The sequence below is a fragment of the Catharus ustulatus genome, chromosome 16, assembly GCF_009819885.2.
Source record: "Catharus ustulatus isolate bCatUst1 chromosome 16, bCatUst1.pri.v2, whole genome shotgun sequence".
NCBI lineage: Eukaryota > Metazoa > Chordata > Aves > Passeriformes > Turdidae > Catharus > Catharus ustulatus.
In genome coordinates, this window is record NC_046236.1 from 6,772,835 (window position 1) to 6,917,013 (window position 144,179).

At 39.8% G+C, this 144,179-nt stretch overlaps 2 protein-coding genes and 1 non-coding gene across 8 annotated transcripts; all 3 read right to left on the reverse strand.

Annotated features, from left to right (window-relative positions):
* Nucleotides 1-5,110: 5,110 nt before the first annotated feature.
* TRNAT-CGU lies at nucleotides 5,111-5,182 on the reverse strand. The gene has a single exon. It is a non-coding gene; the product is annotated as a tRNA-Thr (tRNA).
* Nucleotides 5,183-9,033: 3,851 nt separating this feature from the next.
* On the reverse strand, nucleotides 9,034-79,459 carry MRTFB (myocardin related transcription factor B). Of its 6 annotated transcripts, XM_033073693.2 has the most exons (18): nucleotides 79,401-79,459; nucleotides 76,289-76,333; nucleotides 61,733-61,906; nucleotides 37,274-37,339; nucleotides 36,256-36,311; nucleotides 35,617-35,692; nucleotides 34,979-35,140; nucleotides 34,277-34,461; nucleotides 28,254-28,394; nucleotides 26,608-26,855; nucleotides 24,922-25,075; nucleotides 22,603-22,759; nucleotides 21,737-22,518; nucleotides 20,234-20,389; nucleotides 17,726-17,884; nucleotides 17,300-17,437; nucleotides 15,823-15,883; nucleotides 9,034-14,435 (listed from the first exon to the last, which is right to left on the reverse strand). In XM_033073693.2, the coding sequence occupies exons 3-18, from the start codon at nucleotides 61,884-61,886 to the stop codon at nucleotides 13,897-13,899; spliced, it is 3,234 nt and encodes a 1,077-aa protein (XP_032929584.1). In that variant the 5' UTR covers nucleotides 61,887-61,906; nucleotides 76,289-76,333; nucleotides 79,401-79,459; the 3' UTR covers nucleotides 9,034-13,896. The 6 variants fall into 6 exon arrangements, with proteins under 6 accessions (XP_032929584.1, XP_032929581.1, XP_032929582.1 ...); XM_033073690.2 differs by having other exon boundaries at nucleotides 21,737-22,759; nucleotides 79,401-79,458; XM_033073691.2 differs by lacking the exon at nucleotides 79,401-79,459 and adding an exon at nucleotides 78,028-78,046 and having other exon boundaries at nucleotides 21,737-22,759.
* A 12,470-nt stretch (nucleotides 79,460-91,929) lies between these two features.
* Nucleotides 91,930-107,832, reverse strand: ERCC4 (ERCC excision repair 4, endonuclease catalytic subunit). Its single transcript, XM_033074403.1, has 11 exons — nucleotides 107,641-107,832; nucleotides 105,931-106,111; nucleotides 103,020-103,215; nucleotides 101,469-101,676; nucleotides 100,228-100,408; nucleotides 99,749-99,883; nucleotides 99,063-99,173; nucleotides 97,322-97,913; nucleotides 96,517-96,609; nucleotides 96,192-96,304; nucleotides 91,930-95,137 (listed from the first exon to the last, which is right to left on the reverse strand). The coding sequence occupies exons 1-11, from the start codon at nucleotides 107,812-107,814 to the stop codon at nucleotides 94,404-94,406; spliced, it is 2,718 nt and encodes a 905-aa protein (XP_032930294.1). The 5' UTR covers nucleotides 107,815-107,832; the 3' UTR covers nucleotides 91,930-94,403.
* Between the last annotated feature and the right edge of the window lie 36,347 nt (nucleotides 107,833-144,179).

Consider the following 144,179-nt stretch of genomic DNA (forward strand, 5'->3'; position numbering starts at 1 on the left):
CGCGGCCCCGGCTGCCGCGGAAAGGGGCGCGGGGCGGCGGCCGCACCTGCGGCCTCGGCGGGGACGTCGCGGGGCCGCGCTGCTCCCCGCGGAGCGGGGGCGCGGAGGGAGAGCGCAACTCACCACTTGTCAGTGCCCGCGGCGGTGCCCCCGCCAGCCGGGAGTGCGAATGGATCAGCGCCCGCAGCGAGCGGGGATCCCGAGTACCGGGAGCCGCTCGCCGGGCAGGTCCCCGTTCTTGAAAGGAGACAGCCCTCCGGTCCTCGCTCCGAGCCGGCTCCTTCCGTTGGCAAAATCCTGACTCATTACATAAAAAGATCACCCTGCCAGGCGCCCTGAAACATTTCTTCATCACGGTCACGCCACAAGCTAAACAAGAGGCCACATCAAGGGGAGGGGGAGAGGGGGAAGCGGAGGGAAAAAAAAAATCCAGAGGGTTTTTTTTTTTTTTTTTTCATTATGATCCTCTTCCTTGAAAAAAGAGAGGGGGAAAAAAAAAGAAAAAAAAAAAAAAAAGAAGAAGTGCAGGGAGGGAAAAAGAAAAAAAAAAAGAGCAGCCGCCAGGAAAAAAAACTCGAGAAGATTCACTCATTGTTGCCACAAAGACACCTCTCCCTTTCCCACTCCTTCTCCATGCTCATTCCTCCAACAGTGCTACAAAGACGTGCAGTCTGCGCCGGGAGTTGGGAGCCCGAGCCTGAGCTCCTCAACTCCGCGGGGGCCGTGCCAGGAGACCCGGGGCGCACAGTCCTCGGAGAGGAGGTGTGGTGAGTCCAAGACCGTCCGAAAATTATTTTTTTCCTAGAAACTACCACCAAATATAGTAACAGGGAAGGGGTATTCCTAGAAATTCGGGAGACGTCAGAAAGGGAAGATTTGTGAAATTCAGCTTCACTTCCTGCAGAGGGCTCCTAGCACAGGGATAAAAAAAAAAAAAAAAAGGCAATAAAGTGCTTTTTATGCTTCTCTGATCAGATAATGGTTAAAAAAAAAGAATGGTAAAACACTTAACTCACATTTCTCTGATACAATCTAGTAGTTTCATATGGGAAGAATGCTAATCAGTAACCTCCCTTCCTCATTTTCTACTAGTGTTTATTTGACCTATCTCCTGTATTTATTTTCACCACATCCTCGTATCAGACCTATGCACGCAGCAAATAAAAGGAATATGCATATGGGTGAAAAATGGGCCAAATGATAACCCTCCCACGTATCACAGAAACACTGAGTGTTTGTGTGTTATTTTAAACAGGCTTTGCTGTTTGCATCTTTCATGCTACACTGATGTGAATAATTCATGTCCCCACTAGATGTGTGCAATATTGTTACTCGCATGAATTGGAATTTGTAGGTTGGCTTTTATTTAAGGGCTTCAACACTGAGTACTGCTGAGCACTGTCAGTCCCCATGGACTTAATGGTATCTTAGGCTCTTAATTAATTCAGTTCAGCAGTTCACAGGATCAGGCCCTGACCGACAAATGCAGACTCACACGCTGTCAGGAGCCACATTATTCTTCATGTGTCTCCTAAATCTGTGTTTGCTAGTGTCTAACACCCAATCCATCCTGACTCGTATCTTCTTCAAAAACACCATTTGATACGTTTCATAGGAAGCAGAATTGAATGTTTGCAAAGCAGAGAGGAATGAAGATATTATGATATGCTGTTAATTATATAAAGATGTCAGTGCATTTGTAATAAAGCATTATTTATCCAGGAATAGCAAAGGTTGCTATAAAAAACCACAAAGCCAGCTTTTGGTGGAAGATAATAGATTTCAATGTATGCAACTCTTGCAGGTTAATTGGATTTCCTTAATGAAATTCCCCTCAGCCACATGAAATCCTTGGGTTTGTTCTTTGAATTTCATTATGACTTGCAGAGTCTTCTCTGCCCCTAAATCAGATGCAATAAAAACACTGGAGTTGGCTTCACTTCAGTGTTTTATGAACACTCACATTTAATCAAAACTTGGTTACAGACACCTTGTCTGTCTGCAGTTTTGAAGGGGAATTAGCAGAGTTCACCTGACACTCCAGAGTGTGCTTCGACTCCTGAGTGTGTTTTAACTGTTATTGCAGTGCTCAACAAACAATTGCATCAAAATACAGACCCAGGTTTCACCAGTGTGCACCCACAGTGTTTTGTTAGCAATAATGCCTGGTTAGAAGTAGATTTACTTTAAGTAATCTCCTGGAATTCAAAACAGCTCTAGTTAATTGCAAAAAGGCCTTTTTAATCTGGCTGGCTTACTTATGGCACACTGCTCCACTCTGCCTGTCACTCTCATTTCCTGAGTGAAAAAGTGAATGGCAGTTTCAAGCTCAGGATCTTTTAATCATGAAAAGAAATGGATGTGCTGTCCTCTGTTGGTCATACTGGTTGTCACAAGTGAAATTCAATTAAAAAGGCAGCAAGACGCTGTTATAGTGACAAAAAAAAGAATACAAAACTAAATTAAATTTACTTCACCTTCTGCATTCACCAATAAGTGTAAGGGATTTTTTTAAAATTATGCAGTGATAGAAACTAGGTTATATGGAGAGGACTCATTTCACGTGACTGTCGTACAGGTTCTGCCCTGGGATTCCCCAGCTTCTGGTTTGCCCTCTGTGCCCAGCATGTGGGTGTCACAGGGAGCTGCAGGTGCTGCAGGGGCTGCAGTGCTGCCAAGCACACGGTGAGAGAGCCAGTCTGGGGTTTAAATTTCACATCCCGTGGTCTGGTTTGGTGCAGGGTCTGTGCTCAGTGTGGTGACCCGTGTGGTGTGGTGCCATGGCACTGGGCAGCCTCTCGTGCCACAGTGGCAATGGCAGCCTGGCCTGTGTTGAGGTGTGTGATGCACGTTCCTGCTTGGCCTCTGCCGGCTCCCGAGAGCCCTGCTGGGTGGAAATGCCCTGCTCTGAGCACTGCTGCTAAGCCTTGCCGGCTGCTCGGTTCAACAAGAGTATGTAGCATCTGCAGAGGACTGGGGGGATTGTAGCAAGGATGGTTAGAGGTGTAGAAAACCTGGCCTGAAAGGAGAGATTTTTAAATTTGAGCATTGTGTTGTCTGAAAAGAAGAAAGCTGAAGGGAAACAGAGCAACACTTTCAAAAAAGGTTTACCATCAGGTAAATGAATCCATTGTGGCAGTAGACCCATGTGAATGTCAATTATTTCTACCTCTTAACTGCTGCTGAAATTACTATTTCTGGCCTATAAAAGTTTCTCCTAGGCTGTGAGTGCACAGATAGTTTTCTAATTACAAAATTAATTTCAAGTAAATAGACACAAGACATGTCTTAAAATGTTACTTAGCAACATTGTTATGACACTAATAGTTTAGCAGTGTTGTTTAACAAAATGTAAGTTCTGTCTGCAAACTGTGGAAGAACAGATTCTGTGTTACCTGATTTCTGTGTCATCTAACACAGACTCACAGGCCTCAAACCATCATTAAGAGGGTGAGACACAGCCATAGCTCTTGTGCATACTTGTCTTTATCCTATAAATACACGATTTCTAAAAAACAAGCAAGAATTTATGAAAGCTTTACTCATCAGTGGCAAGGTGGCTCATCTCCACCCTCCCTGAGAGGCTTATCCCTGAGGATGTAGTAAACAGAAGGCAGTATCTATCAGATATGTTTTGTCCTTGAGTTTGACTTTTGCACTTAGTTTTTACAGTCCTCCTATGAAAGTAGTTTCAGGGACATGGATGTACCTCACTGTCCTTTGTATCCATAAGTAAAAATATCTAAGAATATTTACAAAATCCAGTGTAAATAGTTAAGGACATTTATTTCTGTTCATACAACAAATGTACAGTTTATATTCCTGACAACAGTGGTGCAGAATATGAGAGGAAGATGTGGCAGGAAGAGAACAAAATCGATTGTGTGGACACAGTGGTCAGTAAAATTTCAAATGGTAAGTAAATATCAAAATGAATCAATAAAGACTTCCTTCAATTAGTAATTCTGTTGCTATTTACACTGTTAGGATGGGTTTAAGTGCTATCAACCCTTAACTGTGTGTTTGGGTTTGATGCCTGGTCCCATCAGCATCACCGAGTTGGAGCTCTGGGCTAGTGCAGTCCTGCTGGATCAGCTGAGTCCGGAGCACCCAGTGCTCGTTTTACCTGGAGAAGGGGAGCGCTGCTGGGCTCCTGTGAGTGTAACCACCACACCCTTCCCTTTCCTTACCCATTTCCAGTGTCACAGGGCCTTTTTCTATTAAAAATTAGAAAATGTAAAGTGCACACTAATCAGATTGCAAATAATCCTTTTAAGTGGTTAGTGATACAGATGAGGAAACCTCATGGTTTACTAATCCAAAGACGGAACCAAATTAATAAATTCTTAATTAGATTGTGGCGGGTTGGGGATGATCCAGTGAAAGGGACCTGAGGGATGATCTTGATACAGCCGCAGCCTCTGCAGAAGGCTCGTTTCAAGCAGGAGTTCGAAGGAGCTGGAGGATGTCTTTACAAGACCCTGCAGAAGCTCCTCGTGCTCCTCCCAGGAATGACTCCATGTTGAGGTGGACACCAGCACTTGCCTCAAGGGTGCTGTGCAGAAAAGACGTGTGACATGACTTCCGCTCGGCCTCAGCAGTCACCCTGGCCTGTCACGTTTCAAACTACTTTTTGTTTCTTCAAGGCTGAGCTGAGAGTCTCTTGAAAACAGGATTAGTCTCCAAGAAAAAACGAAGAAAAACACTGCTGTGGCTGCAGATGTGAGGAGGGCGGCGGTGCAGCCGCTGAGGCATGCGGCAGGGCAGGAATAACCGAGCTGCAGGCAGGGGTGCCACGACTTTGACCAGAACATTCGCTGGGGCCGGAGGAGGCGCTGCCAGAGGTGGGGCAGACACAGGCTTGGCCGGGTACCTGCGCTCGGCCCGAGGGGAGCCGGACACCTGCCCGGGGCGCGCGGCTCTGCCACTGCCGGGTGCGCTCCGCGGCCGGAGCTCTGCGCAGCCGCTATGCCCGGTGTGTCCCGGTGCCGGGCGGGCGGACCCGGCGCTCCGCGGAGGGACCGGAGCCGGCTGCTGCCGCCGGGCCGGGCTGGGGCTCCGCCTTCCTCTAAAAATGAAGGGGACAGCTCCCCCGAGCGCGGACCCACCAAGGCACGGACGGGGTTCGAACCCGTGATCTTCGGTTTACGAGACCGACGCCTTACCACTTGGCCACCGCGCCTGCGTTAACAACTCCTCCCGACGCCTTTCTATCGCTGGCGCACTCCCGCGCACCCGCCCACGGCCCGCCCTCGCGCGCGCCTGCGCCGCCAGCTGCCGGGGGCGCGCGGCCCTGAGGCGCTGAGGGCGCGGCAGGGGCTGAGGGCGGAGCGGGAGGGAGGGACCGGAACCGCCGCTGCTCCCGCTCGCTGCGGGTCCCGGGCTCATTCTCCTTTCATCTCCCTCTCTCTCACGCACTCTCCCGCTCTCGGAGCTGCCAGGAGCCTCCCCTCCGGCTGTGGAGGCGTTCTGAGGGCAGCGCCCTCTGCCCGCGTCGGCCCCGGCGCTGTGAGGGTGCCGTGCCCGGAGGTGGCACTCGAGGGGCTGCTTCACAAGGGCTTAGAGAGGGGGGAAAAAAGCGGGATTAAAACTTTCCTCCTCCGAGAAGAGCAGCAAAAGTGCAAAACGTTGGGATAATTCCACGGTAAATACTAAATTAAACACACTTGCTACCTGGTAGCTGTTCCCTCAAAAAACTCAGTGTTGTGAAAGGCAGAACAGATACTTTCTAGATATTTTCTGGACTGGGTCTCCTAGATTTTTACAAGTGTGACCTGAAAACAAAGCTTTTAATTTTCATTTAATGTTATTTGTGGAGCTCTGTTTCAATTCTCCATGAAACTGTTGCTTGATATCCAAGTTTTATATTCCCTTTGGTGTGGTTTTGGTTTCCTTGTGGAAGAAGAATGTAAACGTATTACAGAGGTGCCATTGTAAAGGCTGAGATCAGAGTTACTGATTTGGTAGTGCTGTAATGCAGACGCATTAAAAGGTTGATATAGAACCAAAATAGTTTGGCTTGGAAGAGACCTTCCCTGCAGTGAGCAGGGAAATACTTCTGTATCCTTTTTGGATGTTCTTTGAACTCTCATCATGGAAAGTCATGCTTGATGCCTTGACTGAATGAAAACATTTAGTTGTTTAAAAGTTTGTAATTTGTTAGTTTGTCTGTGATAACTCTACACCTGCCTGTGTTTAAACAGATGATTTGAATTAGATTACTGGTAACTGCAGTGAAAAGTGTTTAATTTAAATTACCTTACTGGTTAGTCAGCCCTTGTTAAGTGTGTTTGCTGCCCCAAAAGTGACTTAATTTTCTAGTCCCTATGGGCATAACTGATGGCACGGCCAATCCTAATGCTTGCTGGAATTTATCTGCCAGTCTTGTTCATCACATGGTCTGTGGAAAACTGGGAAGTGAGAATAGCCCTGTTGTATTCTGCTTTTGTCTTGTCAGTATAACCACTGCAGCATTTCCAAGTGTGATGGTGTGTAGGAGTGGATGCTGCCTCCCCCAGCTCTCATACCTGTGATGTTTGTGAATGGGGCAACCTCAGAGAAGCCCTGACTGAAGGAGTTACTCTTATTACTAAGCTGGCAGCAGGAAGAGTTCAGTTTTAATCAATCATGCTTGATTGCTAATATGCCATTTCTGACCTACTTGCTTATTATAAAATATGCTCTTTTATGTGCCATACTTGCCAATTGTAACTTGTCATCACAGTTCCTCCGCAGCTCACATCTCTATTTATTAACGTTTTTGGATCTTGTGAGCTGAGAGGTAATTTTGTGGCCAGTGAGAGGGCTGTTTGATTTGTTGGTGGAATTCTTGTGGGTTTTATGTCTTCAAATACACTAATTTTAATAAATGTATTCACTTGACAATGGAAATAGTATTTAATGGTAAATCAACTTCTATTGATCATGTTCTTCCTTATGGAGAAATGGCAACTTCATTTTGAATTCATAAAGATCTAACTAAATTAAGAGGAAATATGTGATTTGATTTAAAAAGTTTGTCCAGTCTCTGAGCCTAACTTCCTTAGATTATCTGGAGAAACTCTTTCTGTCTAAACAAAGTGCTGTTTAATTTAAGCTTTAGGAGAGGCTATGGTTTGTGTTTTCATGTGCAAAACCAGGCCTTTCAGCACATTCCCTGACTCTTGTGAGATACAGGGGAGCAATCCTATTTATGTAGATTTGGTGCTATAGTGTTTTATAAAGACTTGCTATGGGATGCTGAGTTTTATACACACTTGCTATGGGATGCTGAGGAGCTGGAATGCTCCTCAGTTGCAGTTACTTGAGCTTTGATTTTGTCTTAGGTGTATGAAAGCATGTTTCTCTTCACTATTTTATAGCTTCTAATCCATGGCACTTGTCTTGGAGGGATTCTAGAATGGTGCAGTAGATGGCAGTGGCCTTGCAGTCCTTTTTCTGCAGAGAAGACTGGAGACTCAACTTCAGGTAATTTTTTTACATTTATTATTTATCTTAGAGTTTCTCGTTACATTTATGGATAAACACTTGAAGTAAAAAAACCCAAGCCCTTGCTGTTGGCTCTCAGAAGATCTAATCTGTTACTTTGATTTTGCATTAGGAATGTCTTGGTTAGATTGCAGACTATACTTTGAAGGGAAATCCCTTTGCCATCAAAGAATTATCTCCTACCTGAGACAGTACAAATACTCTAAGAAATATATCTCTGTACAATAAACAAGCCAATAGGCAGGAGCAAATGGCATTGAATGTGGTAAAGACAAATGTGCAGATGGCCATCTGTAGAGCATGTTTGAATAAACTGAGTTTTTATTGAAAATCAAGGTTTAGCCTGTGGAATAAGTTCACTCAGCATAATCCTAAGTTTTATCAAGCCTTGTTTTGTATTTACATCAACTAGTATTATGAACACAGCTTGTGAAGGAAGGTTATGTGTTTATATTCTTTGTCACTGTAAAACAATCAAACTCCCAGACTGTCAGCTGGCATCAAAACAAGTGCTTTATCTCTGTTATACTCCAGCTGTAATTTCTTTAATGCACAAATACATGGTCAAAAAGTGCTGCACTTGTTTTGCAATCCTTGTGTTTGCTGTGTGATATCTAAGTCAAGTTTGTGGCACATACAGCCTACAAACTTTTACAATGGGTAAAGTTCACAGAGAAAAGGTATTTTATTAAATTTACAGTGTTAATTTGTTCAGTTTTACTCAATTACTACTTACTACTTTATGGGGTTTTTAATATTTGGCCAAGTTCTGATGTCATCAGTGTAGATCAGACTTTAATGAGAAAAGGATGGGTTAGTACAGGACTGCCTTCACAGGGGGAAGTGTAACACTAAATATTTAAATGAAACAGCTTCATCCTTAAAAGAAGCTTGTGCAAACAGCTTACAGCTCATTCTCTGAAGAAATGTATTTGGGTGTTCTAGAAGCAGAGCAGAATGCAAATTGAAAATACAAAATCTCACAACCCAACACATCTTGAAAACCTTGGAAGAATTTGGGAAAGTCATGTATTAAAGTGCATTGCAAGAGGTTTGTAGCGAGAGGACAAGGGGGATTGGATTCAAACTGGAACAGAGTAGGTTTATGTTGGGTATTAGGAGGAAGTTCTTTACTGTGAGGGTGCTGAGATACTGGAATGAGTCACCCAGAGAAACTGTGGCTGCCCCATCCCTGGCAGTGTCCAAGGCCAGGTTGGACAGTGCTTGGAGCAGCCTGGGACAGTGGAAGGAGTCTTTGGCCATGGCAGGGAACAAGATGAACTTTAAGATCCCTTCCAACCCAGGCCATTCTATGAGTAAATGACTCTATATAAAAAAATTGCTAAAAAAACTTGAAAGTCGAAACCTAAACTCTGAGGGTTCAGGAAATCTCTGTTCTTACAGATTTTGGCTCTGATTTTGAAGACAAACCATAATTCTTTTGGAGTTTGTCTAGGTGCAGGGTTCATTCTTACTCCATTTATGAGAAAGGTACTTAGAAGTCAGAATGGTGTTTCATTTTTAAGTAGTAACCATGGACAAATGAACAGTTTTCCTTTTTTATTTGAGACACTTAGCAAAAATGCTGAAATATCAAACATTTCCTCAGTAGCTACAATATTGCCACTATGTACAAAATATTTGATAAATGTAGTACACATATAAAAATACAGTATGCATTACATATATACAGTACAATGTGCAAAACATATGGCATTCAAACATATGGAATTGATTTCAGGGGTGCAAACAGCAAATACAAAGGCATCATGGTTTCTTCTAGAAAGGCAATACATAAACTGACGCCCTGATTGCCATAATTTGCATTTAGTAAAGTAGTGCTTAAATGAAGAGGGCCCCAGAGACAGGTGTTCATCTTCTTATTTTCACAAAATGAGATGCTAAGACATAATTATGACTAGGAAAATAAGAAGAGAAACACCTACTAAGGTTAGCGTTATTTCTACTGCAAGCAGTACTGTGAAGAAAATCCTAGCTGGAAAAAAAGCCTGTGCTATTACTTACTACAAACTTCTCAAACAACAAAAACAAATCTGTACTGTTAAACATCAAAAACAGCTTTGAAAATATCTACATCCGTAATTTTAAAAAAGTATGGGTAACATTTTGGGGGACTTACTTTCCTATGTTTTAAAATACAAAGTGCCTCCTTTGGCAATATAAATGGCAATGCTTTGGTTCCTATTTAAACTTTTATATTATAATTTATTTTAGGCTGTCTTTTGAATATCTGAGCTGTATATTTTTATAAAAATAGTGTGATTATATAGTTATTAACCATTCCCTGCTTTTTTTTTGAGAATTTGCTCTCATAGCTAGAATGGCTTTTTTTGGCTAGATTTCTACAAATACATTTATGCACTTTTAACTTAAAAACACTTTATATTCAGTATTGGACACTACAGAATGATGTAGGTGTCTCTTTTTTGCACTTTATTCCTAGCAAACTGGTATAAAAGGAATATTTGAGATTATTTCAGGTTTTAATGGATGCTCTTTATTGGCCATGTACATACTGCATGTAACTCAATTCCATGGATCTCACGTGAAATATTCTGGGGTATGGTCTAGAAGTCACTGAAAGTTGATTTCATAGACCATAATACGAAGAGTTTCAACAGAACGTTTACTAGAGATAAGTGGAAGATTTTATTTTTCCAGTTTTAATAGTTTGCTTTAAGTTTATAATACTCTTAAGATGCCATCCAAATAATAATTGTTTACATCGGTGAGCTTTCCTGTGTTTTGATTACATAATGCCCTTCCAGTTCAATGTATCCTGTAATTGCAGTTTCTCTGCCTTGGAAATAGTTCAGCAGCTTGTACCTGGGCTCTGATTACAGTGCCTACACTTCTGAGGCACCTGAATGTTTGAGATTATGTAACAGAAAAGTTTAATATTGACACTTCTGTTTGGATCACCATCTTCTCTGAACACGACTCCTGTTGGTGAATTTAGAAATACCTGGGAAATAAATGTCAGTATTAAGTAGTGATTATTTCTAAAAGCTGTGACCTCAGCTTTTTAAAGCAGACCTGATTCTGGAGGTCTGCAAGCCCACATTTCTGGATTACACTTTAAATTTCTGTAGAGAACAACTACCATAAATTAATTTTGTCAGAGAGAGTATGACAATTTTTTTAACTATTTCTAAAGTTAAACAAAATTTTGCCTGTAAACTTCCTTGCTGTAACTGATGCTGAGTGGCACTAAAAGTGCCTAACAAATTCCATTTCTCTACTGAACACAGGATGTGACTCCTCTTGAGGAACTTGAGCCTTGTTCTCTCTGTCTAGATGTGTAAACAAGCAACTTTTGATTTTCACACTGATTAAAAGGTATTCTTAATTACTTTGAAGGACCCACTAACACCACATTTGATAGGATGCATTCTCTTAGTATACTGCAGCCATTTAAAAGGCAAATTTAGTGCCAGTGCATTCCTTTGCAACTGTTCTCTTAAATGAGAAAGATTCAGTTCCGTGCAGTCAAACTGCAGTCATGATTCAATTTCTAAGATGTATTGTATTTGTGCTACAAAAATTTTCATGTAAAACATGCACACACAAAAGTCTAAGCAAAACCTATTTCTGCCATAAACAGGCATTTACAACTATGGCAAACATCACATTTCAGAACAAAGTCTAAAGCAAACCATTTTATATAAGGTTTAATACACAATTCTGAAATGTACAGAAAAGTAATCACACATTCCCTACACTAGAATATTTGTACTTCAGAAACTAAAATGATCCCTTAATTTATTTTTTTTTTCAAACAGACGTTCAGAGCAGAAAGCTATACCGTACTGATAATAAGACATCTCAACTGTTTGGGTTTATTTCTGCACAAAGATTCCTATGGATCAATTAACATTCTACACTGCCAATAAGGGTAATTTTGTAGCAAGATGACTTTGCCAGTTTCAAGCTCTATTTACATGCACATCAAAAAATGACAGTACAGTTGCTCTAGGTTAATTTGTCCTCTAAAAATTAATTTACTTGCCTCTCCTTTAATCAGGAGGCAGGGTCAAAAAGTGATAACTCTAACCACACACATATTGTATGATGTCTGGTGTATCACACATAATCAACTGACAGTACTGCAGAACACTAAATTTCATTCAGAGTTGTTCCTATCAGACCAAGAGTCCTTAATTCTTATTCTCCTAACAGCCGAGGGCACTTCATATCTGCTTATTAGCTCCCAGAACAGGATGATGAACAGGAATGCAGAAAGTTGAATGTTAAGTGTTCACTGTTATTGAAAAGTCCTATACCATCAAAGCTTAAGGCAGACAGTCCACATGTAATATTGTACTCAAGTATTGTAGGCACAGCAAGAAGGAATTAAGGAATTATGTCTTTCAACTGTGTGTACTGAAAATCTCCAAAGATTGTTTTCTTGTACTTAATTTCATATTACAGTAATTCTTGGCCAGTAAAACCAGTGAAGATACATAATGATTTAAAGTGCTGTCATTGATATGATGCAAACATATGGTGTCAGTTCAAACCCTGAACCAATGATGTAATCCATTATTTTATCTGAAGCGGATGGAATTCTGTTGTATCAGTAAACGAGACTGCATTATATCTGGAGATGGAAAATTTTTAGTTAATTCCATAACATTGTCTGACAAAAATATTAGTTTGATGTTAACATGATTGTGTTGTGTTTTTCTTTTTGAAAAGTGTGATGAAGGTTGCCAAGTGGATAACAGCTACTTACTGTTTTCAGTATTTCTTTGATACATATCATTATTCTAAGAAGAAGGCAAAAGCTTCGGGGCATCTTTTCATTCAATCCTACAAAACTTTATTTTTGAAACTTGTTGGTGAGGAAAGAACCATGAAATGAGATCTGTTTTCAGATTAGAAAACATACAATATTTCACTTATTTCAGGAAACAGGGAGTGTTTCCTTTTATCTTAATTTAGGAATTCCCTAATAGGAAATTCCAGTTTTGTGTTTAATTATCAGCCTCTGTCATCTATTTAACAGCTATTACCTGAGAGACAACCATAGAATGTCAAAGTATATTAATTCTACTTGATTTTTTTGCTTGTTTTTCTAACTGCTTTCATAATAGACTCTGAAAACATCAACTAAGGGCTTTAAAACAAAAAATAATATTCATGTGCTGTGCTGTGAGGTAAGAGCTTAATTTTTGCTATTCTCTGTTTCAGATATGCAATATGCCTTCTTATCACAAACAGTACATTCTGATCTGGTGTTTAGGGTCGCACTGAGCAGCTTCTCTGTTGGCTTCCCTGATGTTATGTAGTGGCAGACAAAGCTGTTCAACAGACAAAGTATTCCTTAAGAAATGATGCTTGTCCTGTCAGCACTGTCCTCTGCAACTTGATCTTGTCCTACAAACATCTTTTATTGAGGGCACTGGGACTATTCTTGCATAGATGCTTGCAGGATTGTAGTGTACAACACTATTGATTAAACTTTTCTACCTCCTCAAACTTTTCTAATATGCTGAGATACTGGATTCAATGATCTAACAAATATCCTCAAACACAAAGCAAAATAGGATATTTACTTCCATTATAGTAATCTCTTGTTTGAAGACCACTGTGTTCCCCTCTGTTCACAAAAATAAGCTATATAAAGTTAAAAGAGTATACAAATAACTGTCTCATATACACATTAAAACCTAGCTATTAAATCCAGAGCATTGCTATAGAAAATTCAGTGTTCTCAATATTACCTGGCATAGCTACAGTGGATTTCTTGCAGTTACACTTAATATCCCTTTGGATGCAGTTAAATTCCTCCCTCATGATTAAATAATGGGGGAAGTGTTTTAAAATTCACAAAAGCAAAATATAAAAACAACTTGAACAAATTAAGAAACTAGATATATGAAATTTCACTGAACCAGCCAGTGCTTCTACTTGCCTTTGCCCTCACAATTAGTTCTGAACCTGGCTCAGGCTTTCCACAGGAACAATGAAGTGCAGTGATACCTCCCCTCCCCCAGACATTTGCTCACTGGGTCAATACAGAACTGACATCTCACTCTAAGTTTAGTCATGTTGTGTTGCTCATTTAAGCATTACAAAGTCAGAGATGTAACTTCTTTCTTAAATATCTGTGATACATTTACCTTTGGGGTACTTTTAATCATGAAGTACAATCATCCTTTCTTGACTTGTGAAATACAGCTTTCAGAGGGCCCTGATCTGCATTACTGATAGGTGCATAAAGTGATTCACTGTTGTAAACTTGAAAATCAATAAGGAATTAGTTTCAAGCATTTGTTCTTCCAAACATTACTGTCTTAATTTATGTTAACTGCAATCATAATGGTATAATAATGGACCTCTGCTGTAAAGAGACTTGCAGGTCGTGTTCTCATTGGCTATAGTTTAATCCCAGTGCAACTGTAGATCCTGTGGATCTAGAAAGTCAGTGGAAAACACGCTCGGGGCAGCAGAACTGAGAGGGGTGAGTCCAGATGAGGAGCTGGGCATTGTGATGTCCAGCCATTCCATATTGTCCAAATTTGTATCGGGAAGGTCAAGAGACAGACAAGAATTATTAGCAGTAAACTGTGGGTCAGATGTTTCCATGGGTGAATGAGAGTGATCCAAAATGCTGGAGTGATTAAGCAGATCATTCTGGAGGTCTTCAATTAAAGAAAATGACTCTCTGTCCTCATTACTGCTTGTCAGTTGAGGAATTTCATTACCTGATGGTAAAGTTCCATCCAAGAGGGCTTCAAGCTGGTTTTCCAAACTTATAGACAAGCTGGTTGTTGGTTCTAAGGACACAGGAGGAGGGGCCATTTGGATCTGTGGGGGTGGACGGGATATCACTGTGTTCACTGGCATTGTAGTGATGTTGGCTGTTACTGGTCTCATTTTAGATATGGGAGATGGTTCTTCTTTTATTGGAAGGGAAATCTCTGTAATAAAAAAAACCCCACTATTGAATTAAAAAAGATAACAACATAATATCCTCATGCTTAGAACTTCCAACCCTTTGCCCACTTCAGGATGCATCCACAGTAAATTAAGTGTAGTAACAGTTATTTTGCTGCTTCACTCACACTTAACATACATCAGACTCTGGTAAGGCCTCCATGAATAGCAGTGTATTTTTAAAAAGTCCCAGAGTTCTGCTTTCAGTGATAGCTCAGCCAATTAGTATGAGTACTGATAAAAAAGGAATGTATTTCTGGATGTTACCTTAACCTCCTTCATGTTTATAGTTCTTCTCATTAACTGGAATAATTATGGAACCAACACATTTCCTTGTCTAGAGAAGAATACCCAAACCAATTTCCAGTTTCATCTCTTTAGTACTGTCCACTTTGGTCAATGAGATGAGCTGATGTGATTAAGAAGCATTTATTCCCAATTCTAGAATCTAAAACTACAATTCTGTCACAAAGTTCCATGTAAGATAGTGGCAGTAACAATAAAGGGAAATAAAGCATAAGTTCCAATTTATTCTTAGACATGAATGAAGCCCAAAAATAAGACAAACAAATATGCAAATAAATCCTCTAGCACAAATGATGTTCCTAGCAGCAAAAATATACCTGAAAATATAATTTGTGCTGGTTTTCCAAGCAAAAACCCACATCCTTCTCACCCTCCTAAAGTACATTACTAAACTAAACATTTTTCACTGCAGAGCTTACTTACATTAAGTGCAACAGCTCTGAATGCTTTACTTTGTTTTTTTCATAAAGATAAAAGCCTTTCTTTTATTGCTCAGCCACTCTGTTTATTACTTTTGTTATTTCAGTGCCTTTCTGATAGCTCCCTTATTTTACTTATTTTAACTGACATAAAGTTGTTATTCATTAATGTCTCTATGTAGTTCATGCACACATTTCCCAGTCATGCATCTTGATGTTTATAGTTGATAACACAGCTTATATTTAATGAAATTTTACTATCAACATGCTTTAACTCTTACTTTATTCTATTCTTTGTATCATTTCAATAAACATGTTATGGACTTGCTCAACTTTTCCAATTTTGATAAAGTATGTCTGTGCTAACCTAAGGTGTTATTTTAACCATTTCAATGCTGTAGAGATTATTGTAAAGGTCTGCCTGACCTAATTTGCAAACATTGCAGTTCCACAGCAGACTGACTCTATATTATTTTGGTAAATGTTTTCTTTAATAAGGAACTGAACCAGCTTTCAGAAATTTAGCTTCATTCAGGCTGGATAGCTTCTAACTTCTGTTCCTGAAAAAATTCTCATTTGACTATAGCAACATGTTTTGATTACCAGGTTTTAAATTTCTACATCACACAGCTGTCAATGAGCTTACCTCCACTCTTGATGAGAATATCAAAAAGATCATCCATCTGCTGACTGTGTGCACTGGAAATCTGTAGTGCAGGAGAACAGGGTTATTCTCTTTCATGTGGTATTTTTTCCTACGCTAATTGTTCTTAGTTTCTCTCAACAGTATGTAAGTTCTAACCTGTGATAAAGACTTAAATGAAATTGTGTATCTAGAAAACAGATACTTTGGAAAAACATTTGCAATCTGTGGTTGGTGTCAGTACAAAGGAATAGGGAAAAAGCATGACAAAGATAATGAAGGCAACCTAGGAGAGAGGTGCAGGAAACTAGGGATCAGGAGAGTAACTGTCCCCATTTTGTACCAGGGTAATAATAACTGCAGCACTCTGGGTTGCAAACCTTGCTCTACTGTCTCCAGAGACAGCCTGTGAATGGCCATCATGTAAGATGCATTTTATTAGGTATCTTTGGGGTTTCTTCCCAGTTTGTAGATTTATGTTCTTTTATTTTTTAAAGATGGGGTAAGCTTTCAGGAACTGCTTATCTCTGTTTTAAACAGCAATTCCCTAAATAACTGAACCTTAAGCAAAAGGTAACAAAACCCCCCAGAAACCCACTCATTCAAAAACCAGTCTAGAAAAAGTGGAGACTTTCATGAAGGTCTGAAGAAGTGTTTTAAACCATTGCTGGTACTCCAGGGATGGGAAGTGATTTGTCCTCAGGAGATCTAGTGGGGAACCCTTGGCTGACTGGTAGTGATTGAGTGACCTAAGACAATCTGTGTGCCCTCACTGTGGGGATGTCCTGCACATGCCAAGGACACAGGAAAGGGCATCAGACACCAATAGCTGTGCCTCAGATCTGCCACCACAAAAACCCAACCAACACTAAGGGCTACAAGGTTTTATCTTTTGGAATAGTTCTGAAATGTACAAAATTAGGGATACTAATTTCTAACTAATTTGTTTTGTTTACAAATTTCCTCTGATACAAAGGAACTTTCACCCTTATCAAGGTAAACTGGCAAAGCACTACACAGGATTATTCACCAAGATCACACAATACAGACTCTTTTCAAGCAAGCATCTATGCTTATGTCTGCCTGTGTGTATAAACACATTCACACACATTCTCCTCAAGCGTACTCACTTTGGAAAATACAAACACATTTCCTCTCTTAAGTGTGTGGCCTGGGTATCACACATTCTCAAAACATTTGAAGGCTAGTTACTGTTAATAGCAATAGCAGCTTTATCCCAATTAGATGTATCACCAACTGGGAACTGTAAGACTTATTTAGATATATGCTGCTTTAATAAAAGAATAATCAAACAGGAGTCCTGTAGTTAAACACAGTTACGAAACCAGTAACAGAGTATGTTAGAAAATCCTGACACCAAAAAAAAACCAAAACAAAAAACCTAAACTGAGCAATCGTTCTGGTAACAGTAGAGAAAAGCTGTTTCCAACAGCCTAAAGAAAACAAGTACAACAAGTACCTCACGCTGGGATGGCTGGATATTGCGGGTCTGTTTTATGGCCTCTTCATAGCGAGGAGGATCTTTTGTCTTGGACACTGTGTTGTTGAAGAGGGGCTGCTGCACAATGAAAGGCTGGGCTTGAGATGGGGACCCAGGCTGAGTGAAATAACAAAATAATGACTAAACAGTGTGATTTAGTCAATTCAGGATGTAGCAAGCTCTACAGATTATTCTATTTTTGTCACATCAATCTATGTATTAACATAATCAGAGGGATAAAATAATTTTATTTCTCTCTTTCTCACACATATGTACATATAAGCATTATTAAAATCTACAAAACATTCTTCCTTGAGTGTACTGCCATATATAAACAGTCATATGTTATATAAGAATAGTAATACAAACCTGAACTTTATGGAAGATTTGTTGGGATATCCTTACCTTGTTGGGAGCAGCAGGTCCATTCTGCACAGAGGGGACCTGATTACCACCAGGGTGAATGTTAGAATTTGATGTTTTATTAATAAAAGATTGTGAAGGTGTTGAAACTGGTGCAGTCTGATAGGAAAATACTGCATTTGATGTGGCAGGTGGAAAAACCTGAAAAGGATTAACAGATCAGTCTTAGATTGTGGGGGTTTTATTTAAAAAAAAATGGTAACACTGGATAAATTATATTAATGAAATATAAGACCTTTTTTCCTAAAATACTTCCTTGCTTAAATTCCCTATTAAGTGAATGTTATTTATACAGATTGTTCCTTTCAGTGGAATAACTTCTAAACACAGAACAGTAAGTTTCTGAAAGAAACTTTGTGCTCTGACATACTTTCATTCATCACTAATTACTAAAAACATTTTCCTGCATTTTTCCAGGAAGCATGAGGAAAGTGTATGGAGCAGTTCAATAGCATATCCATGACTTCCCCACCTAGTGGACAGTCAATAACATGAGCTTATGTCTGACCTGATACAAACTGTACATGTATCCACACTTGCCCTCTCCTGCTGGTTTTAAGACAGAATGGTTTGTCTATGCCATATAATTCTAATGTTTTTGGGAAAGTAACTACAGGTATCTATGAGGACTGAGGGAGAGGCAAAAGATAAAACTGATGAACGCAGGTATCAACTATAAATTTGGTTACTGGTGTATTAAACTTTTTATTTCTTCAACTGATAGTCCATATAATCATTGCAAATGATTCCCAGCAGTATCCTGCTTCTCATACTTTTGATTTAAAGGGAGATGAAGAGAAGCTATGAATGCATCAGCACATAAGGCTGGTTTAAATTCAGTATCACTTCCAATACCTTTATGACAAAGGTGACAAATCTTAGATCATGGATGGAGAGAGGTAGATCTAAATGCTGAATGCGTGAGGGGTGTCCTCTTGTATCGCATCATTATTTTTGTTCTGATGTAGAAACTGGTGCAATAGCAGGCACCAAACTCTGCTGGGAAGTGACAACTGATCTAAATAGTGGGAAGGACTCGAAGGTGCAGATCTTGGTTATGTCCTGCAGACATTTCAAGGAACCTTGGAGGCAGCAATGGCAGCAAGGCTGCCAGTCTCTGGCACAAGTACATGCCTCAGAATGACTGGAAAATTTCTCTATAGGACTTGTTATATAATCAGCCCGTCACCAAATCCCAAAGAACCTGCATGAAATCTGCTTTTTGAACGTATGTCAGTTTTGACTTCTGGAGGATAACCTCAATGTCCAGGAAATTAAACAGATTAACAAGCAGTCTGAAGAGTACTGATGCTCCTTTAGCTGTACTGATGCTCCTTTAGCTGTGTCCCCCTTTATTAGCCAGCTCTCTAGAGAATGGCAAAGCACAGCCATACATCTTCTAAGGTAAGTTCTTATCAGGAACAAGAGCCCAAACAGAGGTAGATAAGGTGACACTGCTCAGGTACAATTCTCAAATCACAGCAGACCATGGGGTTCATGATGCACACTTTTGTAAACTGAAGTAAGAACTTTGAAGGCTGAGATACAACAGTTACATAATATACTGTAAAAATTACCCTCTTAATCTTAGAATTTATTTCTGAATTATCTGTCCCTAGGGCAGGCTGAAAAACCTTGCTGTCCTAAATAATAGAAGCCCTACAGTCAATAGCAATACTGATAAGGATACAATAAAGGTCCAAAACTAATCTCCACATTCTTAATAATAGAGATCAGTCTGGAAGAGGCTCAGAGAAAACCTTTTCTTTTGTGATGACTGGTGCTGATGGGTTGATACCAGTTCCTATATGAATATGACTGGAGTGGCAGTTACAACCGTACATCCAGTGCTGAGGAACATCTGTTGGAATGGGACATTACAGAGCTGATTGGTTTTGGTAGAGGGGAAGAGAGGGATCCCTCTGAATCATACCCTGCATTCCTTAGGAAGAGGTATGGTAGGATTTTGACTCACTGGAATTACCATCCTCAGGATCTGGATCCATAGCTTTCTTTATAAGGAGGGATGAAGTCAACAAGGAAAGTAAGAAAACCAAAATTAACTTCTATAAAAGAATAAATCTCTGAAGTAATAGGTAAAATCTTTCTCTTAAAGAACTGCCTATGAGAATCTCCCATTTAGAGCCAGTGGCAAGTAAGAGAAATTGACTGGAATACACCTGGTACACACCACTTGTGCCAAGTGTGAGGAAGGATGTAGTAAGAGTCATGCCCTAAGTGTACCAGTAAGATAAAAAGTCTTTAGATAATGTATTTATTTGCAACTGGAAAATAAAGTCCTGCCCGGAGTAAAATTTTGGAAAGAGAAGGAGTTACAAGTCCATTGTATCCCACATAAAAAAATGGTACAGATGTTAGGTGACTTGATCATTTGTATATAACACAGATGACACATAAAAAATTCTAAAAGCACTGTCTAGAACTAGACTATAAAACTATTTTTCTTAATTTTTATTGCTATCCACAAACCTTTCTGATTTGTTGGGTCTGACCAAGTGCATGCTGCGTGATGGTGTTTTGTTTTGATTGTGGAGTATGCATCTGAGGTGCTGTCTGCACCAGGCCAGAGGAAGAAATAGGAGCAGGTATTTGTGATGGGGTCTGTACTCCAGCTTGTGATTGAGCCTAAAGGATGAAGATAAAATAACTGAATTATTTGTATCTCACAGTAAGTTACATTATGTAGAAGTCTATTGCACACCTTATGCAGAATAGCAGTAACGTATTCTGGGAGGGACGAGTGTGAACTGTACAGGAAACCAACTGTTGCTGTGTTTGGTGCTGGGGAGTTCCCAGCTAAAAGGTGAAGTTTATTTTGCCAGCAGAGTTTAAGACAAACTGGAGAGAGCCCAGCAGACAGCAATGAAAATAACAGGGGACAGAGAGCATAAATCAGTAAGAAAGGACTGTAAGAATTCGCATGAGTAACCAGAAGACAAAACTGATGATGCGAGAAAAAGGTTGCTTTTAAGACCATGGTAATTTTTAATGGCCAATGAAAGGCCAGAAGTGTGTCCAACCTAATGAAAAACAGTTCTAAGTGGTAGTAGAAAACTTTCTGGAGTATCAGTAAACTATACCAGGACAAGTTGCTTATGTTGTTACAGCAACATAGCAGGGTTTTAGAACAATTCAGGTGGAGATCTGGGTGTACAGCTCCTAGGAATAGTTCTTGCACTGTAGACTGGGATCCATCCTCACCAAAATTTTCCACTCCTCATAAAGACTGCTGGATGTGCTGCTGCACAGGCTTGAAGCAAGCCTAGGCCCACATCATGCACAACAGCCAGGGACACACTGCAGCTGGAAGAATACTTTGTTGCCATGATGGGTGGCAGGGGATATTCCAACAATGCCACTGGGAAGTGCATTACTGCTTAATTCTACCTCAGACCAACAGGTTACACTGATTCAGCTTGGTCAGATTACTGTTATACCTCTGAATTTATAGCCTGTCTTGGTTTATGATATATTTATTCACTACCTGTAATCAGCCTAGAAATAATATTTGTGTAACCATGGTTTCTTTTTCTAAGTCCACAGGAGAGTTCTACAACCTGGCATTCACATTTTTAAATATATTGAAGTGCCACCACACACACATATGTTTTGCTAAACAGGGCTATCTCAAAATAAAGTATTGAGACTGTAGCTCTCTATTACAACTTGCAGCTAACAAAATTATGGTATATGCTACTACAAATCAAATTGTGCATGGAGGCAGTACATGGCAAGACAACTGCTTCTCAGAAAAGAGTATCTGGGAACAAAAGTTGCAAAGAAACATTACTTTAGAAGTATTAGAAGCAGGTATTACAAGATTGTCTCAAGCTTTTCTACTGTTCCCTTAAGCAGAAACAGGCTAAGCCTGATTTTTAAATTAATCTTACAAGCAGCTCATTTACCTATTTACACTAAGTTATGAAATACTGCCATGCAGGTTACATGATAAATAAATAGAAACACCCTTACCTGCAACTTGATATTTCCAACTGGTAACTGCACTGCAGTAGCAGCATTCGGTGCCTGGATAGACAATGGGAGCAGTAGCTGGGCAGTTCCTTGGGTAGTTAATAAAGCTTGAGGCTGGGCAACAACTGCAGTTTGTGGCTGCCTCTGTGGACTAACATAAAACTGAGAAATGGCATTCTGAGGTTCTGCTTTGGCCACAGGTATCTCCTGCTTGATAACAACCGCCTTTTTGGCAACTGGATTCTGGCCAGCAGTGTACACTGACTGCCCTAAGGAATGGCTGGCTACAGGTACAGATTGACTTGTACTTGAGCAGTCAGCAGGAGCAGTTTCCTCTTTGACAGCAGCACTGAACTGCTTCTGTTCCAAAGCAGCTGAGTTACCAAAAGTCTGAGACTGTTGCTGTTGTCCCCGTTTTTCAACCTCAAGTTGCATTTTCAATACTTCCACAAGTTTTTGCTCTTGTTCCAGTTTTCTTTTGAGCTCTTCAATCTGTTTTTCTTTTTCTTGAAGCTTGCGGTCTTTTTCTGCTACATCAAACTCCATGGTTGAGATGCTTCCACTGCCGCGATTCTGATTATCCTCGTTTGTACTTGCTCTCAGAGGTGAAGTACTTAGGAACTGGGAGGGTGACATCATGGTCATTTCTGGGAAAGTGTCTGCCATACTCGTATCATCTGTGCTTAGGCTCGACTGTTCGGAAGGAGAGGGGGATATAGGCAAGGGAGAGCTGATGTTTTCACTATTTACTGCTTTGCTGCCAGCTGCAGTAGATGTTTTTTCTGGAGGGAAGGTGGACACTGTATTAGTGCCTGGTTTATTTAGTGTTGCAACAGGAAATGCCACAGTCACTTCCCCAGTGTTACCTGTGGCCCCACTAGAAGTGGTCACTGTCACAGAGGTACTTGTAGCAACCCCATTGTTGTTAAGATCTTGATAGGTTTTCAGACGCTCAATAAGATCTGTTTTTGTTCCAGACACTGGTAATCCCCTCAGTTTCAATTCCATTTTAAGCTCTGCTACCTGAAATAAAATAAAACAAAACACAACACTATAATAAAAAAGGAAAATATTAAAACTTACTGATATGCATTCTTATTACATCTTAATAATGAAAATTATTTTCATTAGTGTATTTGCATTATTTTTGTATTAATTTGTATTATTACACTTCTGGGTTCTGACAGCATGCATTACCTATGAACACATTTCCATGACCTCCTACTTACTTCAGTTTTTAAGTGGCCAAAATCTTAGCAGTGTTCAGTTGTACAGTGAATAGCAGCAAACTGATTATGTTTATTCATAAATAATCAACATGGAAAAATGCACCTACAGCTCCAGTTCTGAGCTAAAAACCTCTGAAGCAAACCAGCAGACAATGGCAGCAATGCAGATAAAAGCAGTGAACAGCAGCACGCTGAGCCCCTTTGTTACACCATCAGGACAGACAGATCTGTTTCTGAGAAACTTTATCAGGTCAGTTGATGATTCGATAGACCCATCAAACACAAAAGGCTCTCTTGCTAATTAGCAACCAAACAGTTACCCTATGTGCCATCTGGGTTTCTTTTACATAGACAGTATAAGCAGTCAAAATTACTTTCTGACAGAAAAATGTTCTCAGTTTTTTTCCAATAAGCTTACAGACAAAGTGAAGTGCAAATGTGTTGACTGTAAATTAATTCTGTGCTTCAAAATATCAGTTAAAGAAAAGTAGTCACAAAGAATGGCTTCTGTTTATCATAAACATGCACCACAGCTAACTGCAGAGTTGGGGCTCTCTGCATGTTAGAGCTACCTCTAATAGAAGAAAAGGTAGTATTTCAGTATTCAGCCAGCCTGGAATTTACTTTGGTATTTTATTTGGTATTTTTGATTTAGAAATGATGAAAAGTCACAGCAATACATTCTGCATCTCTAAAACTCACAGCAATTTCACATTACTCCCTAGCCAATGACTATGAGCTGCTTCCCCCAGCCTGGTACTCTTTTTCAACAATTTATTTCTGAACTCTTAATCAGAACTTATTTAGCTGATGCAGTGGTAAAGCCACCACCAGCAAGTCCACAAGGAAGGCTTATGTCAGTGTACCACATCAGCAGGAATACCAATAAATTGTGCAGAAATTGTAAGTGAACAGCTTTAATCACTGTAAAGCACCATTTCAGGTATAAACTTAAATATCTTTACAAGCTTTTAGTTACAAATTTAAAGACTGGAAAACTTACTTCAAACACTGTTGTCTGGATTGCATTTTATAGACTTATTTCATATTAAAAGATTGGCTTTAACTTAGGACAATATATTACTGTCTTGAGAATCCGATCTTCCGAAATTTCTTCTTTTTATCCCTTCAAATCTAAAAAAATCCTCCATCCCATCCCCCTCACAAACCTTGGTAAAGGCAGAGAGAAAGGAATTAATTGCCCACTAGATGTCTCTACCCTGCCGCTGAGCTTTGGCACATTCCTGCAGCTGCTGAATCCTAACCCCCCCACAAGCTGCTGCAGATTTGGCCCTCACAGTCTTTATTCCTGCTGATGTGTTTCAGAAGGAAGAAGATGCTATGCAATGCCCTCATAGTGCAATCTGAACATTCTACACAGTTAGTTATAACTTCAAGAAACTTCAGAATTTAGTGTTCATTTTCAGATGATGTGTCTGGCAAGATCTTTTTTTTCTCTTTTCACAGTCTTATTTCTGTTTCAATTTACACCAGTGACCTCTCAGAATATGTTTTTATTAGGGCATCTTTTAAATTATATTGCTTAACTAAACCTCTTCTGATACACTGCAACTGAGAAAATTACTGCTCCAGTGTTTAAATCTTCCTGAGCTGAAACTTCACGTGAAGTGAACCTCACAGTTTACCCAAGGTGTAATAGTGAGGGACCTATACAATGTGTCTGAAATTCCTCCTCTTCTAATTCTTTGGGAAAGAAATGTCATTTCTGGAATATATGCATATGAGGAATCAAGTATTTCATTCCAGGAGGGCTGAGTATGAAAACTTTGACAATCTTATTCTGTCCAATTACGAGGAAAGTAGAGTTGTCATTGGTACAATGACATATTCTCAACATATGACATATGACAATGACATATATTCTCAACAGTAACAGTTAACAAGTTATAAATTACAGTAATGCACAAGAATAGACAAATTCCTCTTATTTTTTACCTTCAAGTCATCCAAGCTTGAAGGTAGAGGACCTGGCTTCCTGCTAGGAACATTACTGTTCTGTCTTGGTGAGCTGGCAGCTGATGTTGGTGTGCTGTTGTTCAAAGTATTCAGTGGTGAATTCCCATTGTTGCTCTGTTTGTCATTCAGTGGCCTTCAAATAATAGAAAAAAGAGGGACAAGAATGTCAGTGCTAAATATGTTTTCCAGTCAAAAGGCTATGATTCTGAATATCATGTCTGTGAAGCTAATGAACAAACTACATTTTTTTACAAGTCCATGCTTAACATGACTGTTAAGAATTTTCAGTAAAACAAAACAGACAAGAAAACAGCAGTATGTTGCTATTTTGGTTTGGTTTTGCAGTTAAGCATACCAATATATGCTTTATAGTTTTGATTATTGTCATGGGATCCCTGAAGAACACTATGGACTGCAAACTCAGTTTGCACAAATTAAGCACCAGCCAGGACAATTAGTTAGTTTTTTGTCTGGCATCAATAACCACCCCCAATACTGAACTCTGTGTATCAACCCTTCCATAGATGTACAGTGCTCACACTCACTTTGAAAATGACACATTTTTATCAGCTGTACTCGAGAATCTCATGTAAGGATTCTGAAGTAAACGTAAAAAATTCAAAATGCCACCATTTACACTAAGTACCATAAGTCAGCTCTTTTATTTCGTTCAGCTGATTTATGAAGAAATGTTTCTGAAATGTCAGTAAGTGGAACATAAGAAGCGTAGGCAAGCAGGCAGAAACATCACCAGTCCAAATGTTAGGATACATGGTAATTATAAATACAACCACAGATGGTGGCTTTAACTTTTCTAGCCTCACTTGCTGAAGAAAAAGAACTCAGTGAAAACTCATTTTAAAAAAACAGATGAAAGTCAATTTGAATTTCGGGTTGTGTGGCTGTGGCATGTTACACTTTAGCACTTCTAGGAAAAGACTGGTCTTGGATGATGAGAATGAAACTCTGCAGATAGTCAACTTCTTGTTTTGTTATGAGGTGCTGGAAATTCTTTAAACATTTATTTTTTTGACTGCTTCTACCTATAAATCAGTGAGTATACTTCTCACTGTTAAAACTGCTAAAGTGTCAATACTAATGAGGAACTCATATAAGCATTAGAGATGAAGCTATAAACAACAGACAGATCTTACCAAATTTTAAATGACTGCTGTGTCTTATTTGTAAACTGCAAAAATGTAGTTTGTGAACTTGATGTAAAAAAAAATAAACCCACAAGAATAGTGTATGTCTTTGTTAAAGACATGGTCTGCAAGCTTCTCTACTGCTCTGCCTACCTATGCCACTTTTGAGTGAAAATGGTGACAAAACTTTCTTGATTTTGCATAAATGCTTTCGAGTTTCAAATATGCATTTGGTCAGAAAAAATACATCTGACAGGTAAGATGTTCTGTTTCCATGTCAATAAAAATACCTAGGACTTCAAGGCTTATCAGACTTCAGGATTATTTTAACCAGAGAACAACTTCATCACCTTGTTAAATAAGGCAAATCATACCCACAGTGATGCACAATGCCATTTAAAGCTTTCCTGGGTTCCAGCTGTCTCTTTACATTTGCAAACCACGTTTACTTCCAAAGCCCTATGCCTATCACTGGTGTATATGCTTTGTCTTTAAAGGACACAAACAATGCTTCACATACTTCAGCGGTGCAGGTAGAATTGTCTGGTAGTTGTAGTGTTGTTGCTGTTGGCTCAGGATCTGCAGCTGCAAAAACAGTTGCTGCTGTTGTAGCAGACGAGCATAGTTGGAGTCCATCTGTGGCTCATTTTTCTCACCTTTCTGATCAGGTGGAATATATTGATGGTACTTCAATTTTTTCACCCTTGGTTTAGGCTCTTTACATTTCTTGCTCCGATGTTTATCATTTGGGTTCTTTGGGTGGCTTTGCTGTTTGTGGATGGAAAAGACAGAAACAAAACCACAACAGATGTCACTTAAAGCAGTTATGCATGGCTCAGAGATACCAGAGCACTTCTACTGTAGAGCACTGCTGAAAGCAACTGTACTTGAAAATGTCCCCCAGTGAACTGTCCTTGGAAGGTTAACATACTCCAGAGCTGGCTTATCCCCTGCACAAATAGGGGTCATCAAATCACAGCTTGTGAATGTTTTTTAAAGGTGGCACAGCTAAAGGATTCTACCAGTCATGACCTGTTATTGCAAAGAGGCATTCTTCTTAAGCAGGGAAGTTCAAAGCCACTTAGCAGTTTGTGGAAGTAAAAGCCAGTATTCTAAATTTCACCTGTAAACATCTCAGGTACTTAGAGGTCTAGACTAAAAGCATGGACAGACACTCCTATAAATTACAGGCAGCGATATATTCATTAGCAATGCCCCCTAAGTGGTAAAACTCTTCCTTTACAAGATCTTTGAAATTATTTTGAGGGAAAAATTGAAGGCAGTTACCTAATCATACAGAAAGTATAAAAGCAGAAATGCTGTGTTTATCCATGCATGTTTGCTACACAGATAGCCTCTTTTGGGGCACATCTGAATTGGTCATTAAGGTCCTGCATTAAGTAAGCTGATACAAATCCAGTGATTTCAAAGGATATAGCCAAATTGATATTAGAAATTGACTGCCAGAGGTCATCCTTATACATTTAACTGAGTTAATTTCATGTAGGTAAGTAGAAGTCTACATACATATATTCATTTACACAGCTGAAATTACTGAAATGAAACATTATGCACATCTAAAAGAAATCCCTCTAAAACTGTATTTGAAAGGGTTTTCTAATGCTGCTGGCTAAGTCAGTACAGAAAAGAGAATTGAGTATGTTCTGATATTCAAGAAGGATGCAGTAACATCTCCCTCACAGTGCATCTGCTTATACATTAAACCAACTAAGAAAATTTTTGTGGAAAAGGAGCAGTGCTGTTCACCACTTTGGTTACAGGTAGACTGTGAATGCAGTGACTCTCTTTCTCCATACAAAACTATACTAGAAGGCAGGTAGAAAGTAGAAACTCTGTATTGCAAAAACCTATTGTCCTTATTTCTTAAAAACTTCCATAGCAACGTAAGGCACAATTCTGCCTGAAAACTTTTGGCAACTGTACTGTAAGGACCTCTTGGAATAATGAGCTGGTCCCTACAAGAGTTACTGGCTGACCAAAAGCTTTGAGTCACCAGCCCAGAATGCTCTCCTCAACACCAGCAGACGTTGTTCTTAGCTACAGGCACTTGTAAGGTTACTTGTGTAGTTTCCATGAAATACTGCACTGTGTTTATGACACAGATGATGAATGCTGTCCTCAGGGACCACAGTTCCAGGTACCCACCTTGACTAACGTTGGCCCAGGCTTTGCTGCTGATACAGTGGTTGTGGTCAAGGTGGTTGCAGCAGTGGAACGAGTCACGTGCTGTTCGATTGTAGAGGGAGTTTTGAGGAATTCAGGAACTGGAGAGGTTAAAGGTGGATACTAGTATTAAAAAAATATAAGGAAAAAGAGAAACATTAAAAACATCGACCACCTGAGTAACTGGAAAAAATGTGAAAAAGTTAAGACAATTTACTATCATGTCAAATTCACAAAGTATTTTTTGGAGGAATGGTGAAAACGAACTCCTGTACAGTGTACAAATATTCTGAAAGAGCACATTTTGGCACACTTCAAATATAGCATAATTAGCTAAGAAAACACTGTTTTATTACTATAAAATTGAGGCCTTCAATATTTTTTGTCTGTGAAGTCAGATTTTTGTGTATACAAGGAGAATCTTACCACCCAAACAAGCACTGTCAGAAAAGCATTGCTTTCAAAAAGGTCAAATTTCAAAACAGGCAAAAAACCTTCTTGTTTCAGAATGACCACACAGCAGGACATCAGGTATATTTTCACCCTTTCCTATAAAATTCTTATGGTATTTTCACAGAACCCCACCTCTAACTGTGCCAGGAGGTGCATTTCTTCTGTATCTTATGCCAGCAGAAGTATAAACCCAAGCTTTGCTCATCTTAAATTTGTCATACCAATTTTTATTGTGCTGAAATTGGTTGTGACTTTAAGTCTTAATGAAATCTTATGATTTATGATTCACCTTCTGTGGTGAATATCCCTCTGATGGAATATAGACTCTACCTAAACAGATCTTTTTTCACAAACAGATTTATCATTCTCTGATTATCTTTACCTGTTACAGATAATTGTGTTAACAGTTTTCATTAGTCTTTCTTGGATATAAGTAACTGAAAATGTACAGGACATTCCATGTAGGGTCTCACTGCATCCTTACAGTGGCATTAGCACTTCTACTGGAATCTTCTCTCCTGACAGACTTGCAGTTTTACAGAGGACATCTACAGTAGCTCCGTGACTTCACTGCTGAACAACACACCCCAGCTCTCTTCCTCCTCAGTTTTATCTTGAGTCAGTAGTCCCCAGGTTTCCACATTTCTTTGTCATGCATTATTCTTTACAGGAACTATTCATTCCAGTAGAATTACATTTCTCTCTTAAAAGCCAAATCAACCAGTTCTTTTTGCATAATAACAATGCAACTGTGTGCTGACTATGCCTTCCTACTTTTGTTAGGTGACCCATTCTTACATCAAAGTTGTTAATGGCAACATGAAACCAGAATGTCCCTAATCAACTCCAAGGGAGCACTGGTATCAACTTCCTTTCAGCCCAGGACTTCCCTCTTTCTGTCTCAATTCTGGTAATCTCCATCCTGATTTTCCTAGTGCTTACAGTAATTTCACGAATACAAGCCGCACCAATTTGACCAAAATTTTGGTGGAAACCCGGAAGTGCGGCTAATATTCCGGGGCGGCTAATCTATTAACAAAATTCTAAAAGCTGCCAACACGGAAGTGAGAGCCCGCGGCAGCCCCAAGCCAAGCTGGAGCCCGGCCGGCCCCGGCAGAGGTGGGAAAGCCTGGCAGAGGCGGGGCCAGCAGTGTCGGGGGCGGGCGGCAGAGCCTGAGCCAGCAGGGCGGGGGAGCCCGGGAGAACTGGGGCTAGCAGTGCAGGGGAGCATGGCAGAAGCAGGAAGGCCGGCGGGTGGGGCTGCCTGGCAGCGGGGGAAGCCCAGCATAATCGGGGCCAGCAGCGTGGGGGAGCCCGGCGGTGCGGGGGCCTGCAGTGCCGGCCAGGGCGAGGAAACGCGGCGGCGGTGCAGACGGGAGGGGGCGGCCGGCGAGCGTGGTGGCGGCGGCGGCGGCCCTGCCGGCGGGGCGAGCGAAAGCGGCGCTCGCGAAAGCGCCGCCCGGCGAGCGAAAGCGCCGCCGCGAGCCGCGAACCGCGAAAGCGCCGCCGCGAGCCGCGAACCGCGAGCCGCGAAAGCGCCGCCGCGAGCCGCGAGCCGCGAAAGCGCCGCCGCGAGCCGCGAACCGCGAGCCGCGAAAGCGCCGCCGCGAGCCGCGAGCCGCGAAAGCGCCGCCGCGAGCCGCGAGCCGCGAAAGCGCCGCCGCGAGCCGCGAACCGCGAACCGCGAGCCGCGAGCCGCGAACCGCGAGCCGCGAACCGCGAGCCGCGAACCGCGAGCCGCGAGCCGCGAACCGCGAGCCGCGAAAGCGCCGCCGCGAACCGCGAGCCGCGAACCGCGAGCCGCGAACCGCGAGCCGCGAGCCGCGAAAGCGCCGCCGCGAACCGCGAGCCGCGAGCCGCGAGCCGCGAGCCGCGAGCCGCGAGCCGCGAGCCGCGAAAGCGCCGCGGGGCGGGCGCGGCGCGGGGCGGGCGCGGCGCTCGCGAGGCGCGGCGCGGGGCGAGCGAAAGCGGCAGCGGGGCGGACGGCGAGCCCGGCGGCGGCAGCCCTGCCGGCCGGGCGAGCGAACGCGGCAGCGGGGCGGTGCTGACGGGAGAGGGGGGCCAGCGAGCCCGGCGGCGGCGGCAGCACCACCCGGCCAGCCCCGCCGAGCCGTGGCGCTGAGCTGGGCCACCCGGCCCCGTCGGCAACCATGAGCGGGCCGAGCCTGCCTGGCCCCGCCCCGAGCCAGTAAAGCCCGCTATGCCGCGATCCTCTTACTAATTGGCCAATTTGTGAAAGCTGCGCACGGATTCTCGCGACGAACGAAAGTGCGGCTAATATTCGGGGTGCGGCTTATCTATTGACAAAGACAGCAACATTGTCGAGGCACCGGGGGTGCGGCTTATAATCCGTGCGGCTTGTATTCGTGAAACTACTGTAATATAATTCAGTAATAAATCCAGTCAGATGACATCAGTTGCACTTCCATTGTTTAAGAAAGCAATTAGATCACCTAGTACAATGTTCCCTTTATAAAAGCCACTTCTTTATATTCCTATCAGTAAACATCCCATTTCTTCCAAATTAATTCCCAGACTTGCATTCTAATTAAGTCCGACAGGTACTTTCTGTTTCATTTCTTCCCATACCTTTCCTGTATTTTTCTATGAGATTGTACCACAGAGGACTTGACTTGGAACACATTTTGCAACTCTGTGTCCTGGTTCTTCTGTATTTCTGGGATAGCAGTTCCCAAGCTGCCAGTCTACATGAACAAAGCTCTCTGACTCTTGCTTACAATTAATTTGCAACAAATTTCCATTTTATCTTTGTGTTTTATTTAGACATCCCGCTGTGTTCCCAACCATCAGCTGCCAAGAGGCAACTGTAGCTGCCTTCCCATAACCCAGCAGAACTGAGTAGTGGGTTGGTTCCCTCTGTCTTGCAGATGAACAGGAAGAGCTCCTGATGATGGCTTTACTAGACAGCACATTTACCATGAAACACTGTGCACATGCCTGTCCTGAGCTCCTGTCAGTTTATGGCAGCAGCCTAAAGATACAAATGCCTCTGTTTCTACATCCAAATTTCAGTGTTTGCTCTGAAAAGCATCTGATATCTACACAGTGTCTGTTATTTGCTGGACTTGCACAAGAATTGAAGGGAGGTTAGGGGGACTTAACCTTTAAAAAAGGGTTCTGGATGCTGTATTCCAACATATTGCATCCCTGTTGCTATGCAGTTTAAAAGGCTTATTTGAGTTACAACAGTAAAACTTTAAAAAGCACTTAGTTTGTCTTAGAATCAAAGTGTCAAGTACTATATTACCATGAGGCACATAGGAATTAAAATGACCTCATGACTTTCACTATTTCCTAACTAAACACCATTTTAAATGTTTGGTACTTCACTTACTCATTGAACCATCTTGTACTAGTCTGATCCTTCTTGAACCCAAACAACTTGCCTTCAAACATACTATTTAGTAACCCATTATAGGCTAGGAAAACAAATCCATGATGACAGCACAGCAAAACTTTTCAGAAGGGGAAAGTCATTAAATTTTTTTAAAAGCCCAAACAAAACCAAAACAACGACAAAAAAACCAGCACCAAAATCCCAAATTGCCTCTTTTCACATTGTGTGAAAATTTTGGTGTTAAACATTTTCCTTTTGCCAGAGAGTATAAATTATTTTTCCTTACACTAGTCATTATCCTAACCTACACACAAAGCTTTTTACAGACTTCCCAATTTTACTGCAAGTGTTAGATGAGGCAATGAACCATGCACATAATTTACTTTATATATTTTTAAATTAAAAAGAATAGATTTAACAATTCTTGACTTCTTAACTTGATTAGTTCATAAACTAGCAATTATTTAATTTGAACAGATCCCTATTTCCAAATAATATGAGTTCTGCACCTTTTCTGCTAGATGCCAACAAGAATCTAGCAGGTCAACAAGATACAGAGAATAGTAAGAAATATCTTTCTGTGCCATCAAGCAAAATTCTTCAGCTGTTTTGAAGATATTGTTTTATATATTCTAAACTGTGAATGCCCCAATTTGATCTGTTTAAAGTATGATTAAAATCCCTAATCCTTACCAGATGCAAGTACACTGGGTTAAAGCAAGTTTTAGGTCATCAGTCAACGAGAGCTGAAGGTTCTCAAAATTATGTTACATCCTCTGAAGTCTGGAAATGTGCGGAGGAGGAAGCTTTGAAAAGAACTCTGGCTGCACTCTGCTTTATTCAAAACATTCTTTGTATTTTTTTGTTGTAATAAGATTTAAAATTTTACAGAGGAAATTAAAAGAATAAAGGAGCCATTCCCAGACACATCTCCTGTAGAGACCTGCTGTGATGTTATTCTTTAATTCAAAAGGAAGAACAAGGTGAGCATCTTTTATTCTGCAGAAGAGCAACTTCTCATTTTAGATGTGTGCACAAAAGTGGCTGTAATATAAAATCCATAAGCAAAGACTTGAAGTTCTATCTGCAGCGCTTTTTCAATCAAGTTCAAGTGCCTTCTTGTTTCTGCAATCACAGATCTCTCTTCTGCTTCCTACTTGGAGAGCTTTTGGCATGTACTGCTTTGAGCATTTTTATTCAACTCTACATTAGGGACCTAATTCCTTACTCAGGAATCTAATTTCACGTGGTTTGTTTTCAATTTATTCAACACAAATTATGTCCTCTCAATGTGAAACCCAACTCACATCAATCTGTATGTAAGGAAACAATGAAATAAACTGCATGTGCTGTACTTTGTGTCCAGCATTGTTTTTGATTATGAACTTTGCAATACTATTTCTATCTACTGTGGTAATAAAACCAAGGAGAGTAATACCAGATCCTGAACCACTCATCTGTCAAGTGTCCATGGTCATAAAGACAATATAGTCTTTAGAGCATTAACAAGAGCTATCTCTTTTTTACTTATTTAACAGTTGACTTTTTCATTACTTTCTGCAGTAAGGAGCAAATCTACAGCTCTCTAAATCCTCACACATTTAAATGTGCTGCTATAAAGATAACATTTTATCTGCTGTGACACAGTTACTTTCCTTTCTTTTTAAGTACCTCGAGAAAAAACTAAAAACCTCATAGAAAAATCAACATAACTGTTATTTTGATTTCTTAAATAATAAATTCCTTAGGCAGTATTTTAAAACTATAGGAAAGAATATTTAAATTATGTGGGAAACCTTTTTCTTTATGGACTTTTCTGAAGATAATGGAACTGACATCAACTGTTGTTTCATGAGTTCAAGACCTTGCTCAGAAGGAAGACAGACATTAAGTAATCAATAACAGCTGAAGTAAACCATGGCCATGACCTTTTAAACAACTTCTGGGAAAGCTGCAGATCTTCTGTGGGTCATAATGAATTTCAGGGAATTTATGGCTTCACTGCAGCCTATGGGAATTTCATCACTGCCACCAGCTGAGCCAGGGTTCTACTCTATGCACTCCCAACCAGAAAAGAGTCTCAGATACCCCTTTGTAGCAGCAGATGTATTCCTTCCATGTGAAACCATGCCCTATTTCTACAGTGCCAGACCAAAAACCATACTGTGAAGATTTTAACATTTAAAAACTGTACCTGTGTTGATGTAGCAGCATTTGGGGTTATAGGTGAGGGTGAGTCACTTGGTTTTGGCTCACCAGGGGAAGCTGCTGAACCCTGTGATTCTTGGCTGGCTGGTTGATCTGGTGATAAAGCATCACTGCTGTCTTCATCAAAGGAGAAATCATCCAAAGCTTGAGGGTAATTCTCTTGTCCAACTGCTAAAATGTTTACATAGGAAGAAACAATGTGGGTTTTTTATTGCACAAATTGAAATTAGATATCTATGGCAGAATTAGCTTATTGCTGGAAAATGATCAGTATTCAGCAGTCTAAACATATGGTACCTAAGTATTTACTGTGCTTTCAATATGTGAGCCATATGAATTCATATTCAAGGAATCAATTAAGCCAAGTGTGGAGCAGAAGTGATTTTAGTAACAGATTAAAAAGTACATTCAACAGATGTGGAGTGCACACAGACACCTATGACAGGCTGAGGAATGGCCACAGATGTCTGATTACTTTGTAAAGATTTTTATTAAAAAACAAGTATTTTCATATAAAAATATGATTATTTAAATGATAACAAAGTTTAGGTCTCAGAAGCTGAAAGAGTAAGCAATAATAAACTTAGCATATGTTATCTTCTAGTGAACTTTACCCTCAAGAGTTCAATTATTTATTTTTCACAATGCCATGTAGATTACAAACAGAAGCTGTGTGACTTCTACTTGCCTATAATGGCTTCTTTAACACTGGAGTCTACAGGAAGAATATTTTTTTCTACCAGTTCCATAGGGCCAGGTCTCTGAGCAATCTTCTCATTCAGATCATCTGCCAACCGAGCTCTCTTCAGTTTCATCTGAGTGGCCTGCAGAGAAGGCTCTGCAAAGGTCTCTAAAAGGATATATTGATTTCAATATTCTTTTCCAGTTATTCCCCAATTTCATGACAAACAACATTGTCTTTGCAATAACCATTCCACTTATATCGAAAGTAATCAAGTATAAAAGGTAACAGGGTAACAGTCACATTTATTGAAGGTTCCTTAGGGCAGGGGAGAGCACAAGGCTTTGTCAGGTCATTTTAGGGCATGAGTAGAAACTGAAGCAATAGAAACACTACAATTACCATTATAGATTAAGAACAATATGTAACAGCAAACAAATACACTGCTGAGAATACCTTCAGTGCCATAGATGTATCTATTACCATACAGACTTAGAATAGACTACCACACACACTGTAGAACTAGAGAAGTACAGCAGATAAACCTTTAGAAAAATTCCCATCAAGTGTAATGCAGTGAGACAACTGAGAGCACAACCAAGTGGCTGCTGTGAGCAGCTCACACAGCCCAGAGCTGCACGTACCTTCCAGGATGTGCATTCTGACCAGCTCCGAGCGGTCCGGCCTGCTCCGGATCTTGTGCTTCAAGAAATTCTCAGTCTTAAAACAAAGGAGAAAACACCATTAGCTACTGTTCACTTAAAAACTCAAAGCAGTTTGACAAACCACCTGTATCCAGTCAATGAACAGTTGCAGTTTCATTGAGATGAGTGGGCAGCACTGTCAGAACACAGGCAGTAGAGGGGTTCCTGTTGCTTTGTTCTGTTTTCCTAGCAGTTAAGCAGGGCTGATGGATTTTCACCTTCCCCAAAGATGGGAATATTTCTAGATTTGATCCCACACGACCACATAATCACAATAGTATAGATTTGCTATAGATAAACTGTACAAGGATAATTTCCCCAAGTATCCAACCCTTAACTGGAGATAGCTGTGTGTTAACCCCCCGTAAGTTTAAAACCCCACACTGATCTGTGAAGGCCCAGAGAGGTTCCTCTCAGATTTGACACACATATTTTGTTCTAATGAATTCTCCCAAAATAAAAGCACACATTATTACTGTAATGGTAAGAATTTTTCCATGTACTCAGAGAATTTAGTATCACAAAAAACTGACTCTCCATTTCCAGATGTTAATCACAAGTTTACACAAAGTGATTTACCCTGGCTCGCTCCAGGCTCTTTATCTGCTCATGGAATGCAGCTGGGCTTTTCAAAGCTGTGAAGGGAGAGTAAGAGTTAAACTGACAGGAAGTGATTTTCAAAAAAAATATGCTAACCAGAATGTGTGTATGGGTGTCTAACACCACCTCAGAGTTGTATTTGATCTGACCAGGCTTACATTGGATTCATGCTAGTTGTATCCACCTATATTTAGCAGAGATAAGCAATACTCCTATACAGAATACCTGGAATATTTTATTTTAACAGACTATTACCACATAATGGTTAACTTTTTCGCTATGTACAAAGGTATTTAGTTGTCAAAACTGTCCCACAGTGGAAATTTTATGAGGTAAGATTTAGAATGCCAAAATGCCAATTTAATTTAATTTATTCCACTGAATTTTCTGGCTGTCCATACCTCATACTTGCTCTTATTAGAGAGAACTGGACCTTCCCTTACGAACTATGTGTCGATTTAAAAACAAAACAGAAAAATGTGGAGGCCTTGAATGTTCATCTTATAAAACAGAATGATGGTTAGCTACTAAATAACCAAAAAGAGTAAAAATATCACTGTTCATCTCGAAATGACATAAAATGTAGAGTGTTGCATCTCAGTGCTGTCCACTTAAGAGATTCTCCATGTTTTCAATGCACCCCTCATTTGTTTGGCAACCTTTGTCATTCTACTCCTTAAAAACTGCTTTTTTGTTATTACTGCCCACTCACTTAAGCAATTCAGTTTATTCAGTAAATTAGTCATAATTATTTAAATAGAGAAAATAAAAGCAGAGTCAGACTACATCTACAAATCCTTGCATTTTCATCACAACGGCCATTTTAATTGAAACATGATGTAAGCACGATGAATTTACTATGCTCATGTTATCAAAAGGATCCCACAAGTCTTTTCAAATGCTAAAGTTATTTTTAATGATCTCACATAAATGCTTATCTTCATTATTTTATATAATTACCACTATAGAAATACAAATTACTAGAAGCAAGTCTTACGTGGCATGATGCCCTGGTCCACCAGCTGTTCTCGTGTCCGTCTCTGTTGCAGCCTCAGCTGAAGTACTGACAAAACAAAACATTCATTCCTGTGTAAGCACAGTCTCCTCATAAAGTGCAAACCCCCCATTCCAATGAGACCAAGTATTGCAGCCTTAGAAATCCTTTTTGCTGTGCATTCAGACCAACAGTAACCCCCCCAGAGCCATCCTAGGCACAGCTGCTGTTAACTCGGTTCCCAGGGACTACTTCCATCCCCACTTTCATTGGTCTTTGCTGCTTCTCAATCTAATCTGATGCCAGCCAGTATTTCCCACATGCAGCTACTTCTCCTGTCAGCCTCATGAGGAATGTTGAGTTACATCAAGAAAACAGTGAGGTAAAAAGAGTTTAAACCATAAACTGGAGCTCATAATGATTACAGACCCTTATTGCATGGCCTAAGCCAATCTGACATGACTTCACTGTGCTGAAATAGAAATGATGTTTGCAGAGCATTTGAGAAGAAAAGCTCTGTGTGTCTTGTTGATTGTTTCTTCTGAGTTTTTTTTTTTTTTAATATAAAGCCTGATTGTACATTTAAATAAACTTTGCTGAATGAAACTCAAGAAACTGAAGAGAAGCAGAATTTTATCTGCCTTACTTAAAAACAACAAAAGCATGTTACAATTAGGAACACACCTTATTCTCTCTCTGAACATCAGAAAATGTTGGTTTTGTGATTGAGATATGTGTTATCGTAATTATTTAAAGGACAAAATAAATCCAGTACTGTCAAATGTGCAAAAACTGTTTATAGAGCTTTGAGGTAACTTCTTACATTTCATTACATGACATAAAAAGTTTCTCATCATTCCTGTGTAAGTAACCCAGGTGACACATATTAAATACTACACCAGAAACCACAAAATCTCGGTGAAGATGTAGACATAAAAGTTTTATACTTTCAATTATTATGGCTTTTTGTTGCCGGGGGAAAAAAAGAGAGAAAAAGTTGTTTCTTGTACTCCTCCCTTCCCCTTGTTTCTGTATCAATTTATCATAGTGCTTCATTATCTCTTTGACATACATAGTTACTACCCCAAAGTGAAATTTCATCTTCTGAACAAGGTACAGTCAAGAGACAAAATATATTAAAGATGTAATATTTACAGTCTGAAATTAAGACCTGAGAGCTTATTATGGGTGTATGATTATGGTATGCTGTTCCTATTGTATTTCACAAGGAAGCAAAACAAGCTAATGCATTGTCCAAAACATCAAAATGAATGTAATTTCTAAAAAATTATGCTAAGGACAAAGTTCATTGTTTCCAGAATTTAAAAGGAACCAGCTTATTTCCTGTTCTGCAGTACAGGAAGGATATTCCTCTGGCTAAAGCATTAAGACCGGGAATAGCAAGTCCTGAAAACAAGGACATTATTTTCTTGTGTCACACAAACACTGAGAGTTCAAATACAAACATTTCAGGGCTGTGGCACAGCAGATCTTTCAGACTTCACAATATTGTGACACAAGAATCACAAAGGACTGAGACACGAGAATGTAAAAGAACAACACTAAAATGTAAACTAATGAAAAGTCATTCAAAAGGTATTGAGTTCCTCTGGCAACTTGAAAATACCTGCTTTAAATAGGGCATTGTATTTTCCAAGTAATATTAACTGTGAGAAGTTAACAGAGAGTAACTTTATAACAGTTTGGTTTTGTGTCCCTTAATTTCCTGTGGCTCCAGGTAAGCCATAACTACTTCTTAAGGTATCTCTCACCAGTAGGTGCAAACTTGTACTGCCTGGAGTCCTGCACCAGTTTTACCAGACAAGTGTTCATTTAAAAAACTCATTTCAATGGAAATGCATTTCAAGCACACAGTATAATGTTGTCATGTTAAGCTTCTAGCCCTGGGGTACATCAGGAGCCCAAAGCACAAAGAAACTCACTGACTGCAATGGAGCTTACAGGAAAGCAAAAGAACTGACATATTCTTGGTTTGGGGTTCCTTGCTTACAATTATTAAGTGAAGAAAGCCTTAAAACTCTATGTACAATCCTTTTAAAAAATCTTAAATAAGTTTTACCCATTCAAATGATGTGAAAGACAATTGATAAGCAGGATGGCAAGACTACCGTATTCCAATGTTTTTAGTCCTGAGTAGATTAAAACTTGTCTTTCTTCTGTTCTTTGCTTAAACTATGCCTTCTTTTACATCACTGGGATACTGTCACAAGGCTAGAAAATCATATCCTGCTATATCTCATCCATGCTAACAGCTCTATTTGGTCCAAATTGACACCACATTTAAATCTGGCTTTCTTGGAACACTAAGCAAATGACAGATGTGCCTACCAAATCTTTATCTAGTTACAGGTCAGTTTTAAACACATGCCTCTTTATTTCAGGCCCAAGGTCTTCAAGCAAAATTATGTGCTCCAAGATGTCCAGAGTAGAGCTGATACACATCAAAAAAACAAAGTAAATAAACCAGAGTTAGCATTTCTTTTTCAGTTCCATTACCTGAAACACAATGGGTCAACAAGTGAATGCTGGCATTATCACAGCAGGTGCAGGAATGTTAGTACTGCTGTGACTCATATACCAACATATCATAGGCAGGTAATTTATTAAGAAATAATGAATTTATGGTGATATTACAGATTTCTAATATGTTTTTTATTCAGATTTTCTTTTTCACTGAGCTTACTCATAAAGCCCATTTTGTAGGTGTAGCTGGTTCAGCTATAACTGCTATAACCTAAGCATTGCTAGGGTTGTGCTTTCAACATTAGTAATCGCAAGTGGGAAAGAACATTATTACTGAACATATTATACTGAATATTATTTCTAAATATAAATGATGGGAAGCCCTGCTGTGTAGTTTAGGAATGTATTTATGATTTGTGGCTCCAATTACGGTCAGATATTTGGCTTAAGCTTTGCAGAAAGATTTAAAACTGAGCCGTATCCTGAACAATGTACAGTGTAACAAGAGAATAAGCAGTGGACCAGAGCAAAAGGGAGAGAAGAACAGTAAGAATGTACCTGCACATAAACCTTATGTGCTCACGTGTGAAGCTTTAGCATTTTTTAAGAAAAACATGTAACAAATTATTCTTGTCTCTCATAACATTACTTGTCTGCCCATCATCTACCTGTTCATCTACACTGGGCATTACAAAGCAATAAGGGAGGATTTTGAAGTTGTCCCATCTGTATCTGGACAAGTCATAAAAAGAGTGAGAAAATTGGAAAAATGAAAAATATAGAAGACAGAGAAAAGTGTAGTTATTCACTTACTAAATAAATATCATGAAGTTATATATTACATAATAAGGAAAGGACAGCCTGTAGCATGACTAATACGGAAGCACTGCAGGGGGAATGCTAAAGGAGAGATGACTCACAGTTAGATGGTATAAGATAATAACTGAAGATTTTGACTTGACCAGAGCAAGGAGGTTAAACAGAAACCAATCTGGATGAAAACCAGATGTTTGCTTTTGCAATCAACTCCAAAACTAAAGTTGAAAAAGTTTTTCATATCTACAGTTTTTAAAAAGAAAAATACTGAACAGTTGAATGCATTCTTAAAGAAAAGGAAATTTTTCAAATAGAAAGACATTGTGAATAAAAACCCCAAATATATTATTTTTTAAAGTTAGAAAGCTAAAAAGGTTTTGCTATTCCAAAGCAAATCCATCAGGAAAAAAGCCAATATTGCTATCTCTATAAAAGAGATACAAGGATCTAGAGAATCTAAAATACTTTCAGCCCCTACAGTGACACAAAGTAAAAAGCAGAGCTGTTCCTAAGGAAGAAGCAGTAACACCTGTCTGTGAGTTGCACAATTTCACATAGAGCACACCTGGGTTAGGAGTCAGGCTGTCAGGTGGCCACACTACAGTCAGGAGTGACCCTTCCATTGGCTCTGCAGTTACAGACAGATGTGCCTCCTTACAGGAGGGGAACCTGAAGTGGGTATGAAGGAAGGGAAGAGTGAGGTCTGTGAAAAGCTCAGGGAAATGGGGACTCACAAGAAGCTGCTCAAAGAACAGCCAGCCCAAGAGGAGAATGGGAGTCATGGAAACTAAAACACACGTTTTCAATAAGGAAATATGATGAAATTATCTTCAGAGACAAGGATGAGCCATCTGAGAATTGCACTTATGGCAAAGAATTGCTCATTTATTTCTGTGAGAAACCATCTAGAATAGAATGCAGGTTGGTTTAAATCTAATGTAATTAAAGTTAATACAGACTTTGCTTATCATATATATGGAAATCCATAGAGCAAGAGATTTCTAGAACAGTCAGTAACACACAAAGTGGTAAATCTAGTAAAGCTGGATAAGAGTACAAAGCCTAAAAAAACCAAAAAAAAAACCCTAAAAAAATTTCTAAGCATTCTTCTAACTGAAGCATTACCCAAATTGCTACTTGTTCTAGTGTGGGTCAGGGTTTAGATGTTTTTTCCTTCTTTTGTTTTTCCCCCTCCCCTTTCGTTTAAAGAATAATTTACAGACAAGCCATCATAGAACGTGGGGAAGGGAGAATTCAAAAGGCAGGAGGTGGAGGTACTACGAAACAAAGTTCCCCTTGGAATATACTCAAACGTTGTGTTTTACAGATGGTTCTTATCAAGGTAAATCCATTCAGCTTGTTGCCAGATAGTTTGCCTTTCCCTTTTACACTTTTAAAATCAGGCATTTACCTATATAACATCTAAAATCATAAGTGATCTCCAAAATGAAGGCAAAAAATTAACAAATATCTACATATGTTGATAGTAATGTTGTTAATACTGTTCCTTCTATTTAAAGTACATGTTCAAAAGAAGGGCAGTGTTAACACCACTGAGCAAATGTAGTTGCTAAAAGACAGTACAAATATTTTGCACTTCACATTATCTGGCAGGAATCCTCCTTCACACCACTGCAACTCTACAAATTGTCTGTGAACTGCTTCTGAATAAAAGCCATGCACAGAGAGGTCATTCAAATTCCTGCTTTGTCTGAGGGAGAAAGAAGGATATTCTTTTTTGTTTTCTACTAAGCATACGATTTTAACACTTGAACACCAGGTGGAGAGATTCCAAAATTTCCATGTGTTTTCTTAAGTCAATAAAATGATCATTGAAGCTTGGATAGCTTATTTAATACTTACTGACAAAACAAAAAGCATAATCCCTCCTCACAGTAAGAACATCTGGTTATCTGACTCTCAGAGTCAGCAGAAGTCTTGTGACTGCACTGGAGGTAGAGTTTTTTGCCAGCACAAAAGCTGAGTGCCAGAGACTGGTGCTCCCACTCTTCCAGCTCCTTCCAGTGTTAGCACACCAGGGAATCAACACTTCTCTGAGCCAGGAAATGGAGATGACGGTGCAGAAAGGGGAGCTCATCCTTTAAACAATGCACTTGGTTATGTGGAAGTGTATTTGTGTAAAGCAGTAACTTTTATAAAGCCAATGCCCTGTTGTCACACCGGGAGCCCTGCTCAGGTTCACACACACTGTGCCCCAAGGGGGCAGAGATTGAGGATAACCAGAACCAGCAGCTCCTCCATCTCCTGCTGAAGCGCTCCAGGGGTGAGAGCAGAAGTGCCACAAACAGGCACTTGAGGAGACACAGCACGTTCTGTATCAGCCCTTGGAAAGGCAGCAGAGCGGTCTGGGCACATCTTACTTGCTGTGAGTGGCAGAAGGAGTGAAATAAAGTGTATTATTAAATCACCTACAACAAACAGCTTTTATCAGAGCTGAGCAAGTGATTCCTGTTACGAATCTGTAACGTGTATCCTATAGAAGAGCAGTCTCAAAGTAGTACTACATAATCACAAGCACTGGAATGTAAAGAGGCCAAAAATAAATTGATAGTTGTCCTGCAGGAACAATGCTATCTACACTGATTGACAAGCTTTCACCACTGCTTCTTGCTTTGAAAAATAAGCCAGAACACACACTGTGCACAGTTCCAGCACTAATAATTTCACATCTAACATGGTTCATTACATAGCCTATCAATTTAAGACCGAAATTTAATCTTTTTATAGAAGGTACTACGAAACAGCAAATAGTTCTTGCCATTTCCCAATTGCACAGCTGAAACAAACATTTCACCCTGGACAAGGGGTCCAGCAGACACCTCACAGTCCTTTCAAATGGCAGCAAGAAGAAAAACAACACATTGAGATTTTTTTAAATGTTCTGTATGTAATCACTGCATTATTCTCTCAAAGTTACCTATTTAAATCCTTAAAACTGCAAGTTAAAATGAGAAAATGTGATGTCCAACATTCCTGCATACCCCCTTGGAAATTTCCAAGAGCGGCAGAAACTTCAGTGCAGGCTGCTAGGCTGGCTGCCATGGAAACAGACAGTGCTGGAAACACGGCCGTTTCCTTTAAATGAAAAGCTGTTCCACTGCAGGGCTCCTTTGCTTTCTGCCAGCTGCCAGCAGCTTTTGTGCAGCCGCTGCCCCCTGGGCGCTGAGGCCGGAGCGCAGAGGGCAGAGAGGGCCGGCGGGCGCTGCAGTGGCACCGGGCACTGCGGATGGCACAGAGCTGTCCCCTTCCTGCGAGTGTGTCACAGCACGTGGCACTGAACACAGCACAGAATTCCAGCAGGTCAACCCCAGGAGTGACCCGAGAAGCTGCTTTGTCCTGGAATTGTGGCCAGCGCTGCAGGTGCAGAAGTGCAGAACTGAGCACCGAGTGCTCCCTGTGCTCCTGCATTGCTACCCTGCACCCCAAACCCCATCTGCTCACAGCCAAAAGTTTCTATTTTCTAAACACCGCAACTTTATGCTAGTGTTAGAACTGCAGCCGCGTGCTCCTGGCAGCTTGCCAAGCACCCTTTGCTTTATGTTTGGCTCCTATTGTCTTTTTATTAAACCTTTCAAATTTTGCCAGGACAGTAAAACGTGCTTTTCACACTAGGTTCGTCTTACAAAGATAGGTTTTGCTGTCTCCTGAGTTGAAATTGTTTCTCCCTGAACTCTATGATGAGATATTGTACTCTATTTATTAAAAAAATGGGTAATTTTTCCCCGCTAATATTTGTTCTGTGAATAAAAAACAGTAGAAAGTATATTTTGTATGGTAAGTAAAAGAAAGAAAAGGTGATATGCAAGGTGCATAATTCACAAAGGTTATGGAATATGGTTGTTTTCACATTCCACCAGTCCAAAGTCAGAAACTTGTTAATAAAATGGTCACTTCATTTATATAGCATGTCAAAGGAGGAGAGAGGAGGGAAAACCATGAAAATAGCTAACTTTAATTTGCTGGAAATGATTCTAAGTAAGTTGTACAGAATTTTAAAGATAAATTGCATTTCAAATTGTGATACTCACTCCCCCATCAGCCTGAAGATACAGCATGTTAAACACTCTCAGTTTAAAAAAAAAAATTCATCACCAGTTCATCTTGTAAAAATATCAGGCATCATCCAATCATGGGTGAATGCTTTCAAAACTTCCATGTATGCCAGGATATAATTTTAAAAAGGAACTATTTACAGTAATTTCACGATTATAAGCCGCACTATTTTGACTAAAATTTTGGTCCGAACCCAAAGTGCGGCTTATAATCAGGTGCGGCTTATGTATGGACAAAGAACGAAAAGTTGCTGTTTTAGTTTGGAGGACAGGTGTCTGCTGAGAAAGGCAGGAGTTTCTCTTTGAAATGGAGAATGCAAACCCCCTCCCTCCAAATTATTATAATTTTGAAATCAAGGGGCTTTCAGGCAAAAATATGGGAATTAGGAATAGCAGTTCTTTTCTAGGGAAATTAAAATAGAAATACAGTACTACAAAGAAACAAACTCCAAACCCTGACACAGTCAGAGTACAACCTGACACCGTCAGGCAGGGTGTTGGTAGCAGTCCCATTAAATGGTGATTGCAGTCCCCTTGCAGTGACAGATGTGGCTCAGTTGGAGCAGTGCTCCTGCAGAAGGTGCAGTTTCCCTCTGGAGGTCCAGTGGTGATGTGGAGAAATCCAGTTTTCCTCTGGAGTCCAGTGGAGAAAGGGGCTCCCTTAGTGTCCCAAAACCTCTGTTTTATCTTGGTAAGAAATGTTGGGCTCTTCCCCCTGGCTGGAGCAACTTCCAATGGGATGCAGTAATTTTATCAGTCCCACAGTGGGACTCAATGGGCCATTAGCAGACAATGACTGGCTGGAGGAAGGATGGGGTGTGAAAAGATAAAGAACAATGCCCTGCCTGGTTTCAATGGATGGCCCATTAGCAAATTATCTGCCATTGAGATAAGGATCACTGTCCCCACCCTCAACAGATGGTGATACAACAGATACCTTTTATCACACTCTGTATTGTAACATGCGGCTTATAATCAGGTGCGGCTTATGTATGGACAAAAACCAAAAAGTTGCTGAAACCCAGAAGTGCGGCTTATAATCAGTGCGGCTTATAATCGTGAAATTACTGTAATTTAAACTTGCTTTTGTTAAAAAACACCCCCAAACCTTACTTATTTGTTATATAAGTTTAATGTTCTCTTTTCCATTATTGTAGAAGTGATTTTTCTGCTAAGACTATATCCAAAATAATTAAGAAAAGTTGAAGTAGCTCTTTTTCATATTCATTTTAAGCAATTATTCAGCCATTTCAGCTTAGAAACATACTGTATAAGTGTAAAGTATGTCAGAGGAGACTACTGAGGGCCATTTCAGATAATCTCTCCAGAATTCCGGAGGGAAGCCCTGCAGGACCTCCAAATCTCTTAAACGATACCACTGTGATTTACAGCTTTTGTGTATAGCCAGCGCTGATGCTCAGGTAAGTGCTTCCAGCAGTAACAGCATCCACTAAAAGCAGAAAATGAAAACCTAGATGGCAAAGAGAGCTGCATGTAAACTCAACATTCAAACAAACATATGAACTATAACAATATCATTAGCTGAGAGGCTTAAATGACTAGGATATAGAACAATCTGTATTGTATCCTATTGCTATGGAACATGTTGCTTAGAAACAAGCCAGAACATACACAAACCTCCAAACAAATTACTGGGATGTCTGCTGGGGTGAATATATATATATATATATATATATATATATATATATATATATATATATGTATAAAATAAATATATATGCATGGATATGTAAAAAGCAAATTTTATACTTTTCATAATTTTGTTTACTTATTTAAAATGAGAAAAATTATTACCATCTTGGGTAAGAAGTCTCAATAAACTAAAGCTTGTATTTCCATTTTCTATAAAATTGCATAACTTAAGTATATTAACAATAACATTTTCTAAATCCGCAAGTATTACTCTGCTTAGTGCAGACCTCTGATTTTTTTAAAAATAATCTGCATTTCCTCAAATACTACTATTAGCCAAAAAGTGTACTGTCAAGGGACTCATGAAGCTTCAGTTTAAATTCTACATCTATCACAACTTCCTTGGTGATAGTTTGGAGTGTATTACAGTGAATGATGACAGATGATTTCCAGCCAAGCCCCCTCCATTGTCCATGCTATTCCTAGGCACAGCAAACAAAATGCACACCCAAGCAGATTCTCCATCAGGAGACTACACATTAATTGCAAACAGAGGAAGGTGCATTGCCACTGAGCTGCCTGATTGCAAACGGGGATGTGAGCAGTGGTACTGAGTCAACTCTGCTGCAGACAGCTCCAGACTCTGCAGATGCTCAGTGGGTGAGTGCAGCTGATCACAGGGATGGGACTTGCTGCATGAGGGAGGACCCTGCACTAGAGGCTGGAGCTCACGTTGTGTTGGGTGTGACAGGAAAGAAACCCCAGCAGAGCAGCAAAGCAGACCATGGTTTCAGAGTGTGGTTTCATAACTCAATATGATCTAACCCAGGATTACCAATGAAAAGCCAATGGTCTGTGCCTCCCTCCAACCCCAGCTGCTTCTGCTGCTTCCACAGTGGCAGAGGTGCCTCCTGCCTGGCCTCCTGTGCTCTGGCCTGGCAGCACCATGAAGTAAGTGCTCTTCAGCAGTACCTGCTCACTGATCCCACTCTGGACTGTGTAACTCCTAATGCCAACATGAGAAAGAGGCTGGAAGTTGGCAGGGTGGGGCTGGATGGGAATACCTGCTTGCCAGCAGCAGTCTTAATCATAACCTTTTACAAAAATTTCAAGAAATCTCATAGTTGACATAGCAAGTTTTTTTAAAGCTCTTGGTTAGCCACCATCATCTTCTAATTATATACAGATTACATACAAAATTAAATTAGCACGTCGTAGTCTTGGTTTATTGAAGTAGTTAAGCATGTGTTTATTATAATGGTATTACAATATATTTATTATTCATTTAAGTGCTACACTGAAGAAGAAAATTCTGTGGAGTAAGTGCTGATTTACTTTTACGACATACAATTATCCCACTGACATTAAAGAGACTGTTTATGGCAGAGTTTAGCATAGCCCCACAGGATCAGTATACAGAATTTACAGTGCTTCCTTTATTAACAAAGGAATAACACTTTTTTCAACAGCATTTTTCTCATTATCTGTGTCTCAAGAAACATACCTGATGGACTACCACTGATGAGAGGTCATTAAAACACCTCTAAACACCTGATAATACAACTTAGAACTTTTTATTTATAAAAAACCCTAACCCAGCCAACCAACCCCAAAAAACCAAGAGCAGAATGTTTATCATGCCAGGGCAGGAGAGCAGAAGAGTTCAAGGGTATCATCAATACTCAACATGCCAGCAATAGCAGGAAGTCTGTTCAATAAACAATTCTCTTGCAACATGGATTTGATTGCAAGGGATGAGGGGAAGAAATCCTTCCTGACTGCACCTGGTAATCTGTTACTCAGGCAGCACGAAGACAATTCCAGTGCACACCTGAGAAATCCCCTCATTCCACTCTGTATCCTGTTTCCAGTACTTGCCAGTCTCCAGTTCCTCACAAACCAGTAAATTTAAAATGCTAAACAAATCCCGGAAAGAAATTATGTTTCAAGGTGGAAATAAAATTTCCTTCCTGGCTAGGTTTTTTTTTATTATTGTTTAGAGTAGGCTGCAGTCAATTGGTAACTTTGAAACTCAGATTATCATATGAAAAATATGCTGCAAAAAACTGGGATCCATCCTCCTTTTAAACCCTACCTAAGCACCAGACTGACCTGTTTCACCAATTTAATACATTGTCTTCAAGAGTTCTGCATGGTCAGACAGCTCATCCATCTTTATATTGAAATAATTTAGGGTATAAAACAAGACTTCCTCAACTCTCTCCAGTGCTGTTAGGAACCTTTCAATCTGCAGTCCACGTATATTCCCAGCTCCTAATACATGCAGTGTTTGATGACACTGAATATTCCTTAGTACTGTATGCACATTTAAGGCTTTTCACTTGAATTTTCCAAATGTTTTGGTTGGTTACTTGAAAGTGCTACAAGATGCTGCAGGAGATACAGTCAATAGCACAGGAATTTCTGAAAAAGCTGTTTAGTTAGCACTGTTTGGTTGACCTCAGAGACAGAAGAATCTTTCTTCCTTGCTCATACAAAAGGTAATTTTGATCAGACAGATAAAAGTAAGAACTGTTTTCACAAAAAAGGCAATATGCAACAATAGTATCTGAGCTGTTTACAAGATAATTAAGAGGATTTCCCCCCATGTTACAGATGCTATAATATGCATCAATATCCTAAGCAAAGAAAAAAATTCAGCTTTGCAATCTAAACTGTTAATGTCCTTAATAAATACTAATTTGCTGAAGATACTGTTGGGGGTTTTGTTTCCATAAAAAATCTCTTTCTTTATAAAGAAATACTAAGTAAAAAAAGAATTGCACCTCACAGTTCTCTTAAGGTACTCACTGCTGAAACAAGCACTGTACTATCTCAGCATTTTTAGATTTATCAAACCTGTGCAAAGTAGTTTATGAAACAAAGGCACCTTTTGAATTACTGGATCTCTACATACTTCACCTGTGTTTGCCAATACAACTACATTTTTCATTTTTGCAGGCTTTACAATTCATATATCATATTTTTAAGTATTTTTGTGTCCTAAGGAAGAAACGTTTGAGAATTCAAATAGCAAAACCATCCACATCATTTTAAGAAAAAAGAAAGGAGGAGAAAAGAGGAGGGCAAAAACAGAGACAGAATAGCACGAGTTAATTTAGAAGATACTGTTCTGTAAAATAAGTTGCCTTACAATTTATGTTTTTAACAAAGTAAAATGTTACATGTAGTATTATTTAAATAGGATTAAACTAACAACTGCAACTGAACTTTTAAAAATCTATAAAACATTTGAACTACTTATTTCATAACATTATAAACTGGCAATGTGAAGCTCTGTTTTAGTCTCTCTAGATGTAAATCAAGCAGATTTGGAGTGTTTTCAATAATTCATTCTATATACACCACAAGAAAGAAAATTATTGTTTTCCTAAGCTTTAGAAGGAGGAAAGGCTGGAAGAGGAGATCCTGTAGTCAATCAAACTCTCAAGAAAAGGTTCATTATTTTAATCATTACATTGCCAAACTTGGGAGAGATAAAAGGATAAGCAGTATTCACTGGGGAAAGTGAAAATGGAGAACAGGTACTAAAACACAGAAAAGGAAGCAAAGATAGTGATTATGGAAAACAATTATATCTTCTTTTATGCACTGAATAATTTAAGCTCTAAAATATTCACGAATTTAGACTGGCAGAGGGTCCCATAATTGCAGGTTTTTTACTACTCTGACAGACCATCATTACTGTAATGTACATTCTTTCATCCATTTTCTCCATAACTGACATGCTTGAAGAAGCCTGAGGATAATCATTACCATGGTTACTCATTAGCCCACCTACACTACCCACCGTGCTGGGTTTTGCCATGTTTTCATGCCCTTTATTTCTTGGTAGCTTACTCAGATAGGTTTTGTTTCCTACAGCACTGCCCACTGCTCTGACCCTGTGACCCTCCTCGCTTCCTTCTCTCTGCTGCTGTCCCCAGAGCCTCAGCAGGGCTTTAACTGGGTCTGTTCTCTGCTGAGAGGCAAAAGCAGCCCGGCAAGAGGCCACTGCTGCCCCTTTCTTCCAGTCACGGTCTCCAGTCAGTCCTTTCCTGCCACAAAGGAAGCAGAACTGTTCTGCTCTCCTGTGCCACATGCAGCAATACTCAACCTCTTACTACCTTTCTAATCAACAACAGACCTTTGGTATCAGTACACTGCACAAAAATCAGTGTTTGCTCGAGCTCTAACTTCAAGCTAAGTAATGGGGTTTTTAAACTAACCTGTCAGGTACTGAATTTAATACTGAATATGGGCTTTTTGCCATTTCAAACATTATTAACGTCCAAATTTAAAAAATAGATTAACAAAACCCCCAAACGAACCCAGCATTTAAATTCTGAGAAAGGCAGGATCTCATGTAGAACTCTTGCCACCCCACCAAGGGATAAATCTCTGAATCACCAGACAAACAAGAGCTATCTGGAGGAAAAGCCAAGGCAGAGTGCTGTAACAGGAAAGGAGGAATTCTGTCTGCTACAAATACAGTTTGTGTCCTATTGATTAAGAAGCTGGAGTTGAGCCCAGAGCTGCAGGAGCCTGGTGTTAACTCCCACCAGTGTCAGAGCTCTGGGCAGGGCTGGCAGCAGATCTCCAGAGGTCTCTTCCTTCTCCTCCTCCAGCCAGAACAGCTGAAGAATCCTGCCTGCCAGGAGTAAAACAATTTGCCCGTCTCAGCAGCATCGCTGCCTCAGCCTAACAAGGATTTCTTTAAATTAATCTCGTGGAGTTCTATTTGCCAGCTTTAAATGATGTTCCAAATATTCTCAGACTATTGCTGTTTTAGAAACTAATGTCTGTGTATCTTAGCAATTTAATGCCCAGTCGAAATCAAATCATTTAAAAAGATATAATGTGGTTTGAAAAGCACACGTCTCAAAACCAGATTTAAATCTAATTTAAAGTACGAGGGGAGAAGAGAATTCCAAAGAAAGAAAAGATCTGAGAAAAGCACTGTTGAAAGTGAGGCAGAAATACGTCTAATACTAAAGGTTTGTGGGGTTTTATTTTGACATGCCATATTAATGATGTTTATTTCATTATATTTATTTCAATAGTGGCAATTTGAAGCACTTTGTGCAATATTTACAGGACAATTTCAGAGCCCTTCATTAATTCAGCACTAAATGATCCTCTGAAAAGACTACTTGATAGCTCATTTTTCTTCATACAATTCCTATCAAGCATGCAACAATATCATCGTTATTTTACTAGTCTCAGGTGAAATTTAAATTCAGCTTTTAGAGGTTTGGTTTTTTTCTCAGAGGGAAAACAACATCGCATTTAATGTGCAAAAACTCTTCCTGACCTACAGCATTACATCAGACATGCTGGTGAACGGAACGTGCCCAGGACTTCTGCATTCTCCGTCCCCCAAGCAGCAAGTGACTGACCTTCCTTGAGACTTTTCTGGCTGTTCACCTCAAGGCATTCCTTCTCCTTCAGCGGCTTTAGATCTCCTGCAGGTAAGATCTCGGAAAAGCCCTGCTGCTGTTTCTTGGAGCTATCGATCATGGTGGGAATCCTTTACAATGGCAACATCCAGCACCGAAAAAACGCAGGCCGCGGTGGGCAGCGGTGAGCGCGCTCCGCACGGGGCCCGGCGGGCTCCTACGGCAGCAGCCCCGGCGCCGCCGCGCCGCCCATGGCGCTGCCCCTGCGGCTCGGCTCGGCTCGGTTCAGCCCGGTTCGGCTCGGCTCAGCCCGGTTCGGCTCGGCTCAGCCCGTTCCGGCTCGGTTCAGCCCGGCCCGTCCCCGCTCGCCGTGCCCGCTCGGAGCCCGCAGCCCGCTCTCGCGGCGGGCAGCGAGCATGGGAAGCACAAGTCCCAAAGCCCGCCTCTGTTCCCAGACAGACACTCCCCCTCTGCCTTTAGTTACGCTCGCTTCCTCTGCACATTGGTGTTTCAATATGCAGCTCGGTGGTCAATCATCTGACAAAGAATGAGTCAAGCGGTTAAAAATAAATCCAGCAGTTGCTGGAGCAGCATTCGCTGATACCTAAGACAAACTACTGCTGAGGGCCTTCCTCGTCCCTGCCCCCACTCCTCGGAACACCGCTGCAGGCAGCAGAAATCCTTCATCTTTGCCTGACCGGCACATTCATTACTCATTAAGTTTCACCACTACACAAAGCTGCACAGTGGCATTTGAAAAAGTTATGTTAAGGAACCTTCCCACCCACCCAAGCCCAGGTCTGGCTGCAGAGACATTTATCTAGCAGAGGTAACTGGGAAAACCAGTGATTATTTCCATGCCTTTCTCTGCAGTATGGGACTCTGTTCCTTGTTGTAAATATCTAATCCCTGAGTATTTTATTATTTTCCTTTTTGCATTAGTTACACATCTCATTATTCCCAGCAGTTTCACGAGTATTTCCTCCCACAGTTTCTGATCTGCCATTCTCTGCAGTATATCCCATTTATCTTACATGAGTCATCAACTTCAGTGTCAACCTGGAACATTTCAGGGAAATGGATCCCCTCTAATTACCTGGCATTGGCCATGAGGGAACAGCAGACAAGTCTGCATTTAATTTCCTGTACTTAGAGAAAATAAACTATATATAATGCTAAAGAGTCTCAACATGTCAACTAGGAAGTCTGGCAGGTGTATTTTCCCTTCCCTTTGGCCTAAAAATGCTATCATTGCACACATTTTCGACACCTCTACTTTGTATTTTAAATCTTTCAACCTGAAATTACAAAGGACATCTCCATTTAGATAAAATGTTTCATTCTATAGAATCATATTTGAAAATATCTGTATACATTCAGATACAGAATTTTTAAAAGTGGAAACTAGAAAAAAAGCAACCCATCTTTTCCTCTTTGGATATTTCTTCAAGTCAATCACTGAGCACTGACTCTTCACCTTGACAGTGCACTCCTGGGGCGAGTGACAGCACAGGGTGTGAAGCTGCCTGAGCCAGCCAGCAGCATTTGGAACCTCTCCCTGTTTGCCAGCTGCTGGGAGAAGGGAGACCTAGATCTGCTCAGAACCACAGACGCCAAGGAGGCGTGAGCTCACCAGGCTTTAGCGACCTCTTGACATGTAAGGAGCTGACAATACAGGCAAAAAACTCTTTGCAGCATCACTGATTTGAGGGCACTCTACCAGCCTAAAATTCAGTTGTCTGCACATGATTTGTATCAAAATTATCAGCTTAAATTATGTTCTGCTTAAACACAAGTTACAGACTATTCCAATATATTTGCTTTTGCAGTGAACTTCCTCACTGCCCGCAGCTGAACATTGACAGTGCATAAGAAACAAAATTACTGTTAAGAAACTCCACATCTTCAGAAAATAAGAACTCAGACAAGCAGAATACAAACACATTCTGCTTAAACACATTAAACTCTGACACAGTTAATAAGCAGAATCTTACACACTTACTGATGTAACAGATTATAACTCCACATTTTTCTTGTACCAAGAGTACCAATTGTTTGGATGGATGAATTATATTCTAATGGTGTAACAGCAGAAATTGTTTTATGGAAAGGGTACAGTGCACTTCACACACTCTGAAATGATTTCCCAATGATTCAGAAAACAGAGTACTTTGAAATTTTAAAAGTTCCATGCTCTAATGAGGAAGTGTGTAATTAAAGAACCCAGAGGAAGACATTTTCCTTCAAACATCATACTTCTAAAGGAAGTTCTATCCATTCCTATCTGTTTAAAGTGCTTTTTATAAATTAAGAGTGCCCAGTGCTCAGATGAAAGTAACAGCAGCTGGGTGGGAGCAGTTCAGATAAATTCCACATTTATCTTAAAAGAAATGGTAACTTTACAGGTGGGAACTTAATACTTTCCCATTCAAATAATTTTGGTCTACCACAAAAATCCTCTAGAGTAAGTATTAATGAAAGAATAACAACTTGTTTGTTTTTTGACTACTCTTTATTTCAGCAGTAATACAGTTAGTAGAACCCATGAATTACACAATATAAATTAGGGACAGGAAAAGCTTGGGGTCTTTCAACTCCCCTTTCTTGTGTTCAGTGTCTAAAAGTAGCTGGAATTTGGACTGTCACTTGAAATTGATGGCATTGTTAAAAACAGGCAAAAAAAATCTTAAATTGCAAATTTTTCATCTTCTCTTTCTGCCACTATTTAAATGGAGAATGTTTTGTAATAGAGACTCATTTCCAACTCATTTCTCCTCATTTCCAAACTAAACATTGGACATAAAACCTCTGCAATTTGAGCATGTACCTGTTTCAGAAGAGCTGTTTTTAACATTACAAATAGCAAAATGACACTGAGGATCACAGAGAAACCTATAATGACCTAGAAACAAAACTGTGGCTGAGAGACTGGTTTCTATCAAACAACAAAACCAAAGTATCTCTTTCAGCTGAAAGAAAATCTTGAGTCCTGCATGTTGTACTTTTCAATTACAGATTTAAACCCCATTACAAACTGCATCAGTGTATCCAAACCAGAGGCTGAAGTAAAAGACACACAAGTTCTTGGTTTTGGTGAAAATTGAATCTGTTAGAGTTTGCATTATTTTCAAAGGGCAGAAGTACCTCTCATTTGAATTTCAATTTAAGTTGAATATATTGCATAAGAGTGGGTGAAATGAAGAAAAAAGGCCTCAGAATGGAACATCTCTTGTCAGTTCCATAAAGCAGAATCCAGTAACATCTCATTTAATAGCAGTGTATTGCACAAGTTTTCATAAACGTTAGCTTTATATCTAAGGTCATCAGCGCTTGTTCCTTCCGTTCTGCAACACAGACTTCCAAGTGTTCTGCCAACCTTCAGCCTACAGCAGAAGTGTTATTTAAAAAGTGGAAGTGTCTAGTAGATATTAACCAAAATTCCAAAGTACAGGAGGAAGCAATGCAGTCCCATGGTACCTCCCCAGTGCCTGCCTGTCTGCCCCTCTCAACAGAGCCCTTATCTGGATGAAGCATCAGAGATCTACTGAGTGACATCACTGACTGGGAGCTGCTTCACAGCCTTATTAAACATTAAGTAGCTAAGCAACAATTGCTTTAACAGTACATTCCAACTCTTCACATCATATGGAACTCATTCCTTTGCAATCCCATCAAAAAGAAAAACAAAACCAAACCAAATGCCCTCAGGTATTTAAACTCTCTCACTACCACAAAAACATTTTCAAATGGGAAAAAAGCCTAATTACTCAAATACCTATTTCACCTTGGCTTTACATGCACCTTGATGGATATCTTTGTGCTTTATATTGTGTTAGGAAAATCTTGTTCTTGATCGTGGTGCAGTAATTTCTTCACATAGGAAAATAGTGCTCTGACTACACAAAGCAAAGCACCATTACATAACCCCTATTATAATTTATTCTATTACTTCTATAAACATTAAGAACATTACTTCAAATTATTAATTAAGGGGATTTGTTTTGGGGGAGTTTTGTTCTGCCTATATTTTCCACCATCATGGCAACAAAGACCCAAACAACACAAATAATGGCCACCATCTATCTCAGTCACCCTTCCCAGAAAAAACCCAAACACTTACAGTGATGTCAAATTTATAAGTCTGCATGTTCTACTTCTCTTCTCCCACTAAAACCCACACAAATTCCTTTTAAGGGAGGACATATGTTGGCAGTGTTCACTGCTTAAATGAAAACTACCTTCCATTTGGTCTCGCCCATATACACATCTAAATTAATAAATATTTTAAAATGTGTATATAAAGTACATACAAATATGCATTTTTATATGTTTAACTATACAGATCTACTGTTTAACTGCACAGATATATCCTGTAGAGGACAATATTTAGTCATCCACTGTGCTACCTGTGATTTGCAAAGGGTGCCTGTAGTAAGTGCTGCACACCAATGAGCAGTTCTGGTTGCTCTGTGTTACCTCCATGGAGTGGCTCTGTCACAAGCTGACACTCCAACGACAACATTTGCAGTTAGGACTTAGTTCTAACAACTTAAAACAATTATACAATGGAATTTAAAATTAACTCAACATTCTTTTCTAGCTATGCATTTAGTTATGCACAAGGAATTTCAAGAAAAAAGGTCAGAGAAAGACAGTTTGATCAAGTGATCTCTTTAAAGAAAAACATGCTTTCTGTATCTCCTGTAATCACTCAAAAGCCAGGTCCTCAAACAGGATTTCATATATACCAGATGCCTTGAATTGAGTCAGTCACAGGTCATGTCTCCTGTGTTAATCTCTTCACAATAAGCAGATAATTAAAAAAATAATATCTATAAATCAAACTAAAATGATGGAATGTTTGTTTAGAAGTTTACCAAATGGAATGACCCTGCTGGAATTCTTTCATGTAGCCTGTGAAAATGTCAGAATATATTCCATTTAAGAGGTCACAGTCCCTAGAGATCTCTGAGTTTTGGCTTGTATGTCTTTTCACATGCTTTAATATTTGAAAATTGTTCCTTGTAGACACTGACTGATGGCCTGGGAATGCTAGGATTGTGGGAACTGGCAGTACCAATGACAAAGACAGACTTACTGGGAAATCAGTACCTACTCAGTTTGCGCTCTCCTCTCGGAAGAGATAAGATGACATTCAAATATTTACAGGGAGACCAAGGGACGTTTGTTTATTCTACGGACATGTTAAAAAACCAAACAAAACCCCCAAAACAAACTCCTCCAAAAAACAGAGCACTCCACAAAAAAACCAAAGCATAGAGACAAATGTATATTAATTACAACATGCTACATGTTGTTAGCAAATATTATTTAGTAGAATATTTGCACTGGATGTTCCATGGGCTATTAAAATCTAAATGGAAAGACAAAACCCAGAATCACTGAGGCTGACAGCAGCCTTTTGAGATCCTGTGGCCCAAGCCCTGCTGGAGCAGGGTCAGCTGGAACAGGCTTGCCCAGGACAGTGCCCAGACTGACGTTTAGTATTTTCATGGGTGGAGATTCCACAGCCTCTCTGGGTCACCAGTGTACACACACACATTATTTATGCACTGCACTATAAATATATAAAATATAATTATATATTTATGCACACACACATTTCTACTGTAAACTTACAGAAATTATGCACTTCCTTTGAGGTCTGGTTTGTGAGGGATTTTTATGTTTGGTTTGCTGATGTTATAGTTGGTGGTGCTGTTCATCAGAATATCTGCATGCTCTTATCCAGATCTCACTGCTTTCAACTTAGTGATTATGAAACTGCTGAATTTAAGATGACATTTTCAATTATATTCCCTGCCAAGCTTTAATCAGAACTAAGTTTTCCATTTGTTGTTTTCTAGCCTTTCTACTAGCCATCTTTTCTACACTGTGTCTCTCCCAACTCCCCCAAGAAAATAAATTCTAAGCACCTATATATCATTACAAGAGCAAAAAACACACCTAATCACTGATCTTAGAGGAGTGGAGAAAAACCTGTAATACACAGATGCAAGGAGAATGTCCCAAATCTCACCTGATTCCCTAATATCAAATGTGCAGTTCCAATCTATTAATTGCACAGAGGATTGAGAATTTGTTCAGAAGCCATAAAACTATGCCAAGAATGCACGTTACCACTGCTACATACTGAGGGATTGGAAGATAAGAGATAACAGGCAAACTAATATACCACAAGTCTTTTAGATGCCAGAAAAAAATCCCTTGGATCATCAAATTTATTTAAGTAATACCATTAGGTTAAGTGGGATGTGGATTTCATTCAGTTATTTTAAGAACTGTGTCTCCCAGCTGACTCGACTGGTCCCTTAGGAGGACTCAATATACACCATTTGGAGTATTTGTTTTTGTTTGGGTTTGTGTTGGGTTGTGTGTGTGTTCCATCTTCCCCTGAATTCCCCACAGTTCCCCACAAGTTCTCCAGCCCCACAGGAAGCTGCAATTCTCACCTGACTTTTGGTGCCTCAGGCTCTCTGCTCCTGAGTGTCCCTGTTCTCACACAGGCAGGGCACTGCTTTCTTTGGGCTGCTTTCTCCTAATTGAGATTTTACCAGTCATGCTTTTACTTTATATTCACTGTTCCAAGGCTTTTTTCATACAAAAGTCCAAGACTCTTGATTATTCTCTCAATTAGCCCAATTCTGATGGAGAACAGTTGCTGCCAGCCATGGGAGGCACAGCATCACTTTCTCTACCCTCTTCCAGTTCATGATGCACAACCTCAAAGAGGAGCAGAAGCAATCCCATTCCTACAAGCAGGAGCAATCCCATTCCTATGCTGGCTGTGAGTTTGGAGGAGCAGACACCTCACAGCCCTCACTGCCTGGAACAGAACTGCTTCTCCACACCACACAAAGAGTAGAGAATGGACACACTCCCCTTCTGACAGGATTTATGGCCAAAATGCAGAGCTGAAGGGCAGTCAATGGCCTGGACAGGTGCAAGCCTCTTATCCACACATTTTACAAGAATATAACCAGGCTCCCACCTGTGGATAACAACTGCACAAGAGCAACTCACATGTCTCTTTTTCAGAAAGCAGTAGAAACTAAACTCTTCACAAGAAGAGTTTGGCACAATGAGATTAAGTCAAGGAAGCCACTGCACAGCCAAGAGAGGTTGCTGTAAAACAAGCTAGGAGCTTTCTACTTTACATGTACCTTGAAATAATGATTGCATGGCTCCTCACACCCAGCCCTTCACAGCTCCCTCTTCCAGCCAAAGTGGCATGCTCACCAGTTCTGGAAAAGTACTAATTCAGCATGCAAAAAGCTCTGGTCATGCATGGTTTCCTTTTTTTGATGGTATCTACATGTGCAATCCCTTCCCATCATTTGGCTCTGAAACAGCAGGTTGGAAAGCTGCAGGCAGCATCATTCCCATCCACCCTCCTGCTGTCAGCAGCAGACAGCCTATCCTTCCCTCCCTTCCTAGCTCTCAGACAGAAGCTCGTGAAACTGTGGCACAGTGTGTGGGCAGCACATTGTTCTGACTGGTACTTGGGCTGTGCCATGCTGCTGCTACTGCTGTCAGCCTTCCTCCACCGCAGCCCAACTCAACACCCAGGCGTCAGTCTTGTCCCTCCTGCTTCCAAAGAGCCTCATCCACGTCACCTCCCCCCAGGCTGTCCCTGCTAAGGACACAGCATCTTGCCTACAAAGCACATACACTGGACCCAACCTGGGAGTTGGTTGTAGGAATGTCAGGTAGGGATGCAAACTCAGAGCCTGTGTCCCAAACTCCACGTTATGTGAGCAGCCCCACTGCTCATGAGAGGGACTGTACACCTGTGGCTGTCATGAGACTGCCAGAAACACAGACATCTCCATAATCACTCAGGAGGTGACAAGCGTGAAGAGCAGAACCAACGAAATAGAAACTTGTGCTGCTTTATAGCAAGTGGAGCAAGAGTTGGCCTCCAGAGAACAGGCACAATAAACCACTGCAATACACAGGGCACAGGTTTACATGATCAATGCACTGTATGTACTGCCTAATTATCCAGAAAGATGCAGATTAATGAGAACCCAAAACTGGTTTCAGTAGCAATACATTATTACCCACAGCTATGAACTTGAAAACAGCTCAAATGAAAAAGGAGAACCTTAAAATTGTGACAGTCCAGGAGACCGACATACCACATCCACCTCCCAAAATGACCCATTTGTCTTTGTTCAAGGAGTAAATACCTGCATGTAGTAAGTGACTAGAAAATCTTAAGCTCCTAATGCACTCCAACTGTTTTGTTATTGATCCTCTGCTGGAAGTTAAAACCTCTTTGACAGAGTTGGCACAGCATATAAATGTTCCTTTATAAACTCAAGGGACAATAATTCCACTGGAGCTTAAGCTAACCATGGGAATTAGCAACAAACCCACCAAGCTGTGCCCACTCGAACTCTTATGCCTGCTTTGCTCTGTGACTGGGATCTCTGGGACAGAGGGCAGGGGAGAGGATGAAAATGTGAAAAAGGAGAAGGGAGTAACAGCTCCAGTGACTGTTGGCTCACCAGGCATGCTGTGATTACCTCCATGGTAAAAAAAAACAAACCAGAGCAGAAGCCTCCTACCCTTGCAGTGACATTGGAAAAGCTGGAAACACAGTTTCTGTACTAACTTGTGCAAGTCAGCTTAACAACAGGGCAGAAAAACACTAGAACAGTTCAGTCTCCTACTGGATTACTGCCAAAGGACTCATTGAAGTAAACAAAAGGTTTAAAGGATCACTACCAAAGCTCACAGTAAGCATAATGCTTCCTGCATAAAAATATCCTACCAAAAAATACCCTAAAATATTTCCAAATTTTGTTAAGTGCCACTGTATTTCTGTGAACTGCAAGCTCTTACGCTTATGGACTTTCTATAAAGTAGTGACATACCAAAATACCCTCGCAAATATCCAATTTTTGGTAAAAAGTAAAAATATGAAACTATTAAAACTACTTTTAATTTGAATTCATCAAGTTCAAAGTTCACTTTTACAAATTTTCTTCTAACTTTCATAATTTCCACAAAAAATTGTTTCTAACCAAATTAACCAAAATTACTAAATCTGAACTTTTAGATGAACAGCAGTTTGGCTGCTGTGGAGGTCTCGCAGAACACAGATACCCACCTCATCCATTTTGCTTTTACAGGAAATTAAGAAAAAACAAATTATTGAAAATTATCCCTCTTTGTCTGATAATAATACAACTCTCAAAAATATTTCATCACTATTTGTAGTATACACCAGCTGGAATTTTAACATTACTTCAAAAGCTCCTCAACTGTATTGTAGATCCCAGAGTGGCCACTGCTGCTCCAAGAGCTGCCCTGGCAGGTGAAGCTCCGGGCACGGCCCTGCCAAGATCCCGGCAAAGCCTTGTCATTGTCATGATCCCGGCACAGCTCTGCCACCATCCTGTGCCACCATCCCGACACAGCCCTGCCACCATCCTGTGCCATCATCCCGGCACAGCCCTGCCACCATCCCGGCACAGCCCTGCCAACATCCTGTGCCATCATCCCAGCACAGCTCTGCCACCATCCTGGTACAGCCCTGCCATCATCCCGTGCCACCATCCCGGCACAGCTCTGCCACCATCCCGTGCCACCATCCCGTGCCACCATCCCAGCACAGCCCTGCCAACATTCTGTGCCATCATCCCAGCACAGCTCTGCCACCATCCTGGCACAGCCCTGCCATCATCCCGTGCCACCATCCTGGCACAGCCCTGCCATGATCCAGGCACAGCCCTGTCATCATCCCGTGCCACCATCCTGGCACAGCCCTGCCATGATCCAGGCACAGCCCTGCCAACATCCTGTGCCATCATCCCAGCACAGCTCTGCCACCATCCCAGCACAGCCTTGTCATGATCCCGACACAGCCCTGCCACCATCCTGTGCCACCATCCCGGCACAGCTCTGCCACCATCCCGCACACCCGGACGTGGCGCGGGCGGGCGCGGTCAGTCCCTGGCGGTCCCTGGCCGCCCCCCCGCAGTACCGCTCCCCCGGCCCTCACTCACCATTCTTGCGCTCGGTGAGGGGCGGCAGGCAGGGGCTGGGCTGCAGCGACAGCCCCCGCAGTTCGTGCGCCACGGCCTCGCTGTGCGGGCTGGGCGCCAGCCGCGCCGGGGGCCCGAGCTCGTCCTCGCCGTCCGCCGGCCCCGCGGGCTCCATCCTGGGCACGCCTCGGCGCTCTGCGGAAACAACGCGGCTCTGGTCACTCTCTGCTCCAACACCGACACACGTTCGCACTGCTCGGCCTTCTCATCTGGCCTTCGGGCAGCTCCTTCGCGCGCAAAACTCACCTTTGGAACCACGGACATTACCTACTGACTTCCCACAAATGTTACGGGCTGGCAAAAATACACTCAGGGAATGGATTCAGAGGCAATGGAACAGGCAGCAGGACAGATTCTCCTCTCATGACAGAAACATCCCCCAGTGTTAGCCCTCACCATGGATGTGCAGAAACTCCCCTGCCCCACCCCGTGTCCCCACCCGCGTATCAGCACAACATCCCATTTTCCCAATAGCTTCTACTAGAGAATGCTGAATTAATACATTGTGTTAACACACAAATGGCTTTTAATATTTTGAAGATAACTCTCTTTCAGATCCCAAATCAACGTTAGTATTGATACAGGACTTAGCACCACCAAAGGAGTGTAACAGAACTAGTTAATCCTCGGGTGTCTCTAGCAAGGAAGACTTTTGGCCATTAATATTTTAAAATTAATTTTACTGCACACTAGCTGTTTATTGACTAGTTGAATAAAAGCCCCAATTTACTATTTCCTTCCTTTCTATCATTAGTGTAGTACTTAATCTACAGTAAGGAGAGAGAGAAGTATGAATTACTGGTATAGGCTTTTTATACCTCGCAGAACTATCAAGTCATTAAAATCTCAATAAATCAATATGGGCTTCTGTAAAGTCCTGTCCCTGGATTCTTGGAAACTTGAATGATATGAAATATTAACGACTCAAAGATCCACAAAAATGAAGAAATGCCTTATTATTGTGAGATTTTTTGGTAAATTTTAAATTATTTTTCTGAAGAAACACAACTGCTTGCCACACTCAGCCTTAAACTTCAGACTTGAAATATTCTGAATATAACACCACATGTGTTGGGGTGTGTATTCAGAATTTTTAAAATGCAATATATGTTTCAATGATCAATGCCAAAATATTTCAAGTGCTAACATGATACTCAAAAAACCAAGATGGCAAAAAAATTATCATGACCACCAAAGAATGACCTACACTACAAAGTGTGAATTGAAAAATAAGAAGTATAAGCAAGTACTGCTTGACATACACCTAAATAGAACAATTATCATGGTGAAGTGCATATTTTTCATTATTTTCCCTAGTTACCAACTGGTGCTTTCACATTAAATGAAGACACATTAACTTACTGTTATGCAAGATTTTTTTTCTTTGTTCTTAGCTTTTAGAAGCATAATTTACTCAGCTCTCACTCGATTTCCTGACATTACACTCTCCTCAAACTCCCACTCACTCATACAAATTAAGTACATTATTAACCAAGCAGGTCTCTTCAGAGCAGAATTTAAGTGAAAATGTCGCTGCTTATCTGTTCATTTTCACAGCATTTTATCCACAATTTACTAGTTCTGAGTTGCCTTGGAGTCACTTTTCAAAGAGATTTAAGCCACGTGAGCTGTATTCATGCTTTCAAACCAAATGAAATTAATAGAAACACCTTCTTGTACTAAAGGTTTAGCATTTATGCTGCAGGTTAGCTTCGACTTATTTTTTCCCCATGATAAGTAAACATCTTGCTTTGAATGAAAACAGCTTGACTTTCACCACTTCTACAATGTACTGTGGAATTGGTAACATCTCTTAATTTTTGTTTCAGGAATGTACAGAAATGTGGGTTTATTATCCAGATCCAACTGAGAACACAGCGTGCAATTAAATGATGTTGATTGCAGCACAGCAGCACAACTCAAAACAAGTTTGACTTCCCACATAAAATGTGCTTGATCTGTGGTTTGAACATTAATAAATAGATCAGGTTGGAAGGGACCTTCTGAAGGTCATCTAGTCCATCCCCCTGTCCTGTGGGATTAGCAGCTCTCAGGAACCTGCCTTGTCAGCTGCTGAAAATCTCCAAAGAGGTGATTTCACCACCTCTGGGTAACCTCACTATGAATGCTTTGCCTGCCCTCTTCACACAGAATTTCTTTTCCTGCTGATCTTGACTCTCAGGTCCCCATTTTCACTGTGGTTTCATTCAATATATGATCATCATCATTAGGAAACCTCTAAATCAGAAGTTCTCTAGTGCAGAACTCTAACCCTAATTTTAAACTTTCCAGTTCACAGTAAAATCCCAGATATTGCACTCCCCTTTTCCTAAATCTTTTAGATAGGCTGCTAAAAACCCAGGTATGTTCTCAAATGATCCTTTAACACTAGAACAACCCTACTGCTATGTTGCTACATAATCTTTGAACAAAAGACACTCTAGAATTCCCAGAAAGTCTAAATTCCTCGAATTTTTTATTCATACCACATTTTGCTCTCATTTCTTTTCATTATAACTTATGAACTGCTGCTGTATCAGACTACAGAAATACTTCTGAGCTAAGAACAACAAATTCCCTTAACCTTTCCCAAAAAGGAAAATATATATCCCCACCCATTTACAGAGGTTTTTTTTGTAGGGGGAAAAATAGTCAGTGACCTACATAATGAACATCTGGTTTAGATACACTAGGATCCCTACAGCTCCTTATTGAATCAACGAACAGAACTTCTAAAAAATATTATAAAGATGACAAATTGAAGATTTGCAGTAATAAAATATAAACAATTAATTTGATTTTTATCTCTTGTTCTATAATAATCTAATAATCTTTCAGCTGTTCAACTTTCTGAAGAGAACTCCTGAACTTGGCATCCATGAAGTTACTACTTTGTCTTTGGCATAAGGTTTTCCTTATCGATTGACAAACTAATTTAGAAACTTAAAAATAACTTTTACAAACATCTTTCCAAACAAACAAACAAACAAAAAGGAAATAAATTAGTAAAAATGCCATCTGTAAACATCTCTGTAAACATTTTTTTACACTGCTGCATGTATGATAACAAACAATTACCATTTTCTAGCACACTCATTTTAACCACTCCAGATGAATACAACTGCTTTAGCATCAGGTGCAGCCAAAGGCAGGAGCATTTACTTCACATAAAGCTCCACTAAAGATATGCAGAATGTCTCCCACCTATTTTCAGTCTTCAAAAGCCATTTCATTCTGATGCTTCTAATATAACCAATTGTTTGTACATCAACAATTCAAACATGAAAATGAGTAGTAGAAAACATTTCTTTACCTTGTTGAAAATCAAACCCTGTACAACAAACACTTTATCTAGCAACCATGTGCAAAACTGAGAAACCTCTGATTTAGAATGTAAGGCCGTGATACTCTCCTATTTTATATTAAAGACAACAATTTGCCTTCCCTTGAAGCCTCCTCAATCCTGAAGAATTAATTTCAGATTTACCATCTGCATTTACAGATGGTAACCATTATCTGTGAAACCCCTGAACTGAAGCAGACCTATACACAAATTTTTTAAAACACGGTTTTAAAAAATATATTCTATTAAAGTTTCAATATTGTACTTAGAATACTGAGAAAGAATATCCAAGAAAGCACCTTTTATACCAGGCTGATCTGACAAAAATCAGTTGTCACTCCAGGAGTTTCTGCTCCCTTCCATGAAACTAAGACACCTGAAGTTAAAGTTGTGTGAGCCATCACTCTGCTAGGTATGAAAACCATTTCTGTTTATGAACTGTTGGAAAGCATAATACTAATTTATTTCCAGAAACTAAAAATAAAATTATTCAATTGATCCAATAGTCCTAAATTATTCCAGTTGGCTGGTTTTGTTTTTGGTGGTTTTTTTTTGTTTTTGTTTTTTTGTTTGTTTGTTTGGTTTGTTTTAACAGAGAATTCAGCAAAATGTTTAGAAGTAGTAAAGTGAAAAGTACAAAAAAATTATTTTCCTACTTAGCCTTTAGAATACATTATCAAAATAGAATCTGCACCAGCACTGCTAGGAGGCTTCAGTTCACATTTCCCTGACAAGTACATAGGAACAGTGTTCCAGCACTGGCAAACCAGAACTCCTGTACAATGTATGAGTCTTATGTAAGTGTTCTCACAGATTGTAGGTGGTTGCTATCTTCTTAACTGCTGAAGACAAACGTTCTTTTTATTTTTAAACATTTTATCTTCAAAAGACAAAATGTATTTCCTTGGAAAAATCTTACAATCTTATAGAATCTTATACTTCCCTGCTACTTGAGACACCAAAACTGCTATTTTATTTGGCACAAGCTCTGAAATCTGGATGACATTCAGTAGTAAATCAGCTTTTATTTTAGCAATCTGCTGGAAATTAACAGTTCAAGAATCACAATGCATTCAAGCTTTGGCCAAGTCAACTGGCTGACATGAACACTGCTCACTCACACCTGTGAGGAACCTGGGTCACTGTACCCAGCACAGCACTGAATTGAATTAACAGGCATCAGATATTAGCAGTATTTCCAGGATTTACAGAATCATAGTGAACATGAGCACTCCGTTTCTCCATTTATAAAACTCAGTAAAATTTAAAACTAGCAGTTTGTAATGCACCAGAATCTTTAGTGGAGAGAATACTCAAAAGGTAAAATGTTTGGTTTGTTTTCGTTTTTTGTTGTTTCTTACATTTTTCTTCAATGTATCAGTAAACACTAAAAGAGATCCTAAAAAGTGTGAGATCCAGCAGGTTAACTAACAGTTGCCAAGGCAGGCTGTTGCATTAAGCTTTTTAGTCTCCCTCTCATGCCTGGAAAGACTTGGAGATCTGTGCACTGGCAACAGTGATTTCTGACACTGGGGCCAATAAGCACTTAGGGGGCTGTTACAGTTTTAAATACTCCTTCTGTTTGAGCAGTGGGCATTAATGATTTGTACCTGAGAGAATGTGAGAAGTCACAATCTAAGACTGATTTGGCAATTCCCCTTCCCCTCTCATGAAGAGCAAGGACTGGGCTTTCAGAATGCAGCAGACCCTCCTGGTGCCTACACAAACCTACAGCAAACTTCCTTCCTAGGCCACTCATTTGTCCAGTGCAGTGGTCAGACACTTGGAATGCTCAGTCTGTTCTTTCTTCCAAGGATCAACACACGTCAGGCTTGAACATAAACAAAGCAGTTGGGAACATTCAGCTCACTGAACACAGTCTGGGAACTGGGAGCTATGGAGTCACTTCCCGGAGACAAGCACTGGAACACCCACTCCAAGGAGAGGAAGAGACAGGGCTTTAAAGGATGGCTCCTCTCAGCATGCTGCCTATCAGCAAGGAGTAAAGAGAAATACAGAAACAAATCACGGGCTTGGCTGCAGTCTCCATCAGCTCCTGGAGCAACACCAAAGAGAGGCTGTGCTCCAGAGGGAGTGATGCTCCTCAGCCCAGCCCCAGTGGGACAGGCACAGCCTCACCTCTGCTATGCTGACACCCTCCATACAGACACCATCCTACTGCAGCAGGTGAACTCTGACATGAAAACTGGCATTTAATTTCCATATTGAAACTGCAATCTTACAGCTCAAACACAATGTCGACAAACCTAATTAGTTAAGTTTTTGGTCAAATACAGGGCAACAAGGATTTAAATCATACAGCTATTTTTATGAAGGTAATTATACAAAAGCAGAAAAGGATGAGAAATATCAGCAGCTGACTAACCATGAGTAATCACCTTAGATTATGCATTATGAAAAACTCACTATTACTATTCATTTTTTTAAAAAACAGTGTGCAGAAGTATCTGAATAAATCTCAGGTCCCGTCACGCTTCTCACTATCCCAGTACCTGGAATAATGTGTTTGTTCCAGGAGCACAGAATCCTCCTGGTCTGGGCTGGTCAATGCTGCAGAAAAATACCCACTTTTATAAATAACCGAGATTAAATTTTTGTAACTGTCTGCTCTAGCTAAATTAATACCACTGAACAGACACCAAAAGATCTCCAAAAACTCATTTAACACTTCTATATATTTTGATAATAAAGCTACATTGAGGTTCTCTTTACTAAGTCTTCACAGGAAATCCTTGAATCTTAAGTCTTTGGATTGGTCAAAAAATTAAAAATTAATAAGCTGCATGGCAAATGTACACTGTCAACAAGGTAATGTATAGAGAATTACTTGTATTTGGACAGAGGCAGGAGATGAGTCAGGAGAATCCTTGATGATACATTCCCTCCACTGCTACCTCCAGGCAGGGAAAAAGCCAAATCAGAGTAATTGGTAACAGGAGCTGTGCCCTGCTAAGTGCAAATTAATTACCCAGCAGTGTGGGGCTGTGAGGAATAAAGGCAGCCTCCCACAGCTCCATTAATGTGTGGGGAAACTAAAGCCTACCCTGTCGCTGTGTAGGGTCATAGAGATGATTTATCTATTCTTTTCTCACATTACTGCCTTCTCAAACTAACCTGTTCAAACAAGAGATGGTGAAATCTGGGCTACACATAAACCTTCATTGGAAAGAATCTACCTCATCACAGTGTTGTGAAGCTTAGTGTTTAAATACCTTAAGGTCTCATAGGAATGTTTTAAGTAGTTGTAAATATTAAAACTATCTTCTGTATTCACATTTCAAGGGCTTTAAAATTATAATAACAGAATTTATTCAAAATGCTAAACTTCTTACAAATACTTTAAGTAAAGCAAGCAAAGGCTCAATATGCATAATACTCATCACTGAAATAAAACCCATACCTTCAGATGAAGGTGATGTTTAAATTGTTTACTGATTATATAAAACTGGTCAAATATATCATCTTCCTTTAAGAAACAGTTGTGAAACTCTGCAGTGTGCACCAAAATGAATAAATCAGTCTGAGGGACCAAACAAAAAAGTAAAGTCTAAAATTAGCTGCCTCTTAAAGGTAACAGACAGTCAACAACCTCCATCTTTAAGAAGTCTGAATTGCTCTGCTATTCTACCCTGAGAGAGAGATGCTCACCTCTAGAGAGCTGTTTAAGAGCAGCCATGGAAACAAACATTTATTAACCCATCCTGCTAAGCCAGGGCAGCTCTCCATTTACCTTTCAATTACCTTCTAATGATGCAATGCTTCATGAGCAGAAGCTATGCTGTGTTAACTTGTAGGGATTGCAGCAGAGTTCATAAAGATTTGTGCTGAAAACTGAATCACAAGAGGATGATGATTTACTTCATCTACAAGTAAATCCATCTTCCCTAACAGCTGTGGCCTGAGCACTCAGCAGCAACCAGAATTCTCACCACAATACCTGAAGTGTAGAAAACGTCCCATAACTTGTTATAAATGAAGGACTTCAGGCACAGTTCTCAACAACTTTTTACTTTTAATCACCATATAAGCAGACATAATTTGATTTAATCTCATCTTTTCTGTGGATATTCTTAATAAACAATGCTCCTCTTAAGGCAATGTTAAGTGGTTCAACTGGTTCCACTTGATTAAATAAATACAAAGTTGTCATAGCACATACCCTCACTAGTTCTATTAAAATAAAGAACTTCATAAAAATACTTAAACACTAATAGGCAAAACATGAAGTGGTATCTTGTTTAGATGTTACTGTATATGGAAATATGTTGTGTGCAAATGGTCAGAAAAATCTAAACATGATATTCTTATTTTTTTAGTCTGTGAAAATGATGTTGATTGTCAATATTCTACATTTGCTTTAATACTCAGATTTTAAAAGCTGACATTAACATTGGAAACAAACACTTTTAGGCTGAGTTTACAAAGCAGCACAAGGACAGTTTTACACCTAAATTTAGCAAGGCAAAGACAGCAACCAACCAACAAAAAAGCTATCTGCATTAGTGTGGTGTGCAAACAACTGATGCTTCTAGTTTCTCACCCTCATAAATGTCTACATATTTAAATAATTTTTTTTAAAATGAAACAGTGACATATGACTTTAGAAGCAACTTACTTGAATTCCAATTAACAAAAAAGTTCTTAATTTCAGTTTTAATATGAAGTGCTTTGCAGTAGCGTTTGAACAATTGTGAGATCAACTCATGAACCTGCCCAAAAGCAAGTTCAGTTCTTCTGGTCTATGGCAGAACTTTGTGGAAGGAATTTGTAAGACCCCATGTGCTCCCTGATTTTCTGTGGCCAGCAAAGATAAGGTGTAGCCAAAAGAATCTATTTATGTAATTGAAGTTGCCAACATAGGAAAAAACCGAAACCCAAGTGTTCAGACAGTTAGAAACTCTTATCAATGAATTGATCATAATCTTTCCCAATTCCTTTATGTGTTCAGAGACCTTTGATAGCCAAAATAGTGGTCCAACTTAAAAATGAATGTTGGTAAAGCTATGAAGGCATTTCAGGAAAGGTTGGATGACTCCATGATTTCATTTGTTTGCTTAGATACTGTGAGATGTTCCCATTTATGACTAAGCTGCAGGTGCTATTCTGTTTATTTTACTGCCTGTAAACTAAGCCCTTCAATTGAACAAAGCAAGGAAAGCACAAGGATTCAAATCAAAGAGGAAGGAACTGCAGGACTGCTTCCCGTGGAACGTGCTGCTTTCTACCTCCTATCAGAAGTGGGACTGAACATTGCACAATCATTTCTAGTAGGTGAGATTTCTTGAAAAATCTATACTTTGCTTCTTTTTGTATCTACACACTTTACAGAGATTAGCAGTTTTATTATTAAAATATTTGGTATTCTCTTAAAAAATGCAATAAACTTCTACTGGACAGAATTCAACATAGTCTTTACATTCAGCAAGAAACCAAGTCAAAATAATGTAAACATAATTAGAGGTTATGAGCAACTGCAATTTAGGCAATCTTAAAAAATCAGAAGGATTATGTCTGAGCTGAAATTCTGTGAAATGAGCAGAAGGTCCTCAGTTAAGCAGTCCTTACTCACAACCTTAGGACTACTAAGAAAATCTGTCTCACAAACCTTTTGCTGCATATTGACTTGGACCAACACAGCTACTTTGAGGTATTAACAATGCAAACAGTAACTTGCATTAGCTCCCATGGAAACCAGTCAGCTTGTTGCTCCTAACTTCTGAAAATGAAACTTTTAGTATTTAATCTGCTAATGGACAAAAGGAAAACTCAGAAGGTGACAGATTAATGTTTAATTAAAAAAATATAAAAATCAACTTGCAGTATATCTTAAGCAGCTGCTATTTACTGTGCATTCTTGACCTGATTTACACCAAGTGCATAGAGCTGATTTACAATATTCTTTTGTGTTTCTTACCTCTAATTTCACATTGTGTTATGTGGCCTCATTTTTTATACAGCAGTGACAAAAGGTCACAAGCTGAATGCAATTATCTCACTTGTACTAGATTTACACCTTACAGCATCTTCCCAAGAATTAAAGCGGCTCTTTTTTTTTTTTTTTAAACAGAAACAAGGATGCAGACTGAAAGAATGCTGAATTCCATGTTCAGTAGACTTCCAGGAAGAAAAATCCCACAACAAAATCCCAGCCCTGAGACTCCTAAACCCTGGAAATTAAGTATGAAGATATACCACACACATAGCATTATGACTAACAGCATAATACATAATTTGTTAAAGATAAAATGGTACTCTTCACTAAACAAAACCCAAATTTTCACTTTTCAAATCAAACACATTTCTTCTAACAAGGAACAGGGTAAGGCCAAAGGAAGGAATATCACTTATTGCTTCTTTATAAATGCAGACCCAAGATAATAACTAATGTAGCTTAGTCTCCAGATCAACACCCATATTCTAAAATAATCAGAAAAAGTATGTTATCAGTATGGTGCCTGAAAACTCTGATGTTCTAACACTTTAATGCTATAATCCACAGTTCATGCCCTCAGTGCTTTAGGAACCAATTTCTCACGATCTCCAAAGCTAAAATGAACTTGAATTCCATTTTCCCTACTGAAATTAGCTTAAGACTAATAGGGCAGAAACTCTGGGTCAGGAGAGTTTATGTTGCCTAAGGCCAGTTTCAAAGAAGTTTTATCTGTTAAACTATTGTGTTCCAATATTTCATTTCATACAAAGCTGCTTGTTTAAAAATAAATAAGAAATAGATGGTAACATAAAATTACAGTAGGTTACAAGTTTCTGCACTTAGAAGCTGTCACACATCTACTTTCTACAGTTCTTGTAGTTTGAGCAGCACTCAAAATACTGAAGATACTGCAAAGCTTTTAGAAACTGTTGGAAAATACTGATTATCTGATGAAAACAAGATATTCATTAATATAATCTGGTCAGATATAAATACTGTAGCCAAGGAGTTTTTTCTCTTGGTTTATTTTCATTGTTCTTTTTCTAGTGTCAGACAATTTTTTTTCCCCAGATCACTTCAATATCCACTTTCCTGATTCCTATTTCTGAATTCTCTATTTTTTCTATCCTCCATGTATCACTAAATCACCTCAACTCATCAAAAATGCTCAGTATACCATCCTTCCTCAAGAACCTTCTCTTGACCATGTTCCTCAGCCAGCCAGCACAAGGCTTGGCCTAGACTTTCCAAGGTCTACTACTGATGCCAAGAACCCAGGCAGATGGGAGCGCTGTGGAATTCTCTTCTGCGCCACCTCCAGGCCCCAAGTGCCCCAGGTATTTGAGGAACAGTAGGTGTAGAACTGTGTCCAGGGGTCTCTGGGAGTGTAGTTTATTCTGCAGCAAAGGGAAGCAGTCTCAGTGTTTTATTTACCCATCCCCCATGTTCAATGGCTGGGCTTGCTCCACATTCCCTGTGCTCCTGCCTGCAGCAGTCCCAGGACAGCAAAGATGAACTATGGGCCAGAGCACGTTCTCACCACCTGCATTTCACACTTTCCAAGAGACTCCACTTTTCTTTTCTACCAATTCTGCATGACAAGTTTTTAAAATTAGGCTTCTGATGCAGGACCTGGTAAAAGAGTCATCAAATGGTTTAACTGGCAGAACAGAGGAAGGGTGGAACAGCTGGCAGAAGAGGGAGGATCTGATTCCAGAAGAAATCACAAATTACACTCTGTTATTCATAGAAGCCAAGAAAGTTGGTTAACACTGTCTACAGATATAGAGAGAATTATTTTGGGTTTGATTCACATTGGAAGACTTATAATTGCCATAACCATAAAGATGGTTTATATTTTGCAAAAACTGACAGTATTTGCTCAGTATTTCGTATTAGAGTGTTGCTGTATTATTCAACATTAGCATAAAGAAGCATTACTGTCATTAACCCATATAAATTCAGAAATAATAAAGACTGCAAAATAAAGCAGTAACTTCTCTTGAATTAAGTATTTACTAGAAACATCATAAGTGAGCTCTACCCTCATAAACGGGCTATTAAAAACCTTCTGCAGTCCAGACACTTCAAATGAAATTGAAAACATTAAGTAGAAAATAGTGAGGTTTCCAGATGTTTCTACATATTCCTAATTCACACAGGTTACAAGTCTTTAACAAAAACCTTATAAACATACTAAGCATATTTATAAAGAACAGATGTACAGAGTACAAATTACATACTGAAAAACATTAGCAAAACATTAGGGCTTTTCTTTTTGGGTACCTGTCTTAGTTGCACTTTCCATGGAAAAACATGATTTTATTTTTAAAGATGAAATCCTAAAAAATAGTGTACCAAGTGACATATAATGAAAAAAACCACACTCAAAAATAGCTCAAAGATTTATTAGTCTATTCAGAAACTCCTAAAATAATACACAAATGGTACAATTCAGGCCAACCATAATGAACTACTGGGAGATCCCCACTAGTTTCTGTACAGCCATCTCAGTATATTCAGCAAGCTTCATTCTCAGAACACACCAATCCTGAGATCCTCACCAGCCAGAGCACCAAGGGAAGATTATAAAAGTACAAACACTCCTTTGTTTTCACACTTCCAGTAACTCATGTACAAGGGAATGTGGCCAATACACAATGTACAAAAAGGCTGGTAACACTTTGGGGAGCATTTTAAAACTCAACATGAGATTAAGGGTGACATTAGGTGTTCTCTCAGATAACACCTAAGTACAAACCCCTAATTCCCAATTTACACTGAACCCCTGCCAACATAGAACAGCACCTGCACACAGAACTGCACCTGTAGCACTGTAAGGAGGAGACAGCCACCACAGACACTCACACACTGCTCTGCCTGTGTCACAACATTACTTCCCTAAAGCTTTACTAACATGTGGTTATAAGTCATGAAGAGCTTTAAGCATGTGTTCAACTTTGTGCAACCCATTTAGTGTCAGAAACACATGCTTAAAGCTTTGCTGGATTGCAACTTTACCAAGTTACACATCTTCAATTTTAAATATATGGGGAATAAAATTAAGCATTGCAGCAATGTAGCTAAACAGAATTTCAGTAGCTGGAATCCCATGTCTCTTCTATCTTTTCTGCATAGGAAATACTGAGAAATTTGCCTCTACATGAGATGTAAGAATTATTTTTGGGTATTAACTGGACTTTACTGCTGCTGAATTTTTATGAGCTACCTCTTTTACATTTAAAGAATGACTAAGAAACTAATTTTAATGTCTCTAGAATTTGTAAACAAGTTTTCAGCAAATGTTTCCTGGCCTTCCAGCAGGCTTCTAGCATTAGACACAAAATGTGCAAATAAGAACACAACTGCATATTCTTCTCAGGTATGTAACTAGGACTACCTGTGCCATAAAGTCACTTAGAAGGGTAGAAAACCAGTAGGTTTCCTTTTTGTCTTTATTTTTTGTTTTATCAATTTGTGTTTCTCTAGTTGGTACGAAGATCAAAACTGAGTGTAACTAGGATTTCTCTCTCACTTTGTTGCTTTTGGCACCATGCCTAGGTAAAAGCCCCTTTTTAAACATTTAATTAATGGCTTAAGCCAAGTACCAAATATGAAATCTTAAAATACTCTCTACTGAGTCAACAATCACAGAGATACAGTTTATTGCACAAGTGCAAAACTGTTATATTAACATCTGGATTTAATAACAGTAATCTGAACACTTGAATTCTGTAATGTGCATTTGCTTTGGAGTTTCAGGACATGGAAGATTTTTGTGGTATACATCAATCTTTGCCACAGAAGGAGTTTAACAAAAGTTGTATTCTGTAACTAACATTGAGCAATTCTGGCTCTTGAACTTCAGGTGCTACAAAGGTTTAAAAACAATGCCAGGAATACTGGTTCCCTGTCCTCAGCATAGCACAGAAAAATTTCATTTGAAGAAGCAAATATGAAACATTCATGTCTGTCAAGTGCGAACAGCCTTAATTTCAGTTGTTTACCTCTTTTTTTTGGACATGTAGCTAAACAGCAGCAGATTTATTCACAGTAAGAATCAATGGCTGCAGATTTACTAAAGGAGGACACAAAGTGAACAGGTTTGCCAAGTCAAATCAAACCTGCTCTTCACAGAAGCCTGAACACACCTTGCCTTCAGGTCAGGGGAAGTTCCCCTACCTTTAAGTGTTCCTAGCTGGGATTTTTTGCCTAACACAGTTCTGGGGTTTGCTGGAATACATCAATGCTACAGATACATACCCCCTTCTGTGTATATCCAGTTCTGTACATCTTGTTCTTCCAGTCTCTGGAGCAGCTCTTAGCCATGTGAGTCCTGTGCAGTGTCTGCTTTTTCTGTAGAGGTGGAACCAATGCTCTGGTTCATCTAGGAGGCCTCAGTGGAAACTATCAAGAGGCTTTAAGTCTGATGCTCTGTCTTGGTCATCCTGAAAATCAGGCAAGCTGTCCCACCCTCTTTTACCCACACAGAAGACAAGGACTGAAGGGCAAGATCAGAATTTTCACCATTTAGGGACCAGCTAAACACCAGAAGCACACAGTTTCAGAACTGAGAATGTGTTAGTCAATATAACCCAACTTCCTTGTTTTACTACGCTGCTCGACTTCCCCTCCTAAAACCTCCAGAAGCAGCCATTAAGCACCCTTGGTTACTCCCTTTGAGAGAGAATTTTCCTCATCTATAATTGAATTGATTTAACCAAACCACATGGGGTCTAGAGTCCCTCTGGGGGTGCTGTGCTGGTACAAGCCTGCGTCACTGCAGAAAAACTGTTAAAAATAAACAAAATGCTCTACAGACCAAAGTTTTAATATTAAAACTATTCACATTTGGAAAACATCTAACATCTGTGAAGGCTTGCAAGCATGGTAGTCCTTTAAAAAGAGAAAATATTGTTTAATCAACACATGAGTATTTAAGTCATAATCCTAAGAGGTGATTAAAACCCACTCATATCAAAAGTCAAACCATAAAATCACAGTAACTTGCTCTTAAGTTTATGTAATACAAGTACTACACATATAACCAAACTTCTGTTTGTATAGGAACAGATCTCCTGGAAAATCTTCCATTTTAATAGGATTACAAAACCAGCACAACTTAAAGGGATACACTGCTCACTAAAAAAATAGCACAGCAGCTTTATTTAAAAAAAAAACTTATTTAAGAAGTTTAAATTTTTTAAGATGCAGCACTTACCTTGTATCTCTAGCACCCTCCTAGAGTGTCTGTTTCAGCACATTCCTGATTGGTTGGAAAGTAAAAAGAAAAACAAAAATCACAAAGCTATCTCAAGCATTATTTTAAAAGTTACATATTTTATTCTACCTGAGAAATTAAAACCTTAAGAATACTAGTTCAGCTTTCCCAGTTTCTGTAGCTTTCAGATGTTAAAGTGTGTCATTAGGTTAAAATCCTGAGAGTAGTGATTTCAATATACTCTATGTGCATCTTTTAGCACCTTTCATATTCCTACTCAAATTCTAAGATGATATTTGTCTTTCCCATTACCTCTGGCAAGAACAGCAGTACCAGAGGTGCATCTCAACTGCAGTACACAAACCCAGCCCTAGTTCCTTCAAGTCTTCATACTTGAAAGTGCCAATTATACAACAGAAATAGATTTTAGTTTTTTCTATAGATTCCAATACAATGGAACATTTAGCAAAAAAAAAAAAATAAACTCTTCACATCCACATTTTGTCTTTTTGCTATGTCACCAACTCAAATGGACTTGTTCCAACCTCAACATTTCATTTATTAGAATATTTTAGAAAATGTGTGTACATATATACATATACAGACACATGATTAAATCAATGGAAACCTACTGCACACTGTATTTAGAAAAGTTTAAAATATCAGTCATCTTAAAATCTGGCATTTATCAAATGCTGTTTCACACAGCACCACTTATGGGGCTTTCCGGTTTTGGCTTTGAACCCACAGATATCAGACTTAAAACTTCCCTGATATTGCTCAGCCACAAAATTTTACTTTTGTCGCCAGAGACTAATCCTAACAGACTATTTTAAATTATTTTAAAGGCTGAAGCTGATGTTATGGTTTCTGTACATATCAGCAACAGAGGTTAAAAGCTGGACATGTAAAAAAACAGAGCAAAACACACAAGAGGAAGAGGTTACAAGACGGAAATACCAAAAAGGCCCACAAAAATAAATGGCCTATGATAAAATATATTCCCTCTTCCTTCCAATAATCATTTCATCAGTAATCTAAACACTGTTTAAAAAACCCCAAACCTCAACTAAGCATATTCCCTATCCAATATTACATTAATCCATTGTGTCATCAATTACCTAATTCCATTGCTAGGCTAACAAGTAAAAGTTCCAATTTTTAAAGTATTTATGCATATAAACCACTAAATTTGTCTGAATATCTATGTATTAACCCTTACTATTAAAGCGTTTTTATAATACCCTATTCAACAGAATCTAATAGAAAAGGTAAATGTTAAGGTGATTTCCATGTTATTGAATGACTGCTTCTAAAAACTCATTTGCATCATTAAGTTCAGTTTTTTACACTTCTCCAAATACTGCCAAATCCTGAAAGATGTTCTGCACTCCCAATAATGTACTAAGGATCTTCAGCTTCCAGATGTTTTTATTTGCTTAATAACTGGTGTCATTACCAGACAGCAATCTTGTCAAGTTTTAAATGCAAGTTATACCACAGTCACATCTGCCCTAAGTAATTACACTGGAAAGAAAACTTTAGGAAGGAACAAGATAAAATGTCACACATTAAGAGAATAATTTTATGAAATGCCAGCTGTGCCTTTGCTGAGAGCTTTAAAACCTCAATTAATTCAAAACCTGGGCATTTTTTTCTCATAAAGGAAAAGATGGAGCGTGAGGAAGAAGTGTGAATCCCTTCCCATAAACAAGAACTTCAGAACATGCTGTACTCACAGAACAGTGTAAGCGTTGTTTCTTTTCTTAAAAGGTGAGTGATGCTTAAATTTTAAGTACTTTAGACATATTGAAAAACCAGATTTCATGGAGGTGTTTTCGAAACATTCATAAAAAGATAATTTTCCTGATATTTACTTCATAACTAAACCAGTTTTTCACTTTAAATCGTGTATTCTTTATTTCAGCTAATTGCGTGAGGCAGGCAGAAGTCCTGGTATCTCTCGACTGCACTGAGACTAAGAGGAGTTTTCTGCACTGCACACTTGCACACCAATACATAAATGGAACAAAGTCAAACGTATTTGCTGGCAGAAAGGCAGGGCACGGCAGCACAGCTCTCCACCTGGCTCCCCGCGTCCCAAAGATTGTCACTGCCCAAGTGCCAGCCCAGTGACCTGCACCCGCGATGTGCATCTGTGCATACAGGTGCTGCGGACAGACTTGTTAACAAAGCTGATTCCGGAACCATGGAATCATCAGCCTTGGAAGAGACCTTTGATATCGTCGAGCCCAACCATCAAACAAGCACTGCCACTGAAAGCTCTAAACCACATCACCCAGCGCCACATCCAGTCTTTTAAACGCCTTGCGGATGGTGACTCCACCTTCTTAGGCAACCTATTCCAACGCCTGACCACGCTAAAATGGATTAACCAAGTGCCGTCTAAATCCACGCATGTCGCAGAAAATGAGCCGAAGTCGTTAAGAGCCCCTGGTCTAAGGGTCCCAGCTCTTCCCACAGCCCAGCGACCTCCGCACGACCGGGGGCAGGAGTCTCCCCTGCGCGGCTCCCGGGCGAGGCGCTCTCATCTCAATGCCCGTAGGGTTCGGGCCGGGCCCGCAGCGCCGCCCTGCAGCCCACGGCCCCGCACCTCTCCCGGGAGCGAGTGTTCCTCGCTAGCAAATAATAACACGGGACACATCCACCTGCGGCCGGGCCCGTGCGAGCCGCGCTCCAGGGCGCGGTGCGGGCACCCGGCACCTCCACCTGCTCGGGGCCCAGAGCGGCCCGGCGGAGCTGGGGGACCGCCCTTCCCGTGTCCCCGGCTGCGGCCTCGCGGGGACCCTGCCCGCCCCGGGCACAGAGGGGGCGGCCGCCGGTCTCGGCACTCCCGCCCACCCCAAGCTCCTTCAGAAGGTTCCGCGGGCGGGGCGGCGCGCAGCCCACCCCGGGGCCGGGCAGCGATGGCTGCCGGCGGTGCCGCTCCCGCTCAGCGCCGGAGCTCGGCTCGGCTCGGCCCGGCCCGGCCCGGCCCGGCCCGTTCCAGCGCGCGGCAGCGCGGCCTCTCCGTGAGGCGCGGACCCGTGAGGCGCTCCCGGCCGCGCGCGCCCCGCGCGCCCCGCGCCCCCCGCCCGCGCTGCCCGCTCACCCCGGCCCGCCGCGGCCATGTTCCTCTCGCGAGCTCTGCGCCGGGCCCGCCCTCCCCGGGCGCGCGCCCCGGCGGTTGGCCCGCGGGCGGGGGCGGGGGAGCCGCGCGCGCTGGCGCCGCGCACGTGCGGGAGGCGGGGCGGCACATCCGGGCACTCTCGCCCTCAGGGAGCGGGGTGAAGGGGAGCCGGTCCCGCCTGCCTCCGGTACGGGGTCGCTGAACCACTGAGGTGGGAAAAGAGCTCTGAGATAACCGAGTCCAACCTAGGACCGAACACCACTTTGTCAACCAGGCCATGGCACTAAGGGCCATCACGTCCAGCCTGTCCTTAAACACCTCCAGGGACGGTGACTCCACCACTTCCCTGGGCAGCCTATTCCAATGTCTAACCACTCTTTCTGCAAAGAAATTCCTCCTGCGTCCAACCTGAGTCTCCGCTGGCGCGGTGTAAGACTGTGCACCCGCGTCCTGTCGCTGGCTGCATGGGAGAGGAGCTCGACCCCTACCCCACAACCTTCCAGGTACTTGTAGAGCAATAAGGTCCCCCCGAGCCCACCTCTCTCTAGGCTGAGCCCCCTCATCTGCTCCTCGTAGGAGTTGTCCTTCACACCCTTCCCAAGCTTCGTTGCCTGTCTCTGGACATGCTCCAGCACCCCAATGTCCTTCCTGAGCTCAGGGCTCCAGAACTGGACACAGCACGGGAGGAGTGCCCTCACGGTGCCAAGCACAGAACAATCATTTCCCAGTCCTGCTGGCCACGCTATTCCTGCTGCAGGTATTTTTGAAAGTTCTCTGGGATCACGCCCCAGGCCCAGGCAAACCGCCCAGTCCCTCCCGGACGCTGCTGGGGGCACCGGGCAGTGGCGGCAGGGCCGGACCGAGCCGTGCCCCGGGCTCTGACCCGGGCCGGGCGGGGCCTGAGGCGGGCGGGCAGCGCTCGGTCCCTCCGAGCTCTCCTGGGGTGCTGCAGTCACGCCAGTGTGAAATTGGAAGCCAATGGATTGGATATGACTTCAAATGTTGGCTGTTCAAACATTCACAGACAAGATGGGACTCATAGCTCGTGTGTTTCACCTTCAGGCTTAGTGTATGAGGTGACTGAACTTGATTCAACATCAAACCAATCAGGGAAAAAATTCTTCAAAGAAGTTTTGGAAACCTGATGATTTATGCCTGAGAATGTGCAATAGAGAACACAGGCGTTTGTTCTGTGATCAGAATATGATCATGCACGCACACAGAAATTTATTGCACATATTGTGCAACACTGTGCTCACAGCAAATATCTGACAAATTGACTTTTACTAATACCGAGCCAGTCCTGTTCTGTAAGTACATACTGCATCAGGCCCAGTATTATGCAACTCTGCATTTGGGTTGTGATTTTTTTTTTTTAGCTCACAGATTAAGGACCAAGCTGCCACTTGGTGCAATGGTCTAATGCAGCTTTTTTATTATTTGCAATTCGGTGATGTCCAGGAGCTTGCTAAGAGTCTGCATTGAGCTCACATTACATGCAGACCAAGCAAAACAAGCAGGTTTCCTGCTCCAAAAGGATTTTTCAGTGCACTTGTTCCGCAGTGATTTCACAGGCACGAAAAAAGGTCAGCTTTTAATTCCTTAGGATTTTAAGACATTCCAATACACTTCACTACAAATGAATGCTTTGACATTTAAAGAATTACTTGTTCAAACTGTTTTAGATGGATTGGGAGGTTATTTTTTTTGTTAAGCTTGTAAAACAGGGTAAATTTCTCTTATATTTCATTAGATTACAGTTAACTAATTAGTTTTTATCCAGTTTATCCAATTCGTTTTTATTCCAGAAGCAAACTAAAAGCAACAATGTACGAGAGCATTGTGCAAGAGGTTTAAATCTCTTTAATGTTACAATGCAGCCTAGATCATTCTAGTTGTTCCAATGGCTGCATTAATGGGCATTGCCCATTCATTACTTAGAAGGGTATAAATGTGGTTCATGTTGCAGAACACATGGAGTATTCCTTGCTAAAGAATACCATGGAACTTAAAAAACTTGGGAAAAGAGATGTCTGAGACAAAGGTGTGTTAAAGGGTTTGACATTAAACACACATGGTGCTCATCTCTTGAGGGCATTTGTGCTTTATGAAACCACGTGGTGATAGGTGTCAATGAAACAAGACACATTTAAAATGGCAAATAACTACTTAGAAACAGTTTCTTCCACGAAATCCCTCTATGGAAATTGTCCAGCTCCACACAATTGTTCTTGACTTTTGAGCACCACCTTTCCTGTCTTGGGCATGGACATGTTCAACACTTCCTTCTTCTTACAGAGTAGCTCAACAAGAGCCCTTGGCACATGCCTCCAAGAATAACAATGGATTCTATATTCCTTCCTTATAACAGGATAAGGATAAAAAGCAGCAGTACAGTGGTTGAAGCTGCCAGAGCAATGCAGCTCTGCAGTGAAAGGATGGACCCCACTCTGTCTCACTTTCAAACCAGTGTTCTGCTGTTAGAAACTGCTGAACATGAAAAGCACATAAACGACACATGCATTTTAATATTCCAATTAATACATAAATAAGATTATTTGTTGTGATTTATAGTAACCATGTGTTTAATCATGCAATTGTAAGCTGTATATTTTAGGGAAGGATTGTTTGTTTAATGCAAACATCTTTTAGGAATTGTTCAGAAATTACCTATGCTTTTCAGTTCTAGTACAAGGCTTTATATAAATAATTTGATTATTCTAGAGATTATTATTTAGATTTGTTAATACAGACAATTCATTCTTTAAAACATACAATAATATATTCTGTAGCAGTGCCAACCACATATTCGATGGGGGAATTAAATTTCTGGATAAAATTAATTGAGTAAAGACCACAATTTTGCCACCTAGCTTGCAGGATTACAGAATAGTAGTGCAGGGGGTTTACAGCTGAGCAAGCTACTTTGAAACTAGGGCAAGAACTGCTACAGCTTCTCCTAGAGTAATATCATTTGTAATCATTATGTGTCAATATATTCCTTGAAGGCCTGAGATCAAAAGATAGACAAAACATGTTATGCCAAGAAAAAGTAACTACTTTCTCCACAGAGCTTTCTCCAAAGAGCTGTAAGTGAGGGGGAAATGGATGAGTTGTCGATACAGTGTTATTTGCATTTGTACAAGCTTTAACAAAATGACAGCACGGTTAACAAGGGGTGGTTCTCTCACCGGGAACAACTCCTTGAGTTCAATAGAAACCAAAGGGCGGGAATGTCTTTGTGATGTATCCTGTTGTGGCTGCTCTTCAAAGGAATGTGCTGGACTAGATGGGCTTTTAGTGTAAACCACAGAATCAGTTCTTATTGGACAAGGAAATTGAAAGAGGAAAAGACAACATTTATCAGCATTACAGCTACGAAGAAAAGCAAAATAATATGAAAGCCTCTCACCAGCTTAAATTAGGTTAAAACAGGTTAAATTAGTAGGTTAAATAAGCAATATAAATCATTATGATATTGAAACAGCCATGTTACAGAAACATTAGACTGACCTTCTCTCTGCTATAGTGTTTTTGTATTCTCCAGAGAAACCTGCGAAGATCTGAATGCAGGCATTCTACAGAAGGGACTCGATGTCTAGGGGCAGCAATCCTCCAGTTTTGGTCTCCATCACCAGCTGTAGTCATGCTGACCTTACTGAGTGGACTTCACTGCAGGTCATCACTGCCTTCTCATAAAAGAGAACAGTATTGCACTTCAGGTTACATCTGAGAAAATAATATAGCTGATCCTCATTGGCTGTTATTACATTAGGTTTTAACACTGCCAAACAGTGATTATTTGTACTAATTGTAAAATCAGTCTTGCACTGATGCTTTAATAGTCTGTCACGAGAAATAGATATTGATTAATGGAATTTACATTCTATTTTTTCATTTTTGTTTGGTCTTTCTGTTAGTTTCTTTCCTCTTATCCTCTTAATAATGCTTTTGTTGTTGTTTTTGTTATTTTCCCCTATGGGGTACCTGTATCTCCTCTATCAGTCCATTTTGCCTGCATTAGACGTTTCTGGCTGTTTTTCCTCTCATGTTGGTGCAGCCTCACCTTTGAATACATGTCTATTCATCTCTACAGCCTCCTCATGCCTCTTTTTCCCTCATTTGCCTGTTCCTTTAAGCAACAGGACACATGCCAGAGACTGCTGTTTTTTCATGGCTCAGCTGCAGTCCTGCAGTTTTGCAGAAATTGGACACTTGAAGGAGGAGATTGAGTTGGCAGCAGGAGTCTGCTTACCTACCCCTAGGCTGCAGGTTTTGTTACCTGCTCTCTTGTCCTTGTACTTAACAGCTGGTGAATACAAAGAGATGTGAACATAGGAAAAAACCAAAACCATCTCTGTCTTTCCTCCAGATATACCAAAAAGGGTGAGGAAAGCACTGTCAACTGGAGTTAGTGCAAGAAACTTGGCTTTGGACATATCCTTGTGTAGATGTAATGTATGGATCCCCAGCTAGTCCTGGGCAGTAGGGGAATATAAATGCTCAGGTTATTAAAGCTATTCTGTTAATATTTTAATTTATGTGAAACAAAAATCTTCTTCAATAAGCAATACTCATTGCCAAAACAATGATGACCTAATCAGTGGAAGAGCAGTGCAGCTGCTTCAGGTTTGGGATGTATAACTAGGGGTGGGGCCAGGTAGAATTGTTGCTTTGGTGGGTGCTGAGGCATCTGGAAAGATATGAAAAGTCATAGACTAATGTGTGTGGATTTGGGCCAGTGGCTGTGTGAGAAGCATTTGTTGGCTGTGGGGCTCTAAAGGCTGCTGCAGTTAGCCAAGGAGGCTTGGGAAGCTTTTGGCCTATCCTTAGGGAAATGTTTTTCTGGAGAGCTGAGGGTACATGCTTTGGTTTGGCAGAGTACTCCAGAATCTCCACTCAGCCTTGTGCTAATGGCTAAAAAACTTTAACAAACAAGAAACGCGAATGATGGTAACTGTAGCCTTATTTACTGCTGTCCTGTAGAGAGACCAGCAAGAAAATGTACAATTTATCACCTTGGGGCTGGTTTAGCAAGAACCTTTTGTGGTTTCTGTAGAAATGTAGGGAAAGACCTGCTGTGATATTGAGTATTTCTTCTCCCATTGGAAGGCATCTTCTGCTTCAGGCCACATACTCCACAGGATCACCTGTGTTATTCAGCTTTATGATTTGTTCATTTCATGAATGTTGAAAATGGAGCTGATGGTAATTTTGCACTTCAAAATGATTGCTCATTTTGTTTAACTGAGCTACCAGTGTGGAATGGTTAAACGGCAGACATTTGGGATCTTAGTGTGAGGAATTCATTCCCCACAGTTGCTGAAAGATCCTGAACTCTTTGTCATTTGCTTGTCTTGGCCTTCAAGAATGAGGATTTCTGAAATTTCTGGTGTGAATCAAAGCATTTGTGGAGAAGGTGTTTGCAGTGGGCATGTTTGGTATTACTTTTGGAACACTGGCAGCCAGCCCTTTACTTCTAATTAAATGAGAGAGAGAATTTCTAAGAGAGAAAGCTCCTTGATTTAATTTTAATTTTTGTCAGAATGCCCAGAGCATTGGATAGATATCTGATAATTGGAACAACATCCTTAGCACAGATCAAATGAATTAATACAATTAATTTACTACCTCTGCAGGAAAAATTCTAAGATTTTGTTTATACAGATTGAGACTGATAATGAGTATACAACCCCAAATGTATGATACTCTTGCCTTTTCCATGATGCAAGTTCAATTTCTCATGTAAAGCTCAGGTCTGAGAGGCAGAAAGCAATTCCTTTGGTACATGTGAGATGAAGGCTTTTCTAATTCCTTTTTGTGGACTGGAGGGTCCATGGGCTACTTGTCCCAGGTGGTAACTGAAACCTTTTCCCAAAGATTGCAGCTATCTTAGGGCTCCTCTTTGTTTTAAAGCATTTTGAAATATAGTTATAATGCAAGCTTGGCAAAAGAACAGTGTAAAATGGAAAAATAGCAAAATGTGAGGAGACTGCTGTTCCTTTGTAAGGCAAAGCTTGTGACTTAAGAATGCTGCTTAGCAACCGATGGGGAAAATCTGAAGGTGATCACATCATCTTGCAGTCCCTGGAAATTAATTGTGCAGGTTTATTGTGCCTTTTAATTCCCATCCTTTTCATGCCCCTGCTCTGCTTGTTCCTTGGGATGAGGACTGTGAGGTGGCTCAGCCATGGAACTGGGTTTGTCATCCTCCATTGTCACGCTGATGCAGTGGTGATTCAGCTGCAGAGCTCTGGCTCAGGCTTCTCCAGCTCTCTGCACCGCTGTGCTGGTGCTGTGCTCAGTAGGGAAGAGCACCCAGATGTGTCTGGGAGGGAAGGAAGGATGGGCACCAGGGACTGAGCAGTTTCTGTGAATGGCTGTGTCACTAAGCACACACATCTATCAGCACCATTCACCACCAACCCTTGGTGCAACTCCTCCTCTGCAGCTTCTTCTCACACCTTGTTCTCCAACAGTTTTACTTCATATGTCTTTTTCATACTTTAAAAATTTGTTTTATGGTCTTGCTAATGAAATTGGCAGATTGTGGCATCTGGGAAGCTGTAAAGTCCTCATTTGATTCATGTGCCACTACCATCATTCAGCATGCACAGGGTAGAAATATAAATACAATATTATAAATTGGCAAGTAGTGTTTGATTTATTTATCTGCAGATGCCTTCCCTGTGAACCAAGGCTTATGTTGACCAAGTCATTAATCAGCTTGGTAGGCTTAAAGTATAAACATCTCATACCCAACTGTAAGATTCATTTGCATAAATAGTTAAGGAAGCAGTGATTTGCATTCGTATTTTACTGGTATATGCCACCAGGGATCTTTTTACTTTTCCCTGGAGGAACTTCAACTTTTCAAATGCAGTTCTGACAAAATGTACCATGGGAATTACCTAGAATAGTTACTTTTTGTTGTTGTTTTGTTTTATTTTGTTTTGTTTTGTTTTTTAATTAGCTGAAAAGCAAGGCAGTTTGAAGGAAGGGTACTGGTTTTCTCTACACAGTGTGCTGAGAAAAATATTGATTAGGGATAAGACAGCAGACTATAAGAAGTTTTGTTTTGTAAAAACTTTCACCATATATTGATTAAGCTTGTTACTTAATAAAACCACAATAAAGACTTGATCATATGCCTAGATCCTCTAGTTGGCATCTACATACAACTGGGGGAAAAACTACCATCATATGGCTGCTAATTTGAGCTCCCAAATTGAAGGTTTCAATGTTCAGTTGAGATGCAATTAGTTGAAAATGAGGTATTAGGTACCAAAATCCCCGTGTCAGCTTTGAAACTTAAGCTTATGATGAAGTAAGACATTCCAAAATTGAAGTTATGGCTGCATTCTCTCTTCCTCTCTATGCCAAACATGTGTTCATAATCCTTTCTACTTACTCATTATTACTTAACACAAAATAGCAAATTAGGTCCGTATGAGACTTTTAGATAAATAAAACCAGATCATAACTGATTTGGCCCTCAGCCTGTTCTGATATCTTCCAGTTTAAGGACTGTGACCCTAAAAATGAGGGTCAAGCTAATTACAGTTGCTCAGAAATCCAGATTTTTCCAGGTCTGAACTGGATCCTGCCTGCCAGCTGCAATTTCTCGGTGTTCCTGAATTTAAAACCCTCTTAGAAAAAGGATTTGAACTGAAAAAGTCTAGCAGCAAACAGTAATTTCTTGGTTGTTGACTCCAAGCTACCACTTAATCCCCAGCTTTCCTGTCTTACAAGGGCAGTTGGACACAACCCAGAAGGTAAGATTCAACTGGCTTCTAGACAGACTTTTTAGTGAGCTCGTGCCATGGGATAGGTGTCCTATTTGGTCCCAAAGCTATACTGGAGGTGGCAGAATGTTTTTGCCTGTGACAGGATGAACTGGTGCATCAGTGCTAGGAATCAAGAGAAACTTCAGTGTAAGCTGCTCAGAGTATCACTACACTCCTACAGAAATAAAGATTCCATCTGAAACTCATAATAAGCAACAGCATATGAGAGCTGAAAATGCATATGGAAATAGATGAAAGATATGGTTTTAAGGTTTAAAGTGACCTATGAGTCAGTGGTGAGTTTCAGTTTCACACTTCATCACAGACTTGCTTTATCAGCTTGGGCATAACCCTTTGCCTTCAGTTTTTCTGGCTCCCTATTTGTGAGATAAAATGAACACAACACTGAGTACATGGCAGAATTAAGTTCTTTATTTTATAACCTAGCAAAGAGACCCAGTACTCTCTCACAGGGTCTGGTTGGTATTTGACTGAAGCTTGTATTCTTTCAACCACAGTAGATCAAGTTAAATGAGATCCACTTATGTTCATAGTCATTACAAAGGACAATTGCTGTATTAATATTATGAATCATCAAGTGCATAAGCAAACCTATTCTGTTACTGGACAGTCATTTCACTGCATTCTGAACTTTGTATGCTCCTTTGTAACTCATCTCTCTGCCTGTGCACTCACTGAGACACAGAAACCTGTGGACAAAATACAAAGCCAAATACAAGAGAAGGGTTTTCTAAAAATTATTATCAAACCTTTATAATCCATTACAGCTAAAAAGTTAATGAAAAACTTGAAAAAGGAATTACTGTATAATTATTATCAAGGAATGTAAAGAAGGTCTGTACAGTACATTGGAAAAACTCTGGTGGTAGTATTCCTTAAATGACTTTTGTTTTGGTTTTTGTTGTTGTTGTTTGGGTTTTTTTTGCATGGAAGAAACTTCATATTCAATCTGGTTAGAATCCTTGATCCAGTTTTAGAATTTGAACTTTCAACTATTTTTTATTCAGTAAACAAACACTGCAAAACCTCACTTATGCAGAGTGCTTCATGCTTGAAATATTGTACTGTGCCTACAACTGGCATTTAGATAAAGCTCTTCACCTCCAGATAATGAAACCATTAAAACCACCAAAATCCAGAAAACCCAAACAAAGGAGAGGAGAGAGTTCTGACTTGCAGAAAAAAAAATCTGAGCTGGCTGTTCTGGGAATGATCTTCAGAATTAGCTCATTATTTATTCTTGGTGCACTCCACCAATTAAACAAACAGTTTTAAAAATAGAACCAGGGATGGGCCTAGCTGGCTTTTCAGGGTCACTGCGGAGACAGGGCCGCTGCAGATGTGCAGGCTCGTGTTACCCCCTGCAGCTACTCTGAGTGTGTGCAGTGCAGCTGCTGCTGGGGACAGCACAGGCTGAGGCTGCTAATGGCCCAAGGAAAGTCAGACATTCCTGGTGGACACCAGTGGAAATTCCTCTGTTTGGGTAATAACACCAGAGTTATTTAAGCCGCTAGAAATATGTCAGAGATCCCTAAGGAGCTGGTGGGGCTGACCAAAAAACCCCAAATCTCTACATTTTTATACCAATAGCACCTTGTGGGAAAGAACTCAGATAACTTATATGTGATTCAGCCCTTCTGTCAAGTAAATATTAAAGTGAAAAAGAAAAACTTGATTATGACTTCTGTCAGCTAGTGATGTGCAGTATAATGCAAATATTTCAGAAAACAACAACTTACTGTAATAGTTATATGAACTGTAGTACAACAGATTTATTGCTGCAGTTCAAGGCTTAGATGAGACACCTTCATTATCTGAAAGACTGTCTGTATAGACAGTACCTCATGCACCAAGATTTGCACAGGACATGTCTTGAAGATTGTAGATATTTTTTCATATTTATTATGGGCAGGACCTTTCTTGAAGGATCTCTAGATTTTGCTGTTGTCTCTAGCTGCAGGTATCTTAACATTTACATCCTGGCCAGCTTTTGTTATGGGTGTGTGCTCCCCTTGCTGTCACACTGGAAGTGTTGGAAAGACATTGTGTAAGCTGGAGAGAAAGTGGATTGATAGATTTCCAAATGCTTCTGTAACTAATGAAAGGAGAGCATTACAGGGACTTCAGAAGTTAGAATCATGTGATAGTTTAACACAAATATATGTTGATTTTAAAGACTGTAGTTCTTCCCAACACTTAACATCCAGAGATTTAAGATGCAGAAAGCAAGCATATTTTCACAATGGAAAGAGTTAGAGGGGGGATTTCAAGAAAGAAAAAGTAGATAAAGTAGCAGTTTATATTTTTGCTGTTGCAGATCTCCCACATCCTAATGTAAATGCTTAAGCATGGAATAAGAGTTTTTGCAGGATCTGACCAGTTGCAGTACTGCAATATGTAAAAATGGTTGTGGGATATAAATGCCACAAGAAAATTTGCAGCTTCTGCTATCTATGCTTAAGATTCCAAGAATTTTGTGACACATAAAAAATACTTTGAAATTTTGCCAGGGTGGGAAAACTTTTTAAAAACAACTGATTATGATTTTATTGTGTCTGTTATTCAGACTGCTTTTAATCTGTTTCAAAAGAAATCTAAGACAAAACCGAGAATTAAATCTTGCAAGAACTGCCAACCTGCTGCTCTCTTTTCCCTGAGTGTCAGCTTTCCAAATGTGACACGCCTCAAGTCTGGAGCCAAAATGAAAGCAAAGTACAATACTTTTTTTATGTAAGCTCCTGGATAATAAGTACTGGACAAGGCTCCAGTGCAGCCAGTCTTGCAAAGAATTGAGTGTTATTTTTGCTCAACAGACATCACAAATTGCCACAATATTTAAGCAGCATTGTTGAAGGGAAACAAAAGGACAAAAATACAGACAGTTATGATTAGGATAAGGGATGTGAAAAATAAATAAATTAGAAAATTACAGAGGAAAAATAGAAGAAATATTAAAGAATAGAGAACCTGAGAATAACATAAATTCACAAGAATTTACATTTTCACAAGGAAAAAAGTGATGAAGAAACTGTAAAATGTTAGTTCAGTGCTAAATAATGCTGTGAGTACAGGACACACAGATCTCCCCTGCAGCTGCACAGCTGGGACATTGCTGGGACATTCCATTCACCCAAGAGGATGTTCAGAGGAGGGATAATGCACATGTCCCACTGTGTATCCTCATGGAACTGCAGGGTTCTCTGCAAAGAGCTCAAATTAGAACTGTGCTGCCTATTTTTAGTGGGGCTGAAATGCAGCCTTGTCGAGTTTAGGCTTCATGTGCCAATTTCTCAGGGAAAACTCCTGGGCTTTGAATCACTTGGGAGATGGTTTTGTATATGCTCAGAATCTGAAGGCTAGCATGTTTCTGTGGACAACAGGTAACAGTTACTAAGGAGACAGAAACCAAGGCTATTGCACTGAATTTACAGGTGGAAATTTCTTTTCTTGCTAATTCAATGATGTAAAATTCCAAGATTTCTGAGTTCAGGTAGATGAAATTTGAATTCATGGAATTATTTATCAAAGTGAAGGTAAAGATATGAATGGTGATGTTAAAATAAATCCCTTATACATTTATTGTACAATTGTGATAGATTTAGTAGTGATTCTGAAAATTATACCCTCAAAATTATAAATTTACTCTCTGGCTCCTGGCTGAAATCCTTTAATCAGTAGTCCCATCTTAATAGTTTCTGAAACTCTGAGCCTAGCTCATGCTAAACCTTAGCATCTCATAACCCGGAAGACTTATGTGTGGTTTTGACTATTGATTGTGATCTGAACTTGCATGAGAAAAGTTACATTAAATAAGGCAAGTCAGTTCCAAAAACTTTTGCCACGTAGGCCCTGTGTTTTCCTAAACAAAAAAGAATAAAAATAAGAATGGTCTAAGTGCCATTCTGAGGGCTGAGGAAGAAGCTGAGAGTACAAGAACCAGATTTGCATTGCTGACTAACAATGTCAGCTTGGAAACAGTGTCAGGTGTTTAATAACTCCAGGCTCCAGCTCTTTGATAGGAGATGATCAAGGTGAAAGAAAAAAGAAGTAACAATGAGGAACTGAGAACCCTAGAAATGAAAACTATGCTTTTATTTATAGAGGGAAGCTCTCACAGACAGAACTAGGGTAAAATGCAAGCTGAGAAAACTGTATCTGATTTAGCCCTGATTAAATATTCCTAGGAAGACTGCTTCATAGCAGTTGTGGATTAAGGAAATTTTGTCATGCTTTAAAACAAAATGACACTAAAATTAGTACATACACAGGCCCATTTTGATAAGTTGCAGCAACATCTGTTTAGAGAACAAATCACCATAGCAGTGTAGCAGCCCTGGTTACCCTCACTAACTTCAGTAAGAATTCATCTCTCAGCTAAGTCATGGCCAGCCAAGCTACTAAACAGTTCCTCCCTTTTGCAAGACTCTGACTGAGGATATTTCTTCCCTTAGCTTATTGAGAAGCTGCTTCCAAAATACAGATCAAAACTCAAGTTAAAAAAAGGCCAGCCTATTTATATTGAAAAGTTTGGGAGATGAGCTCCTACCATTTTGTACTGAAAAAATGGCACAAACTTTAAAACACTTATTTCCTTGTACAACCTTATCAGAACATGCAAATTAAGGAAGTGCATATACTATTGGTTAGTGTATTTTCAATGCAATAAGGTACCTAACAGTTAGCAAGATATTAAAGACTTCATATGAAGCACATAAAAGGGTTTATTCTTAGTTTGATTCTGCAAATATCCAAAATTCTTGGTATTACAGGAAAAATGAACATTTGAAATAAGTTATAATGACAATTTATTACAAAATGCTGGAGCAATGGTTTCTGAACTTTCTGGTTTCTGACCCTATTTGCATTTCTTGAAATCACATATTTTACAAAACAGATCAACTGAATATTAAGATGTACAAATTCCATGACTGTTGATCAAAGGGAGGATTTTCATTGTTCACCCAACCCTGGGTTGTGACTGCATTCAGGCAGAGCCTTTGGCTCTGTTATTTCAGGACACAGGACCTTTCCCACCTGGGAGCACAGCCCACACCTCCTGTCCCAGGAGGACACAGCTCTAACTGGCAGTCAAACCTAATACACTGAAATGCCAAGGCACAGGAGCAATAATAGCATGCAACAAGGCTACATGTGTCTGCTCTAGAGAAAAGGCAAATCCTGCACAGAGAAAGAAAAAGGAAAAAGCTTCACAAAAAATCCACACATATAATCAAAAGGCAATTTCATTAAAATATTTAGCAAATAATTATTTAATTGCATGATGTAACTTTAATCTAGCATACAACACAAAGCTACAACTTTATCACCTGTTATTACACCCTTCATTCTCACCCCATACACATCAGTGCAAAAACTCCAAACTCACTGACAGAGCTGAGGCAGCATCTGTGAAAAACCCCAAACCCACAGTTCATGGAGCACCCTAACACCCATTGCACAAGCAATGTTTTTTCTCAAAGGCTGGGCAGCTGCCCTTCTCTGAATCAGGCTCTACAGACCATGCACTCAGGACAGCTGGATCCTACTCTGATATTCAGTTCTCTTAGCACCATTTTACAGGCATTCTCAACCCTCTGCACATCTGACAACATTAGTTTGAATAAGCAAAAGTCTCATGGAAAGACTCCTCATATTAAATAAATTAGAATCCAGGGCAATAGAAACCCTAAGATCTGGATTGTAAACCACACACTAAAAATAAAAATGTTCTGATATCAGTACAGCCAAATGAAAAACAAGATAATGAACAAATTTAATCTTATTATGGGTGTATTTAATAATAAAATTTGCATCTACAGAAAAATGTTCCCTTAGAAATTTGTCCTAGCTTAGCCATAGATTAAAGTTAACAATTCATAATTCACACTTAAAATGCACAATAAACATTTTAGTGCACAGTACAGTTTTTACTGAACCTGAACACAAAAAATATTTTCTCTTTCCATTAAGGAGAAAATACTGGCCTGTTGTTGCCATTAGAATTGTATAACTCATAGATAAAGTTTTTTTAAATAGCAAATGTAAATACATTAGCATGGAATAACACTGGACCAACCCTTTTGGCAATGGCATTTTGGTACACAGTTGTGTCAAAGTTCAATGTAGAATAATAATTTAACAATGCACACATTCACAGACTTTTCCCTCTTTTATGCTACACAAAATGTTAAAAGTATTATCTTCTACATGACAATGGCTTTACTGAGTTTACTGACACAGTTGATTTGAGACATAGGAATACAAGAGCAATAGGAGACAAAATAAGCCAATATTGGATGACCTTTCAACACTTTTGGAAAACCTTGCTTAGAAAACGATTACATTTTACAAGAGGAAATATTCTTTGGTATAAAGTGAAAGAGGTGAAAAAGCTATCAAAACGGAGTGAAAAATAAAGCCTCTTAAAAGTATAAGTAAGGCACTCTCAAAATTAAGTTGCACTGTGGCACCACAGAATCTCTACCCAGTGACCAAAGGAAAGCAGTTTGCAAAATCTAGCAAGACAAAGTTGTACTGGCTTTGGAATGGTAAAAAGTGTAACTGGTAGTAAGATAAGCAAGCAAAACGTAGAGCACAGCATACAAATGGATTTTACTGTGACAAAGGCTTATGGTCATGTTCTGAAATTCAGGATTCAGTCTCAGTATAGTCTAAACAAACTCCTGAGTAAAGACCACAATGTGTATCAAATAGCTCCATCACTGTCAGTCGAAAACTGGCAGATGCCAGAGAGTGAGACATTAAAAATGGCAAAAGCAGTGTTGTATCATGCAGCAGGTCACACAGACTAATCAAAGCACAGCACATTTTTAGCTTGAACAACACACCATAACTTTCACAAGAAAACACTTTTATCAGTTAGTCTTAGCACTTAATTCTTCTGGTCTTGGTGAAAAACTTCATTTTGTTAATTCAGTGGTATTGTAGAACTGGTTAAAGTGCTTTAAAAAGAATAAAAATAATTCACTGAAAATATTTTTTCCTCTTGAAACTTGCCTTCAGTAATAATTAACTCACATGTTAAAACTGATGGAACAGCATTAGCAAGAAACAGCTGGTTATCTTAGAGGGGGCATTTATTAAAATATTTCATGTATTTGCCAAAGTACTCTGCCAGAAAAGCTTATCTGTGCTGTGTGTTGGACAATCTCATGAGTCATCTTTTGCTTTTTCCTGTGGCTAGTGCCTCTGCATAGGTCAGGTGAATAAAGTCAAAGAGTTGTGTGGCATTGGCAGCATTACCCAAAATCTTGGCTAGCTCATCCTTGGACAGCGTCACAAGCTCTGCAATGCTTTTAACATGGGTCATTAAGGCACGGCAGTTCTTTGCATTAACCCCTGGCATTTTTAGCAGGAAGTCCTGAGGCCCAGGGTTATACTTGTCTGACTCGGGGAGAATTTCGGAATCTGCGGTGATGGCCATCGCGGTTTCTGCGTTGGGTTGGGGATGGTTTTGTTTCAACTCTTCAAACAGTTCAGCAGTAGCATGGGGAGAGGGACACCACAGGATTCGTAACTTTGGGAAGTGCAGTGTGAGAAGGGTTATTTTAGAAGTAATATCATTGCTGGAAATTTCTGGCTGTAAAGAGCCTCGTGGGATCAAGGAGAAGGATTTGTTGGGATCAAATTCAATGAGGAGAACCGGCCGCTTGTAGTAGCGGCACATGGACACGCACTGTGCGTACAGCCTGCCATTGTTCAAGGAACCAATCAGATCACTGATGCTCTTCCTCTCCACACAGATGTCAGGGGTTAGAATATAATCCCCAACTTCCAAAGTCACAGGCTCGATGTCGATCCCCCGGCGATGGATCAGTGATGGAAGCTCACTACGGAATTCCCGCATATCCACGATTACGGTTTGCTGGACATCCTTCTGTTCCTGTCCACCTAAAGAGCAAAACAAACACTGTTATCCCCATACTTGGCACTTCCTGCTCTGGTTGTTTTCCTGTGTGCTGCCAAGGCTTCTGCAATGGATGGACTTCTCATCTTAAGTTATACTTCAAATTCAGCAGTACAATAAATCCAGACTTCATTTGATTTTTAACTGTTAGAGAAAAAAAATTGTGTTCCTAAATATATACTGTAGTGCAGGGAGCATGCTCTGCAGCTTGACAGAACTACCATGCTACTTGCTGGAAGCTTTGTACAGGTGACAATGAAATACATTAAACTGTAGATGAAAATTATTGAAAAGAATCAGGGAAATCTTTAAAAGGCTGCCTGCAAAACAAGATAATGAAGCAGATCCTTTTTATTTCCAGCTGTTTCCCACAGAAATACAGCACTTTATTGTAGGAATTATGCACTGGCCCCTACAGATCTACAGGACACCTAAACAGACTGCAGCACCAAGGCCACAAAAGACGTAATAGCAAAGATTAGAGAGCCTATGACAAAGGAGAGCAGGATTAAAGAAAAGACAGCAAGGAAAAATAGGTAGAGGCAGAGCATACATGCCAGAGGAAAAGAAGAAAAATATGGTTAGAATTGCAACAAAAGAAAAAGGACACTTTATTGTAAAGGAAGTAATCAAACCCATAATGTGCAGTTGTTTACCCAGGCAGCATGTCTTGCTAAGAAGAAAGAAGTCCCCAACATTTACTAGCTCAAGGACAACACTGCCTTTGACCATCTGAAGACTACAGTTTCTATGTTTTCTCTTTCTACAAGCAGCACTAGACAGCCTCATAACCAACAATCTGACTAGAAACAACCCAAATGGCATCTGTCTTAATGGTCAAAGACTTCATTTAACCTGTATTTTCAAAGGAAACCACAGTTCATTGTCACTGGGAAATAATATTTCTTTAACATGAAGACTGCAGAGCCAATGTACAAGGTGTCTCTGCCCCAGATGCTTTGAGGGGGATTTAAAGTGCAATAGCTATGGGACTTTTGGAAAGCTCTAGGCTGCAAGCCTGACCTAGGAGCTGCTCACCTGCTTTGCGTGTGTCGGCAGAGACAGAGGCAGGTCTAGCATCTCTGAGGAGGTCTAAGTTTGTTTCATCTCTTCCTTCTCTTTCCTCAGGAACAACCATGCTGGCCTTCTCTCTAAAGAACCAAAAACAAACCACTTACTAAAAACTGTAAATGCAGGAGTAAAGAACATTGAAATACTTCAATACCCTTCACCCAGATGTAAAATTATGTATAGTGTAATACTAAATGCAAATCTGATCAGAAATTCAATTTTTCCTTTTACAAAGGAACTATGACTAGCAATAGCACTGTAACCCTCTGAGAAAACAAACTAATTGTGCTACCGAATGAGTTTTTCGAAGGCCTCCTTCTCTTTCCTCAGAGCTGTGAGGTAGCGCTGCTCTTCTGTCGAGCCCCCATATATGAGGAAATAAACTCTGGAGTATAAAAGAGAAAAAAAAAGAGGTCACAAAACTTTGTATGGAGTTTTAAAATTCTACAACCAATAAATTTAAGATTAGTAGCAATAAGTGGCTGACAAGTTAGTTAACAATATATTAAATTTTAAGTTTTCTATATTTTGTAATTAGTATGTGACATTTATTCATAAAACTGAGTTGTGCAATTCCCAAGCGTATTAAATACATGTACCTAATGTGGTGATCTTTCTGTCAGCAAATGCTATAACTGCAAATACTAATTTTCTTGATAGTGTTTCCTTTACTTGCTTCTTTTTTTTTTTTTTCTGAATTACCGGTATTCAGCATGATGAACATCAGGAAATGTGAAAATTAATAAAACCCAAAATAAATCCTTTTGTTTAAGAATCGTATCTTCAGAGATGGTTTAAAATGAGACTACACCACCTCAAAATGATCTGCTGCCACTAAAATCATTGAAGCAGAGGTCTTGGAATTTTTTTTTTTTAACAGATATGCTTCTGCTGTTAAGGGACTAAACACCTTCTGGAAAGTAAAAATTATCTTTTGGTTACACCAGACATGATGCTTTTGTTTAAACTTAAGGGCTCGACAAGAACTGAAAGGTAGCTAATGAAAATGAACAGCAGCACGCTCTCCATTGACTGATGACAGTACACTTCTAATTTTTTCTTTTCAGACTAGAATTACCCTGGCCAAGTCAACTTGCCTCAAAGGCTTCCCAGGCCTGCTGGCCTTGTAGATTTCCAGCTGCCGAACAAAAGTGAGTTCTGCATCATACAGCACAACATATCTGGGTTCCACCTCTTGCAGCACCCGAGTGAGCGCGTAGGGATCCCCACAGCCCTGCAGCGGGTGGATAATCGTCAGTGGGTCCTTGAAAATCCCATAGTAACAATCTGAGGGCAAATTCATATCAAAATCTTCAGGAATGGTCTCTTCAGTGTTGTCTTCTTGGCTACCACTTAATTCTTTGTTGTTTTCCACCTCGATCTCCTCTCTTTTTTCCTCCTCAGTTTTCCCTATCATTTCGATTATAGTCCGGTCTTGCTGCTTCTTGTGTTTATTTTGTTTTGAAGAAGCTGTGAGTTTGGCTTTTTTGGCTTGAGGGCCTGTGTCTGGTTTGGCATTTCCTTTGGACTTGACGGTTTTTCTGTCCTGAATCCACACCTCTCCAGCTTTCTCATCCTTTCCGAAGGTTTTGTTATATAGTCTTGTTAAAAAAGCTTCTGCTCCAGCAATAATATACTCCCTGAGCTGTGCACAGGCTCGGTCATCACTGGCACAAATGAGCACTTGCCCTGCAGTCAAGAAACAATACCATGTTTACAGCCTGTAACACTGTGCTTCTTATCCAGCCACAAGCACCTGCTGAGCCAATGGCTTGCACTGATCCAAGCACTGCGCCTGCCAAATGCCTTGACATTCGGCGAACACAGGCACTCTGGACTTTGAGAGAATCTAACCTTCATGGCTTTTTGTACCAAAGAAAATCAGAGAAGATTCATGGAAGTTCAACATTTCTTATTCTTACAATATCTAAATTTGTAACGTTTTCCTTCTGACCATTGGAAATGAGGCAGATACAGGGTGTGCTGAAACATACTCAAACTACTCCTCATTTTCAAGATGTGGAATAAGATAGAATTTAATTTAGACCATTTTAATTTTTCAGCTGTGTTAGAGAGTCTACAAAACATGTTTCACACAGTATTATTGACATTTGTGAATAACCATTCTCTGCAAGCTGACTCAGATAAACTCCTACAACACTAGGTGAGAGAGCCAGTTCTTACCCAAAGTCAGAACACTGTGGGTGGGAGAAAAGAGCACTTTTTTACCCTTACTATTTCCTAAAATAAAACTTGTTAAATTTTAAGGGAATGAAAAGCCCTAAAATAGGAAAGGCAGGAAAGCAGTTAGACTCTTTCCCCTGCCTCCTAATCTCTACCTCATTTATATGCAACTCATGAGAAGCAAATTTTGAGGTGCATGAAAAGAATGAGCAAGTTAGAAAGGCTGTAAGACAGAACCTCTATTTTTGTTTTGAACCCAAACTTCAGAAATGAATGAATGGTACCTTGATAGTTATAAATTTCCACATCAGTTTTATTTGGCTTGGAACTAAGGTATCAGTACACTACTGAAATGTAACTTAAAATGTTTTTTCAGAATAATGTAGGTTCTTTCCTAAAAAGTATTGCATTGTAGAAATGAGCAGCATTTCTCTTCTAGAGCAAGCTAATAAGAGTTTATGTAAAACTACCTAATTTTACATAGTTTATGTACATAATGCACATAAATTCCTCATCTTAAGGCCACAAATTACTAAATTTAAACCAGCTCTTTGATAAAACTATATAAAATAATTAGTTCCTCTCTCCAAGGTCAAGTAGAAGTACAAACCAGTAGAAGCCCTGGAAGACTTACATTATTTAGTATTCTCTCACCTGGACCACCGAGGTTGTCACTGTTCTTATTCTCATTTTCAATCTCATTCAGTACTTCTCTCAAAGCTTCCCATTTTGGGTTACTTTCTAGAACCAATTCCCTTTTCAGTTCTGAAACAAAGTAAGATTGAACATAGCAGCTCTTGCAGCTAAAATATCCTTCAGACTTTAAATCAGTGCTTAGATGTCAATAGTGTGATGGTTGTTGGCACATATGATATTCAACAGCCTACATATGCAACTTGTTATGCTAATGAGGTGGAGAACACTCTTAAATTTAAAAATGGAGATAAGTGCTTTTGTGAAGCAGAACCCTGAAATATTCACTCATTCTTCAATTCTGAAACTCCTGAATATATTTTTTAATAAAAGCAACCACAGCTTCCTACTCTTTCACGTAAGATAATAAAGATGAAACTAAACATCAATGTAATGCAAGAATAATTCCACAAAAGCTCTCCCAGTGATCAGCTGAGCAAGCTTAGGAGAATCCCCTACTTCGTGACTCTTTTATGTTGTTTATTATATGCTTTTGGAACTAAGATTATGTCTCAATTTATCCCAGCTAACAGACTGAGATCCTGAGCTGTGGAAGTTCATGCAGGGAACCAGAGCACAAGCAATAATATGCAAAGCACTTGGAATCGTGTGACACTCTCAAACTTAAAATTAGGAATCATCAGTACCAGTTTCCTTCTTTACATCACGTTTTTCAGAGCCTGAGCCTTTGCCCTTCTGGTTCAGTTTCTCATCTGCAATGCGATAAACTCGAGCTCGAGCATTCACAAACATTGAAGTACTGGAGTCAAGGAACAGCCAGCCTGGAGAGGAAATGAGAAGGAAGCAGCACTAGTTTGACATCTGCAATGTGTATGTGTTCCAACCCTCTGCAGTAAAAGCCCCAGATATACCTGAATACCTGCCCTACCTGCTTGCTGTGCAATCATCAGCTTAATAAAAGACAGAAATGTGATGCAAATCTCACACCGTTAAGTAACAGCAGTTAAGTGGGAAGATGAAAGAATTACCTGTCAATAAAAACCTACGTCCTTATGGCTGGTTGTGTAAAGCCTAATTAGATACCTTCATATGTTTGGGAATGATAATTAAAAACATCAACATTGCATCATTCATGCATTAACTTGTATAGTTATTCCATGTTTACCTGAATTCTCACCAAAAGCTTTTTCACTTGCTTTCAGTGACTCCAGGAGATTAAGGAAAGTGACACAATCATACTGGGTTAGATACAGCAGCAAAGTGCGCAGGACCTTCAAATCCTGGACCAAAGACTTTGTCTTAGCTCCAAGCTGATGCCAGAGAGGATCTAAATAGTGACGTATTGTCTAGAAATAAAAATTGGAAAGTTCGGAGTGTCAAACATACAGTATTGCATTATAGCTTCCAATCAAGCTGAGAATGCACTTTAACTTTAGAGGGGACATTCCAGTTTCCCAGAGTCATTACAGATACCAAAACAAAGATGTACTGATATTTGTTTTGATATAAGTTACCATATTTTAGCAAAGTTAACATAATATGTCTGTATGAAAAACATTCCAACAATTAGCAGACATACATAATTTAATGCTTTCAGTATTTTTTTCCTTTCCATCAAATAATAAAATACTGGTAAAATTATAAAAAAACACCCTCATTTTACTGGTCCTGGCCTGTTGTATTTATTATCTAGTGTCCTTCACTTAGGTACAGCAAAAACCATTATGTCATTTAGTTTCCAAAATCAGATAGGTACCATGAAGGTGTGCAACTTATAGAGCCCAAGAAAAACCCTTCAAATATTTAAAGAACAGAAAGCCTTCCATCCAGATTAAATCACAGTTAACCAATAACTGTGTTGCACTATGATAGTTGATTTCACCCTAACGAAAGCATACATGTGCCAAATATTGCAGATCTGTCAAAAATAACAATGAACACAAAAATAATGATTAAAGATACAGCAGATGTATGCATGTGCAAATTGTCTATTACATACTGTGCTTTTCCTACTAGAGGAATTAAAAAACTCAACCACGAAATTCAAAAAGAAAAGGGGAGTATATGTGTGGTTATTACTGATACTTATCTCCAAAGTATTCTGAGCTGAAGTTGCAGTTATGTTTTTAATAACAGCAGCAACAATGATTATTATAACCATGAATTGGGACGTTCTTACTGTTGGGACTTTGGAAATGAAGGAAGAACAATAATACCAATACATAAAAAACCCTACTGGCAACATCACATCACCATTACATTCCCTTGTACCAGTAACAGACATGTCCTGGGAGAACACTCAGGTGCTGCTGGTTATTTATTTTGCAAATAACATTTCTGTTCGCATGGCAGGCACTTTGGAGATCTACATCCTGTTAGACACTGCAGAACAATCAAAATGGTTACCTTGTCAAAAGGTTTAGCAATAGCATTCTCTAAAGACAGATCTTCTACTTCAAGAGCTGGGTTGTAACGTTTGAGTTCCTTCAGACACGCATTCAGAATGTCCAGGATTGCAGTCTGGATAGCAAGCATAGCAGGGGTCATTGCCACGTGTATTTCCACCACTTCAGGTTTATGCTTCTCTAAAAAGGAGTGCACTGCTATATGAAATCTAAGAGAAAAACAGTTTCTTAAGATTTACATGGATAGTTTTGTTTGACTTAGAATTACTCAAAAGTTTGTATAAACTACAATTACAATTGTTTTACATGCAAACAAGTAAGTTAATTCCAAAATCAGTTTCTACTGATGTGAAGACTGCAATCTCATGAACAGCCTGGGAAAACCATCTGTTCCACAATTATGACTGTAGTCATTCCAGTCATGTGAGCCTACAGTGCTGGTGAATGATCCATGGAAAATTACTGCACTGGATTCTGTATTATCATCACACATAGCAAATATTAAAATAAGCCCAAAAAATCACATAAGAGAGAAACTGGAAGGGGTTCATAAATCCTTTGAAATCACACGTCTGCACCAGCAGATTTTGTGATGTTCCCAGATTACAATGACAACCTGCAGGTCCTTGTTGGAACCCTGTCCTTGGAGCCACCACGGCTGCACAGATCCAGAGATGTCACCTGACTGTTCCTGACAGGATGAGGCTCAGAGAACCTGATGGCTGCTGACCTCTGCAACTCCATGGACATTTCCCTTACTGCAGCCCCAGGTCTTTTCAAGGAAGTGAAGGAAGGAAATCTAGAGAGCTTCTACTCAACCTTTCCTACCCTAGGTACGTTCACTTCTACTTTCCTGGGATATTGAAAGACAGACAGTTATGGAATTTGCAATGCACAGGAACAGTTCATTAAGGAGTGAAACTCATTCCAGCCTGGACTAACAGAACAAATGGGCAGAGCTCCTTCCCAGGGCAAGAGCAATGACTGGGTCATCAGAGAGTGTCCTGTTCCATTTGTGGATCTGTTCCTGGAAGACTCAGTGCATGCCACATCTTGGCAATTTGTTTTTTAACAGTCACCAAGAAATGTCCTTCATACACAACATATGTGTAAGAAGATTAAAAAAATGTGACATGCAGAAAGAGATGCATGGAATTTCATCACAGCTGAAAACAAACATCTCCATGAATAGCAGAACTGAGAGACTGTTTTCCTGTCATTTCATGGCTTAAATACTCTTGTTTAGTAAGAGAAGTTTTTCTTAAACTGTTAAGAATGTCACTTTTTGCTGTGATTTCTGTTGACTAAAGGGACTACCATAAGGTTCATCCCCTTAACAGAGTCAATTTGAGTCTATTTTCAAAAATACTCTCAGAAATTCAGCATATTTAAGACTACTCTGTCAAAAACTGAAAAATATTTGTTGGGGAATACAGGAGGGAACACAGATTGGCAGTGTGACTGCATACACCTTGTTTTTTAGGAGCCCACTGTAACATCCTTCATCTTTCCTCAAAGTTGAACTCTCCAGTGAAGTAAAGAAGTGCCTCACCTTGGCCACAGATAAAGCTTCCCAACAAAAAGACTTTTCATTACTCTTTCCACATGACAAAAGCCAGTGTTAAATGCAACTGCATTATCTGTAAAAGCTTTAATGAAGCCTTGCTTGTTCTTCTGGCGATAGAGTCGCAAGATGAACGCTTCCTGACAGGACTCAATGATTCTGTGTGCTTTGTACACCAAAATGCCTGGCAAAAGAAAAAAAATTCAAGTTAAAAAAATACAGAAAGGTCCAGTTTTGTACACATTTTTCCTCACAACTGTCCTGTTCTTCTACTGTTCTTTTAATTACAGGAATTTAAGTATTCTAAAATGAATGTTGAGCAAACTTTCTGGGGCTGAAACAAGTGATTCCTCAGTTTCCGTACCATGGAATTGTCAAACAGCAGAACTGGTTAATAATTCATCTTTAACAGAAAAAAAAACAACTTGTGCATAAGTGGTAGGAGTTACTAGCTTGGAAAATTCTTTACTCCTGAGGCATAACTTGAACTTCAGCCTTTTAAAAGCAGAAAAAGCACATGCATGACCTAACACTGTTACAACAAAGCAAATTGGATGTGTTTGAGGTAGTGATAGTTGAATTCTTTAGTTAAGAGAAATTTTGGAATTATAGATTCATTTGTAACAGTTCAAGTGTTTACATAATCAAAGAACTTCTGAAAACATTTATTTTGCTTTTCTCTCCCATCTGAGTCATATTCACACTCAAGGACAGCGAGTATTATCGAACATATGAGTACACCACCAGTTTTCTTCATGGCTATGGGTGTAGTTGGACTAAAAGGCCTAGCAAGAACATTTCAATGAAGAGAAATGAAGCAAGAGTTTAATTTAACTATGTTTGAGGTGAACACTTGTGGAGTTCACAGTTCAGTCAGCCAACACCTGCTAAACCAAGGCTTGTTTTTCCCTCATGCTAATTATAATAAACAGCACAGTGTATTATCTTCCCTCTTCCCCTACTGAAGTAAGATCTATGGGTACCTGTTCACAGCTTCCAGTGGAATCACAAATGCCCTTCTAAAATGGAAGCAAAGGACATCAAACATCACAGGCTTTACTTTGTGCCTACATAAGCTAATAAACTTACAGAGCATTTAATTTCTGTGACAAGTCTCCTCAACACAGCATGCAGCCATTGACTTTAACATGCCTTTGCTGGCTAAATGGAAAACATCCAGAAAAAAGACTTACATTTAACTGCTTGCCATTCATGATTAAGTCCTAAAATAATCCACTACAAGGTATTTCTCTATCTAGATATTGTGAGACCTGTTGTATGAAGCAAATTTTTCAGTACATAATAATATCATAGTCATCTCTGAACAACTTCCAGTTAATCAAGATGTGACCCCAGATGAACATGACAGAAAGAATGACATGACAGAATTTCTAACAGGTCAGTAAGACTGTTTATTACAATACTTTCCTGCTTTTAGTCAACATATATCTGCTTATGAATGGAGTGCACACCCACTCAGTCAGCCTTAGTAGAAACAATTTGCCACATCTTATTACACCAGCTTGCATCAGTTTCACTGTGCTGTCAAGTACATAATTTCTACTCAGCCAAAACCACCAGGAATAATTCTGCTTTACTGCAGTGATAATTTCTTATCTTCATTTAGCCAGATTTATGAGTTCATCAGATGTTAATTCACACTGATTTTATAGATGACATTTGTAATACCTAGAAAGGCTTTTGTTATCTCCCCATGAAACACTACTACAAGATTTTTATAGAATCTTACAGAGACAAGGCACCACCATGTCTCTCACAGAGACATGGACCCAGGTGTTAGGAAGCTGGGAATGAAGCCACCAGTGGATTGCAGCTGCTCTCACACCGACCTCTGGTGGCAATGCAAAACTTGTCAGCTCTGTGGCACTACAGGACAGCACCAGTTTTAAAACTGTACTGTATTTCTTCTTTTCATCTTTCTTTTTTTTAAATTTTTCTTTTCTTCTTTGATAGGGTAGAAAGGTAGAGAGGAAGCAGTCAAGAGAAAAAGAGAAATTACCACAGAAAACCTATTCACTTCTTTTGAACTAAGAAATATCAGAATTGACAATCTGGTGTTCTTTGACCCTTGCATAAGTGTTCAAAATGTTTTAGAGTGGAACTTGATGTAGCTTGACATACAGGAAGGAAGTACAGCTTCTGAAGCAGAAACTCACATTCTCCTAAGCATACAATATTCAGCTATGTTTAATCATTAAGATGTTAACACTTAGAAAACAGTAAAATATTCTTAAATCCCTGGCTCTTAGATATCTCTTTTTCCTGCTCTCCAGGCAGTAACAGGGTTTGCAGCTCAGCCAGGAACATAAAAACAAGAGTGGCTGGGGGAGAAGGGGAACAGAACTTGATAAGGACAACTGTCACATCTTCCATGTACAGCTTCTACATAACAACAAAAAAGAGGTTGCAAGCTATTCCCCAAATCTTTACAATCACAGTAACAGCATTACTTCATAATACTGCTACTTGCATAGTGTTCAAGTGTGTCAATACAAAGATTAGTGAGGTATTTTTTGATGAGAAGTCATCAGGAATAATTTGTTAATGCAAAAATATAGGTGGCGTGCAAGAGTCATAATGCATAACATCTAAAATCAGTTTTAGTAATAGGCCAATAGAGCACAGGACACTATTTCACCAAATCCAATAAATTATTCCTTTTTGAAAGCCTTTTTAAACTGTATAATTAAATAAATGAGCTGAGAGGAAAAAAAAAAAAAAAGAACTACATATTTGCTTCTTTTACCTCAGTCTTGGTGAGGGAAAAAAAAAAATTATTCTTCAACCTCAGTAGCTGTTAATAGAACTCCTCTTATAGAATTAAGCTTTGTGTATTTTCAAACAGAACATTTTTATCTTTATTTCATTATGCTCTTACCAGTAATGAGATTGGCAGGAATTCTGTCAGTGAGGAAATCTACCACAAGGATCCGACTTGTTGCAAAGATGACTCCTCCTTGTGTATAAAATTCATACCGAGTATTATTTGCAATTTCATTGGTAACGCGTCGAGGGAGATGAACAACTCCATCTGACCTCAGCTGATCAATAAAATACTCCTAAACCAAATACAATAAAAACACAAGCCATTATTGTGGTATCCAGGGGAAGGGATCCAAAAAGCACCTTTATTACACATAATCTGGTAATTTTGAGGAGCTATCAAAAACAAATTAAGACAGGATATTATAACACACTAAAAGAAGTTAGAATTATTATGATCTTTGACATATTTTCTTCAGTTTCAAAATCATCTGGGTGATTTAAAAGATCTACATAGTCAGTAGTAACTAGACAACACTTACAAAAATTGAGCAACTAACACTTCGAGGAGCTTATATTTTCTTATATTTCAATATCTCATTTTCAGAGAAAATGCAATTTTAATACTCCCTCTAGAACAGAGAATTGGGAGGAGATTGTCTTTTGGTGCCCTCACCTGTTGTTAGATGACTACAGCAGGTAGATCATATACACCAAGCTTAATCTCATAAACTGCAGCTGTGATCTTTATTCACCCATGGCTGCTACAAAAAGTCCCCCAAGACCTCCCCTTCTTGATGATGGGAAATTAGCCTGATTCCAGAGAAGAGCAGCTTTTTTTTTGTACAATTAGGGACGAAACTGTCAAGCCCAACAAGCATGTTTCACCCCTTTCTCCTCTCTGATTACTTACACGTTACGTACTTGTTTTAGTTCATTAGTGTTACTAGGACTTCATTGTGCTGCAGGAGTAGAAATCCAACTGCCATGATCCCGAATGTGGTTTGACAGCTTCCCCAGGACTTGGGGGTGGACAACAAGCTGTCCCTGAGCAAAAAGCAAAGGGGATCCTGGGGTGCATCAGGGAGAGCATTGCCAGCAGGTCAGGGACGTGACCCTGCCCCTCTGCTCAGCCCTGCTGGGGCACATCTGGAGTGCTGGGTCCAGTTCTGGGCTCCTCAGGACAAAAGGGACACGGAGCTCCTGGAGCAGAGGTGACAAAGAGGGTGAGGGGACTGGAGCATCTCTTGTGAGGAAAGGCTGCAGGAGCTGGGGATGCGCAGCCTCGAGAAGAGCTGGGGCTGAGAGGGGACCTCAGCAATGCCTGCCAGTGTGAGCAGGGAGGGCTCAGAGCAGGGACCGGACTGTGCCCCTGGGGCCCAGCAATGCACAGGAGGAACGGGCAGGAACTGATGCCAGGAAATTCCACCTGAACACGAGGAAGAACTTCTTCCCTTGAGTGCCCGAGCACTGGGACAGAATGTCCAGAGAGGCTGTGGAGCCTCCCTGGCTGGAGATATTCCAGACCCGTCTGGACACAATCCTGTGCTGCGCGCTCTGGGATGACCCTGCCTGAGCCGGGACCAGATGAGCCCCTGTGGTCCCTACTGACCTGACCCATTCTGTGCTTCTGTGCCGGGGCCAGTGCACAGCGCCCGGCCCGAGCCCCGCGCTGCGCTCACTGGAACCTGCACACCCTCCCGCCAGCCCGGGGAGCCGCTCCGCGGGGCAGCGACAGAGCCGCCGGCCGGGACAGCGACAGAGCCGCCGGCCGCGCCCGCCGCAGCCGGGAGGGGAAGGGGCGGGCGCTGGCAGCTGCCCTCACCTCCTCGGCGGGGCTGGTGTTGAGCACGAGCACGAGGCTGGCGGGCTCGCAGTAGAGGCGCAGGAAGCGCAGCAGCAGGCGGTCGATGCCGAGCCCGCGGGCGCACACGACGAGCCCGTCGCGGTGGAACAGCTCCAGGAAGATCTGGCTCTCGTGCTCCAGCAGCGCCGCCATCGCGGCACCGCTCCCGCGCACGCGTGCGCGCCCCACAGCGCCCCCTACCGGGCCCGCGCGCGGTCCTCCCGGCCGGGCGCGTTCCCGCCGCGCGGGTCCCTCAGGGCAATGCCCGCCCCCTCACGGATACCCGCGGCGGGACTGCTCCTGCTGCGGCACATGAGCCTCCGCTTCTCACCGTGCGGAGTGTGCCGAGTGCTAATGCGAGGTAGACGGCCTTCTCCAATAATTTTGTGTTTTTTATGACCCGAGGGAGCGGCCTGATGTTCTCTCAGGGGAGGTTTGGTTAGATACTAGGAAAAGGTTTTTCATCCATAGAGTGGGCACTGAACGGGGCAGTGGTCATGGCCCCAGGGCTGACAGCTCCAGCAGCATTTGGACACCACTCAGGCACAGGGTGAGATTGTTGGAGTGTCTTGTGCAGGGCCAGGAGTTGGACCGATGATTCTCGTGGGTCCTTTCTGCTCACAGAATATTCTGTGATTCCGTTATTTTTATTTAGTTGCATTTTTAAACACCAAACCCAAACTCTCCCGAGCACTCCTCTCAGCTCCTCGCTGTTCCCGTGAAAGGCTGTTTGTGCCCACAGCGGTCAAGGCTCTCCTGCTTTCACTCCTCACAGTTCCCCTGCAACTCAGCTGAGCCTCATGGAGTCACAGAAGGGTTTGGGATGGAAAGGACCGTCACATCTCCCAGTTCCACGCCCCTGGGGTGGCCCCGGCTCGGCTGGGTCACAATTCCCCTCAGGGAAGGGGAGGAGAGGTGCCGGCTCTGTTGGCAGGGCAGAGGGACAGCGCCCGCCCGCTCCCACCATCCCGGGAACCTGCGCCAAAGGTTCCCATCGCTTCTGTTCGCCTGGGTGCTGGTTCCAGTTCTCTCTGTCAATGTTGTCTTGTTTGGGTAAATGCAGTTATCAGGGCGTGCAGTCAACGGTCAAATGTATTCAAATAAACTCTCAGTTCTTTGTTTCACGCTGTCACCTGTGGGCAGCTGCACTGGGGGTTCCTTTGGGTTTCGGTGCTTTTCTAATGAAAATAAAGTGTACACTGTCAACGTGTTCCTTTACTGCACACACGTTCCATGCACAGTTAATGAATAGCATTGTTTGTAAGTTTTCCACATAGTCGGAATTATGCTATGGAACATCTTAAATTAATGTAGGAAAAATGCATATTGTTTAAAATACATGTCTTTGTATTTTCAAATGCAGTACAGGTCCTCAGGGCACAGTAGAAAACAAGTCTTTAAAACCAGGCAAAAATTAATAAAATATGGGGACTAGACTTGATTTTTCTCGTGCACATTTCGTTTTTATGAAATTTTATGCTGACACCTAAACAGTTTTTTCTTTGCAAGTTGGATCACATTACTAACTGTTGTGCCAAATGCCATGCTTTGGTTCTCATTTTTATCTGGCTGCCAATAAGCTCTCTGATGTTTGTATTTAAAACTTACTTTAGATCATAAAAATGTCAGAAAATCAGTGGTTTTTTGAGAGATGTCCTTCTTGTCTGTACATATTTATTAGCCAGCAGAGGGCTGTCATTTCTTACCTTAGGAGACCAGAATTTAGGCCTAAATCTTGCAATTTATTTTTGTGCAATTTTTCTTTGCAAAACACTGGATTAATAGTGAAAAAAAATCATAAACACACAAGAAATAACTTGAATAGGAACAGGATAAATGAATTTTTTCTAAGAATCAGCTAAGGATTGGCTATGTAGTTTTAAAGTTGGGAATAATAGGCTGGGAGAATGTTATATAGGGGAGTGCACGAACACATTTTTATATCCAACAATCAAGGTTTGTTTTTAATTTTAAACATATTAAAACTTATGTTTTATATATGTGTCTAATAAACTTTTGGAGTAACTTAGAGAGTTACATTTTGGGAGTTTTATTCCATATAAAATAGTAAACACACACAAATTATAAGTTACTTTCAAACTGATAGATGCTACGAGATGATTTAGTACAGCCCATTATCAACCTTCCAAGAAAAACATTTACTTGTGTATTTTAAAATGCATGAACAGATCTATTTATTTCATTATATTATATTTAATGAAAGTCAGGTTAATTGCCTTGTAACATATCCCTGGAGAGGGGATTAGTATTTGGCTCACTCCTTGTTATTTGGATCAGCAATGTTAATATTAGTATATATGATATGCTTTTGAAAACAAATTTGTTTTTAAATTTTAATTTTTACGAGCTATTGTTCATTACTGTGAAAGAGGAAAATGCAAAAATCATGACTAAGTCATTAATCTGCACATTTGGGTAATGAGAGCAGTCTTGTCTGAAGACAGTAATAGTTCTTTTGTGTCGTATTCATAAACTTTTATTATTGGTCATGTAAAGAGCTGAAGGGAACAAACTGTGAGAAGAAAAACAATATTTAAATAACTTATGTAAAATTTTTGTATTTAAGTAAAATTCCGTATTTTCAGCTGTAAAAACATGGTGAGATTGCCAACTCTGGATTTTTTTATTGTCTTTGATTTGGCTTGTTGTTTGCATTTAGAAATATTGGTATTTGTTTTTATGTTTAAATATATATTGGAAATTGAAAAAATTGTGTTCTACAATCTGGACATTTATTATAACCTGTGTTTTAGCCACATTTACTAATATTCTTGAAATATGTAGTTTTGTGGGGAGCACTTTCTGTAATTTGTAATTGGCTGAAAGAGATTTTTCTTCAGCAGTCTACATACAGAACATTCTTTATAAGTTAAAAAATATTACCTCTCTAAAAGAAAACCTAATTATTCTTTTTCAATGAGGCTAATGTAAAAATTAAATATGACATGTTTTTGCTGGGTAAAAAATGAACTGCAATAAAAGAGCTGATTTGGGCTGTGTCTGATGGACAGGGAACATTAGGAAGGAAAAGGTGAGTTCTCACCCTGCACTGGCTCTGCCAGACCAGGAGTCCCTGGAGTTACCAGCTCCACCTTTTGTTTCCCCTTCGGTGTAATTGCCATACAAGTCACAGCAAGTGGCCTCAGTATCATTTGTCTTAAGTAAACTCTGAATTAGACTTAAGCAGCTGTTAATGATTTCCACAGGGTGTTTTTTTTCTCCACAATTATAAAGCTAGGTTTAAAACTTTAAAGATACATACATATAGTTTGTACTTTAGTATCCTGAACAACCTTAATTTTCACTTTTTCACCCTCTATTTCTGCATCTTATGTAAGTAATATATGTGGTGACTGTGTATAATATCCAACTTAATAATTTCTAGATGAAGAAGTAATGAAACATGAGGTTTCTTTATTGTAGCAATATATAGAAATGTCAGATAGATGAAATGTTTAATACATTACTTATGTTCAAATCTCTCACACATTTCTGAGGGCCCTGGGCATATTAACTCAATAATGTTTAGCTGCTCATTTAATAGAAGCAATTTTACAAATCACCTGTTTTTTTATCAACAAAAGCAGAAGCAGTTGATGGTGCATGGGGAACATTTCCCCCATTGTGACCAGTGTAGAGTTGTTGTGTGGTAGTGCCAATACAAATCTTCTTTTCCCATTTTAGTTGAAGATTTTGTGTTTTCTGACCCTAAATGATAAACAAATATTGATGACAACACAATGTCCTGAGTGCTATTAGAAGTGTAATCTTTCCTGCCATTTTTTAATAGTTTGGTAGCTCTGATTTGGTAACCCCAGTGGTAGATTTTAGAGAAGACGAATGTCCTTGCTATATTGGTGTTACATTGCTTTATGTCTTATAAACAAAAGAGGTTTTTATTTAACTAATTTTTAGAACCAGACATTATTTTGGCTTGTGAACAAGTGTGTAAGTGTTTGTGTGTAGCTGTTTGTGTAACTTGCTGTATATTTTGGTCACTCTTTATTCTGAAAGGCCAGGGTGTGCTTTGGTGGTTGGATAAATCCACCTTTATGACTGACAATTGCTGTCATGAAAAGGCTGTGACCACATGAAAGAATTGTCTGTAAGGTTCACATCCTGTCTGTTCTCATCTATGTAAAAAAATGATGGTGGTTTAGTGCTAAAACAAATGGTATTAGGTGAGAATAATTTTTGTTTGCCTTCATTATCAGAATAATGCTAGCATAAATTTGCTTCTCTTGACAAAATGAGGTTGTTGGTTCCCATCTAATTGATTGTAGCATAGAAAATGGGTGTTTCCTAATTTTTTTTCTGTGGGAAGTTAGTTGGTTTCTATGGCTTAGAAGACCCTAATTAAAAAAAAAAAAAAAGGTGGGAAAGACATGGCTCAAATGATTGTAAATCCAAACCCTAATTACCTAATTACACAAATACCATTTTTAGACAGCTGTGTGGAATTTTCAAACAAAGTAACTTAAAAAAGTAGAAGTTGCTGCTTATAAACAACTACAGTAATGACTTATTACTTTAAGCCTTTGGTAAGTGAAACTGTTTATGGAATTTCACTTTCTGAGGTTGTAATGGGATGGGATGTACCTGAAGAAAGGGAGTGTTTAGTGTTTGAAGTGCAGTGCTCTTCTGCAGTAACATTTGAGCTGGTGTTCTGGGAATGAGGTATCTAGAGAGAATCAAGGCTGGCACGTCAGCAGTGATGACTTTTGGACATAATTTGGAGTAGTAGATGTATGCACATTGCATTGCATTGTCTAATTTTATTCAGCAAACAAATTTGAGAATTGGTGAATGATGAAACTCAGAAAGAGGTGTTGGGGTTGATTAGGAAGAGCAGGGAGATAACCTCTGGTGTATCAACAGTTAGGCTGCTGCAAGGAAAGGAGATGAAATGTTGAAAATATTCTGAACTATCCATTAAAACATTCAGGTAGTACAAATGCAATCAAATAAATTGAGAATATTTCATATATAGAAATGAAAGCAAGGCATACAATATTCTAAAATAATAGCATTTTTTTAGTCTAAGATTAGTAGCTTCTTATTTTACCCACCTTAATTTTAATGGGTATACCATTAAAGCTAATCATTGCTCTCTTTGATGATCTCTGAATCCATGACCCCATTACCCTCTTTGACCCTACTATCAATCTCTTTGGAGCTTGGCAAAAAAGCCATTGTTTGAATGGAGATACAGGTTTTCAGGTTTCCCAAAATTTCTAGTGATAAAATTAGGATTACTTCTAGGCTAAAGAAACCGTATCCTTGTATTTTGTAACAGGTGCAGTGATGCTGCCAGCCCTAAGGGCTACTTAAACTGCAGTTTGGGAGATCAATCCCAAAGTGCTCATCCACAGAGATGTGTGGCAAAAGGAAGATGGGAGGACATGAAAGCTTTTCCTACACAGTGGTTTAATTTTCTCTTGAATCTTGAACTGTGAAGTCTTAGGCAGTATTACACTTTGTTTTGCTGTCAGTTTATTATGATTTGCCTCTGATGCTCTGAAGCAAAAGACTATTGCTAGATATGGTTTCCATAGCAATTACAACTATCTGAATATGCTCAGAACTGCTTTCTCATTGTTTCCATTTTTCCACGGATTTTTATTTACCAGATGAATTGTGCAAAGTAACTTTATTAGAGAGCTGCAAGGGGGATTTGTTGAGTGCTTTTGGGAAAGGGACCAGCTATCTTAGCCATGGTATTTGTCAAGAACACAGTGAATAATTTGTCAATTAAAAAACTACCTTTGTTGTCTCCCCACATTTGTAGCCTAATGGAATATGTAAGAGTGCCACAGCCATTTTCACTACACAGGGCATTGGCTTCATGCAGCTAAGTCAGGGTTTGGGCTGTGAATGGTTGAGTTGTGTGCACATGCTTAATTTTCCTGGCTCTTCTTCAGAGAGGAGTCAGATGGAGCAAGTGGTGTAAAATCCTTTTTGTTTGTGCACTACCAAAAAAGGATCAGATGCTCTTTGTGGTTCCTGAAGTCTTCTGTGATAAAAAAGAGAAAGTACTGACAAGTAGAACTGGTCCAGTTCTGTGCTGGCTTTTGCCCTTTCTGATCATGATCCCTTGACAGGATTTCCAAGTTATGACAGAAGTCTCCATTTTGTCTACTATCTATGTATCATTTTCTGAATTATACTCTAGTGATACAGCAACAATTAATTGTTCCACACAGTGACTTTTACAAATCAAAGAAGCGCAGTTCTTTCAGAAGTTTAATTCAGCACTGGGAATTGCCCAGTAGCTCACTGGGAAGTTCTGGAAACAAAACCAGAAGAGCATGTGTCATATATGGGAACTATTAGAGTTCTTCAGCAGAAATAAATGTCTGTCTTGACTCTTCTTATACTTTGTCAAATTTGATCAGAGGATGGGTTGTTCTATTACTTGCTGTTTCCTGGCAGATCTTTTCCTGTATATCTCTTAGTCCCCTTAATTCTGAGATTTAGTCTCTCTTCCCTTGCCCCCCCCTCTATTGACACGTGATTTGTGGTTTCTCCTAACCAAGGCAGGGCTCTAACTTTCTTCTAGAGTTACACCTTGTGTGTGATTATTTGCAGTTTGTTTTGTGTCAAGTTCTTTTGTACTCATACAGCCCAAACGCAGCGAGCTACGCAGATTTGTTATGAGATAAAGTGTCTGACTCTCTAGGGTGGCACAGATGGAATGGTGCTACCCTCACCGTCGATGTGCTACTAACATTTAAAAGGAACAGCATGAAAAACTTCTTATCTGTAAGAGAAATTTCTCATTGAAATGTCTGTCTTTGGAATCCAAAAATGGGCACTGAATATATGAGGTGTTTGTTAAGGAATTAACTCAAGCTGTTCAGCTCTTTTTCAAACTTTACTGTGACGGATAAACTACATTTTCTTTGGATTTTTTTTAGAAATATTTTTTCTGTGTAGAATTTCTGCTGAAGTTTGTCAGTGCTTTTCAAAGTAACCACTTACTTTGTACAAGCACTTTAGACAAGAATTTAGACTTGAATTCTAGACTCAGTCACGAGATGTGGAAATGCTACTGCTGTGGATCCTAAGGAATCAAAGTTAATTGCAGTAATTTACTGCTGAGCTGTGTGGTGCATAAAATCAAAATATATAGACTGACAAAATCTACAGTCAGGATATTCATTTTAACAAATGAATGGTACAATTTCAGTACCATTAATAACTCATTATGGGTATTATTTCTTCTGCTATGCCTCCTTTGATACATTCTTGGTGTACCAAATCTGCCTTCTGTTCTTCCCTTGTGCTGTTATCAACCACTGTCTCTTCTCTGGAGGTTTCTCACAGACCTCCATCCTTTCCACCCTGTACAGAACCCATTTTCCTTCTGAAAACAATGCCTGGCAGGGCTCCTCTCAGGGTGATGCCCATGGGATAGGGGACAGAGGTCAGTCCTTCTCCAGGGGCTGCAGGGCTGACAAAGGTAAGAGGTGGTGGCACTGACACCCCTTACAGGTATATACAATTCAAAAATATCTTCAGGGAAATTTAATTTGAACTCATTTTTTTCTGGATTTCACTGTACCCCCTTTTAAAGGCTTTTTTTGGCTGCAATATTTTACAATGTGCTCTTCCTGTGCTGTCAGAACATGTGCTTCATGCTGCTTCTTGCCTTCCTAGAGAGCCTCCAGTAGTGTCACTTATGGACCAAGAGCTGAAGATGGAAAAAATCTCTGTGCTGAGTCCCTTTACATCCTTTTTTTTCCAAGCAGTTTTGGTGCTCAAACCCCATTCTGTCTTTGCAGATCTATCCTATTTATTTAGTTTTGATTACTTTTGTTCCTCTAATGAGCAGAAAATTCCTCAGAAGAGATAATTACAAAACTGCCATAGAGGTGCTCACCCATAATCTAAATTTATTTATTAACCCTTGCACACGGTTGCTAAGTAAATTAAGTTAAATTAATCAACTCAGTCTTTAGTATATCGAGTTTTAATTTTGTACCTTTTTTATTTGAATGAAACTGTTACTAATTTTGGATAAAATGGTGCAGACATTATCATTGTCACAGGAAAGCAGTGAGGAAGGAGAACAGTAATATATATATATAATATGTATATATGAAAAATAGATGTTGCTAAAATTCAAAGAGAAGGTTGATACTTTGAATGTGGAAATATTTATTGGACAGCTCTTCTGATTTTGAAATGTTTTGAAGAGTTTTAGAAAATATATCTTGATATAACTTTTTAGCCTTTGAAGCTTTACTACATGACCCACTTGCAAATATTCATAATCCTGTAAAAGAGATACATAATGAGGTTCTTAAAAACCCTTGAACATTGATTAAAGTACTTTAGAATCCAAAGAATCATACTTCTATTCATGCATAATAAAACAAGGGCTTTTACATTAAAACTGGTTACCTGCAAAGTCTTATAGGCTTTTTAATTTTTATTTCCCTCTGCTCTAGGGCTGGTGCTGGATTTTTCCTGCAGCCAAATCTCCCATTTAGATTACCAGGGAAATTGGGATTACATTTTCAATGCCTTATTCAAAATGCACACAGATTAGAAAAGGGGCAAATAAATAGATGAGTGGGAAACTAGCTGATTCAGGTGTTAGTCCTGTTCTTTGTCCTTTTTTTAACTGGAATGACCTGCCTCATATATAGCATTTAATCATTAATTTTTTCAATATGAAATAGAAATAGTAAATTATTTCGAATGCCATATTTTGATAACGTTAGAATTTTAATGGTATGCATCAAAGTAATGAAAATGCATAGGTTAAGGCTGATTAAATGGGTGTAATTATGTGGTTTCTAAGCAACATAGGCAACACACTATAAAGTATTAATCGTAGCAGTTGTAATAGTCAGCAACCCTTTTGTTGTTTGGCTTGTCTTGCAATAATGCTTTAATACTTTCTCAATATTTATCCTAATTGACATAATTTTTAATCCTCTGCTTTTGGGGAATGAAATAATTTTTGCCTTATTGGACAAATTACTTGGTCTTTCTAGTAATTGTCTCTTGGTACCTTCTTGAAAAGCCTAAGAGAACTTTGGATGTAAACTGCACAGTGTAGTCTTTTTATGAGGGAGGAATATGGTTCCAACATCTACATAGCTAATCTTGGTAGTAACTGAAGCTTGCAAAGTCATACAGAGAGTCTTTAGATAGAGATGCAAAGCAGTTTGATAGTAAAAGCCCAATATCTCTTGAATAGGTGTCCATATCACAGAAAAACCTGCCATGACTGGCACTAATTGCCAACCTCCTTGGCAGGTTGTGAAATATGGCCCAAAGAGTGATCCAACAACGATCAGCTCTTGCATCCACCCACGTTCAGAGGCAGCAGGTTTTGTCAGGACTGACAGCTGCTACTGGGGTGAGGTATGAACCTTGAGAGGTCTTTTCCCTTGCCCTTTTTTCTTCATTCTTTCTGTGGATTTTGGTTTTTAGTGTTTCATAGTAATATGAATACTTCTGAAAGAAACAAAGATCACTTCAAGACTTAACAAAATGAAATCAAGTTGATACTGTTCCTGAAATTTCATACAGGAAAAAAGGTTAGCAGAAGAGCTAAGGTATTTTTGTTGTCAGTCATATCTGGAAAGTTGCTATTTTGACTTCTGTCAGGAGGGAGAAATGCCATAATGTTTCTCAGTATGGAGGATGAATTCAGGGGAGGGAAGTGGTGGTGAATCATCTCGATAGGGCAATGGAGTATCCTTTATAGGGAAACAATCAAGATGCTATTTTATATTTTTCCCCCTTAGGCCCTAGAATGCTGGTTAAAAATATATATATTTGATGATTTTTAGGAGATTTTTCTCTACTTAATTTTTTCTTTTGCCTATATGCATTAATTCAGACAGCCTCAGACTGTTGTAGTCCAAACCAGTATTTTAATAAGCATCATGCAGATTTGAATAGAAGTTTGTATGAGCAATTCCTTACTTTTCTCTTAGGACTTCTAGCTCTCATACTGAAAATTAATTTAAAACTAATTAAAAAGATGAAAATAGTTAGGATCATTTATACTTTTAATTAAATTAAAAGAGACTTGAGGGAAGGTTTGTGGTCATTTTTGACCACTCATGCATTTCAGTTGAAAATTAATGGGAAAGAAGTTCCCAGAGTCATCTGTGAGTAGTCCCATGAGTCACATTATTGCTGCTCTTCCTGAAAACTTCAGTGAGCGTGGGCTGGGATAATCTGATAAAGCAGTTTTACATTTGACTGCAGCTTATGAGAAATACCTTCTTCAAAAACCAAGGATTGTTGGAAACATCCAAATATGTTGTGAAGTTTTACAATGAGTTCCATAGTAAAGCCCAAGGAACTTTTATCTTGGTGGATTTCAGTTTGTAGACCTGTGTTGTACATGTGGTTTTAATATGCTATCCCAAAGTGTAATGTATAGTCAAAAATAGAAACATTCAATTTTTTTGGTGGCATGGCACAGAGGTTTATGTGGAGTGCATGTTTTTGGTGCTGGTTTTTGATGTCCAAACCATTCCAAAGCTCTCAAAAGGACAAAGATTCTGTAACAAGGAAATAAGGACCAATGCCACAGTCGTCTCCAGAATTCAGAAAGACTTTTTTTTGTAGTGCTGTGAACAGATACCAGGTTCATCTGACCTAAAAGTAGTTCTGACTTGGTTTATTTTAATTGCATTAGATTATGAAAACATTACAGATCCGAGTTCTTTGTTACATGAATGAGACAAACTCTGCTGCTCTGCATTTTTATGTCATCCAAACTGTACTGAAAATACTTTCTGTTAAGAAGTACCACTAGGCTGAAAATCAAATATATTTAGTACTTATGTATGGTGTGTTTACGGAGGATATTTCTGCAAGGTGTTCAAGCTCTTACAAGGCAAATAAAAAGGATAGAAAGCAAATTAAATAGCTGATTCTGCACCACTTGGTACAAATGTGAACTGCTGAAGTATGGAGAGAGTTTGGGAGAATGCTATGGTAAATAAAATAAACCAGGAGAATATAAATAAAAACACTGGGCAGATTGTTCCTGCTCTTGGTAAAGTTGTGTAAAGCACATATGAAAGGAAATATCTGTGATAAGTAAAACTTATATGTTAAAGCATCTAAGGCTAAATCATTACCTAAGGCAGAAGTTGAACTGAGCTGACATTTCACAAGGAATCTCATCTTCCACAAGATGGAGCTGTGTGATTTCTGCTTTTGGAAGTAATTCAGTCTATTAGTAAATGATTCTTTGATTCTGTACAAGGACAGGAGAATCACAGTGATCTTTCATTGCTTTCTTTCTCAGATTCTAAGGAACTGCTGCAATTAAATTCTAGATGGTCGTGTGGGTGCTAAAAATATTTAATTTAACACGAAGGTCCCAGAATCTTGAAGAAAAGCTGTATTAAAAAGAAAAGAAGAAATAGAAAACCATTACCTTTGTCTGTGAAGATCCCAGCAATTTGCCTACTGTGTGAGGGCCTGTCAGCTTTTCTTTATTTACTCACTTTGATGATGACTGCAATGCAGATTTCTTTGGAATGGTTTCTTATCATGTATGCTCTGCAACATCTGAATGAGGGAGGGGTATGACTGCCTAAATGATAATTCAAACAAGTATTTTGAGTAACACTGATGGACCTCCAGTTCTGGAGTGTTTATTAGGTCTGAGCAGATGCAAGTGAAGTACTTCATCAGCAGAATGCAATCCTGTCTTTGGAAGCAATGACTGGAAAAGATCAAGGATTCATAGTACTAGAAAAATAACAGATCATGAGGTCCTAGTGTGATGCCTTTGCATACAAAGGTAATGCAATCCTCTTCCTGAATAAGCAGGGAAACTAAACAGGAGTAAGGACTGAGGAGAGCTTGTTTTTCCTTGTTATGTGGCATTGGTGAGACTGGCTGAGGAGACAGGAAAGAAAAGCATAACCTTTGGAGCCAGGGGCTGCCATCATCACAGCTGGGCAGAGATGAGGAACCAGCATCACTGGGAATCTCTCAGTTTGATGTGAGCCAAGGGACATCCAGACAAAGGCCTGAAAAGGAGCAACAGTTCTTTCACAATGTATCCAGCATTCTGAAACATTCAGGTTACTCAGGTGTTATCATGGGATCTGTCACCAAGAGCCCCAGTGCCAACTGGACAAATCCCAGCAGGACTCCTGTGGCCCCAGCCAAAACAGCCTGTGATTGCCTGTGGCCCCCTGGAGCAAGTGCTGGCACCCTGAGGTGCTCCTTGAACTTGCCTTGGAGATTGCAAACAGCAACTTGGGTGCAGTGTTGTTAACTTGCAGTCAGTGTCACAGTGATGGCTTCCAACCTCTTCTTGGGTTTTACTCTTTTGGATTATAGAGGGTCATGGTTCTAAATACTTGGGAAACTTTAACAAATTTGTCTGATTACAGTGTATATGCTGAAGCCTGGTTTCAAATAAAGTTATGTCCAATCAAATTACAGCTCCCTTCTTCATTCACTTTTCGTTGCTGAAACCTACAAAATATCCTGCCAGCCACTCCTCTGTTCCCAGCCGGTGGCTGGCAGAGAAATGGGAGATCTGGAATTGCTTCCACATTCCACACAAGAGGATTGTGTGGTTGATACATACACAGTCATCGACTGGTAGGTATGTCAAGCACAATAGATAATTGCTGAGCTTACACAGCAATATTTTACTCACTGGGAAGATTCGTGTCAGTCTTTATCTCCTACTCAACTGTCAGTTCTCATGGAAATTTGCTGGAACTTCAAATCTTTTAGACTGGGACCTCTTGTCAAATTTGATCAAAATTAGCCAATTCATTCAAAAGTTATGAGGGAGGGGATGAGAACCAACAGGCTGGCAGTGCATCTGTGTAATTTATTTCCTTGCAAAACTAGCATGGAAAGCAAAATCTTGTAATTTTCAAAATAAGCGGTTGGAATTCAGTAACCTGCATTTAACTGGACTTACAGAAATCCACATGAATCTGTCGATGTGCACAACTTAGTGTTTGAGTCACAATGTTGAGAGTCCTCATCATTTTGGGTTTGCATATGGATATATATAAACTGATACATAAACCACATTCCCTCCTGGAGTACCTGAGGATAAAAACTAGATTATCTAGCAGTTTTTCAGTTTGTTTTCTTAACTCAAGCCAATTTTGAAAAAGAAACCAAGCCCAAATCCACCCCTTGTTCCAGCAGGGTTGATTTTCTACTTTTTTTTTTGACCTGTGGCAAACCTTTTACCAAAAGAGAAAAGCTGGAGGAAATAGCTGATAGCAGGTGACAACGTTTTCACATTATCTGAAGATCTGATGTGCTCTCTGCTACAGTGAACAGACCCATCGAATTTTGAAAATAGGACTAAATGAAAATATTGTTTGTCTGAACATTACATGAAGGGGAATCATATAGTTACTGAGCTTGCAGTCTGTGGATAAAAACTCTTTTACAGACTTAGGTATTAAACAACTAAGTAGAATTGTCTCTTCTTTAATTATACATTTCTGACTGCAGGTAAAGTGAGTGATTTATTTTTTAAAGAATATGAAATTGTTTAAGTAGTAATAAAACATATGTACCAAACCCATGCATTTTAATTTTATATTGAATAAAATCAGCCTTAGAGGTAATTTGGTTTACCTAATATACTTTTTTACATTTGTCTTAAGCCTTTTGAGGCGTAGCAGTCTTTAGTTTGTAAAAAGAACTTTACATTTGAAGAAGTCATAAGAAGCAATCCTGATTTTGATTCACAGGATTTCACAGTCACAGAAAACCTGATTTTGGCTGGGCATAGTAGTCCATCTAGATATAGATTTTAACTTTGACAGTATCTGTTGAGAAAGATGATTATGTATGTTCTGTCATTAAATCATATGTATGAAAGGCTGGAAACTCTTTAATTTGATTCTTCCTGCTTTCTGAGGGTAGAAAAAATAGGAACCTGCTTGTTTCAGACCTACTTGAAAGACTTTCAGAAATGAATAACTCATATCAACAATGTGAGTTGAATTACATCCCGTGAGGGAAAGTATGAAAAGAAAAAGGCAGGCATTACTAGTCAAGCTTTACTTTTGTGCCACCAATAAACAGGGCTTTAAATAAAACACAAAAGCAGTGAAGTGTGTGAAATTCATAATTTGAAAAGGAGGCATGTAATAACAGGGAGAGCTTGTGAAGTAACTTAAGAGCCAAAAGAAAGTGCTTTATTTGCAGGTAAGTATAGTGCAACCTACACACTTCAATCAAGCCAACAGTAGGCTTTAGTAAGAGATAATAAATTGTGAAAGGTGGTTTTGTGAGGAGAATGGAAAGATGCTTGTACTTCCTGCTTGTATTTATACATGCAGTAAACACACCAAAATAGACCTGCTGTGCTGTCTTGCACTATGGCACCCAAACAAATCATTATCCATGGGCTCACTTCAAGCTAAAACTTGCATTTTCCATAGGGGGATGTCAAAGTTCATGGGTAGGAAACATCAACTATGATAATCCACCTAAATAAAATATTAATGTATTTTACAAGGTGCTTTGCAGGTGTCTCAGCAGTTATCAGGCTGTATAATTAAAAGTACACAAAGGGCTTAAAAATGATGCATTGGAATGTAATGGTTGATCTAAGCAGAATGAAGAGGTTTGCTCATTCAATTGTAAATGAAAGTTCATTTTGGGTCCCATACCTTTGAGATCTGATGGTATGTTCTTATGTGGAGTTATATTTCAGTCTCCCTGGCCCATCTCAACTTGTTCACATGTAATTTGTTCCTGAAATTCTGTAGAAATGAACAGAGGCAAAGAGCTCCTAATCTGAATGTAACTAATTTGTAATATCTCTGTAATGGATCCAAGACAAGATTAAAGGCATTCCTAATTAAGTTAAGGCAAGTCTGATGTGTTGTGGAGCAACTTTATTTTTTCTGCAGCCAGGCTCCACCTGCAATAAAAACATAACTGAGTAGTGCCTGCTGTGCTCTTTGTAGGATCCCCAGGGGTGTGTGTTGTCACCAAGGAAAACACCCTTTGTGTGAAGAGAGAAATCTCTTTTACTCCAAAAGGAGCGTTAGAGTAAATGTTGTAGCACAAAAAAAAGTCAGTGATTTTCTAAGTCTTCTTCCAGGGCTTTCAGGGAGCTTTTGCCTGAAGTCTGGTTATTTTATTCCTGTTTTGTTTTGTTGTTCAGGGTGTGGTTTTTTTGTTTTGGTTTGGTTTTTTTTGTTTGTGTTTTTTTTTTTGGGGGGGGTGGGGGGGGGGTGCTTTTTTTTTTTAAGAAGCAATGTACTTGATTTACAATATCCTGCCCAGCAGGTATTGAGGTTGGATAACTATTCTTAACATTAGCTGTAATGAAAATGTCTGGGCTGGGGTAAATACTAAAGGAAAAAGGAAGCATTGAGAAAGAATAAAGTGGCACATTTTTAATTGCTACATATATTCTAGAGCCCTGTAATTTTTCTGTTGTCTTTCAGTAGGAGGAATATTTTCTCAGGACTAATTATTTCTTATATTCTCACAGAAATGGTGGAATTTGCAGCCTAATGGATGAAATAACTTCTTGGGATCTCTCCTCCCTCTTTTTTTCTTTTCTGTTTAGCACTGTGAGCTCCAAATACTGTGTTCCTTTTCTGCTTTTGGAGGACATCTCTGTCCTGCAACCTGTTCCTCTGGTTCTAGAATTCACTCTTCCATGCTTTACAGGAATTCTTTCGAATCCATGTAGTGTACAAAACCTGTCATCTTCCACAAAGCCTAGCTGTAAAATACACATTACTGTACAGTGGATACTCGATCAGCTTTGTAGTTGAGCCCCTGGTGTGCCCCGAAAGGGCCTGGAAATACAACAAAGCTGTAATAAAATGTGATAAAATGTGTCAGCTTGGAAAGGAGTGTCCCGGCTGAGGACCAGGGCTCTGTCTCTGGGAATCAGCGTGGGGTTGTGTTAATATTGCAGGCTCATGAATGTTTTAGTTTGAGTAAATGCAAAAATCCTTCAAACTCTGTCCTTTCTAGATTTGGATGGCAGAAGAATCTGCTGCAGGGTTAGCTGGCTTTCTGCTATGATTCATTGATGTGCTTTCTCATCTCTGTATAAGAGAATGTTGCTACCTTCTCCTTTCTTTGAAATGAAATGCCTGGTTTTTAGAGCTGAGATATTTTGAAAAGTATAATTAAATGTCACCAAAAAATATATGACATTTTTTCAGGGGTGATCCCTGCTCAGCTGCACCTGTTTGCCTATTCACTCAAGATGAATTAATTGGAGCTTTATCTTCTCTCCTTCCTTTCTGTATTTTATCCTTCTCTTTTTAGAAAGGCAAGACTGAGCCCCAGAGGTCCAGCTGAAAAATCTCCTCATATAGACATATAGAGAAATGATGACCACGAGGTATAGAACAGCAGGGAGAATATGAGGAGAAAGGAGAATAAGAAATACTTTATTCAGATAGTGTTTACCAAACAAGAGATAGAGGTCTAGAAAACAGAAGAAAAAATAAAAAGACATGTGCAGTCTGTTTCCTGCAGACATCCTGCAGACATTTCAATGTGTATTTTGATAAAATCTTTCCTGACTTTTCAGGGGTGCCCTCAGTTTAGAACTATGGCATTGGCACAGGAAACACTTGACAAGATATTTCTGACAAAACCCAATGTTTTCAATCCAGAAATAGAAAATATCTCATACACAAAATTCTGGTACTTCTAGGTATATTTTGATAAGAACTTATCAGCAATCAATATTTTAAGTAATAAGTACTTTAAAATACTCCTGACAGACTCTTTGCAGGGTTAATTACAGTTAAAGAAGAATTAGTATGGAGTACTCGGCTTGTAAGAAGTGAAAATGAAGTTAATAGTTACATGGATCTCTGTGAGGAAGGATTTTCTTGCTCTGAGTGTTCCATATGTTTTTTCTTTTCCTGAAATCAGTGTGATGAGTTTTTGTGGACAGTTGTTTTGGAGGTAGTGTGGCTGACACGTGTGAAGGAAGTAAAGGTCTCTGTAAAAATAATGGAAACCAAGGGAACTATTTAAAAACTGTCTAAAAAAGAGGTGCTTTTGCATCTGAATGTATTTTTGTGTTTTCAGCTGCTGTAAGGAAAAAGGTGCCATCCATATTTATGCTTCATTAAATAAGCATAAGGAGACCTGAAAAATAAAAAGTAAAACTGAAACTTTCTTCCTTGACAGCATGAAGGAACCTGTCAGTGAAAGATGCACTATTTTAATTGTGCCATCTGAAAATGGGGATCAGGAACAAAGCAGGTGAATAAAGCCTGTTTCACAGATTCCAGAAGAAAGAAATCTCAATTATTCTAAGTCAATAAACATGAAATTGTTTCCTACATGGTTCTAAATTCTGACATGGAGAATTAAAATCAGCTACTAGATTGGTTGGCGTTTCTTTATGATTGGGGTCTTTTTTGATGCTAGGTCTAGAAGCTCTGTTTTTATCTACTTTATAAATACTATTAGTAAAAATATTTGCAGCTGTCCATAAATATGGAAAATGCTTCTTATTACATCATAAAGCAAATAATATTTCATTTTTCTCTGATTCAATCACTCACATTTTACTGTGGCTTTCAATTATTTAAATATGAAGAAAATTCATAGAGGACATGCACAAATTTTATGATTTTATAGGATAAAAATAGTATTTCTATTATCTAGTTGTTCTAGAAAGAACATTTTCCTGATCTGTATGGAGAAACTGCAGTGATGGTCACTATTAATGTTTTTTCCTGGTAAGAAGTTATGGGGTGGGAAAGGAGAAAATCAGAAACATTAATGAATCCTAAAGCTAAATCTGTTTTGTGATGTGTTCTAACTTCTGCAATTTTTCTCTTCCAGTGCAGAGGTCCTGCTGCAAGTGAGCACAGGTGAGCTGGAGATCAGAAAACTGGCCTCTGCAGAGGTGGTATGTGTGTGGGGCAACAGCAGCTGATTCTTGATATGTAGGCAGTCGCAAAGAACAGCATTCAGATTTGTGTCTTTTAATTATTGATAGTTCAGTCATCACAGAATAATGTGGAAAACACTTCAACCAGCAGTTGTTAATGCTAAACTTTGAGCTCACTCAGACATCGCTTCTGTATTCAAATCCTATTACCACTATCTCCTAAATTTGCTTCAGTTCTTTGTCCTCAAATGTTCATCTGGCAGAGTTGGTTTAGCTCTTTTGTTTCAGCTGAGCGATTGGTAAGTTTTCTACTTTCATACCCAGGTACCTCTTGGTTTTGAAAGTCCATATCCTAAACACCTTGCCTGCTTGAAGTTTGTCTCTTTACAGGAGTTTGTGATCTGTTGTTTCTAAACTTACTCATTCCTTACTATGATTATAACTTGGGACTCTGCAGATGATCAGAACAGAAGCTGATGGAACAGGTAAAAAAACAAAAAAACAAACAAACAAACAAACAGGATTTTCAATGCTTCTGAATTAGAATACAGTTGTGTATGGAACACAGTACTGTAGAAGCTGCACTCAAAATGTTTAGAACTAAACAGGGATTTGCAGAGATGAGCATGAATGTATTTGTATTTGGGCATTAATCTCAATATGGTTTTGTTTGAAAATTCCTTTTGTCATCAGTATTCTCTTCTGGTAATGTAAGTATGGAAATAATTTGAAAATTCATAAAATGCTTATATTTGTAATGGATTTGGGAAAAGTAATGCAGAAACCATGAAAGGGAATCCCCCCTCAGCAACGACCTCCACCCAACCAAATCTTGTGTCATTGCAATGTGCTAATGTTTGGCTTATTAAATAGGAGGGAAAGCCAGGAGAATAATATATCAGTAAAAGTGTTCTCTGTGATTTAATAAATAGGCCACTGTCAAATACTCAATTTTATAATTTTTACAATGTAGATAACATCTTCTGTTGTTTTAGGCTGGAACTTTACTGAAAGTAACTAATACTAAGCATTCTTCTACTCGTTTAAATACAATAGCTCAAATCATTTTGTCTCCTAAATGCCTCCAAGTTATTTACTTACTGAGTTGCATCATTATCTATTTAGGGAATATTACCATGGACATGTGTGGAAATGACAGAAAGCATTCCTCAAAAATCATGGTACAGGGTGTTTACCTTTTCCTTTTTCATCTGTTTGGGGCTCTTCTTTCTGTTACATTTGCTAAGAGATGTCCCCCATGAAAACTGTCACCACTTTCATGTTATTCTGCTATTGGCAAAAAATTACCAGTTGTTTTCTTTACTGATTATATTTGTTCTTAGTGTGTGCATTCTAAGGCATGTCTGTGTGGGTGCTTATACATTAGTTATTCCATTTCTTGTGTAATTTACCTCAGAAATTTTACTTGCTGCAAACTGATCCATTGTCCAAATGCTTTATAGCTTCAGCTAGAATTTATATTCTGTATTTGTGCTTGACAGCTTATTTTGGGATAAGATTTTTTTTTATAACCTTTCTATTGACTGACTTTTATTTAGGGTGCTTTCAATTTATTTTGGATGCTGGAATGGGGATACATTAGTTGCACCCATGTGATGATGTACATAAATGAAGCAAAGGCTTCAAATAAGGCAGCTGTTGGGAGTCCAGTTCTCGGGTGGACACTGATCAGACTGCTCCAGAGGAGCTTCTTTTCTGCTCATCACTTCTGATCACTTTTCTGATCATCCTGCTTCTTCTTCCTTAGTGATCCTTCAAAGGACCAAGTCTTTTTCTCCTACCATGTTCTGTCAAACCTTTTGTCCCTTCTGTTCTCTCTTCCTGTTTAGTGTCTGTGCTCTGCTTCTCCCTCAGCTGGAAGCTTGGAAAAACTTGGAATTTTCCAGTTTTAGCCAAACAACTGGCCCAAAAGGATCCTGTTATATTTGAGCTAATCACGGAAGTCCCTGCTTCATTTGATGTCAAGTTCTGGCTCCTTACAGAAATGTTTTAAAGGTATAATTCCCCACATAACCATATGTCTTTTTTTTTTTCTTCTGTTTTCTAGACCTCTGTCTCTGGTTTGGTAAACACGTTATCTGAATAAAGTATTTCTTATTCTCCTTTTTCCTCATGTTCTCCCTCCTGTTCTATGTCTCATGAAACATCAGGAAATACCTTGGTGTGTTTGGTACACAGTGTAAGATATAAATTTCCCAGACATTGGTGTCAACTTAATTTGAAAGTTTCTTTCAGAATTTTATGTGGTATTCTTATTTTTCTCAAAGAAAGATATCATCTCTTTCTAGAAATGAGGAAATCCTCCAGGGAGCCACCTTCTCTCTGTGCAGTTTCCTCTGCAGAAATGATCACGAGAAACAAAATTTTGAGTTGATATAATGTCTGAATTGTAGATAGCCATAACACTTCATTAAATATCGTATATTTAGATGTAAATTGCTCAGATTAAATTATTCTTTGAGTCATGATAATATGTTTCTATTTTAACTGAAAAAATAATCACATTTTCACAAAAAAAGGAAGACAGTAGGTTATTTTTGCTGATATGTACTACCAATGTCATGTGTGATTGAATGTTATACAGTATCTTATGTATTTGATCAGGGTTCAGTTGTAAACTGGCCAAGAAACACTAACTCCTTAAATCTATGTCTCCCTGATAACATAATCTAAAAGGACCAAATCCTTGCATTCTCTGTTGTATTAAAGAGCAACAATTTGTGTCATGGTAAAGAAGGTTTGTTCAAAAGAATAAGAAGTGGATTTTATGTTGCTTTTTTCTTTTCTAATTAGCAGGACCAGTTCCAGGAATATAGATTGAAGCATTTTAAACAGAAGTGAAGATACTTTGGGATTCTTTAATGTGAATTCCTGAATGTGACCTCTTTCCTCTCTTCCTTTGCCAATGCCCCATATCTTACTGTATACTGAGCTATTCCAGGAAACTACAGCAGTTGAAAACATGCATGTGGTGCACCATATTGTGAGAATAAAATTCATTTGCCAGGTTGTAGTAGGAGGAATGCATATTCAAGAGGACAGACTGTAACAACCTCCTGCTCTTTACAACTCCCTTCTATTTTGCCTTTTTTTGTAATACCCTTTTGTGTCTCTAGTCCCACAGAAAGCTCACTTCTCTCACTTGGTGTGATTGAAGTATGTTTACCTTTCTACTGCTGTACTGGGGGTGCCAACTCTTGCCCTGGACAACTTCAAGTCTTTTCCCTACTACCATGCAAGCTGATAATGCTTATCTTGCAGAAGGAACAGGTTTTCTTTTCCTCATGTGATGAAAAAGATGTGAATCTTTGTTATGTAACCCTATAATCACCTAGAAATACACTCCCAAATGGGTCACAGCGCTCATTCTCTGGAAAACAAACATTTGGTTTGAGGAGCCTCAGAGAAGATCTTTAATCATAAAAAAAAAAAATTATGAAAGGTTCTGTGAGTTGTTCTGATTGGCTCTCCCAGGCAGGAGAATGGCAAATTTCACACAAAGTAAAAACAGATCCTTATATTATCTTTCTTTAATAACTTTGAAAGATCTGCATTTAGTCAGAATAACTTCTTCCTTTTGCCGGAAAAATATGTGCAATTTAGTTTCCCATCCTTGACTGGTTGTGTGTTGTACTTCCCTCTGCTCTACTGTTTAGCTGTTATTTAAAAAAAGGTTCCAGAGGTTGTGCCCTGCCCCTCTATCCCAGCGTGGTCAATGAGGAATTCTTTCCCAGCTCTCCAGGTCTGCAGGGGGCGTTCCCAGCCCTTGGAGCTCCTCTCTGCTCTCTGCAATCGCTGTGGATAACCCAGAGGTGGGAGGAGGCACGGGTGGCACAGGGAATGCTCTGGGCCTTGGCACAGGTAACCCTGTTTGATCTGACACGTCTTCTGAAGGCTCAGCCTTTTGTGTCGGGCCCCCAGATATATACTGCTAAGAGATTTAATGTCTGCACAACAGGGGAAGATGGGGTAATAAATAGTGACAACAAGAGCATGTACATTTTTTTAAAGTTTCAAACATTTTAATGGTTTTCTTTAATGTTGATATTAATGTTTTCTTTAATGTTGATTTTGACTTTTCAAGTCAAAATTCCAAACATTTACAGAACTAAATTACTGAGAATTTTGATTTCTGTTTTTATCTTTACCACAGCTCTTAATCTAAAATCTTTCTGTCCTTTCAGTTGGTTAAAATTGTCTATTTCTACCTATCAAAGAGGAATTGTTCATAATTTATAAATTAAATATAAATATATGAGAAAAATATCAATGGCAATATATCTGTGAGTATAGAAAGATAACAAAAAATAGAAATTTATCTGTACTTTTTTGCCAAGTGTATTTTATAAGGGTCTGGAATTTAGTACAGTAACTCCAAAACTACAACTTAAAATTCAATGTACATGTAGAAATGAAATAAATAAGAGGAGGGGGTGGTAGGCTGAGAAAGGTCTCATTCACTTTCCACATGAGAGGGGAGAGGCCAGTGCTCTCTACCTGTATTTGCATTTGGAGCCACTCAATGACTGTGTGGTAAGCACTTCATGGAGGGTACTAGAAATGTTATTTAACTGCTCTGTAACAAACCATGTGACACCTGATGTCTCCATTCATCTCCTTGTTCATCTGGGAGGTTTCAGCTCTCCCTGAGCAGCAGGCATTTCCCATGGTTGCTTGCATAGTGTCTGCTGTCAAACATGTCAGTGCCCCAGTCAGGATCCATTTTCCTGATTCTGTTCATTTCTGGCTATTATGTTTTTTTAATCAGAAGTAGGATAAATTGCAAATTGATTATTTGCAATGAGTTATATCACAATATACAGCCTGTATTAAACCTGCAGTTACATCTTCACAGGAAAGGGCATAAAAGAAATTATTCACAAACCATGACACTGCATCTTTTCCTCCCTCCTCACCCTCCAATATAGCAGAAGAGGCTACAGGGTTTTTTCCTATTGGTTTCCTCTGTTTATTGATCCATTTTTCTTTCTCTTTACCTGTGATGTAATTTTCAGGATTGATCCCAATTTTCAGCTGTACATCTGGTGACTGCAGGACTTAATTGTAACATTTTTAATGATCAGCTCTTTCATTTCTTCTACAATACATAGAAAACAAATTAAGGTATAGACACAAAAAGAGGTTTTGTAACTCAGCAACAATGAAGCAGAACATTGCAGAAGTGAAACATTAAATCAGAGAGCATGATAGAAACTGTCTTTTATTTCTTTATTTTGAGATAGTGTCAAAAATCTTATTTCAATATGACCTTTTTCTGCTGCATGGTCTCAAGAGTTCTTTTTCTGTGGATGTTCAAAAGTGGAGGGAAGATACATCCCATGGCCTGCAATGTGAGATCACAATGTCAGACTCTTTCCAGTTTCTTTCATTCCTTCTCTCTAAATACTTTCTTTGTAAAATAGTTTTAGATATTTTGATCATCTGAAGATTTTTAAGTGCTGTATGAATTTTTCTTTAAATACCAACAGGTTCTGTCTCCTCTCATGATGGGTAAAAACATTCCATTGTCTGCTGACCAGGATGGGAAATGCTCCAGTCCTGGGCATTTACAGCATAGATGATGAAGTTTGTGGCTGCACTGCCACAGTGGGGCAGTGCTGAGGATCCCCCATGGCCCTGAGAGGTACCAGGGTGACATCACTTACAGTGTGTGACACCAGCCCCTGATTAGAGCATGTCTGGGGGGAACTAGACTTGGTTTTGTGAATAGGGGATATTAGAAATTGCATGATATATCTGCCAAATTGTTTCCAATAGCAAGGTCATTTAGTTCACTCATTCGTCAAATAAGCACAGGAAAGGTGTATTTTTTCTTGTCTCTTATTGAGAGATAGAGAATTGTTTTACAATTGGATTTTCATTTTCTCACTCCTGGAGACTGTGGCCTCTATTTGAGTAAAAATATAAAAACTAGGTGTTTACTTAGGGTACTGAAGACTTAGTGAATATCAGGGACCATTTCTATGTCTAGTTGGTCACAAAGAAACACTGATTATTTCTGGGCAGCTTTCCTAGAAGGTTCTAACTGATATTTATTGAAGCTTTCATTTCTCAAAATAACTAAGAAACTTAGTCTTGGAGAAAGCATAATGAAAATGTAAATTCTCCTTGTGCTCATTCCTTATCTTGCTTCTTTCTTTTCAGAAATACTTGCAACACAAGTGCAAATTCTCTTATTTCTAGATCTAATTTTCCAATCATTTGGAATGTCTGTTTCTTGTTCCACTGTTACTGGTATCCAGCTGAGTCTGTCTCTGAACTCTGTCCTATTTTTTTTTTCCTCCTTTTTTTCCATTTCCAGTCATTCTCCTTCATCTCTCTCAGTTCAAGTTAACTGGAGGAAAAACCCTTTTCATCTTTGCAATCTGGTTACAAGTAATTTCTTTGAAAGCTGCTTTAAGGTCATCCTTTCTTAGTTTCATTGTTTCCTGACAATTTTTTGGTTATTGTTGACATTTGCTGCTGTTTCCATTTTGTACTGGTGACCCAAATCCTGAATACATGTAACTTGATTCTTCTTTGGTTTCATGCCCTCTAAATGTTGTAATTTGATTGACTCTGTTCCTGTGTATGATGCTTCCAAATCAAAGTGAGCTACAAACCCATTGAAACACAAATACAGCAGTGCAAATTGCAGTGCTGTTTTATTGTTTGGGGCAGTGTTTCTCCTTTGCTGTTTTTGTTCCCTGATGGTTTTGGTGTCTTTTCAGCTGATTATGAACAATGCTACTGAGCAATTATTGTCTCTAATTGAGCAGCAGCTAAATATGTTTATTTTCACCAGCCAGTCTTGCACCAGGATCAGTTTTGTAGGTGTATTTCTCCGAGTTTGAATTTGAACTGAATAAAAGAGGTGACAGAATTATTTTCATAACACTTGTCCTATATTTTAAAATATTGATTTATTGCACTTACACTTTATCTTGCCTTTGGGCTGGTAACTGACTGCATTAAGGTGTTGTGGATGACTTTATTAAAAATATTTTCCTTTATATGGAAGCGCCATTGTTTGATTGCTGTAATGGTTTCTGCTCTCATGAAGACAATGTCCAATATCTTGGTGAGCCTTCAATAAATGCTTAAGTGTGGGCAGGCTTCATTGCTGCCTAACAATTCACTAGAGAATATATTCATCACCTTACTTCTCCATCATCCATGACAGTTTGTCCACCATTCTAAATTGTATATTACATACATTTGCTAACAAATAGAATACTTTGGGTATATTTTAGATACCTTAGCACACTTGGGTTATGCTGAAATAGGCATTTCTGATATTTTAATATGTCTTAAAAAATATGCAAAAGCTGACTATTGCTTTGGGTAACTAATGTCAGGTGGAGTAGCTGATTTTTATTTTTTAACGTTCTTTTTACAACAGACTCTTGTTAAATAATCTATTAACCACTTGATAGCTATTAAGTTCATGTATATCAACTAAATCCCCTTGTATAGGGGGTCTTGGTGAATAAAATTGTACAGATTCATCAGCTTTAAATGAGAGGTACTAATTCTGAATGTGGTTCTGGCATACTTTCTGATTCTAACATGTCTAGTGAAGCTGCAGAAAATAAATATTAAGGTTTCAATGAGATAATTTGGCTCAAAGTACAGTAGTTTCACGAATACAAGCCGCACGGATTATAAGCCGCACCCCCGGTGCCTCGACAATGTTGCTGTCTTTGTCAATAGATAAGCCGCACCCCGAATATTAGCCGCACTTTCGTTCGTCGCGAGAATCCGTGCGCAGCTTTCACAAATTGGCCAATTAGTAACAGGATCGCGGCATAGCGGGCTTTACTGGCTCGGGGCGGGGCCAGGCAGGCTCGGCCCGCTCATGGTTGCCGACGGGGCCGGGTGGCCCAGCTCAGCGCCACGGCTCGGCGGGGCTGGCCGGCTGGTGCTGCCGCCGCCGCCGGGCTCGCTGGCCCCCCTCTCCCGTCAGCACCGCCCCGCTGCCGCTTTCGCTCGCCCTGCGCCGCGCCTCGCGAGCGCCGCGCCCGCCCCCCGGCGCTTTCGCTCGCGGCGGCGCTTTCGCTCGCGGCGACGGCGCTTCGCTCGCTCGCGGCGGCGGCGCTTCGCTCGCAAGCGGCGGCGGCGTTTCGCTCGCGAGCGGCGGCGGCGCTGCGCTCGCGAGCGGCGGCGGCGCTGCGCTCGGTCGCCGCGGCGGCGCTTCGCTCGCGAGCGGCGGCGGCGCTGCGCTCGGTCGCCGCGGCGGCGCTTCGGTCGCTCGCCGCGGCGGCGCTTCGCTCGCGAGCGGCGGCGGCGCTGCGCTCGCGAGCGGCGGCGGCGCTTCGCTCGCGAGCGGCGGCGGCGCTGCGCTCGGTCGCCGCGGCGGCGCTTCGCTCGCTCGCCGCGGCGGCGCTTCGCTCGCCGCGGCGCTTCCGCGAGCGGCGGCGGCGCTTCGCGAGCGGCGGCGGCGCTTCGCGAGCGCCGCTTTCGCTCGCCCCGCCGGCAGGGCTGCCGCCGCCGCCACCAGGCTCGCCGGCCGCCCCCTCCCGTCTGCACCGCCGCCGCGTTTCCTCGCCCTGGCCGGCACTGCAGGCCCCCGCACCGCCGGGCTCCCCCACGCTGCTGGCCCCGATTATGCTGGGCTTCCCCCGCTGCCAGGCAGCCCCACCCGCCGGCCTTCCTGCTTCTGTCATGCTCCCCTGCACTGCTAGCCCCAGTTCTCCCGGGCTCCCCCGCCCTGCTGGCTCAGGCTCTGCCGCCCTCCCTGCCCCGCCCTGCTGGCTCAGGCTCTGCCGCCCGCCCCCCACACTGCTGGCCCCGCCTCTGCCAGGCTTTCCCACCTCTGCCGGGGCCGGCCGGGCTCCAGTTTGGCTTGGGGCTGCCGCGGGCTCTCACTTCCGTGTTGGCAGCTTTTAGAATTTTGTTAATAGATTAGCCGCCCCGGAATATTAGCCGCACTTCCGGGTTTCCACCAAAATTTTGGTCAAATTGGTGCGGCTTGTATTCGTGAAATTACTGTATACAAAATTTATTTTAAAATAGCTTAAGGACTTCTTTTCTGGTTCTCTCAAAAATACTACATTGTAAGTGCATTGAAAACATTGGAAACACTCAGGTTTTGGTAACTTTAAAACATTTCCTTAAAGCAGAGAATTATTTCAATTAGTTTTTCTCAAATATTTTGTCCTTTTTTTATTGTTCATTATTTGACTTTGACTAAGTGTCCTAATTCTTGCTCTTTCCCCTGTACCTTGGCATACATGATGTGCTTTCCAGAGGATACAGGTCTTGCTGCCTGCTTGCAAGTAAGTCCCTGTTTTAGTTGCTGTTGGTTTGTGCCACTGATGCAAAAGATAAATTGTTTGCAATTCATAGTGTGCCAGGGATGGTATATGCTGCTATCTCTGCTTCTTGAGTGAGTGAAAGCTAACAAACTCAGCATGAAAAGAAGTTGAATTGGATTCACCTTCCTGTTTCAGATAAATTTAAATGAGCATTCACAGTAGAGTGTAGAGCACTCAGACTTTTGTAAACAGAACACTGCTGTGCCAGAAATATGGCCAAATTTAAATTAGCTTTCACATTGTAAAATTATTTATGGCAGCTTATTTTCCACTAAGGATTCTGTTATTATATTTTTTTTTCCTATGGTTTTTCCTGTTAGCTTTGCCAAAAACTGGAAGCATAAAAGGGAGAGATTCTGTCCTGCCTTTCATGATAGCAATGAAACTATAAGCTAGGAGTTGTATAGTCCTGTTCTAACAGCCAATGTGAAGCTTGTGCAGAAAAAAGATTTATTTTAGAGCTTGAGGGAGATTTTTTAAAAAAAAATCTATAGACACTATATGGAGAATTTCCTGCTCTGGAATCTTTGCATTGAATTATGAGTGAATTTAGAATGTGCTTTATTTTGGAGACACTTAGCAGTGAAAACTAAGCTACAAAGAGGAGAAACTGACTCTCAGTTAATGAAAATGGCGCTTTCATTAAACATTCCCATTATTTATTGATGTTGGTTTGCTACTGCTTCTATCTCTGCCATGATCTAAAGAATTACATGCTGGATTTTGTAAGGAAAATATTTCCATCCTAAAGTCACTGCTAGGTATTTGAAAGAGATGCCTGTTTTCTTCCCAAAGAAACAGAAGGCTTCTGATCTTCTCTCTGGTGCTATCACACTACTTTTTGATAGAAGGCAGTTCCTGTAGAATTCTGCTGTGAATATATGTGATATTGGAGCTAAGCTGAGGCCGTGCCTGCTGCCCTGCTCCTGCCCCTTTCCTTGGGCTGCCTCTGCTGCTGCAGTGCCCCCAGAGTGTCTGGGCAGAGGAGCACACTGACAGATCTCACCCTGACACAGATTGTCCTGATCCCCTTCTCTGAACCAGCTCACTGCTGGGAATGGCAAAGCTTTTACACAGGGAGCAGCAAAAGTTAGAGGTAAAGGAGAAATAAGAATAAGAACTTTCTTCCTAACAGCAATTAGAGTGTTATAAGAGCTAATGGATACTGATTTAGCCTTTCAACTCTGCTGTGGTTCTATACTATCTATATTGTGGTTGAAATATGACTCACAATTTTCCAGCTTTTACCCAGTTCTGCAGTAGCTCCTGTCACTGACTCTGACTGATTGCTGAGAGCTTAGAGCTGGACATGCAATACTGCTGGCCTGTGCTTACCGACCAGGGTACATAATAGCAGTAATTCTTTGTTATTTCACCTAACAACTATGTGATTCCAGGTAGGGTTCAGGCTAAGCTAGAAGGTTTTTTAGGATTCTCAGATGATGCCACCACTTCCATGCTCTGCAGTGTACACATTTCTCAGAGGACATGCAGGACTGCTTTGCACAGATCAAGTAGTGACCTGGGCTGGGTTTGTGCAGTGCTGCTAAAACTCTTCATAAACCACTCAAGTGCCCTCACCAGAGACAGTTTCCACCTTGATTTTGTCAGTGCTGAAGCTGAATGAAGCTTACATGGTGAGCAAACTATTCTGTGTCAGGCTTTGTTATAAGCATTGTGTGACCTCATGCCTTGAATGCCATTTGGAAATCTGCTCTTGTGGAAAGACATCTGGAACAGATGCCTTGGAATGTTGTGATGCAGGAGGCTGATAGATCTGGCATACAGTTGTACAGATGAGAAGGAAGCTGGCATACAGCTGCACACCTGTGGCTTTCATAACCCTCTTTCTCCTAAGATCCCTTATTTTCCAATACTTGAAAAGGAACTCCCTTTTAAACACTCAAATTCGATTAAGGACCTATTTCATTTACCAGGTGTTAGAGGGCAGGACCATTGCAACTCCCTTTGCATCTGGAGCTGATGAAGCAGCAGTAAGCAATGATTTAATTGGCCAGAAATCTAATGAGATGAGACTTGCATTTTATTGCTGATTTCATCAGTTATGGTTGATAGCAAAAGAGTATTAACTCAGAGGCTCTGCACTTCACTAGTGGGTTCTATAATAAGACTATTCTGACCTATTTTAAGTGTCTCTCTCCCTGACATTTCCCTCTGGTTCTCACTTGGTGTCCTCCACTTCCCTTTGCTCTGCAGGTGTTCTCCCTTTTACTGACCCCTGAATACTATTTCCAGGGATATATGCAACCCTGGCATAAGCAAGAGTAAAAAATTAAATTACTAATTGCAATGGTAAACATTGGTGAAGAGTTCTATAAAGTTTTGCTGTCTTCAAGTCCCATCAAATTCTGTCATTTTCCAAATGCCAGAAAATGTATTTACAAATGCCAAATAAAATAAATAAAGTTTGCTGTGTGGCCTAAAGGTAACACACACTGCCTCTTTTGGACAGGGAATGGCTAATAAAAAAATTGAGTTCTCTTCTTCTTCAGATAAAGTTTTTCTTCCCTGATATTTTCTTCGTTAATATATTTGTTATATGGGATGCAGAGCATTTTGTATCTTCTCCACTGACTCATTGTTCAGTGAATATAGTATTGGATTCCAAAATACCCCAAGGACAAAAGCTTTTAACTACTCACTGTGTGCTTGATGTGTATTCTTGGTGACTTGTTCAGTGTTGTTTACTAAAAACTAGACCAAACTACTTCTGATCCAACTATCAATTTATTATAGCAAAATCTTAAATATTAAGAGAGCAGTTACATCTTCTTCCTGTGAATTATAGTGTTAATTGTTAATGATTTCAGTAGCTGGTGACATTTTCTAGAGCTGTTACTTAGAATAGTAGTACCTGTTGTTTTCTCCTATATTTTCATTTCAGACATTTTAAAAATAAGCAGTATCTAACATTAAAAGTACATTTCTCTTGAATTCGGTCCATTTTTTTTTTTTTCAGAAGTCCTGTGGTTTTGTTATTGAGGGAAATGGTAGGTGCTCACCAGCCCTCTCTTGTTTATTCATCTATACTCATAATCTTCAAAATCATGCTCGCAGTTGTTATTACTCAGCTACAGAAGGGATTTACTTGGATACAAAATGTCTCAGTTACTGTAAAATTCTTTAAGAATATAAAATAGAAGATTCTGGATAAAAAATTTCATGTATTATAAATAATAAATCCATATTTATTTTCCTAGTATTTGTTTTCCTGCATGTAGTGGTGTTTCCAAGGTGATGAAAATAAGGAGAGATATTGATACTGTGTAAATTGTGAACTGATATAAGAAAATTGTCCAAGATGAAATAGAATACACAATTTTACCTAAAGCATTATAATGGCACAAATTTTTGTGACTTGACATGCATGTTGGACTTGAAGTTATACTTTTAATTAATTTTGTTATATTGTGAAGGTGAGGTAAATGGATACTTTCACCTTTGATATGCCTTCAGAAAAAGTGGATTTTAGGAATATTTAAGACTGTTTTCCTATGTGGAAACACTTGTCTTCTGCTTCAGCAGAGCCGACGGGTGTTTCTAGATAGGATGATCTTGTCTTCAGAAAGTTTAATCAATAATTCTGGTCTCTTGCAGGGTGTGTTTTACAGTATTTGTAGACTGCACTGAAGTCTTTGTTTGGGAGATGCTGGTTAATATAAATCTGTGTTACAATCAATTTGGAAGAGCAGTTTGCTGCTGCCTGCCCTCACAAGGAGCACTCTGACAATAACACACATACACTTGGAAAATAACGGCGGCTGTTTACAAGGCTGCAAGCAACCTTCCCTCCCTTCAACTGTGTGCAGGGAGCAGAGGCACTGACAGATGCCCTAGAAATAACTAAGCAGAGAGTGTGTGTTGCTATGGAAGCTGTTCTATTGCTTGATGTGCACTGTATCATCCAATTTAGAAAAGCTTTGGAGCCAATCAAATAGCCTTTTTTTTTTTTTCCCTGAAATTTGCCTTTAGGGGCAAATCCTGGGAATTGGAGCACAGCCTAAGAAAGTCCAGAATTCCACAAGCCAAAAAAGAAGTAAACTGATGCTTGGTGTAGCTCCTCAGCTATTTTGCAGCCACCCTGGCCTTTTCCAAGGCAGTGTTTGTGGTCCTCGTGCTCTGAGTGGGAAATTGTGGATTTGTAGCAGCTGAGTTTCCAGTTCTGGTGTAGAGTTTAGGAGACTGCTGTGCTACTGCAAAACTTCTTTTGATGTCTTTGTACATCTAGTATGATGGGATTCCATTCCCAAAGCTCCTGGAATCTGACTAGTCAGCTTTTCCCACTCCTTAGTCCACTGCCCCTGCCCCAAGGCTAATACAAGATGGGAAAGAAGGATTTTTCCTTTACTAAAAGATGGGCTTTTGCATATTCTACTCTGATTTTTAATGCAGCAAAACTGCCAGTTGCCAGTGTACTGGGGGTGGAGAATAAAAAGAATTGATTGCTGCCTTGGAGCTAAGGGAGAAAAAACAACATCATTGGGTTGTTAAACATTTATGTTCATTTTTTAAAAAGAGTTGTGTAATCTTAACTACAATATTCTCCCTTTCTTCATATTTTTTTCCTTTGTACTGGGTCAGATAAATTCCTGTTAGGGGGTTTACATTTTTTACTGATGCCGAGTACCTGCTGTTTCTCCTGAGCAGGGAATATTTGGAACTTCCCAGCAGAGGCTAGCACCAGTTTCTACTGAAACTTTAAAATAGCTGAAGCTGTTCTGTTAAAAATATTTGGAAGGATATGTACAGTATCTAAATAATTACTTGTGCCATATAGGAGATATTGTTGTGATGTATGTGGAGCAGACCTTATAATTAGTTCCCTAGGGAACTGAATGAAAATGTGACTTCATTCTGCACTTGCAAATAAAAAGTGGCCTTGCTAATTAATCAAGTTTAAGAATACCACGTACAGTCACATAAAACTCACCATTAATGCTGGGACAAAGGTTGACAACTTTTGCTAAGAATACAAATGAAGGAGAGAACAGCAATGATTAATCATTCCTCTGCTTGAAAGTGATTTTTATTTAAACCCATCCTCCTTATTATATATAACTGCAAGCTTGATAATGACTTAAAACTTTTTACTACATGCTGTTAAGTAGTTTGGCAGATCACAAATGTTACTTTAAATGAGCACTTAATAATACTGAGTGACTTTTTAAAGTAGTTAGCAAAGTACAAATACTTCCAGTGTAAAGTAAGTTTGTGTGAGACTGTGGCATGTAAAAAATGCAAGATGTATTTTCTTCAGAGCAGAAATCCAAAGGCAGAGTACAGCAAGGTGTTCCCTCTCTATCATTACTCCTGGAAATTCAGCTGTAAGGTGAAAACATCTGTATCTCTCTTCTCCAAAATGTGTGAAATATCTCAACATTCTCTTGCTCACACTTCAACTGTATGGATGAATTATGTGGTTTGCAGTAACTGCAATTCCACTTCTCCACTGAGCCACAGCAGATTTAGTACCCTGTAGCAGTAATAGCCTTGCACATTGGATGCAAAGGTTGTAACTCAGTAATAAGCATCCACTCGAGCTCAAGAATGGTGTTTTTTTTCTTACTGAAGCACTGGTGGCAGAACAAACATGCTGTAAGTGCTAACCATATTCCTCACACCTTTAACATGCCAGACTAATGTTTCAGGGTGCCAAACTGATATCCTGTATCTGCAAAAGGTTTTTCTACATCCCAGCAAACCAATATAAACCAATACACAGAAATTATCTTAATGATATACATTTACAACTATTAGCAGCAGGAGAAACCTGGGAGTACTACAATCTTTATATGCAGGGAGGTCTCTGTATTTATATATAATGCATACATTTTCTTCATTATGAACATGTCTCCCAAGTGCACCATGACAGATCAAGAACTGTCAAAAACAATCCAGTGACATTTAAACTGTGCAGCTTAAATCAGTTTCTCATGATCTTCAGAGCCTCATTACACATGGCTTCATAACTCTCTGCATCTTATCAGTCATTTTGATGTTCTTAGTGATATAAAAGCATTTCAAAATCTGTAATCTTGCAGAAGCTCAGGGTAGTTAAGAATTAAGTAAGTAGGTGTAGTAATAGCCAATGACTTGGTGCTGCCACCTCAAGTTGGATTCCCTAGCACATCTGCTTTCAATTAGTAGTGTCAGGCCTTAATTGCAGCCCCTTCCCCTCAGTCTTTGCTGCCTGCTCTCACAGGCTGTGTTACTGAGGGGCAGCTGTGAAATCTTAGCTCAGGTGCTGTGGGAAGAGCAGTGTGAAGCTGTGATGGAGATTTCTGTGCTTCTGCTTGGGAACTGCTTGCCCTGAGCTTTGTTGCCTGTTCTGGGCTGTTTGCTGATCCTGACTCCCTGGCTTGGCCCCAGCCCTGCTGCACTGCTCTGGCTGCCTGCTGTGTGCCTGGCCCTGCCTGCTGCTCCTGCCAGCTCTCCTGTCCTTGCTCAGGTACTATGGGCTGGTGCCCCTTGTCTGCCAGGGCACTGCCCCACCTCCCTTGTCTTGCTGCTCCCTCGCTCTAAAGGCAGTGAATGTGGGACCTCCAGGAAATTCTGTGATGGGAATGAGTTATTTATCTCTTGGTATTTTTAAGATGTTGAAGATGCATTAGAGATGTGCTGTTTTCTGTTTCCCAGGAATGACTTTTATAATGTTTTTTAATATAACATGTTTTATCTCCCAAAGCTTTTGGAACACATTTGTGTCTAATCCTGCAGTGAGCACTGCAGGGCCCACTTCTTCCCACCATCCCAGTCTCTGTTAGACTAAAATGGTTTGCTTTTGGAAATACAGAGAAACTGTATCCCCTATGACATGGTTTTGAATACAAAATGACAGCTCTTCAGAGATGCTTGGAGAGGTAGAGGATATAAAGGAGTTACTGTGGAGTTACATTGGGAGTGTTTGGCAGTGTGGTCCCATATGTGCGAATCTTTACAATATACATATCTGGGTGGGTCATGTCAGTCTCCCACTGTCTTGTTGTATTTATAACATGCATTTCAAGGATCAGTTTTAACTGATTTTTCTTCTTCTGTCAATAGAAGCTCTCAATGCACATAAATTCTTGCCATATTTCTAAACAGTACCAGGACAATGAGTTTTTAATGTTGGTGGCTCTGGATAGTATTTCTATCCATAGATCACTGGACTCATATTCCAACATCCAGCAGAATTCTGGTGGCCCAGTGCTGCGACAATTTGAAGATTCTGCTGTATTCATTAGGAACAATATTATTTTGATTATAGTATTCTTTGTTGCAAGGGAATATGCTGCAGAAGCAATGCTTGTTTAATATGGGGCTGAATTACTGTAGTTACAAAAGATTAAAAGAAAATCTCAAATCAGAGTAATTTCTCATTTTATTCTCTGCAGTAAAATGTGTGTTTATTTTTCCTATGCAGATTTAATTTGGTAGTGTGTGTCAGTCAAATGAAGAAAATGATTCTGACAGCAAAGTGATGTTACAGTGCTTGACACAAATAAGAATTTTATTTTGTTTTCATTTTAAGCTATGAAGAGTATGTGTGCATGTGGACACACACTTTTTAATAAATACACAAGGGTACAGTGTGAAGAACTGTTTTTGAGAAGCTGAGCCAAGCTTGGTTAAGCAGACTCACTGGCTTAAGTTTAATTTGGTGTAGGAAGCAGATGCTGTACAGCAAAAGGGCATGGAACAGAAAGGAGACTCACCAGGTAGGTAAAAAAGACTGAGGAGAGACAGTGTGAGACATTGCATTTTTGAACACACGTGTCCTGACTGGGGAGGGTGAATGGGCTTTGAGGTGGAAGGGCTTTACAGATTCTGACATGCTGTCCTGAAGCAAAAATAATGCATGTTTCTTTTGATAGCTCTGTGTCTGCCTCATCTGAGTCTTTTTCCACTTCATAAAGAACATTAATATCCTATGTGGTGTGGCATGGGTCCAGTTATTTACTCAGGAGAACAGGCACTGTCTGACTCTGTAAAATCATTTTCATATGAAGCAGTGCTCAGGTAGTGATTGTTGTTCCTCTTTAATGTCTTCTTTTCTCTTAAACCTGTGTTTACAGCAACGAAAGAGGGAGAGGAGAAAAAAGTTAGAAAGAAAAAGGCCAAGCCTTTATCTAGTTGAACAACAATAAAGCTTTTAGAAAGGAATTTCACTGAAGAAGAAGGGGCTGTACAAAGCCTGTGCTGAACCATTGAAGGGCTGTGATCTCCTCTCTGTGTTCCAATAGATAGGTCACAAGGCTGAAATGGGTGATCTCGGCATTAAACTGCTCTTTAAAAGAAGTGTCTTTATTAAAACTGAACTCCTGCATTTCAGATCTTTTGTTTGCTTGTATCTGCTGAATTACTGATGCAGGTAGCTGATTTTTTTGTCTTGGTTCGAAGGACAGGTATCTGTTAAGGAAGGCAGGAGCCTCTCTTGAAATGAAAAATGTAAACTCTGTCCCTCTAAATTATTATAATTTTGAAATTAAGGAGCTCTCAGGCAAAGATATGGGACTAGGGATAACAGTTCTATACTAGGAAAATGGAAATAAAAATACAGTAATACAAAAACCCAAAACACTGACAGAATACAACCTGACACCCCATCAGTCAGGGTGTTGGTAGCAGTCCCATTAAATGGTGGCTGCATCCTCCTGCAGTGACAGATGTGGGTCTGTTGAAGGGTGCAGTTTTCCTCTGAAGGTCCAGTGATGATGTAGAGGGGTCTGGTTTTCCTCTGAAATCCAGTGAAAAAAGGCTGCTCTGATGTTCCAAATCTCAGATTTTATCTAGATAGGAAATGCTTGGCTCCTCCTGCTGGCTGGAGCATCTCCCAATGGGATGGTATAATTTTATCAGTCATGCAGTGGGACTCAATGGCTCATTAACACAAGATACTTCCCAGGAGGAAGGATGGGTTGTGGAAAAGGCAAAGCTCACTGCCCCACCTGGTTTTAACAGATGGTGACAGAATGCGCACTTTTGGTTACATTCTGCATTGCAACCTGTGACATTTTAAAAATGAATTTATTTTATTTTTACTTTTCTTGGCACACAGAGGTAATAAAGCTCCAGAAGTGCTGACCAGAGTTTTTTTGACTATTGGTACCAGATTCTTCCTCCTGAGGTGCAGTGCAGAAGGGTGAACTGGTGTTTTATTGCACCTCGGAACTGCATGGAAAGCACTAAACCTATCCATGAAGACTAATATTGAGAAAACTGTCATTTTGTGTGTGTTCCTTAAAGGAAATGAATTTGCAGCCATGCCTTGTTGAGGCTCAGAC

Excerpts from the sequence above, each read along its gene's own strand:
- MRTFB (XM_033073690.2), bottom strand. The coding sequence starts at position 61,886 with ATGGAGCCCGCGGGGCCGGCGGACGGCGAGGACGAGCTCGGGCCCCCG. Across the intron at positions 28,395-34,276 it reads ATGCTGCTACATCAACACAG|TATCCACCTTTAACCTCTCC; the intron begins GTACAGTTTTTA and ends TTTTAATACTAG. Across the intron at positions 20,390-21,736 it reads TTGGAAATATCAAGTTGCAG|GCTCAATCACAAGCTGGAGT; the intron begins GTAAGGGTGTTT and ends TTCATCCTTTAG.
- ERCC4 (XM_033074403.1), bottom strand. The coding sequence starts at position 107,814 with ATGGCGGCGCTGCTGGAGCACGAGAGCCAGATCTTCCTGGAGCTGTTC. Across the intron at positions 106,112-107,640 it reads ACACCAGCCCCGCCGAGGAG|GAGTATTTTATTGATCAGCT; the intron begins GTGAGGGCAGCT and ends TATTTGGTTTAG. Across the intron at positions 99,174-99,748 it reads TGATGTAAAGAAGGAAACTG|AACTGAAAAGGGAATTGGTT; the intron begins GTACTGATGATT and ends ACTTTGTTTCAG.